Genomic DNA, 107884 nt, shown 5'->3' on the forward strand with positions numbered 1-107884 from the left:
AACATATGCCAACTTTCAAATTTAAACCAGAATTATAATGTATAAACTTAATCTTGCTCCTCGAGCAATATGCTAACACTAACGTAAGATGGTGCACAGCTTGCAACAAGAACAAACAGTAATAAACAGATCTGTTTATTACTCTTTCCATCGATGGAAAGAGGCCAAATCAGGACTACCAAAAAGGCGAGTTATTCAAAATCTAGCAACAATGTCACCTTTTTTATCAATATTTCAATAAATAACTTAAACAAAATTTCATTTAAAACTCACCAGAATTACTAAATAGCATTAATATCTAATGAAATACGGCAGATTTGAGATCAGAAATTATCCGATTTATTTCTTTTACTGCTGGTATGGAGCTCGAAATTGTTATTGTTTACATTTATATGGATGGTGTTTTCTACACTAGGGAACGCTGTAAGCTCGGTACCGCCTGAATTTCCGGGTTACTGTTTCCATTGTATTTTAAAGCCATTCAATTTGGCATCATTGTGTTTTGAGGTTCTTGTAAACAATGTATTTTATTACTTATTACTTGTGTTTACAATGATAACAATACTGGTGTTTACAATGCTAAAAGTGCTAACACTAACGTAAGATTGTGCACAGCTTGCAACAAGAACAAACAGTAATAAACTTATGGAAGGAGGCCATATCAAGACTGCCAAAAAAGCGAGTTATTCAAAATCTAGCAACCATGCCACCTTTTTGAACAATATATCTCTAAAAAACTAAAGCAAATTTTCACTTCAAACTCACCAGAATTACATATTAACATTAATATCTTATGAAATATGGCAGATTTGAGCTCAGAAATTATCTAATTTATTTCTTTTATTGAAAACAAAATTATCCGTTTGAAAACATTGCCTATCTGAATAACATGTAGTAAGCAGCTGCAAACTTTTTAACCGGAACTAGAGTAGGTGCAGAGCTCGAGATTGTTATTGTTTACATTTCTATTGAAAACACCATCCATAACAAATTTCGTTCGTAATAATATTCTGAGTCATTTTCTGTTGATTATTGTTGAAATGAAATTCGGGAGTTTGACATTTAAAATTACACAGTTTAAAGCAATTTTAAATGCAAAGAAAGAGGAATAATTGAAAACATTTAAAAAGTTTTAGGTAGGTAGGTACTTTATTTACGTCGCACTGGAGCTGCACAATGGGCTATTGGCGACGGTCTGGGAAACATCTCTGAGGATGATCCGAAGACAAGTTTTGATTCTCTGCAGAGGCAATGGCTTCACTGCTTCGATAGTCCGACGACCTGCGCGCGTCGTCGAGCACTTTACGGTAGAACAAGAGTTTAACGAGGACCGAAACCGATCAGCCTTGGTCCCTGCGTAGGTTGATCAAAGTGGTCGTCCACCAGCTTACCGACCACAGTCAGTGACGCTTGACTTCGGTGTTCTACTGGGAACCGTGTCCTTACGATCAGTCCACTGTGGGACTATAAAGTTTTAAAACTTCGGAAAATGCTCACACGAGGTCATGCGTTGGAAAACAAAAAAGATCTATCTTCCTAAGGGTGCGTTTCTTCCGTAAAATCTAAAACTTTCCGTAAAATCGCACTTTTTCAATTTTTAAGCAATTAAATGTTAGGATATAAGTTCTAAATTCTAGATATGAGATAAAAAAAAATTCATACATTTCTTTAATCTCACATTATCCTCCCCCCCCCCTAATCTTAAGTTTTAAATATCTTAAAAATAACATTTTTGCCATTTTTTTGTTATTTTTAAACAATTAAATCTTGGAATATAATTCATATGGGTCCTAGTAATGAAAAAAATAGTTCATATTCCCTGAGGATGACTTTTACCACCACCACCCTAAAGAAAAATAAACTTTAGGTGCGTCCCACAAATGTTCGAATTTAGTTTATATGTATCTCAGTAGCAAAAAAAAAAAAAAAAAAAGTTAAACCCATCCTGCAAATAGAATTTTCCTTCCCTAGAATCCAGATAAGCTATATTCTAACTTTAAATTCTGAAAAATTAAAATAAGAATATACATACAAATTTTATTTGGAAGAAACCTAAAATTATTAAAGAATCCTATTTTCTTCTTCTTTTTTTTACCATTAGGATCCATATAAGTTAAAATTCCAAGACTTATTTCCTTAAAAATTGAAAAAGAATAAGGGTAAAATTTTTTTTTTTTGGAAAATATTAAAATTTAAGGTTTTGAGAGGAAGGGAGATATTATTCTCAGGGAATGGTGACTATTTTTTTTTCATTACTAAAGTATATTTAAATTGTAGTTAAACTATTAAATGCTTAAAATTTTAAATAAAAATCTGCATAAAAATTTTATTTGGAAACAGCATAGAATTTATAGTTTTAGGGGTTTTACTAAATTACATCTTTTAATTGCGTAAAAACTGCAAAATTAAATAAATAAATAAGCGTAAATTTTTATTTGGGCAGTACGAAATATGTATGTTTTTCTTTAATATCATCATTAGATAGTATGAAATATTTTTTACTAATTACTAGGATACATATATTTTTTATTCGAACATTTAATTGCTCAAAAATATAAAAAAAATTTAGAAAATGCTAAAAATGGTTAGTTTAAAGGTATTTAAAACTTATGATTTAGTGTTGAGGGGTATTGTTATACTTAAAAAATATTAGATTTTTTTTCTCCATTGGATCTAGACAAGCTATATTCCTTTATTAATTACTTGAAAATACAAAAAGGAATGTTCGAAAAATTGCTTTTAGATGGTACCTAAAATTATGGTTTTAGGAATAGATAAGGGACAATGTCCTCCTTACAGAATATGGACAATTTTTTTCCAGTGCTAGGTTTTGTATGAGTCAGTTTACAGTGATTAAATGCTTGAAAGCAAAATAATAATATATATTAAAATTGTATTTATAAAGTACCAAAAAATTGTAATTTATTTGTAGAAAGAGGGGTAAGCGCCCCATCAGGAGGTCGGAACTCTTTGTTTACCATTGTTAGACCCCACATATGCATTTTCCCAAAGTTTCAAAGCTTGATAATTTGTTTCCTAATTTGAGTGTATTATAAGATGTAGTGCGTGAAAATTTAATCCTTGGATCAAAAGTCCAAAGTTATTATTGTGCTCAATATTTTATTTTGCACTCTGTACAATAATGGTTTACTGACATCTTATATTATGTTTAATTTAATATGTTAAGCCTATAACAAAATTTAAACAAATATTTCTCGAATTAAACAAATATTGCCGTGCTATAACACTTTTTTTTAAATAATAGTTTCAGGGCTCAACGAAAATATGTGCAACTTTAAAAATTAGGGATGTTTATTCTTAATTCTTCAAATCAAGAATTAAAATTAATTTAACGAAAGAAGGAACAAATTGACATGTGCCGACGTGGTGTGAGGTGGTTTATAGAAAGCTCTCGGACCGTTCCCGTGTTTCTGGTAAGATGCACTGTAAACAGATATGTCAACAGGACCTGTCAAAGATCCTGTATACAAACATGCCTCAGATACAGATATCCCAACATTAAGTACACGAGAATATTATTTAATTAAGTATAAAATATTCTGGTTTTGGAAAGGTTTTTTTATTCAACACCTTCTTGCGCAGTTGTCACAAAAAATTGTCGATAATATGAAAAACATCTATATGAAACAAGAGGTAATTCATATTTGTTTACACCGAGCAGATATTTATTTCTGCTATCAACTTTAAAAAAGTACTGTGAAGAAAAAAGTACTGTGTGTGTAAAAAACTTCATATTCAAATATAAATATTTACAATATTAATTGAAACAAGTATAAAGTTTCAATTAAAGCAATCATAATATATTCCTTTCAATACTTGAGTTCTTTTGCAAATACATTTTAAGAAAAATCAGCCTTTTATCAAACTGTGTGAGATTTCACTTCTTACAGTTAAAAAACCTTCTTTTAAATTAAATAATTCTGTCTGTTTTTATTTTTCTTAGTCTTTGCGTTCGTAAACTTTGAACAGAATAAAAACTTAATGCATGACATTTATCCATTAGAAAAATAAAAAATAAAATAAAAATGCTAATAAAGAAGAAAAAAAATGTCAACGGCAACGGTTGGTATGTTAGCAACCTTCCATATCTACGAAAACTTCAAGCAATTTTTAGTTATTTTATCTGTGTCAAGTCAAAATATATTTTATTTCATCGATAAATTTTTTCAAGTCTCCTGAAATATGTTAAATTGAATATTTGTATAATAAGAATTCTGCAATAAAATAAATCAATAATTGTTCTTGTACTTCTCTAACTGATAAGATAAATCTGGCTTCGCCCACTGCTTTCTTATGTTATCTTTTTACTCGTGTCTTAATATTGGATAGAAATTTCCAACCTTTCTTCTGAAGGGCCGGTAAAGGTAGGATTATTAATTTCATTATTTAATCATTTTCATTTTAATGAATAAGAATATGAGAATTAAAGCAAAGGAAGAAATAAGAAACATACTTCATTAAATGTAAACAAGGTCTTGCAATTAAAGTGACACAAAAAAACTTTAAAAAATAAGTTATTTAACAAACATTTACTTATATAAGTTTTTGTACATTAAATATTACTTTATAACAAAAACTGGAGGCTTAATTAAGTTTCTAAATATGAAACATTTATGTTTGAAGAGTGTTTTCTCGTTTTTATACTCATTAGGGGCTTCCAAAAGAAGCTTTTCTACAAGAATTCTTTTTATTTATTTATTTATTAAGATTTAATAAGTAAACTATAATCTTAAACAGAATAGATAGCCTGATGTTTATGCATTGCTATCTAGCAATGAGATGGTATCCTTAATCTATGCCATGACATAATTTATGATGATGATAAATTGATGACATTAACTCTAACTGTAAGTGTCAATCCAGCTTCACACGATAAAGATGATTCTGATGATATTCGAATATGTGATTTTAAGTTGCGCTTATTTTTCAGTTTACCTTGTTGATGTTTAGGATAAAAAGTGAAACTTAAAAAGATGAAAAAACCTTTAGGATAAAAAGTAAAGTAGCATGAATAAGCTTATTACTTGGGACTTAAATACATTATTTTGACAGGTTTATGGAACAAATAAGACAGCCTTAATGATTTCATATGAAAATTTCAAATTAATCAATTCCTCCAACATTTGATTAATTAAAAAAAGAAAAACGAAAAACTCCCTTCCCTTTTTTTAATAAAATTGTATGTAACTTTTTTGCGTTAACAATGTTACATAGGTTGTAATATCGTTACAATGTTACAAACTATGTACAGGAATAGATGTTAAAACCTATGGTCAGTGAACATTGGGACATTTGAAACCAAGACTTTCCCCATCGGTCAGCAATAGGGACGTATATTTCCTCCGCTGGAAGATGAGAAAGGAATGATTTGGTAACAGTTTTCATCAAGGAAATGCAAAAGCTCTAGTCCAATTTTTTCTCTATTCTAGTTCCAAAAGTCTCTACTCCAATTTTTTTTACACAAATAATTACACAAATATTGATTGAAACATTTTATTCTTAAAAGAGGCTATATCCCTTCATTTATAAAACGTGAGTGGGCTAAAGCCCCCTCTGCCCCCCGTGGTCCCTGTGTTACAGCCTATTATAGGAATAGGTGTTAACCTAAGCAAGGTGAAAAATTAAAGAAATATTAAAAATCAACATAAAAAAAACATACATTTTAAAAACAATTCGCTCAAAGAAGATCTTTATGATAAAATTTGTCCACTTTTTGAAAAACTGAATAATGCAATGCAACAATTTGGAATGTTTTTCAGAAAATCTAACAATTGACGAAAAAATGGTGCGCTATTTTAGCAAAAATGGTTTGCATTTCGAAGGTCAGTAATAATAAGTTACCTTGGTGAACCAATTCCAAGAAACTATTTTAGGCAAAGAGGTGTATTGCAGAATAATAAAGAACTTTGTCTTCTAAATTCTGAGCAGTAAAACACCGAGATGGCATGTGCTAATAAAACACTGAGATCTCAATAAAAATCTTGTAAAAAAAAGAGAAAAAAAAGGCATATTACAAATTGCAAATTGTGCAATTTCAGACTATGTAAAGACTATTTTTCGTTTTATTATTAGTATAAGTTTTCAATTCTTAAAGATATTTGTTTGTAAGGTAAGCCAACTTTTATAACTTGTGGTAGTTCATTGGACTAGTATCCTATTTATAAAACAGTCTATATTTAAAAAAAAAATTTAAATTTTTTTTTTGGAAATTTCTGTTTAATACAAAGTACTTACGCGTATAGCGTAAGTACCCTCTATTGGTCAAGTTTTAAAAATTTTACGTTTTTCCTATGGTAAAGTATGAGATCTAAAATCAAGTATTGCATCCCGTCTTGCTCCAAAATATTTCTGCCCTTTCCAGAAAGGCGCCGAGCGCACATATTAAAGATTTTATAACAGGCAAATTCTAAGCAGCTAAATTCCATTTATTCCACTTTTTTTTCTTCTTCTCGTTAGTTACATTTAGCGTGATTCCACGTAGATGAAACATTTATGTTTTCATACTCATAAAACCTCATTAAAATTTGATGCAGATTTTGTTATGGATTTGAATAAAATAATTTTCATACATCCACATTTGCTAAATAGAGATTTGAAGTACAGATATATATATATTTATAAATTATTTTTTTTTCGGTTATATTAATTAATTTCAAGTTAATTTCAACAGTGAGAATCGGCCTTTAACTCCGAGTGAAAGCAACATTATAACCCCAGTTGTACTGGATGAAAAATTTAGTTGAAAAATAAACGGAACATTTTTACCAAATTGTGAAAATATATGATGGCAAGTGACTTTTATCTATTTCTTTTTTTGTTTCAGTCATATATATGTTCCGATTTTTATTTTATTTTTTGACAAAAGTGTTACTTTTCGTTATTTTTTTGGTGCCCCCACATACGTAATGAGTCACAGTATTAAATTTCGATCTGAATTAGAGAATCCTATTTTAATTCGCTTTGCAGAAGTACGTTCGCAGTAAAACATTAAAAAATCAGCGATCTCTAAATTGATCATTTAAAAATTCTACGATATTGCTATATCGTTGATTGGAATCGATTATTTTTAAAATCACACGAAAGAGAATCACCAGTAATTGTTAAATTACAAATCTTCATCTAACAAGATTTATAGCTGCATTTACCGAAAATAATAAAAAAAGCGTATCAACCTTGAAATCATCATCATAGAAATTTGATAATGTAAAATTCTTAATCGAGTTTGCTTATCATAAAATAATTTAATTCTCAAAGAGGTTGAAATAATGAATTCTGTGGGTAAGGCTACATAACTGCACTATGTCGTATGTAATTAGTAGACGATCCCTAAATTGGTATTATCGAATTTTGCGATTTCTGCTAGCGTTATATATTAAAACGAAACGGTATTGGATCAAAAATTTAAATCTTAGAAAATTGGATTTTCCGAACACACGCAAAAATCAGGAATATCAGTACGAAAAGTTAAAAAGCAAGAAGGGTAAAATAATTATAAATGATAATAAGAGGATAAAATAATTTTTATCAGGAATATTAGGATAATTACGAACCCTTCATTGTAAATAAGGTGTTATTTTAACTACTACAAGGTGATTCCAACAGTCTTGATATTTTCAGTATGATCCTGAAGAAAAAAAAACTGCGGATTTAGAAAGTTAAAAAATTACTTTAAAATTAAAAAAATAGTCATAAGAAACTTAAGCAACATTAATTACTTTCTTTTATAGTATAGCCACGCATAAAAAATGTATTTCAACCAGACAAACATTTACCAAAAGCAATTGACGGTTGTTTAAATTAAGGGTCTACAACCTTTCATACGGGTTGAACACGAAAATGCATTCGTTGAGTTCTGCTGGTTATAAGTAACTTTCAGTCACGAAAATCTGTACGAATCTGCTTCTTATTCCTACTAGAACAGCATTTTCCATCGCTAATTTTCGATAGGAATATTTTTATGAATTCAAACTTGTTAAAATATGTTAAACTGCCGTGTTTAAATCTTCTGGTAACCGTTTAATTTGTTTTAGTGCAAAGTTTGTACTGCCATAGCTTATGAAATCAGTAATATTCTTTCTACCTTTTTTATGAAAGGAAATTTTTGAAATTCTTTTTTATTTTTGTCACATGATAAGTATATACTTGATTCTCGTTTTCTGTTTTATGTAAAAACAAATATTTTTAAAACTGCTTTCATGAAAAAAGTTGCGAAACAATTAGCTTCCAATTTTAATTAATATAAAAGAATACTATTACTGAAACCATTAATTAAGGATCATAACAGTTACGAAGTACGTATAAAGTTTTCATGCGAAATTATAGGAAATGTATAAATTTTAATTGAAGTATACAATGCAATTTTTTAAACGTTTAATCACGGTGGCTTTTCTAAAAAAGCCGTAACTATTACGAAATCTAAAAATACATATAAAATGTTCTTATGTAATTGTAGGGAATACTGTTTTCATAGAAACATAAGCTTTTGTGACAGGCATAACGGTTACAGACAGTACGGTTACGGCTCGTATACGACAACTTTGCTTTAAAGTTCCATTTAAAAATAAAATTATCTAGGTTGTGTTTGGATATATATATATATATTAGAAGATTGTTATTGACTTCAGAGGAGTGACAATCGATTTACATTTTAAATTACAGAGATCGACTAAAAAAAAAATTTACAATTTTCCGCATAAAAAATGAATAAAAATTCCAATAGATTTTTTCTCTACTGCACTTCGTTTGATTTTACAGCATTATCAAATTTGATATTACAAACATTTCCATTTTGTTATTTCGATTTAGGTCATTGCTTTGGTATTCAAATTATTATTTACAAGTGTTCGTCAGTTAATCGTTTATATAACTTTTATACTGTTTAGGATATAAAAAAAAATTATAAAAAAATCTACCTTTTTCACATTTAGTTGTTTACAAGGGAATTGTTATTGCTCTCGCGTAGTTTGGTTGGATTGAGTTGCAGAGGTAAAAAATTCAAGGATGTTTTGAGAATGCACCATGTTTTTCTTTTTTTTTTCTTAAATTTTAAGTATAAAGCTTGAATTAAAACATAATAATTGACTAGTTTTTTAAGGCGTATTTCGATTTTCAATACGTGAAATAACCCACGAAAATAAAAAGTATGAAATAAATAAAATACAATGAAATAAAATACAAGAAAAGCGGCATACAAGCATTAGTTAAAATTCCTCGCCAAACAGCGCAAACATTTAAAACGCTATAATTTTACTAAAGGCTCTTTTAGAGAAATTGTTTATATGTTCATCGGCATAGATATAAAATCTAGTGCATAACATACAAAAAAGTCTTCGAATTCCATTAGTGGGTGAGATTCCCTTAAAAAAGCTTCTTTGTTCTCATTTAAAATTTCCATTTTATTTAAAAAAAGTAGTTTGGTTGGCCAAGGGTTAAATACAGAAAGAGTATGATATTTATGATAGTTTTTCCATACAAAATGATTCAAACTATGGTTTGGAGGTGATTACGTAAAGTGAATTGGAACATTGTGTGTGAATACGTAATAAAATAATTGGTAGAGATTTGGGTAATAAAGTGATAGTCATACTTATTTTATAGTGAGGAAATTTTACATCATTTACAATGTCAAATAAAAAATCGGTTCTTCCTTTTATCTTAGTATTGTTTCCGGATAGATATTTTACCTACATTTACACAACAACAGCACAATACTCCTAAAATGCTTTGCTGTATATGTAGCCTATATTGAAATTAAGATATTTTTCACCAAAAACGCTCTCTAGAACAATTTAAAAATGTGGTTTATCATTATAATGCCCCGAGCACTTCAATTATTATTTCAGCAGCGGGAAATTTACTTCGTGAGAAAACTGAAGTTCACTTTCCTTTATAATTTTTATGTAGATTCGAAATGTTTTTTAGATGTGCATTAAATAGTTCTGTTTTGTTTTCTTCTTATTTTTTTCTAACATTATAAACAGTTTAAAGGTTTAAATAACGACCGTTTTTTTTTCCCTTTTACATCTCAGAATAAAAGATAATAAATGTAATTATAAAAGAGTAGGAGTTTATCTATGCAAGTAAAGATGTTCAAGCAGCAAGCTTACAAAAGGGAAATTAATACTTCATTTTATCTGTTTATAATAACCCTATAATCATATCTAAAATTGCTTCTGTTAACCACAATACAGTCCAGATAATAATTTTCTGTACGTTCAAGGAAAATTAAAGAATTATACTCACAAACATGATTTTTTATGTAAGGATAAGTTTTGAAATAAAGTTGGAAAAAATTTAAATGAATTCAATCTCTTAAACCTTTGACGCAGAATTTTTACTAAACACTTTTTCTTACCTTTTTCATTATTTTATATTACTTTAGGTAAAAATGAGTGAAAAACACTCTATTTAGCATTTTAATAAATTATGGTTGTGAAATACAGCATGAAATGCTAACGTCTTTTTTTGAGTTAAGGGTAAAATTTTCCAAACACGGCTCACTTCCAAACAATTGTTTTTTAAATTCGCAGTTATTTAGCTCTAAGGAAAACCGTTATTCATTATCGATACATTTTTGAATATAAATGAGAAGAAAAAAATTACTACTTTTCCTAGATTTTATATTTTAGTAAAAATATAATTCTGATAAATTAACAGATTTCCTTTTAGCGTAACTATTAGACTGTTTTTTATGATTAAAAATATATATATATATATATATATATTTTTGCTTGTACTTAAAGCGTCAGAAAAAAGTATATAAATTGGCACCAGAGTCCAATTTGTGCGAAGAGAATTCAAAAGCTTTAGTAAATGAATATTACATAATAAAATTGGATTAGATTGTATTCACATAATAAAAATGCTTCGTTTTTATTCGAGTTCTTTTAAAACTTTTTTTTGTTTTAAATAATGATTATTTATCTATTGTCAAATGATAATTTCTTAACTTCTATGGAAAGTAATAAAATTAAAAGAGAGATAGAGAGAAAGATTAGATGCTGATAAATTAATATTACCGAATAAAAATGAATAACCAGTGGATTGAATAACCCTAATTTTCTTTAATAATAAAGTGCAAAATTTACATTGCATTACATTTTCATCTTACATTTACAAAGAAAATTATTATTTATATAGTTATAACTAGTTGAAATAAATTTTAACAGAAGTTTTTATATTTCATTGTTAAACAAATAAAAAATTAAAAAAATAAAAATTCTAATAATAGAGTTTATTATAGTTTCCATACTGAATCCAATATGATCTTTGTATTCTGGAAAATAACAAGAGAAGTGAACAGAAATTCAGTAAACATCTAAAATTAAATAATATTAGTATTTTCTTAAGCGAAAACATTTTCATACTGCTCTCGATACATGGATATAAAATTTAATTTTTCAAGTCTATAAAATCAGTAAATAAAATAAAACCTATAAAAACAAGCTAATTTTGTAATTTTTAAACTCACTATGCTACTTCGAAAGTTGTATCGTTTTTTTATATTTTTTTATTTCTACGCAGAAGCTAGTGAATTTGAAAAAAATACCCTTGCTTTTATGAACACATGGACAAAGTTCGTGTTTTTGTTTATAACATTATCAAAATTACGTCAATACACGTGGAACATAAACTTCATACGTTTCTATCGCATTCTCACTTCATCTTCATTATAACGGTTTAAAATTGAATCGTAAATTTCTATTTTAAGACTAGTTTTTACACTGAAATATTTCCTCGTGTGACTTATTTTCGGACAGTGCGGATTCAGCTTTTTTTTGGTAAATGCGCAAATTGTTGGTTCCCTCTGTTCTCAATTTCTTACACCGGTATTTATTTCTTTTAATTTTAGTGTACTTTATTTATGATTTTCTTTTCTTTTCCTATTTATTGTGCTTCAATGTAAAGAGAAAATTATGTGATAATGAAAATTTAATAAAAATTTTGTTTTATTACCTTCGTTTGAAGAAAATTACAAATGTCAATAGCTTGTTTTTATTAAAAAATTATTTATTTAATATTTTTATTGCAGATCCTTGTTTTAGTGAAAAGTTTATTTTACACGGAGGAAACTGAAATTATAAATTATAAAGATGATAATTACAAATTATCAAGTAAATTATTAAAAATATAAGAAAAATATATTGATTATATTTTTAATTTTTTCAAAATTATTGTTTGTTTGTTTATTTGTTTACTTAATACTGGTTACTTAAGGGAACAATGGACGCTTAGAGTGAGAAAAATCCTTTAAAAACCCATTATTTAGTTTTTGAGATATTAAAAAATTTCACATTTTACTAAGTAATATGCAACCAATAGAGTTCAAATCATAATTTTCTTTATCGAGTTAAAAAAAGTTTGAATTTGTAAAAATCTGAACATTAATAAGCAGCTCTCGTTGACTAAGTTGCTTTTTCTTGTTATGGATTTTTTAAATACTGGCGCAACTTTAAAAAGTTATTGTTGCATCAGTTATTGCTTTATTTCTTTGAAAATTTTTCAGATACTCTTTGATGTATGTCTCTGTTTAATTTCAAGTGCATTTGATTAACTCAACACTTGATTTTAAATTTTTAATAAATGAATAAATATGATTGAGATATAATTTTCAATGAAATTTTTGGTGAAAAAAAATTTCCCTTAGGCATATTACAACTTTATACTGTTACCATAACCGCTTAAATTTATTTAAATACAGCCTATATAAAACGTATTTAGATAAAAATTAAATTTAAAAAATTGAAATTCGTTTGAAAGGAACCTTTCAATTATCAACAATTAAAAACCGTACTTTCAGTGATAACTATGATTTTCTTTCGAAAGCTTTATACACAGACTTTTATATGTAAATGCTACCAATATTCTGTTAAAATATGAAAAGTATCAAATAAATTTTTTTTTCAGGTCTTGTTTATTTTTTTAATAGTTAAAACTTTGAACTTAAAAAGGCCCTTTTTTTAAGGCAACAAGTAATCAAAAAATTGCAATTTCTGCAAAAATTAATTTATGAATAAAAATAATGATAATAATTATACTAAAAACTATTTTTGACGTTTTCATCGCAGAATAATATTTTCTTTTGTTTATTAAAAATTTAGGCCGCTTAAAGTCCACAGCAGTTGTGCTCTGTGCTTTTACTAATAAATTATAGAACTATATAGCTCATTTCAATTTTACCCTTACTAAGATTTATTTTTATTGTTAGTTGGCGAACCGGTTTGGGTTTGGTAAACGTTCTAAAAAAGAAGAAAAAAAAATAATTTGTCATGTTCCCAGGATTAATTTAAGAAGTAAGGAAGCAAATTTAAAGAATAAGATACATTCGATAAAAAAAAATTAATTAATAAACAAAAAAAAAAAAAAAAAAGAAGGAATTTATTTTAAAATAATATTTACCTTACGCTTCTGTTCTGGTATTTAAGTTTAAAATATACACTAGATGGCAGCACATAACCCTTCAATGCCATTTGCACCTGGCATCTGCTGTGGAGAGAAAGAAATAAAAAAGATTGATTTAAACAGCGTTAGGCATTTGAGAAAAGAACAGGAAGATATGCGTTCAATATTCCATCCGTATTTGATAAATCAAAAGATCCTTTAATGATGCTCAAGATCTTAAAATGAAGATCATTCGATTTATCAGACCCTGGGCTGGTATATCAATGAAAGTAAGTGCTTCTCATGTTAACGTTTATTTTGAATGCTCGTTTTGCTTTAGTGCTAAATTTCGTTAGAGAAATATTTTCTTCAAAAATTTAAGGATTCTTGAAGTTAACACATGCATCGATTTTATTATAAAGGTTAAAAGCTGCGCTAAGACTTATTTTTATGTATGCAAATCACCATTAATAGTTTTTATAAATTAGAATATTTAGAATTCGCATTAAACCTGAAAAATTTAAAAAACGTCTGGTTAATAATCTAAACAAAAATGGTGTATTCTAAAATATCCACCCCTTTTCTTCTACAAATTGAATAGAAAATTTTATTCTAAAGTATATATATATTTAATTTTTACTACTATTTGGCATTTTGAAAAATAAATTAATACATAATTGATTTTCTTAACTCTGTGTGCACGTTGCAAATATTTCATATTATGTAAGTGTTTAATATTATTTAAATATTTGTTGATAAGGTTTGTTGGGTTGTTTTCATAGCTTGATCTTTATATTGTGGTTCTTAAAACTTTAATTTTAAGGGATCCTACATATAAACACAAATTTAAAGTTATCCCAAATATAAACTAAAATTTCAATTATCTAATATTTCAATTACCTGAAATATAAATAAATGATCATCCCAAAAGAATAATATAGCTCAACAACCGGATGATATTCGCCAAAGCATAATTTTTATATTTTATTTTCTAAATAAAAGAGAAAATGAAAACATTAGATGGTTTAGTAATAATTTTTTATGCATAATTGTTGTAAAATAATAGTTTGTTTTATTTATATATTTTTTTTTTTTGTATTGAAATTTGTAGTCCTAAGAATATACAAATGAAATAGCATAAATAACATTAATTGTTAAAAGAATATGTACAATAAACTCTAAAATTCATGTCAAAAAATTTAAATTTTGTTTTCCAGTTGTTTATTTTTATTCCTTTTTATTTTATTTATTGCTTCTTTATTAAAAACCCTGAACGTCATCTCATAAGTTCTAGAAAAAAGTTTTTTCTTCAGGAATTTTTATTTAACAATTCTATGTATTCATATTTTGTAAAATATTATTGTTAAAAATTTCAGAATTGATATCAGTATTGGTTAAAAAGTATCTTACTAGTGGAGTTTTAAAATAAGACTAATACACAGTTAAAATATATTTAGTTGTAGTTTTTTTCTTTACTTTGAAAATGTTAGGAACTTCAGATACCAGAACTAAAATTATTATATTAGGTTTGTTGCATAAATCATGTTATAATCTTCTGTATTTGTTAATATAATCTTGAGAACAATCTACAAAATTAATTTTCATTCTTTATGAAAATTTTATAAATTAATCTTTTCTAACAATCAACAAAAATAATAAATTTATTAACCATAATTTTATTTGCTTTAAAGCTTACTTGAGGGAGGGGGCGGGGAATTTGCAAGTCAATAAAAGGGAGAAAATATTATAAGTAAGCTGCAAAGTCATTTATATCATTGTGCAGGGTGTTCTCTAGTGACAGCTCTTAATATTGAATTATATAATCTGTTAAAGTAAAAAATTGTTCCCGATTAGTGATTATGTCAGGGACGAAAAAGAAAGTTATTGACATATCACAAATTACTACAATTGGGTTCAAGTAAAAACAATAATGGGAGATTTCCTTATTTTGATCAGTGGCAGAATAATTGCCAAATCTTGGCAACTTCAGGGCAGCGCCCCCCCCCCCACGAGAAACTTAAAAAAAAAGAAACATCAAAGAAAGGAACCAACTTGTAGCCACCCCGGGCAAACATCTACACGTTTTTTTTACGTTTTCACGTTTAAAATCTATTTGGCATCTTGGCGATTGTAGTTAACAATGAAACTGGCTAGATTTGTGGGAAATAAAATATTTAAAACAAATCTTCTTTTCTGTGTTTCCGGAAGAAGAAGTAAGAAATAAAATATTGGGTGTAACTTAAATCTCAATTTGATGTAGTAGTCTTTTTCAGATGTGTTTATTTTCTATAAGGTATATCTTAAAATATGTGTTGCAAGAATTTTCTATAAAATTTTTTAACATAGGCTGATAAAAAGTCGGTTTATTAGATGCTGTTATTTTTATACAAAAACCGCCTTCATCTGATTTTTTTTTTTTTTAAATTTTATGAAAGATTTTTACAATGCATTTTAAGACAAACTTCTTATAAAACTTAATTTGATGTAGTCTTTTTCAGATATGTTTATTTTCTATAACATATCTGAACCACAATGTCTGACAAAATTAACTGAGACTGTAACAACTCGAGTTGCTTACAATATTTTATTTCGTGCTTTTATATATTTTTAAAAAATTATTTTATTTTAGACTTTTTAGAATTCGTTAAGTTCTTTACAAAAAATTTACGCTTTAATATTTTCCTAATTTTTTTCTTCTTCTCATCTTTGTAAATTTGGTACTGACAGTAAACCTCGAAGCTCTTAATAATTTGCTTCTCTATATAATTATTGATACTAATTATTTAGGTCATCAGTGAAAAAATGCGAACTCAGAGCCGCTGTGACTAAGGAGGCTAAGTGGATAGATTTGCCTCTCAATGAGATGATTCAGGTTCGAATCCCAGTGGTGGCTGGTTGGTACGAATTCTGCTTCCTTCTCCTACCGACCACAGTGTGACGTAAAATATCGTCTTTGCTCGACGGATCATGAGACAAAATCCCCTTGCCGTCGGGCTGACCTTGGTTTTTGTGGTATACCTCTCCATGTAAAGCAAATGCTGGTTAGTTTTATTAAAATATTCTGAACCAGGGGTCTGTTTAGAAGAAATTTGGGTCCGTTAACGGACCCTTCACAAAATATCTTTTCATAAAAACGGACCCTTCACAAAATATTTTAACTTAAAAACGGACCCTTCACAAAATTTTTTTACTAAAAACGGACCCTTCACAAAATGATTTTTCTTTTAATCGGACCCTTCACAAATTTGTTTATCTTCATTATTATTTTGTTAATCGAATAAACCCTTTCCAGGGCAGAAAACAAGAAAGATGGATGTAAACGAGTTAAGTTTTGTCTTCGGCAGACGATTCTTCCATTATTCGTCCGAAATGAATATTCTGCGTTCAGCAGTATAGGCTAAATACCAAATATTTGTATGTTGGATCTCTAATTTAGAAGGAGCAGTTGTTGTTTATTTTTTAAAATTTAATTTTTTTAATTATAATTTTACAGTGTTGAGCATAATCTTGTATGTCTTTACAATTTAAAAACTCCTTGAAAAAGTTTTTTTTTTGCAATAGCGGACCCTATTTGCACAAATTCATAAAAGCGGACCCTGGTTGAAAGAATGTGAGTAATTTTTTTCACAATTTCACGAAAAACGGACCTTTCACAAAATGTCTGGACAGACCCCTGTGAACGAAGGCTACTTTGTCATATGTTTGATCAAGGCGTATTCTTGTGTTCTGGGTTGGTCCAATATTACAAGTCTACGGAGTTGAATATTGATAGTCGTAAATACAGAACTGGGTCAGCTGTTCAACACCAGTTATAAAATAATAATAGTGACGAGCACTGTCAAAAGTTATAGATTATATTTACAATTGTAAAGCGATTGTTAGAAACGATTTCAAATTTTATCCTGTAACCAAACTGGTTCTAGTGTTTTGAGTCTCGTCTTCCTCAAAGAAATGATTCTTTAGATTATGAAAACGTTTGATTTGCGACCATTGTATATTTGACTTCATTTTTGACAAGGCTTTTAAAATAATGGACGGTTATTTTGGAACACCCTATGATTTGATCACCCTCTGCAGGAGATAGGAAAATGCATCCTAATATTTGCGCTCTCTTTTACAAATTATCACGATTTAGCCTCGGTAGCTCAGAGGATAGAGCGCTGATGACCCAGTTTCGAATCCCAATAACAGCTGGTCGATACGAATTCCGCACCCGTCTTGCGCTGACCTCTGTGCCGGTGTAAAATATTACCAGTGGTAGACGGATCATGGCTCAGTGTCCCCTTGCCATCAGACTAACTGTGGGAGGTTTTCGTGATTTTACTTTTCATGTAAAACAAATAACGCAGTCGTTCCTTTGTCTTTTGGATGTGGTTCAAAATTACTAGGCTACGGAGTTAAACATTGGTTGTCGTAAACTCAAAAATTGGGTCAGCTGTTCAGCAACGGTGATAAAACAAAATTATCACGGTTACTACAAATAGTTAGCAACTGTCAGCATTTAAAAAACAACGTATGTTGTAATAATATTAGATATATATACAATACAATACATACACAATACAATAGAATTGTTATAATTGTGAGAATATTATTCTGTTCCTGCAAAATTTTTGTTTTCTCCTACAAGTATCGTAGTTTTCATAATTTGCTTTGAATTTGTCCCTATCATTTTCAGGCAAAATCCTATCACAAAAGATCACAAGCAAATATAATTTGGATTTTCATTTACATGTTATAGTGATGCCTGTTCTCAGAAATTTTTGTGTGATTCTGATGAGCTTTATTTGTTGTCTATTTTATTTTTTTAAAGAATAACAATAAATCTAGTTTAGACTCAAAGATTATCATATAAGACTATCTTCCTCTTTATCAATCCTTCTATCAGTGTATGCTAATGTAATAGAGAATGAGAAACGATATTTAACAGTTACATTCTATACAGCATTCACCATCTGAGCAAGCTGAATTTCGATATTTGCTGCTGGTGATAAGGAAGAAATATTGAATTTTAATAAATATTTTAGAACATTAATTCTATTTTACAAGCAGTTCCCAATCGTTTTCAGATATGGAGCCCTAAGCTATCGACTTTAATAATCAAGTTATTCAGCAATATATAAACCTAAGAATTTAAATTATGTTGACAATTCTTAATGTAACAGGATGGCTACCCACCTGGAATTATCAGGGATTTTTTTTTATACTGGAAAAGTCGGAAATGTGGATAAAAACCTAAAGAAATCAGGTAATTTTAAAGAAATCCTGGAATTTTTTTCTTAATTTGAATTATTTTACCATCCCTTATATCCACTTTATTTAGACTGAAATTTATCATCAAATAGTTGAAATATCATCAACTTAGTAATGCTTTGCTTGCATTAAAACTCTTTCCGTTATTACCCTGCTAGACTAGAACTTAGCAGAATTACTAAAAAATTACTAAATTTAAGGAAATATTGCTTAAATATGAGTTTTATATACATTGTTGTTAATATATCTTGCATAGTTAAAATTAAAATTAGTAGTGATTTTTCAACTAACTTTTACAAGATGGAAAATTGTATAAAACATATTGATCCATCCATTCCAACAGGAAAAAGAAGGCAATTTAAAAAAATTTGGGTCACTGTATTTGCTATTTGGTACATTTTGTGCAACGCTACAAAACTAGCACTTTAAAAAAATTTTTATTCATTAAAAGTAATATATTTCACAAAGCTAAGCATATTATTTTCTTCACATCTATTCGAGATGATACATTAAAAAAAATGACATTTTAAATAAAATACTTTAGAATATTGACAATTTTCTTGTACCCACCTGCACTTTATGAGAAAAGTAAAACATGCTGACCTGGAAATTTTAAGATTGTTACTGGAAAACCTGGAAAAATCAGGGAAATCTGAAACCTGATTTGAGTGGCCACCCTGTAGTAAAGAATACAATTTTTCATTGTTTTACCTTTTAAATTTAATTTTTATATCAGACCGTTGAATTTGCCGATGTGGAACGGCTTCTAGTGTAGTTCTGAATTTATTTTTGGTTTAAGCATAAGCTTTAAATGAATAACGAATAAAATACGCTAAATTATGGTTTTCGTTAAAATGAAAACGAAAAAGATCTGTTATAAACGTTGAAAATGGTTTCAGGAAAACGGAAGCATAAATCTTTTTTTATTCAATGTAGTCGTTTTATATTTTGATTTAGATATAAAAAGCTGAATTGGAAATTCTGATGCAATTCTTATAAATGCAAAGTTTATTCAATTTATTGTTATTAAAAAAAAATAATTTTTAAATTTTTTTTCAACCGGCATTTTACCTGAATAAGGTAAATTAATAATGAATTATTGCTTGAATATAAAAATAATTGCTAAAATAAGTCCAAATACTCGGAACACCCTATTACTTCCACTAAACCCTAGGGTTCCGCGGAACGTCTTTTGGGTCAACTACTGTCTGAATATCGACGTTCACTAATTTCGGCCATTCAGAGTAACATAGATACGATTTGTCTCATTGACCGATGGAATTGCATATTCATGTTGTGAACTGCAGTAAATTGAATAATTGCTAATTAGATTTGCATTTTAATTAATTTCTAAAGTTAGTTAAATTGCATTGCATTTTCCTGCCGTGGCATTTTATTTTAGCTGTAAAAAATAAACAATGCATTCATAAAAAAGATAGCCATACCTTTTCTGAATGCTTTGAAAGTAATATTATTAAAATTCTTTTCCCCAAGGTTATTTCTACCGTTGACCTTGGCGATTCACCTGTAAGGAAAGAGACGTTTTTCCTCCCCTATTTCCATTTTCAATTTTACTCACCATACTTCTCTCATAAAAAAGCTAAAAAATATTTACGATCGCTGATGGGATAGAATAGCGGTACGCGCGTACGGGTACTAAAAAGCATACAGATTGCTCGTAAACTAAAACGTGGAATTGGCTAGAATAAAAATTAAGAGCAGCTTTTATTGTGCGATAAAGAAAATCTTTGATCAGTTGTTTTTTTAAATCCTCTCGTCTTATTTAAATCGAGTTTTTAATCTATGTTGTTCTTGTTGATGGTTTTTGTCATCTTAGATTTCAATTAAAAAGCTAATCATAAGTATTTAACCAAACAGAAAAAAAAAAAAAATTCTGTATTCCTCTATATTACTTACAAAACCTATGATTTATCTCTTAATTAGTTTTTTGTAATTTACGAATTATTTTTTAATGAAATATCTGAAGTTAGAAGTGAATGAAAAATTTTAAGTGGTATTTGTTATTTTTCTAAATCTAAACAGTCCATCATTCACTGACTATTCAATTTATTTTCAAATTTTATATTTGTATAATTTTACAAATGCAGTCCTCTTTGCACAATTTTTTTAAAAAAAATCAAAATAATATATTTGAAAACCACGTTTTTGTAGTGGAGAATAATAGTTAAAAAACAAAAATTTGAAAAACGTGGGGTGCATGAAATACATAACAGTATGTGTGCTCATCAGAATATGTGTATGTATATCTGTAATTGTATCTGAATGTGACACTAATTTGAAATAATCGAATCGACAACAAAAGACAATCGCGAAAATATACATTTTTTTTTAAATTTTAAATTTGTTTTACTTTATGTCTTTTTTTGAATTATCATTTCCATGCATTGTCATCCAATTCTGAACTATGTGCCAAATTTGAAGTCTGCAGCTAGTCGGGAAGTTAGTTTAAAATCGATTACAAAATTCAACCCGAACAGACATACACTAAGGCAAGTTAATATAAACGTGGTAAAAAAGTGATATTATTTAATCCTTAAGAGCAAAGGGGGAAAAAATACCTCTTAAAGTAAAGCACATCACATGCAGACCATTTTATATTAAATTGGAAATTTTACTTCACGAAATTCAGAAATAATATTTTTCTTCTCCACTCATTAATAGCGAATTCTATCTTGTTGCGTGATGCGAACAAAATTCACGCTAAGTAGCGTGTTTCGAGGAAAAATAATAAAAACAGTCACTTTAATTCTGAGAGTTCTGTTTATTATTTTTAGTATGATGGTGAACTTATAAGGGTAATATATTATTCTTATTTCTGATTTTTTTTGTATCCCTCTGAACTAATAAATTATTTCTGTTTTCTAACATGACATGAAATAAAAAAAAAACCCAGCATGCTTTTTTTTTTTTTTTTAAATCGATCTGTGTTGTATTTTGTTAGTTTCCTATACCTTGAAGCTAACATGATACAATATTTATTTTGCAAACCAAACTTACTCGTTAGACTTAAAAATGTGCTTTATTGGAAGAATAAACACCTGCAGCAGTGTTTCCCAAACTTATGACTTCTGTGTATACCCTTTCTAAATTATTCGTAACGCTGTGTACCACTAAAAAAGAAATGAATGTATTTTTTACTATAAAAAATTGCACTAAAGTTAAAAACACAACTGGCTGTTAACACCACTAATTATTAACTGTTAACTCTGTAAAAAATAGCCAATAGAAAAATAGGTAATCGTAAATTTTCCTGGCTAGCTTTGTTTTTAAATAAAAATTTTTGAAATTTTCGTTTGTTGTAAGATATTCCGCATATAAACGCGTACCCTCTCTAAACTGTTCCCCTAACCCTGGGGGTACGCGTACCACACTTTGGGAAACGCTGATTTGCAGGAAAAATTGTGGAAAAATAGATTCGCACAGGAATAAGGTTTTAATAAATTAATGGTTCACTTAATAAGTTTCGCTTGTTGTTTTAGAATGATTATCGTCGGTTTTATAAATTATTTTTAATGATTATAATTAATGAGATACATTTAAAATAATAAGCTGAAAAAGTTCTCGTAAAAGGTACATTAAATTGATAGTAATAAAGAAAAGGAACTTAACTTACGCATACTAGAGTTTTCCAAAACTTTTATTATGTCTTCTAGTCCTCTTCCTTATTGGTGAATAAATTTATTTTTTCTTACGTTAATACATTTATTATCAACTTAAATTTATTATTAGAGGAAAAGGTGTAAATATGGGCACCCTCTTTTGTTTTTTAGATAAAGTTACTTTCAATTTGAAAATTTCTAGATTTTTATCTTTCATTAACAACTATAACAAGTTTCCTAAATGCGAGAAGGCAAAACAATGATTAACATCAATTATTTCATTTCAAAAACGACGATTTTCAAAAATCTTTCAAAAAAGCACCAGAAAAAATGGGGTGTAAATATGGGCCCTCTTCAAAAAAGCCACCAAAAATAGTTTAAAAACAGGATAAAACAATACAAAATGGTAGAGAATTTATTTATTGCAGGAAAAAAAATTATTTACAGAAATCGCAAACATAACTGGCTCTTTCATCCCCGGCACAGTGTCCACATTTGGCACATAACGCATCTTACCCACACCTCTCCTCGAGTGTCTTCAGAGAACTTTCCATCACAAAACTGCAAGTTGCATCGCTTGAGTCTGGTTTATCCCCACCGTTGGCATTTATTAGATTCGTATCATCATCGTTGTAGATAAGAGGAGGGTCATGGAGTCTGATGAGTCCGATGATGAATCGTATCGTTGCGTAGGCCGAATTTTCTTTTTTTGAAGGCCTTTCGTCTTCCCACCCTGCCCTCTGGCCGGTCTCTTACCCCGGGAAAACTCAAGGACGTCTTCTTGAGAGCACTTGTCAAGCGTCTTGGTCAACTGATCCTTGTATGGTAATCCGGTGATGAGGCTGGACCTTGCTGCTTTGCGTCCACGAGTAGTGGTTATCTTCTTAATGTTGGGAACAGGAGATATGTCGAACAGAGAAATTGCACTTGAAGTTCCCGCGGAACATTGAAGTATTTCAGCTGCCTTATCAATTGGCATAACTAGAGCCTGATGTGCTAAACTCCACTAAAAAAAGTTGGTGTAATTATGGGAACCCTTTAAATGGGAGCCCATATTTGCACCAACCCCACCTAAGAAGGATGATCACTATCACAAGTAACCTAAAAGCGTGCGCGACTAAAGGTGTGGTTCAAAAAATAGCTCAAGATCTCCGCTTTCCGGATATCACTGTCAAATTATTTTTATCTGAACATAAGTACATGAAAAGAAAACGATTTCACATACCTCTCAAAAGTTTGCAGTCCAGAATAAACACCAATTTGCACAATAACTCACGCTGCATCCACACTACTTGAAAAAATGGTTTCAACTGCTCTGTACAATCTTATATTAGCAACTGGCGCCATATACAGTCCTTGCCGCGAGTCTTCAGTACCTCCCATAGCTACTAGGGAGGGGTGCCCATATTTACACCTGTGCCCATTTTTACACCTTCTCCTCTAGTATTTCTTTAAATGTTCTCAAGTTGAGTTATTTTAAATCGCCATTTAATGTTTCGTTTGCTATTACATTGTTAATCCTGACAACTAGTTAGGGACATTATACGAGTATATCGTTCTGTTGAAGGATTCATCTTTTTATATCGTTTGACTTTATACTTATTACTATTAACTTATATAATTATATGAAATCGGAGTGAGTTTTTGAGAAAAAAAAAAAGAAAACATTTTGTTTAACACTCATTGATAAGGATATCATTAGGAGGAGGGTAGGTAAGGATCTAAAATTTCTGACAAACGTCAATGCCATATGCTCAACGTTCTTATCAGTCTGACGATTTTTTTTCTTCCTTTTTTTTTAACATTTGTTTCTTTTGGAACTTTTTCACTCGGCTTCTTCATTGTCGTTTAAAAACTCGCTGTCGATGGAATTCCAGTCATTTACAACGTAGAAAGTGGATATTACGGCATGACTTAGTTTTGCCAGAGATTCTTGTCATTTTATTTTTCATCATGCGTTTCAGTGCATACGAAAAATCCTAATATGCTACTATACTAAAGTGACCACATTTTCATTGAGACAAAGCGGGACAAATGGGATGAAATGAGAATTACAATTTAGTTATATATACATATATATTTTATTGTATACATTCATATACTTGTGCAAAAATGTACTTATTATTAATTATTGGTAACTATAAAAATATTTGTAAAAAAATAATAATTTGAACATCATGATTTTTAATCAAATTAAATTTTTTATTTAAAAAAAAGTATGATTTTCTTTCACGGTCATATTTTTGATCTGAGTGAATACTTAGCAATAGATTCGGATCATTTATTAAAATGTCGTGAAATATTTCACATGAATTGGTCAAATTATATTTTACACTTAAAATAGATTTTTAAAGTTTTAATGTTCAACTGCGTTGTTTCAGTTGTCCATATTTTATTGATACCAGAAAAAACATGTTCTGTTGCTACATTTGTTCCTGGAAGGAAGAGCGCGAATTCTACAATTTTCAAAATATTTTGATAAGGAATATTATTCTGTTTAAAATGAAGGAATATCTCGGTCCATTTTTTTTGTCTGTTTCCACATTTGCAGATAACCAACATTTAATTTTTTCATCTGTAACATTTCATATTGTTGAGGTTTGAGTTCGAGATTAGTTAGATAGTTTGAGTTTCCTGTGCTGGCTACATCTTATTGTTTTTATATTCTTTTTGGATGTAAATAAAAGTTAAGTTTTCAGTTTGTTCTACGTGACTTTCAGTCTGATTTGCTCTCAACAAAATCCAACATTTGGTGCCGAAACCCGGGACAGTGGCGCCATTGTGCTGAAGTAGTGTTTTGAAGGATTTCTGTTGTTCTGTTGCAGACAAATGTTTTCCACTGGTTAGGATTTCCCTTTATCCAACTTAAAGCTACAGTAGAATCGCTCCATAGTATGGCAGTGTGGGAATTCATGTTCGTTTCCCTGCAAAAGTATCGGAGTAGGCGAGCTCCCAGTAGTGCAGCTGTGACATTAGGTCACAGCCTAATTTATAAATATTTTGTTTTTTTTAATCAATAATACTAATTCTTTTGACTTAATTTATAATTTTGTAATACATTTTTTTTATTTTTCATCATCTTTCTTTAGCCCCTTAAGCGGTAGCGCAATTTGGACATTCTCCCCCTAAAATTCCTTACCAGCTCCTTAAAGAGCCCCTTTCTTTCGAGAAGTTTCCACCTTTTTTTTCTGAGAATTCCACTGGTCGTCGGCATCTTTCATCTCCGCGTGTTTGTTGTGTTTCTCAACCGTAACTTTTAACGTATAATCAATTTTTCGTCTCAACTCGTGATTTTTAGATAATTTAACTTTAACTTGCACAACATGCACTACAACTTCAATTTTAAGTTTTTGTATCTTATAAAAAGGAGGAGCGCGAAAGACGAACAGCTTTTTCGATAATTTGATGATCAAATAACTTGCTGCCCTCCGCTTAACGGAGTTTTTAATATTTTTTGCTCCCACCTCCCTAAGGTGGAGAAGCTTTTTTTTCGAAGGATGGCTTCCTTGCGCCATCTTTATTTGATGTTTGACTTTGTTCTCTGAAAATAACTCATCTACCGCCATGTTAAAAATCTGCTGTCCTTGTCATTGTCGCTGATGAATGCCTACTAAAGAATGTTCCTGATAAATCGGATTAATGCCTACTAAAGATACCTCCTGCTTATAAATCTCCAGTTTTTTAAGATGACCCTCTGACCAGCCACCGACAGTGATGGAAATCGTTCACAGTCATTTTCTAACTTCATGATAGGAATATCTCCTGCTTATTCCAGTTATCACTAGTTACCACAATATTAGGATGTGCCATTGATGATTCCTTACCTGATGTGCCTCAACATAATGATTTGTTTAACTTGTTTTCCTCCAATAAAACAATAATGATTTTTTTAAAAAAAGAACTGGACTAATTCCTTTTCACTAGCCAAGGATTTCTCTGCTTGTTTCATCCTAAACTGGATATCTTTTTTATGGAGAAGAAGGTATGTTTTTTTGAATATACTTGTTATCTTCTGGAACGTATTTTTGAAGAAGAAGATTTACTATCTTTCTGGGTTAGCCAAACGTCGTAAATGTACCACTAACTATGTTTCACCCGGCCATTAATTTTTAGTTTTTATTTTTCTAAATTGTTATCATTTTTGCAACTTTTTCATTTTATTCTATACCCAACCGTAACAGGGCATCTGGTGCCGTTCCGCTTTTCGGTTGGTGTATATAGTTTTGAACTATAATTTATTTTGACCAGGGAATGTGTATTATTTCAAATTAAATTTTTTTACTATGAGTAAAGTAAGATATTATTATTCAAAGTTTAATACAATTAATTTCAATAAATTTCTTTAAGTTTGGAGTAGGAAATGAACTGTTTATTTCAATAGTTTTTGATATAATAGCCAAATAAACAATAATAAATTATGCAATGTAATCAATTTTTTTAATACACTTTATGTTTTGATTAGTTCATTAATATCTTGTTTTGGTTATTTACTAATTTGTTTCATACAATAACCAAATAGATAATTTTTTTAAGTTGAAATAATAATAATTATTTGTCATAATTTCTGTAATTGAATATTACAATTGTTTTATAATAGTGATTAAAAATAGCGATTTTGATTAGGATGATTAATATAAATATTTTTGATTAAATATTAAGTAGTAATTTGATAAGATTTGGTAAATAATTTTTCACATAACAATTTAAAAATAAGATTCCTTTTAATTTATAAAATTGATGTTTACATAAATTATTTGAAAAAAAAATTCTTTTTTCACAGCAATTGGTTAAAATAATAATTATTATTTAATATTTGGTAAATTTTATGTGAACTAAATATTTTGATTCTTATGCTTTTGAATCAGGTCATGTTTAATAATTTAATTGATTACTTTGTTGAAAGGTTATTGAATTGATTTTTAATATGTATTGCCAATGTCTTACTCTCCTATATTGCTAAATTATTCGTGTTCTAATATATTATACTACAATTGATTGGTTTTTGAAAATGTTTGGGTATTTATTTGCACTTTGAAATAATTAATGACAATATTTTTTTTCTAATGGTTGATATTTCTTGTTTATGCAAGTATATCGTTATATGATTAATTTGAAGGGTTACCTAATTTTTTAATTGTGTTTTTCTTGATACTAAAATTTATTATATTTCAATGTTTATATTATTTTCATGAGGTTATCAAATGGTTACAATTAGTAATAATACTTGTTTAATTGATACTATCATTATTTAATTTTTTTCATTAGATGACCCCAATTCAAACCCGTAATAGAACGTATTCTAATCCAATAATTATGCCTGACAACGTAAATAACATAGAGGCCAATAGGCAAACCCCTAAATTCAATTTCAATAGTCCAGAATTTTCTGGAAACTCTCAGAATGTAGAGTGGTTCCTGAACCAAATTAAAGATCTAGTAAAATTAAATCAATTTGATAATCCGGCTGCATTATACTTATTAAAATCAAAATTGTCTGGGGCTGCTCTCACTTTTTTTCAGAATTCACCTGAATGTAGGGTGGTCACAAAGTTCGAGGATGCATGTCAGCTGCTTCAAAATTTTTTCAAACAAGAAGATTCTTCCTCGGCTGACTTGGCAAAATTTCAGGCAATCAGCCTTTTGCCCTCTGAAACTATCAAAAATTTAGAATATAGGATAGATTCTCTTGCCCATAAGGCATATAACTTTATAAATGACCAAACTGCTTTGTCTCGGATAAAAGCCATGCAGTTCTTATCTGCAATCCCTTTGCACCTTAAGGAGACTATTCTCATTGAGGGAATACAAGATTACCGCGAGATGGTCAAAAGGGCAAATCATATCGTGACAATACAACAATCATTAGCTGGATCGGCTACTCCTTTAGTCGCAGCTCATGCGGTGACTCAGTGTGCTTCTGCTGCACCTGATCAGCTCACCTTAATTTCAAAACAACTCGAAATGCTGACAACAAAAATTGAGACTATGCAGTCTAATTGTAATATATGTTCGAAACCCCACAGCACTAAATTATGTCCCCTTTTAGTTCACCCTGTACAGAACCAGGATCGGGTTGGACATGAACAACCTCGCCCAACTCAAAACCTTCACTGTGTTTTCTGTAATAGGTCTGGGCATATCATGAGTGTGTGTCGAACGTATCTCAGACATTTAAGACAAAATTCATTTGGGCCATTGGCGATGCATTCTTTTCCGCCACAGTTCCCCATGGTTTCTCCCAGGTTCACTGCACCGCAGTATCCACCGCCACCGATTCCTAGTCAAAATGAACAATTTAGACCGAGGTATAATAATACTAATTATAGAGGTAACAATCCTTTAAACTCTCGCAGGAGGCAGTAGGGGATGGCCCTGTCTTCTCATCCACCAAACCATCCAAAATTTTTGATATAAATGAGTTTATGTCAAAATCGATGCATAACTCAAATGTTACTATTAGGGAGTTTTTGACTAACTGTAACTATAAAGAGAATACTGAACACATAAATATTGTTTCACATGAAAGTAATCTTCCTACAATTGCTTCTAGCTTTAAAAATGTTAATGTAAATTTTCTACTCGATAGTGGGTCGTCAGTCTCATTATTGACATTAGATACTTTTAATGCAATTAGGGCTCATAATAAAGTAAAATTCTTATCAAGAAAAGTCCAAATAAGAACAGTTAATTCTCAGCTTCAATTCTCGGCGTGTGCTGAAATTTCCTTTAAAATCCATAATAATTTTTTTCGTCATCAATTTTTTATTGCAGATATTAAGAGTGATACTTTTCAGGGAATTCTAGGTTTTGATTTTCTAAGAACACATAATGTTCTTATTAACTTCCAAGACGAGTTGGCGCAATTTAGTAATTTTTGTATTCCTTTAAATAATTTTGATAAGTTAGCTTCTAATCATACCAATAATGAACAGATTGATGTAGTTTTAAAAAATAAACTCACAATTGAGCCAGGCGAGACTGCCATTGCCCATTTAAGAATTAATTCTTTTGCTAATCAAACAAATAAAGAAGTGTATTTCACACCTACTTATAATTCAAAAATTAATATTCATCCTTCTATTAATGTTGTTGACAATAATGTGTTTAATACAATAATCCAAAATAATTCTGATAACACTGTTCATTTAAATAAAGGCTTAAATATAGGTTATATTATTTGTAATTTTGTTGTCCAAAATAGTAATGATGGTAATAATGTAGATTTAAATGATTGTACTAATCTAGAACAGTGTAATTTAATTACTGCTTCTCAGGATATTTTAAATTTAAGAAAAGATGAACTAAAATCTACTGATTTTGATTTAGCACATTTAGACACTGATCAAAAATTAATTCTTCAAAACATTTTATTGGAGAATTTTGCTGCATTTTCTAAAACCATAAAAACTTTAGGATGCGTGTGGTTCCCTCGTTAACATTGAAAAATGACAATGCAATAAAAACCTTACCATTTGAAATTCCATATGCTTTAAGGGATGACATTAAACAAGAATTAGATGAATTAGTGGAAGCCGGGATTATTCATAGGCATGTTAGCCATTGGGCTGCTCCACTAGTCTTAGTCAAAAAGAAAAACTCAGAGAATAGTCAAGGAAAACCTAAGTATCGTTTAGCTTTGGACTTAAGATTACTTAATGCAGTGGTAGAAAGCTCCACTTACCCTTTGCCTAAAATAAGCACTATAATTAATGAGATTTCTTCATATAAATTTTTCACAAAGTGTGATATTCGAGAAGCCTATAGGCAGGTTATGCTTCCTGAACACCTACAGGACATACTAACTTTCACTACTCCTTTTGGATCCTTCGCTAATAGACGACTCGTTTTTGGCCTCAAAACGGCAGCGAGTACTTTCCAGGCTTTAGTAGACCTAATTATTGAGGAATTAAATACTGAGGGTATTAAAGGTATCCACGCTTATCAAGACGATTTCCTAATCGGAGCAAATTCCTTTGAAGAAATGACTAATAGAATATCAGCGTTACTTGAAATTTTAACTAAATATAACTTAACTTTAGCTCCTAATAAATGTTCTTTCTTTAAAGATTCTGTTGAATATCTCGGTTTTGTAATTTCCCATAAGTGTATAACCCCTACTTCATCCAATATAGCCAAAATTACTTCATTTGCTACCCCTCGTAATGCCAAACAGGTTAAGAAGTTTATAGGTGTGTGAGGCTTTCATCGCCATTTAATTCCAAATTTCGCCCAATTAATTGCTGTGTTGACTAAAGTTGCTACAAAGCAATCTAAATTTAAATGGAATGACGAACAACAGCGGGCATTTGATGCATTACAGAATGCATTTTTTTCGAAACCTTTTGTTCAGTTACCCGACTTCAGTAAACCGTTTTTCCTAAATACTGATGCGAGCAAATTAGGCATTTCAGCAGTTTTGATGCAGGAGCATGAAGGATCTCTTCGCCCTGTCTCTTTTTTTAGTAAGGCTTTGTCCAAGTCTGAGAAAAACTATCCCGCCATCAAATTGGAGCTATATGCAATTTTTAACGGTGTTACAGCATTTAAATCTTACCTCTATAATAGAAATTTTACAATTCTGAGTGATAGTAAACCTCTAAAACATTATCGCAAGGTTACATCACCTGCTGATATTATCACACGTTGGTTGCTTGCTTTAAGTGAATATACTTTTGAGTTTATACATATACCTGGTCATGAGAATGTGTTAGCCGACTGGTTTAGTCGTTCTCCTGATCCAAATTTTTGTCAACCTGCTTTAAATAGTAATGATTCTGAACTAATTTTACCTTTCACTGATATAAATGAAGACCATGTAATTCATGCTTTAACTAATAATGACTCCCCTCTTGAAATTTCTTTAGACACATTTAAATCGGAACAATGTAAAGATCAAAATATTCAGGAAATTATTTCTCTTTTAAACAATCCCACTTTAATTAATCAATCTAAGACTGAATATTTCTTTTTAAATGATGGTATATTAATGTATGCCACTGAGGTTTTTCCTCATAAACACAGAATTGTAGTTCCAAATTCATTAAAATCTAAAGTGTTAAATATTTGTCATGTTTCCCATTCTGGTATTCAAAAGACGTATGAGCTTGTGTCTAAAAGATATTTTTGGAAAAGTTGTTACAGTGATACCTGTAATTATGTTAAGTCTTGTGAATTATGTATTAAACATAAACAGTCTGCGAGCAAGCCTGCTCCTTTAAAATCAATGTGGCTACCTCAGAGGCCTGGACAATTTGTCTCAATGGACATTGTAGGACCCATAAAGAATTGTGGATATATTTTAACTTTCATAGATCATTTCTCTAGACATTTAATTTTAAACCAACTAGTCAATTTAACCACTGAGACTGTTTCTAAACATTTAATGAATTATATTACTCATTATGGTAGAATGTTATACCTATTAACAGATCTAGGCACTCAGTTTAAAGCTGAGGTTTTTGAATTAATCAATAAAAAGTTAGGCATAAAATTAGCCCATAGCAGTGCTGCTCATCCTCAAAGTAATGGAATGAGTGAACGCATTAATCAAGCTATTAAGTCTTCTGTTTTAACTTTACATGAGAAAGGTGTGTCATTTGCAACCAGCTTATTAATTCACCAAAATATATACAATGGTTCAATTCACTCTTCAACCAAATTCACCCCTAACTTACTTCATTTTGGTCGTAATTTGGCCTTAATTTTTGATTGTTTTGAAACTAGTGTTGAACCAATACATTTGGATAAATCTCACTATTTATTGGAGACCTTGAATGAACTCAATATTGCATATGAAAATGCTTACCATAATTCTGAACGAGCTCAAGTCAAACAAAATTCGAGACAAGGTGCGAAAGCAAAATTAAGATCACTAAATATTGGTGATATTGTCTATTTAAAACATACTAATGTGTTTAAACCTAAATTTGATGGTCCGTTTACTATTTTGTCAAAATTTAATGATGTGGATTATGTCATACAACTTTTGGACAATACGAAGGCACCTAAACTAACTGTTCATATAGACCGTTTACGTCTATGTCCTCATAGGAGGCAAAATTTGCTTTTTCATCCCTCTTTGGATACCTCCCCTAGTGTAATTGATAGTGATATGACTCTCCCTAAGGCTTGTCCTTACAATTTAAGAAGTAAATAATTTTTTTCTAATAAATTTTGTTTGAATGTAACATTGATATGTGTGATGGGTGTTATTTGGGTATCGGTGTATATGATGCTGGCCGTCATATCCGCGGAACATCGGGATCCTGTAGTACTTGTCAGGCAATACCAGTGATTTTTTTGGTTAAATTTTTTTTGATATACAGTTCTTGTAACTAATTTTGTCAATAATTCTAATTTTTAATTATTGAATGAGGTATTCAAATTGTGATATGGTTTGTATGGTGGATGATGAGCAGTGCCCTCCTTTTTGCGACTCTACAAACTTATAACTATGGGTTCGTGTTTGTGGTTGTTCATGTCTAACTGATTGCAATTTTTTTTAACAAATATTTCATGTTAATATTTGTATTTTTTTTAAATTACTTAAACACATAATTGTAATTAATTAATGACGTCTGATTTTCGAATGCCAATTTTTTTGTTTTTCGACCCTGTAGTTCTGTACAGTATTTTTTTTTCTTCCTTTTCTAGTATGTCATAAGTGACTATTATTACATACAAAATTTTTTTGGATTTTTTTGCAGAGTGTGAATTCTCTTTGCATAATGTATACAAGTACACCTCATTGTACATCTCAAGGTGTCACAACGGTTGTTATGATTTTTATTGTTTTGTGTTATGTTGTTTTATACAAAATTGTTGATGCTGAGTTTGTTAATTGTATATTGTTCAGCAATTTTTGTTAGGTAATGCTTTTTGTAAGCAATGTGTCAAGGCCTTGTTTGTTTTTGTTTTGTTTTAGCAGTTTTTTTTGGTCAAAGTTCTGTGAGGCAATTTGTTGTTTTTTAAGTGTTAAAATTCCTTGCAGTTTTCGTTAAGTTTAATGTTTCGCCTAGGCTTTTCCTGTTACAACTAGTAAATTTAATTGCAATTTTTTTAAACTTTCTTCAAATCTTAAATTAATAATTTTTATGCACTTATTGCTCTCACTAATGACTTTGATTTGTTTCAGGTATACATTTTGATGTGTACTAATTTTTTTGTCGTTTTAACTCGGATTACTACTTATCAATCTTGTTTGATTGGTTTCAATTTTTTTCTCAAAATTCACTTAATGGATTGATGTACAAAATGTTGTACAAAGTTTTTTTTCGTTTAAGCTCGGAGTATTGTCAGTCTACAATGGTAGCCTGATTTTTTTCGTTTGTTTGCAATTTTTCAATTTTTTTCATAATAATTTCCAGCAAACAAATCAATTTTTTTCAATTCCTTCTTACAAGGAATAATTTGAGTTAATGTCCTTTACCTCAAAAATTGCTTTTCCACTATTACTAAGTGAGATTTTTTTTATTTTTTTTTTTGAATAATCAGTTATCCATTTTACCTCCTTAATGTTATTTTCTTTGGAGAAGATTTTCTCAGTCTACTTCATGTAGCCTGAATTTTTTTAGACGGGTGTTATTGCACTTATAGGCATTCACATGCATCAAGTCATATGTTGTTTAAGTTTAATTTATAGTACATGTGTTGACGATACTGTGTCAAAATGTTTGTTTTCATTTAGCAAACAATTTAGATTGTTTTGTGTTTTTTTTCGTCCATTTATCAAACAATTAACTTTGTTTTGCCTTTTCACTAATCAAGATGCAGCCATGTAAAGCTGCTTATATGTATGTGTTGTTATGTGTTACTAGTTTTTGTATGTCTTATGTTTGAGGCACAGCTTTTCTCATTTCAGACTCTTACTATCAAAAGTTTTGATATAGATTGTTATGTAAACATCTGACTATTTGTAAGTGGAGTAGTGGTGAACTGGAGTTGCAGGCTGTTAGAACTTAATTTCGTTTATAATTTTTTTGGATTAATATCTTTTTTGGCAAAAAAAAAAAAAAAAAAACATTTTTCTTCAAAATTTTTTTCTGCAGTGGGGGGTATAATGTGACATTAGGTCACAGCCTAATTTATAAATATCCTGTTTTTTTTAATCAATAATACTAATTCTTTTGACTTAATTTATAATTTTGTAATACATTTTTTTTATTTTTCATCATCTTTCTTTAGCCCCTTAAGCGGTAGCGCAATTTGGACATTCTCCCCCTAAAATTCCTTACCAGCTCCTTAAAGAGCCCCTTTCTTTCGAGAAGTTTCCACCTTTTTTTTCTGAGAATTCCACTGGTCGTCGGCATCTTTCATCTCCGCGTGTTTGTTGTGTTTCTCAACCGTAACTTTTAACGTATAATCAATTTTTCGTCTCAACTCGTGATTTTTAGATAATTTAACTTTAACTTGCACAACATGCACTACAACTTCAATTTTAAGTTTTTGTATCTTATAAAAAGGAGGAGCGCGAAAGACGAACAGCTTTTTCGATAATTTGATGATCAAATAACTTGCTGCCCTCCGCTTAACGGAGTTTTTAATATTTTTTGCTCCCACCTCCCTAAGGTGGAGAAGCTTTTTTTTCGAAGGATGGCTTCCTTGCGCCATCTTTATTTGATGTTTGACTTTGTTCTCTGAAAATAACTCATCTACCGCCATGTTAAAAATCTGCTGTCCTTGTCATTGTCGCTGATGAATGCCTACTAAAGAATGTTCCTGATAAATCGGATTAATGCCTACTAAAGATACCTCCTGCTTATAAATCTCCAGTTTTTTAAGATGACCCTCTGACCAGCCACCGACAGTGATGGAAATCGTTCACAGTCATTTTCTAACTTCATGATAGGAATATCTCCTGCTTATTCCAGTTATCACTAGTTACCACAATATTAGGATGTGCCATTGATGATTCCTTACCTGATGTGCCTCAACATAATGATTTGTTTAACTTGTTTTCCTCCAATAAAACAATAATGATTTTTTTAAAAAAAGAACTGGACTAATTCCTTTTCACTAGCCAAGGATTTCTCTGCTTGTTTCATCCTAAACTGGATATCTTTTTTATGGAGAAGAAGGTATGTTTTTTTGAATATACTTGTTATCTTCTGGAACGTATTTTTGAAGAAGAAGATTTACTATCTTTCTGGGTTAGCCAAACGTCGTAAATGTACCACTAACTATGTTTCACCCGGCCATTAATTTTTAGTTTTTATTTTTCTAAATTGTTATCATTTTTGCAACTTTTTCATTTTATTCTATACCCAACCGTAACAGGGCAGCAGCTAACAATTCAAGTCTCGGAAGGGTGACCCTTTTGATTGGGGCTAGTTTATTTCGACTGCAAATGAGATGGATCTCTGTAGAAATATCATCTGCGTGACGCGCGTACAAGCAAGCACCATATGCACGTTCCGAAGCGTCGCAAAACACATGTATGGTAACGTCGGAATTTTCGGAAAAGCCAATCCATCTTGGGATGCATATTTCATTCAGATAGTGTAATTGATTTATCCACTTATGCCACTGCTGTGCTACAGATGGAGGTAATAGTTCATCCCACTGAATGCCACTAAGCCATGTATCTTGAAATAATATCTTCACAACTACTGTAACTGGAGCAAACAAGCCTAGAGGATCGTAAAACTTTGACATCAACTTCAGTAGTAAGCGTTTTGTTACTGGCTCTTTACATGCTTGAACAATTTTTGTCTGCACATCAATTTGAAAAACATCACTGTTAGTATCCCATTTAACACCCAAGACCTGCGTAATATCCTTAAACGAGACGTTTTCTTGTTTCCACATATCTTTCAAAATCTTAGAATTTGTAGTCCATTTATCTAATGGTAGGCTAATAAGTGATGTAAGTTTCTGCAGTTCTTGGTAAAGACTCAGAGCTTCAGTATCCGTAGATGTTCCCGTTACAAAATCATCCATATAGGTGTTATTCTCAACGTGTTTAGTAGCTGTAGGATATGCTTGTTTATGTTTTGTAGCTAATTCACGAAGAGAAGCTGCTAATAAAAATGGACTAGAGACGAGTCCAAATGGAAGACGTGTGAATCGATAGGTTACAATTTTATCTTCAGTGCAGAGTTTCCCATCAGGAGTATATGTAGTATTGTACCAAATAAATCGTGTTGCATCTCTGTCTTCTTCTGCTAGAATCAGCTGCAGAAATGCTTGTCGCCCATCACTAGTGATTGCTATTTTACAAAGTCGAAATCTCAACAATGTGGCTAAGATATCGGGAAGAAGATTTGGTCCTACTTCAAGAGCGTCGTTCAAAGATGGGTGACCTGGAGAATGTGAAGATGCATCAAAAACTATACGCCACTTAGTTTCTCCATTTGTGATTTTCTTTACAGCGTGATGGGGCAAGTAATATAAATGTTCTTCATTATGTGTTTCTGAGACAACTTCAACGTGTTTCTTATCAATGTAATCTTGCATGTGCTCAATATATTTTTCTTTGAATTCTGAATTTGCATGCATTTTCCTTGTTAAAGATTTAAATCGTTGAATTGCGACTTCATAATTGTTCGACGAAAGTTGAACTTCTGGTTTCCAAGGCAATTTTACAACTCTTCTACCATCGATGATTTCAAAAGATTGATGAAAGTTCGTTAAGAGTTCAGAGTTGTGAGGACTTATTTTTTCTTGTGTTGGTTGTATACCAATGCTCTCTAAGTTCCAGAAATTTCGTACCACATTATCTTAGGCGTCCCCCCGCTGGTGGGAACGCCTAATAGGAGTTGTCAAGCAATGTCTACGAAAGGTACTCGGACGAGCACTTCTTGACGAGGAAGGTCTGTCCACGGCCCTCATTGGAATAGAAGCCGCTCTGAACAGCCGACCATTGATATACGAAGATGACAGTTCCACAGCCTTAACACCAAGCCATTTCTTGACAGGGCGAAAACTAACGGCCATTCCATCCAGCCCAAATAACAACACAAAGTTAAGAAAAATCTACAAGCAGCAGCAGGACTTACTCGACTGCTTTTGGAAAAAATGGTCTAAGGAATATTTGCTTCAATTGCGGTCATTTCATCAAGTTCGTAATCAGGACAATATCATTAACATCCGAATTGGCGATATTGTACTTCTACAAGAAGATGTCCGACCACGTCACATGTGGAAGAAAGCTAGAGTGGTGAACTTGCATGAAGGACGAGATGGAAAAATAAGATCCTGTGAGCTGAGAGTTAATGGTCACAATATAACCCGTCCGGTAGCTCTGGTCATCCCCCTCGAGGTCGACCAGGGTGGGGAGGATGTTGAGGTTTGAGTTCGAGATTAGTTAGATAGTTTGAGTTTCCTGTGCTGGCAACATCTTATTGTTTTTATATTCTTTTTGGATGTAAATAAAAGTTAAGTTTTCAGTTTGTTCTACGTGACTTTCAGTCTGATTTGCTCTCAACAAAATCCAACACATATGTTCAAAATTTTCTTTTTTAAAATAGTACTTACTGAATCAAAAATTATTTGTGAAGTTTCACTCGGCAATGAAACAAAATCTAATATTCTATATTTAATTCCTGTTTCTGGATCAAAAAATCTAACAATTGTGGGAAAAAAATTTTAAATCTTTGTGGTTGGAAGCATCAGAATTCAAAATGCGCATTTTTCAAATTCTTTCTGCAATTGTGAAAACGAATATAGTGAAAAAATATTACAAATAATTGCTTCGGTTTTTGTCCTTGCACATGCATATTTTTTGTCGTTTGCACATGCATATTTTTTGTCGTATAATGTTTCGATCATTTGCGACGTCGAATTCATTGATCTGAAACTTTGATTTCGAGATCAAGGTTTATGGTGTGGAAAGCAAATAGCCCTTTCGCTAGTGCTAGCTGTTTTTCCGTGTTGCCAAAGCTAGCAGTGCGAAAAAACTGTTCCATTTCAGACGAGGAAGCGGCATTATTCAAAAATCTTTTGTGCTTCCTTGTCGCTAGATGTTTAGTAATATTGTTTTTTCCACCATTTGAGACCAAAAATTCAGTATTGCATTTATCACACCGTACCATATAGTCTATTTTGGTTTTTTTAATAAATTGAAATTCTCTGCTTAGCTCTTCATTATATTTGCATGCTCTTTTTTTACTCATCTTTTATTCTGTGGGTAAATACTAGAAATGAATAAAAAAAATTGCTACATAGGTTAAAAAAGAGTATTAAATTTTGCCTTATTGACCGTTACGTTGTGGCGACTATTGCTCTACCACTATCTTCGTCAATCAAATAATGAGTCAAACCGAACGTCAAATTGAAAACAACAAACTGCACTGTCTGCACTTATCTGAATTAAGCCGAGACGTAACAATGATCGAACACCACCGAGTAAATCTAACTCGGTACATTGCCTAATTTAGTTTACTCTGCATGCATTTTACGTGCTTTTTTTAATGTATTTTTTATTTCTTTATATTCACCATAATACTTAATAAATAATAGGTGATATATTTTTACAGTACATTTAAAATAAGAAATGCAGATATTTTCTAAAAAGCGGGACATTTTTAAAAATCGGCGGGACGCGGGACAGTCCACTAAAAAGCGGGACTGTCCCGCCAAAATCGGGACGTGTGGTCACTTTATACTATACATTCTAGAAATGCAGTAGAGGTGATCACTAATATTTCTACAACCTTCAATCTGCTGCTTTGTATTTCTTTTATTTATTATCCATCCTTTTCTCAACTCTACGATCTTTCACTACTACATCTACATAGTTTTTTTTTACTCTCTTTGTTTTCCCCTCTCGTATTTTTGCATTTGATATCATTTCTCATTTTTCTACCCTTTTTTTTTTTTTATCTCTGGTACTATCGTGACAGATCTTTATAAAGAATGTGTGCTCTACGTTTTTTTAAGAATCCATTTCTGTATTTATATTTTGCTTTTATTTTTGCTTATTAAATTTTTCGTTTAATCGTTAAAAGATATGTCTTACGCTTTTTATTTGAAATCACAGGAAGTGGTATTCACTGAATGATTGCGTTTAGCGATTGCTCGAGTCTGAGTAATTCCCATGAGGTTTCTGTAATAAACATATGCGCTCTATCTATCAAATGCAAATGTTCTAATCTATCAAATGCAAATGTTCTATTAAAACAGCACCGAGATATTCTAAGCTACAGGTGAAAAACTGTGGTTTGCTCTGGGGTTAGAGCGCTCGCTTCCCAATGAAGTGAACCGGGTTCGAATCCCAGCGATGACTGGTCGATAAGAATTCCACACCCGGCTCGCACCGACCGCAGTGCTGACGAAATATATATTGTCAGTGGTAAGCAGATCATGGGATATAGTCCCCGTGCCGTTAGGCTGAACGTGACAGGTTATCGAGGTTTTCCTTCCCATGTAAGGGGAATGCTGTCTAATTCAACTAAATGCGGTTAGTTCAGCGGATTAATTCAAGCTTAGAGCCGCGACGGCTTAGGCTATAGAGCGTTCGCCTTTCAATGAGGTGAACCGGGTCCAAATCTCAGTTAATACGAATTCCGCATCCGGCTTGCACCGACCACAGTGTTGATGTAAAATATCCTCTGTGGTAGACGAATCATGGGCTAAAGTCCCCTTGTTGTCAGGCTAACCACGGGAGGTTCTCGTGGTCTTCCTCTCCGTGTAACGCAAATGCGGATTAGTTCCATCAAAAAGTCCTCCACGAAGGCAAACTTCTCCCAATACTTTAAGGCAGGGATGGGCAAACTTTTTTTGTCGAGGGCCAAAAATCAAGGAAAAAAATGCTTGGTGGGCCAAGTAAAAACTTCAAAATTTAAAAAAAAAAAGCGATATACAAGTTTTAATTTAAATATTTAGTGAGATGACGGAAATTGCGATTTCATTTTTTAAAGTTCCTTATATTAAGGTTCGAAGTGAGATGCGCTTATTTTAAGGAACAAGGCTTTTCTGTTAGTCTACTTCTGAAATGATTTTTTCTAAGGTTCATAGTTGAAAACTCTTGTTCACATATATAAGATTAAGCAAACATAGTACTGATTTTCTGGGCATGAAATATTAAATTTTGGAAACTAGCTTTTGGTAATGATTTGTAAAACTTTGGCATATTTAGAAACAACTGCTTCAGATGATTGTTAGATTGTCCGCTCTTTGGAGCGTAAAATGCTCAGTCTGCCAAATGAGAAGTACTATTTACCTTTATTAGATTCTATAAGTCAGCTTCTCGAGAAAGACAAATGCTAGTTGGAGCCAATCTACGGCTATTCTATAAAGAACTTCTGCCTTCAACATTTTACCAATTGAAGCTGTCTGTGCTAACTATTTCCTTTAATTTATGTTTTGGAGAACAAAAATAGAGAAAGTAAAAATGTCATCAGTACTTTGTTAAAAAAGGAAAAACAAAAATAATTGTAAACATAGTCGACAAGAAAGTGGATGTATATTGTTTATATTTGCCACTGATTGGCAAATAAAAATTCAATCCGCGGGCCGGATAAAATCTTCCGGCGGGCCACAGTTGGCTCGCGGGCCGTAGTTTGCCCATCCCTGCTTTAACCAGGAGGTTCCTTGTCTTCTAGATTGAGTTCAAAATCACAAGGATACGGAATTGAACATAGGTAGTCGTAAACTCAAAATTGAATCGATTGTTCAACGACCATTATTAAAAAAAAAAAAAAAAAAAAAGCTGCAGGTGAGGGGAATTTACTGTGTCCCTAACAGGTTCACAAGTGTTATGGAAAACAAAATAGACTCAACCCAAATTTCAAGGTAAATAATATTTTTGAGAAATTTCGAAATAAATTACGTTTATGCGTCAATTTTTTTTAATAAATTAATTACTTTTTTTTAAATACTTTCTATTTGCAAATTATAACTTAGCTGCTAACGTAGAAATGTTTCTATGCAGATAATCAATTACTGAAATATTTTATGCGTGCACTATTTTTTATATTATAGCATTTTTTATTACAGTTTTGAAATACTAGCCTTTTTCTAATTCAACTTTTTACGTTAAGATTATTTTCTAAATACATCCGTGCAAAAAAATATGCAATTTTTTCAGTGTAAGCTGATTATATTTTGTATGTATAAGCCTCGACGTTGTGTGTTCGGATTTCATGTTTGTGTTTACAAACAACAGAAGAAAAAAAAAGAAAAGAAGAAAGCTTTCTTCACTCATGATTTAAAAAAGAAGTATTAGAGTGTCCTTGACTTTTAAAGCATTGCAGGAAAATAAATAAATAAAGTAAGGTCTTGAAGCTCGCCTTTCAATAACGGAAGGGTTAAAAAGTTTGTGTGCCGAGTGGTGTGTGAAGAAGGAAAAAAATTCTTTCCTTTCACTTTTCCTTTCATCAGCGTTTATTTATGAAATCGCTTTTTCGAATATTATTTTCTCTTCAGCTTAGTGCTCAGGAAATTTCGTTCTTATATGTCACATTTATTTTCTAAGTTTCCCTAAAATTAATGATTTTTGCAGAAGCAGAATATTTAATGAATTAAGCTGACTGTTTGCTCGCAAAATGCTGCTTAGACAAATTCCTTAAGCGAAGATAGGATAAAACTTAGAGTCAGTAAAATATTACTGATACTAAAAACTCTTATTACAGGACTCGCGGGCCATTCATTGGTTTCAAGTATGAATTTTAGGCTATGTCTTCTGGGGTCTGTAAAGAAGAAATCTGGATCCGTTAACGGACTCTTCACAAAATATCTTTTCATAAAAACGGATCCTTCACAAAATATTTTTACTTAAAAACGGACCCTTCACAAAATGATTTTTCTTGTAATCGGACCCTTCACAAATTTGTTTATCTTCATTATTTTTTTGTTAATTGAATAAACCCTTCCCAGTGCAAAAAACAAGAAAGATGGATGTAAACGAATTAAGTTTTGTCTTCGGCTTACGATTCTTCCATTATTCGTCCGAAATGAATATTCTGCGTTCAGCAGTATAGGCTAAATACCAAATATTTGTATGTTGCATCTCTAATTTAGAAGCAGCAATTTCTGTTTATTGTTGAAAATTAAACTTTTTTTAATTATAATTTTACAGTGCTGAGCCTAATCTTGTATCTATTTACAATTTAAAAACTCATTGAAAAAGTTTTTTACAATAACCGGACCCTATTTGCACAAATTCATAAAAGCCGGACCGTGGTTGAAAAATGTGAGTAATTTTTTCACAATTTCACTAAAACCGGACCTTTCACAAAATGTCTGGACAGACCCCTGGCCTTTAAAGGAGTGTAAATGACAGAATTATAAATAAAGTTATTAAATGATTACTTTTGTTAAATGAAAGTTTATATTAAACAGATTGGAGTATACAAAAATCTGATTCTATAATTTGAAAGGACATATTATTGTTAAAATGATATCTTAATATACACTAATAATTAAATAAATAATTCTAAGAAACTGAAGCAGAAAAATATTACTTGATAAAAAAATTTCATTCGTTTCAGAAACACATAAATTGGAAATAACAGTAGACATGTTTCAAGTGCTCAAAAACGCGCGCCCGTTTTCAAGATTTGCCAGGCGTGAATGAGAAGAAACAAGAGTTACGTTTCATATTTCAAATGTCTTTTGATTCTTCTCATTTTCGTCTGGCAAGTCTTGAAAATGAGCGCCTGCTTTTGAGCGCTTGAAACATGTCTACTATTATTTCCAATTTGTATATTTTTGAAGTCAATGAAGTTTTTAATCGAGTAATATACACTAATAATGTTGGATTGCGTTAACAATGTAATGTTTGACGTGGGATCTAGGAATACTAAAGAGATTCTTCCTGTTGATATTAGAAATTTAGTGTAATTAGTGTTGTATGAATTCATACTGCATCAAAATTATTGAGCTGAAATAAAAAAGATAATGTTTTGCATTAAAATTGTGTGAACCTAATTAGCATTTTTGTGTTTAATCGTCGTAAATTACTTTGAAATTATGTAAGGAAAATTTCAGTAATTTATGAAAATTTCCCCTTTTAACAAACTTAAGGGTTTTACCTGGTTAAAAACATTATTTACTTCAAAAATATATATTTTTAAAGCGAATGAAGTTTTTAATCGGGTCATATTTTTCCGTTTAATTTCCTTAGGATTATTTATTTTAAAACTTAATGGTTCTTTCCTGGAATTCTACCTCTAATCTTAGATCGAAAAGAATTATATATATGATCGCAATTCTCTTGTTTATTAAGCAAATAAATAATATTTTGAAAGTTTTTATTTATTGAAATGTGTTGTATTGAACTTAGAACATAATCATCAAATTTCACAGCTAGTATTCTTAAAAAAAATTTTGTAGCTATTACTGTTATACAATAAAAAAATATTAAAACTACATACAATTCAAAAATTTAAAATTTGGTATGTAAGTTAAACCGAACACACTTCAATTATTAAAATGAAACTAGAAATATTAATTAGTATAGTTACTTAACAAACTATTGCGTTCATAAGATTCTTTTGTAGATTTACATAGAAGAAGCAAAATACCTTTAGTTCCTAAGAGGACTTTTAAATAAAATATTAGGGAATCTAAACAAAATGAATTGACAACTGGTCCCATTTGTTTACCTCATCTTTCATATTTGGCACTTTTTTAATACAATCATAACAATAGAAAAGATACTTTATACATTTAGAACAACGGCTTCTTATGACATTTGCAAACGATAATTCCATTCCAGTATTTCTGGAAAACATGTTTTTATTTATAAAAATAAATGGGTTTGTTGCACAGGAGGGTGTGTCCGGCAACATGTGGAAAATGTTGAGATGTTAACAATGTTCTAAAACATTTTTGTTAATAGGTTATTTTTATTTTCTCTTCTGCGGACAAAGAAGAATCAGAAGTTTTAAGTAACTGCCACTAACATTTTGGAACGCTTTTGCAAGTTGGGGTCCTCGGAGTACCTTGCCCCATTTACCAGTGCAATAAGTTTACAGTATTGTTAATGGCAAGTAATGAAGGGGCATACGTTGAATAGTTTTTAGGATTCAAGTCTTAATGCACGTAGTTTTTATCGCGGTTATACTAAAACTTGTGGAAAACATAATTTCATAACTTACTCCTAATTAGTCACTAATGTCATTTTGTGACTCCTTACAATATTGGACGGGCTAACCGGACAGTATCGTGGTCTGGTTGTGTATATAATGCGATGAATGATTAAAAGCAAATCATTAAAGTCTTCGCGACATTCTATAGACAGCAAAATTAACGATTGTCAAAGGGTAATGAATTGTCTGCAAGTCGCCGCTTTATTCGTCGAAAAGGCATTCCATGTGCATTATATCATTATTTTTAAATAAATATGGAATTATTGTGAATATTTTATGATATTGGGAAAATTACTTTATTCCACGCTTGTTTTTTTCATTGTAGAAATGAACATTGTAGCGTTTATTATATTTTAGAAAAATGCTTCTAAAGAGACCTTACCTTATTAATATCAGCAATTTTTTTTAATCGTTTAAAATTTTCAATTTTTTGAGAAGTGGTCACATGTTTTAAAAAGTGGCTACTGTATAAAATGATACAACTGACCTCTGGTCAGTAGAAAAATTTCCTAATTTTGAGTGTCCCTTTCTTTCGGAAAAGATTGTGCACCTCTAACTAATAAATCCATTGCTCATGTTTAAAGTGATTTTTTGTAAGATGGAGTGTTAGGTAAATAACTCACCCCATTTGACAATGCAACAATCAGGCCCTTGCATTTTTTTAATATTTGCTGTCTGTTTGTCGTATAAATGTATAAACTCGTGAAAGGAAGAATGTAATTTTTGTTTAAGTTCTTCAAATCAAATCAAAGAAATCAGCTGACAAAATAGCGTGCCCACATACCATTTATTTCAATATAAATAATGCAGTTAGGTTGTTTGAAGATTTTTCTACCAGCACTGAATGCAAATGGACGGACATAATTTTGCTGTGTTTTTCACAATAATTAAGGCACGCAATTTCATCTTTAGACGGTTATTTATTTAGATTCTCTATGACAATGAAATGCAATTTGTCGAGCACTGATTGGGCAATTGAACTTGTAAGTATTTTATTTATTGATGAAGCTTTTAGTAAACGAAATTCTTTGAAAGAAAAGATAGCTTTTCGCTTAAACATTGTTGACATCGAACTTTTCAAAACCATCAAAGCGCAAAAACAATTGTCTAATTAGCTCAAGTGTTTTGTAATTGTGTCATGTCTTTTATAGATAACCTTTTTTTATATACGCATAATTAAGTTTTAAATTTTTTTTTATATATATACGTAAAGCTCCTGAACAAATTTTGTACGGAAAGTATTCGTATTAAATGACCAAAAATTCCAGGTTAGGGGATTATATAAGGCAATTGCCGAAGAATTAAGTACCTTGCAAGTTAGTTAAAACTTTATTAACTCTATCTCTTTCTAATGGTTTCCCATGTTGCGATTTTTCTTCTTTTTTTATGAAATCATGATGTGAAGGATCAGTAAAACTAAAAAGGTTCAACTGCTTTCGAGTGACTTTTGAAAATGAAAGGTCATCATATTTTCTGAAAATTTTTAGAATCAACGAGCAACGAGCGGATTAGATAGAGTTCTAATGTTTGAAGCAGCGATTCCCAAATTTTTTGGGCTACGGAACCCTAAATGATCCAACTTTTTTCGACGAAATCCCGACATTGTTAATAATGTAATATCTAAAAGCAATATAAAATAAAGTATCTAAATACAATTGTGAGCTTATTTACCAATAAAAGACTACTTTATTTTGAAAATTTGAGTGGGATTTTTTTCATAGTTTTGTTCATTAGTTGTCTTAAATTAGATTTAATATCCCAGCAGTTTATTTTGCACTACTGGAGCTGTATATATAGTTTTAAATTGGTTTTTGGTTTAAATACCTAAGCTTAAAATGAAATAAATAAGCCCAATTATGATTTTCGTTCAAATGAAAGCTAAAAAAGAAACTTATTTCTTTATTAATGAATTTAGTAAATTATGATTTTCGTTCAAATGAAAGCTAAAAAAGAAACTTATTTCTTTATTAACGAATTTAGTAATTTTATTTTGATTTTAAAAGCGCGATGGCAAATATTTTTGCTACATTATTTTAATTAAAAAAAAAAAAAAAAAACCTGGAAAGAAAGGAATTTTAGCGTATTTTATAAGCATTGCCCTTATTTGCAATTATAAGCAAATTACAAACCTCCTCATTCCTCTTGATGTTTACGTATATTTGGACGGCCTCCATAATGATGTCATAGTTTAAACTTTTGTTGATGCCATTCCCAAAATGATTTAATAAAAAATGCCTTATTAACGGTAGTTTATGAAGCATATGCGATTTTCTAACGATCATTTATCGTTTGCGTTTTCAAATTGCTCGTGGGTTTCACATTAATTTAAGTTTAGATTTGTTAAATATTGAATATTAATAAATTTAAAATAGTAGGGGAGAGTGGGGTCAATTGTAACAGGGTACGATTGTAACAGAGCAATTATTTCGAGTGTCGGGTTCTGGATTCGGTTCCTACGTGGCGCACAAGGTGTATTTAATAAATCTACATGTACACCCCTGCTGGCAACCATTTTTATGTACTTTTGAAAGAGTTATATCACAAAAGGTATTTTCACGATACGTAAGTATTTTTTTTGGTGTTGGAATATTATATTGTAACATAGTAATTTTGTTTAAACAAATAAAAATTATTAACCGAATATGTAAGTGGACACCTTAATTAACATTTAAAAAAAAAGATTAGTTTTGTTAATTAACATGCATTGTTTTTAACAAATGAAGCTGAAATGGCGACTAGGGGACGATTGTAACAATAAGTAAAGGGACGACTGTAACAGCTGAAAATAAATAATCTTATGTTTACAAACCATTACTTAACTCTTTAAGAACCACCAATAGTTTCCTATATCATTTATATTATGTTGCATGTGCATTATTTCATTTGTCATCTTTCACAGCATAAATTAAAATTTTAACCCCTTAAAGTTAAAAGTTTAACCCTTTAGGTCTCTGCTCATTATTATTTTTACTCCTAAAATATCATTACTATTTTGATCAATAAAAAAATATATCACAACTATGATAATATGTATAATTAACTATGTTTTAGTTGAATTTATGAACTGTTACAATTGACCCCGTAAGTGGGGACAATTGTAACAAGTGCGCGACTGTCAAAAATTGTTAATCACTAATATAATAACATTTAAAATAAGGTATTTATTTTTTTTTTCTAGTAGAGGATAGTCTACTTTACTCGTCTGTCAATTTATACTAATAATATATTGGATTTTGTGTTAGTTAAAAATAGTTAAGCAAAAAATGTTACAATTGACCCCACTCTCCCCTACTTTTTTTTCCTGGTGTCTCTGTGTAATTTGCAAATAAATTATTCTGTATATATGATATATAAGCCTTAAAATAAGTGAATAAAATGCATTAATTTCGAATTTAAAGCACTTTTGCACAATTTTTTCTTCGTTTGCTTCGCATGTGCATTCTCATATTTAAAAATTACTTTTAAGTTAAGAAAAAAAAGTATTTGACTACAATTAAGAATTGCGTGTTTTCCCAGTGCATTGACATATTAATCTGCATTCATTAATTTTGCATACTCACGAACTCCATTTTCTGAATTCTTCGAAGATGAAATTATGAATATTTATATTTTCTAGTTTTCATTAATTTTTCTGAAGGAAACTTATTGATTTAGAATGTGCAGAAACATAGTTTTTATGCCTGAAACAGTGATATATAAATTTATCTTCTTTATATGCCTCTGCATTGGTAATATAAACATTTACTTACCAGATTAAGTATTTACCACAATTACATGGTTAGGGTGGAACTTAGTTTATCTTTAAGCTAATCGGACAACGCTGTGTGTTTTTTTTCTTGTGGAGGCACACCCTAAGTAGAGTCTTTTCATTTAAGGAAAAATATCAATAGTTTTTAGCCGAACGTGTTATTTATTTTTATTATTATGAAGATTTCGATCATTTTGTTAGCACAATTATAAAAAGATAATATTTCTCTTTCTCTTATTAATATTTTCACGCGTTCTATCAGTCTCTCTATTTAAATGGATCAGTGAAATTGCTTAATAAAATGTTACAGAACGAATTCAATTTTTTTAAAATAAAATTTCTACTTAAGTTCCCCCTCCCACTCTGAGCTGTGTTTTATAAATTTAAATTATTTCTAAAATTTCCGGCATTCCGCTTTACTCTAGGCGGGGAGAGAGAAACTTTGAAAATTGACTGTCCATGCCAGCAGCATATATACAATATTTCTTATAATAAAATAAGTTTGTTAATAGAACATAAATACACGCAGCCCAGAGAGAAAATTAATATGAATTCGAATAAGGCTTAACAAAACCGTAGCTGGCAGAAATTAAATATTACGAAATTATTTAATACAATTGGTAAATTTATGTAAATCATCTTATTATGACATAATTATCTTTATTATACAACTAAAAACATACATGCATTTTTATAACAGCAGTTTAATTAACTTGTTTCTGTGAAATGTTCAGTATCGTGCAGGGCAAACTCAAATTTTCACCTTCTCTGCTCGATTGTTAACAAAAATATAGATCGTCTCTTTCCAAACGTATGCCGACATTGGCAGAAATAATTCATGAATAGAGTAAATGCATCTGAGCTTGGTGTAAGATTTATCGATTGTTGGTGTATTTTAACAATTCCCTTTAGTGTGTATGTACGCCGCTCAATTCGGTGTTAACTGAAGATACCACACGATTTTTAAACACCAAATTCAGATAGGTCATACGCCAGAGTTTTTATGTAGGTATTAGATCGCAGATTATGCGGAAAAATCAGAGTCGGATAACGAAAAATCCGGATAATTGGACAACTTAAACAACTATGAGAATGTTTTAAGTAATTTCCCTTCGCATTTCTCAAGGCTTTAAATCGGCAATTATAGTGCTCATTATAGCATATTACAAATGACGTGTTTAAAAGTTTTAATTTTTTAAAATTTTATTGGAAACTACTTGCCACCCATATTGATACTGGGCTGAATAAACGTGAGGTTTTTTTTTCAAGGCTACCGAGGAACTGAAAAAACCATTTTTCCACACCTTTTAGATATTCTAAAAAAAAAAAAAAAGGTGCTTTCGTTTTTTTTTTTTAAATTTTTTTTTATTCTTTTTTTTTTAGAAGAATCAACTAGAAACGTGGCTCTTTGACGATTCGGATAATTGAACAATCCGATTAATCGGCGTTCGGATAATTGGACAACCCGGTGAATCAGTGTTCTACTGTATCTGTTAATGTAGTAACATCTGTATATTTTAAGAATACCACCAGGATTGACCTTATGATATACCAAGATTACCTTTTAATTGAGCCTACCCATTAATACTCTTTATCTTGACGTGGGGCAGTGTTCCCCAACCTTTTTATCACCGCGGACCTGTCAACATTTGATAATTTTACAGCGGCCCTCTGGGAGGGGGACGTTGATTGTTTACATTTTAGATTATTTTGATTTATTAATTTTAATTTAATTGTATTTAAACATGCCTTCAAAATAAAATACAGTTACACCAAAAAATAAGTATAAAGTGATTTGACATTTTAACTTACTAACATTTTAACTACACTTTAACTTACTTAAATCAAATAGTCACGATCGAGAGAGAAGACGAAGTTCCTCATTAGTTCCAATTGTAAATTTCGTGCCCGCTTTAGTTTTTTATTTATGATATTTACAGTTATGATGATTGATTTTTTTTTTATTAAAACTATTTGAAAGAGAAAATAGTTGCAGTGGTTTTCATTCTTTTTTTTTCCCTTTTTTTTTCTTTTCTTTTTAAAGCAGTAAAAATTTTATGTCACTACCTTCGGAGTCCCCCTTTTTTTAAATAAGTAAAATTTTAATGGAACCATTTTTAATTTGGGATTTATTTTCAATTTAGGGTATAAACCTAGGAATTTAAATTCAGTTTGAATGAAATGGGCGGCCTGGTACCATTTTATCCACGGACCGGTACTGTTCCGCGGACCGGGGGTTGGGGAACACTGGTCTAAGGTACCCATGACCAAATTTTGATAACTTTTAATGATGAAAAAAAAAAAAAAAATGACGATAACGAAAAATATTTGGTTTTACTTCCTCTCTTCAAACACTCCTCCCTCACTCCCGTAGTGTGTTCAACAAGTCTACTACTGCTTCCTACATTCTGTACAGAAAAATATTTTTTTCTCCCCACTCCCCTTTCTTTCCGATAGTCGCGGATTCCGGATGTCCACTATTGCTTTTCTTGTTAAAATAAATAAACAAATAAATAGTAATGCTTAATTGCTTATACATAATAGATATGAACACGTGATGCAATTGCAAAACTGTTACTCCTTTTTCTTAATTTCAATTTGTGATATTGTATTGTTAATGATGAAGTCTCACCGCGTGAGTCAGCATTTCCTTATTAGTATAATTACATCGATAAAATGAAAGATAATATGTTGACATAATTTTATGCATGCTGTATTTGTTATTTTAAAAAATCTGTGGTACATAATCCATATTAACATGACTGCCGTCATAGGCGATTTTGCACGATGCTATTTCAGCAGGATTTTGCAAGATATCGATATTTGACGATATGTTTCGATATTTTTCAATTCATCTAATTTATTTTACTCTTACATTATGCAGATTTGTTTTATTTTTATTAAAAAAGATAAAAGTGAAAAAGACTATTCTCATGTAGACCTCCTTTGCTATCTCGTGTACCGTAAAAAGGGGAGTTTAAGTAATTTAAATAGGCATTTCTTCATATAATTCTCATCCCTGTAGCTCAAAATTAAATTTGCTTTATATAGATCAGTTACCAACTGGCTGCTTGCGGGCCGCATCCGGCCCTCGAAGCCTTTTTTTGTGGCCCGCGAACTATATTATTTTTCATTTTGTGCTGACAATTTTCGTAAAAAATCTATATGGGTTTAAAATACTTTTCTTTCGTTAAAAAAAAAAAAAAAAAAAAAAAAAACTAATTTCTTCGTTTTTGTAAAATTTAGCATACCAACGGTGCAAAAAAATTTATTTCTCAGGTTTTGCACTCAAGAAAATATTTATTATTATTTATAATTCAATACTTTTGTTTCGAACAACTTGATAAAAATCTGACAGTAATATTTGATGATCCTTCAAACATAAAAAAAATCCTTTATAAAATTTTGACCAAGTTGCGGCCCGCCATTTGACTGGTGTTTTTAATTGGGGCTCCCGGCCTCACGTAAGTTGGAAACCCCTGATATAGATTGTATAATTTTCTAAATAGTAGGTCGCCGAACAATGCAAACTTAGGCATTTTACATCGCTTTTTCTAAGCACAATGCGTTAAGTGAGGTTAACAATGTTTAGAGAATTTATATGAATTTCGAACAAAAATACCAAGGACCCATGTTAAGTCGTCGTTCTAGCAACCGTAATTGTGAAATAGGATACATAAAAACTTCTCCAAATTCTCAAAAAAAGAATTTAAGGCGAAGTACTCGAAATTACCTAATAAAAACGGAATGCGTGATGTCGACTTACACCTATTCATATCGTAAAATATATTCCAGCATTGTTTTAGATGTCGACAAAATGTAAAAATAAAACAGGGTCAAAGTCGAGCAAAAGCGTGCATCTATCCATATATTTGACACGCATTTATTCCCTCGACAGTAACTGAAAGTACTGTGCTTTTAGATTTAAATCAATTGTACCTTTATATGAATGCACATTATTTTTAATTCACTATAGTTTTTGTTTTGTTCACTAAGTCACTTTCACTAAGTCACTTTCACTAGAGATACGCTGTTTTGAAAGGGTCATTGTGAATAGTATGCACTTTATGCAAACACTGAAGAAAAAGTGGAATAACTCTTTACTTTTTTGTCGTTATTGATTAAAACAGTAGATAAAAACTCTCCTGTCCAACTTTCATATTCATTTTTATGGTTGGACAAACAATATTAGTGTTTTTTTTTTTTTTTTTTTGTTGAATTGTAATGGCAAAAGTTAAGTTGTATAGTTACTATGGAAATCGTCTCGCGGAAATGTCACCGTCTGTTCAGTGTTTTATATTCATACTCATTCATTTTAAATTTCTTTTATGAGCATTCACTTCTTTTTTATGCTACGTCCACTGTTATGATTTAGTCAACATTAATCTGAATTTTCGAAATATGTTCTGCGCAACTTTAGGGTTCCGTGGCGGGATTACTGAGTTAGGATTTTTTTTTTAACTAATAATAATTATGTTTGTATTAAAGTAATTATCCATAATTTATTTAATATTTCGGTTGTTTATATGAAATTGTTTGCGTAAATGCCGTTGAAAATAATTATTTTACGACTACTTTATTTTTTAAATATTTAATTAGAGAAATAAGAGTCGCAGTAGCTGTTTGATACGAATTCTGCATCTCACAGCTCGCACCGAACACAGTTCTGAAGGAAGGCTAGTTTGTCTCAATGCTTGGTCCAGAAATTCCCTTGTCTTCTGGGCTGGGTTAAAAAATGACGACTGTTCAACGCCAGTTATAAAATAAAATGAGATTAGAGGAATGAAGATTTTTCATGATTTTATCATTAATTTTATATAAGGTTTTATGTTCGATAGTTAAATTTGCAGTCCTTGTGCTGTATCTTGTGTAGTTATGAATTTGTTTTTGGGTGCATATACATAAGCTGAAAATGTTATGGCTTCGAAATGAAAAGTAAAAAGAACTTCTATCAACGTTGAAAATGGTTTTTAGGGAACCATATTCCTTTATTAAAAAGTGAAATAATTTTATTTTAATTCGAAACGCTCGTTAAGAGATACTAATGCAGTATTTTATTAATGCATATTCTTTTCATAATTTGTTCAATATACTTTTTTTTACTAGAAACATAGTATTTTCTTTTAAAAAATGAAATTTCTATTCATATGCATATTACTTGAAATGATTTCAGGAAGACCTAACATTCTGAAAGATTAAATAAATTAGGAACCGTAGGTTGGATCTAAATATAATCATAATAATAAGTTTTAAAAATCATCACTGCATTACCCCTTTAACTCTTCCACGGAACCCTTAAGTTCCGCGAAACACCATTTAGAAACCTTTGGCCTAGGGGCAAGCTATCAAGAAAGAAAATAAAGGGTTATGTTAGATATGTAGTCAACAAAAAGTTTTTTTTTTGTTTTTGTTTTTTTTGGAAGTGTGAAGCTAATTTCCCAAAAATGGCAAGAGTTTTCTATTGGAAAGAGGAAGATAACTTGGCTTTGAAGTGTGGCAAAGCAAACATGAGGCTGTTTTTCTAAGGCTCCGTCGTAATATGATAGAATACTTTTTTTGCGTATAATAGTCTATTTTTATATTTACTGTGAGTTTTCAACTGTTATGACCTAACATGACTGTTAGGTCAAGTTCAGCTTATCCCAAGCCAGCGCTATCTACGCTTATTTTTAAAATGGCCCATAACGTCAATTTGGAGGAAAGCCACAGCCTTGTGAAAATGAAAAGCTTTTGTGGTCTAATTTTTTAAGACATAAAAACTTACTCCAATGCTGCATTACCTGGGCTCATAAATTTTGCAAATACTGAGAATAAGGCAGTGATTTTGATAATTTTCATCTAGGTGGGAAAATGTCGCCAAATTGGCGATTTAAAAAAAAAAAAAAAAAAAAAAAAACTTTTTTAATAGCTTTTAATATATGTTATTTGTCTGTTCTAAAGCCCAGATAATTTTTCACGGTAAAATTATACATAGTTTAAAATCATCGCATTGTGTAAGGCACTTAAAACTATGGCTTTTTTTTTGTTGACATTTTTCATTATCTTTTTATTTGGCGACAGAGCTTCGAAAAACAGTGTTAAAAGGTTAATATCATAGGCAAGAAATAAGTTGAAATGATGTCCATTTTTCGCGCTCCTGTATTGATACCAATAATAAAAATCCATTTTGCCATCTCTCGTAAGACATTCTTCAATTAAACAAACAACAAACAGTGGAAGAAAAAAAAATATTTCCCCTTCAAAAAAAAAAAAAGTTTCTAGAGAAGTTATATATAAAGCTGTGTAGTAATTTTTAACACGTTATAAACTTATAATGTTTGTATCTTTGATATTAGTATTTTGATGTTGATTTTTAAAATTGGTCGTGACCCATGACTTCTCGTAATATTCCGTTCTCGTTTATCGTGTTTTTACTGTATCTATTTTAAATAGAAACAGTGTACTTGTAATTTTTAAATCCTAAAAGAATTTCATCGTGTACATTTGAGGGAAATTTATGCCAGTAATAAATTCATATACGGCCCTGAAACAGCACATGATAATTCTCGAAATGGCGGACAAGATGTTAAGTTCTGAATAATAAATTATTGAATTTTAACTTCCTATTGTTCGGTTTGCTAACGTCAGCCCGATGAAAGAGAAGATTTTTCAAGGTTCATTTACGAAAAATCATTTTTTACTCCCTCCTATCAATTAGGCGTGTTCATCAAATCATTAATTTGTCATTATTTGAGGTACTTGGATTACGAAGACGTTGAAAAAAAAAAACAACTTCAAATCGAACTTTTGTCCTCTTGGTAAACTTTCACGTGACGTCCTTGTAGAATTGCAATTCTTTTGCCATGCCATTAACGTGACTTAGATCATTTCTAAGAAATCCTCTTGCTTAAAAATGATGAGATCTTAAAAAAAAACTGGTTCGACGAAAGTGAAAACTAGAGGGAGATAAGCTAAGCGACATGCAATTCAGAATGCATGTAGCAATAGCGAAGGACTGCATTGTAAAACGTGAAATGGAACAGAAGCTTTTGTGCAAGTGTTAAATCTTTTTCAATTAACCCTCCTGGAAGTTTTAAATTTTTTTATGTTCTGTTATTCGCTTATTTCTAAAACTAAATTATTTGATGACATGAAATAATTTTCAAGCTGATATTCTTGCTATTAAAATTTGATGTTCAGAATGATTCTTATTTGTTTAAGTACACAGAAGAATTTTTGATTTACTTCAATATATTTGAATTTTTGTTATGTACCAGAGGTAAAAGGCTTATTAAATTACGTACATTTTGGGATGTTAATATTGTGAAAATTTAATTACCCTTGGAATATCATTGTCGACTTTCCAGCTCGTATGGTATGTAAATACTTATGTGTTATTTAAGTTTTTATTTATATAGATATGAAAAGCTTAGTTAGGTTATGTTATATCAAATTTCTGATTTTGAGAAAAACAGCTTTAGAATGTAGAGATGTTTGTTTACAAAGCAATAAAACAAATATTTAAAAAAAAAAATTAACTTGACGAAATTATTTTTTAGTATAGACGTGCTCTTACTCTCAAAAATATATACATTTATGATTTATAGTACTTTGACTAAGATTTTTATGTACGAGACTATACTATCTTTTTAATTTGTGTTTATTAAGATTGTAGATTAATCTATATGGGTTAATGAGTGAGTTAAAAAAAATCTGTGTATCAAATGCGAATTAATTCTTATATTCATACTTTTATATAAGAATACTTTCATATAAATACTTTCATAGGGGAATGTTATTATTATTTTTTAATTAATTTTTTTAATACAATATTTTAAATAATATTAACACAGCAGTTCTCAAATGATGTTCCGTGTAAAAGTTAAAGGGGTTCCGAGAGTTAAGACCCTTTTTTAAGCCGTTAACATTTTTTAAAACTGTAATTTTATTTTGATACTATCAATAATCTAATATTTATTAATTATTCCGATTGTCTTTATGAAATTATTTAAAGTAAAATGCAAGAGAGAGAGAAATTAAATTTAAAAAAAATATCAAATGACAACAATTATGAAAAAGACGTGCATTCATAAAAAATTTGAATAATATTTCACCTTACGACTTTCAAATCAAAATAACTGAATTCTTTACTGAAATATGTTTCTCAAAATATCATTTTCAACGTTTATGCCATTTTTTGTTTTTAATTTTATATCAATAAACAATAAAACCAATTTTTTGTTAAACTAGATTCACCTCCAAGATAAAAAAAAATAAAATGAAAATGAAAAAGATAAAATAACGATGAATGAAAAAGCGTTGGAAAATTTAATGCCTCTTAGTAAATATAAAAGAGTCGGAAATCAAAATAAAATAGTCTTTTAATGCAGTGTTTCCCAAAGTGTGGTACGCGTACCCCCAGGGGTACGGGAACAGTTTAGAGGGGGTACGCGTTCTTATGCGAAATATCTTTCAACAAACGAAAATTTCAAAAAAAATTTATTTAAAAACAAAGCTAACCATGAAAATTTACGATTACGTATTTTTCTATTGGCTATTTTTTGCAGAATCAACAGTTAATAAGTTTTGGTGTCAACAGCCAGTTGTGATTTTTAACTTTTGTGCAATTTTTTATAATAAAAAATACATTCATTTTTCTATTAGTGGTACACAGCGTTACGAAAAATTTAGAAAGGGTACACAAAAGTCATAAGTTTAGGAAACACTGTTTTAATGCGTATACAATTGTTTTTATTTACTCTATTTTTAACTAAAGTCGGGGTTCCATCAGAAGATGGCTGATTGTTTAGGGTTCGGTACCCTAAAAAAAATTGGGAACAGCTAATTTAACCTATAAAAAATATGTATAACGAAAAATATTTCTGTTTTTCCCTCTTTGTATTTCATACAGCTTAATCCGCTCTTATATTGCTCTATAACAATTTAATTTCTGTATTAAACCTCCGGTCATTTTTACTTTTCTTGCCTATAAGCTTGGATGAAAAACATCTTAAAACGTTGAAAAACAATAACGGTAAAAGAAAAAGCTACGTCAGGAGAAAACAAATAATGATTAGTATGTTATTTCATACAACAATTAATGTCGTAACATTAATCTCGCACATGGCGGCGCTTGCTCTTTCCGCTTATTTTGTGTTGATTTCATTTTCGAGAGGCGTTCGTATTAGTTTTGTCTTCACTCTAGAGTTTGGCGGGTGATGTTCCGGAGATCGGGTACTGTGGCTGCGATCCAAATTTGAAGCTATTTTTATAAAAGGGAAAATGAAGCAAGAATAATGGTAAGCTTTATTCATTTCAAAATGAGAAGATTTCTCAAAAATATTCTACGGACACTTTCGAAATCGATTTATTTAACCACCGTTAGGGAACTGTTGCTATTAAACAGTCTGGTAAACAAAGGCGGATTTCAATGAATATTATACATAAAAAAATTTTTGTTCGCGGATTAAAAGTAAAGAAGGTTAACTGCTAATGTGAGTCTGTGTTGCTTAGAAGTGTATACGATGTGTAATTTTTAAATGTATAATATATTTATTGCTCTTCTGCAAAAATATATTTCTTAAATAATTAATGTCAGTAAATTTTAAGTTAAGTTATAATGTCCCTGAAATTTCTTAAAATGTCACAGATCATCAACTCCATGTTCTGATAGTTTTTGCAATTATTTAAAAAAATTTAATTATAGGACAAGTTAAGATAAAAAATTTCTCCTTTTTATTAAAATTTTTTTTTGAATCTTCTTTAACAGTATATATTTTGTTTGGTACAATCAAAAGAATCAATGGAAACGAGGTGCTTTTCTGAATTTTATATTTTGACAGTTATCTTTTAAATTTTTGTCTGGTATCAGTGTAAACAAATTTTTATTCTATGCATGCAGTATGTTTTTATTAATGATTCTAGTAATTTTAAAATACAATGCTTTGATAAAAGAGCATAATTAAAAAAATACTGAACAGTATTAAAAATTAATTTGAAATTTAATTAGTGCATATTATTTTATTTAATGCTGCATTGTTATGCTTGAAGCTTCATTGTGCTCAAATAAATTTCAAACAGGAAGTTTATTCTTTATTTAATGTTAAATCATTAGTACTAAAAAATATATTTAATTCACTATTTAATAGGTATATATTCATATTTCATTAATCAATTATTTTAAAATATTTAATTGTAAAAATATGTTACCATATATTTACCATTCTTTTTTAAGTGGAAAGTAAAAATTTGTATTTTTTAAATTGGAAAAAAAATGGACTTGATCATTTTTAGTAATAAATTGTCACAAATGTAGTAAATTGAATACTGCTAATTAATGACATTAGATAATACTGAAGTATGATATTTTCGAATATAGAGGCAAAGGAAAACTCATTCTTTTACATACATAACTATTATATAATTTTGATATTAAATATTTGCTTGCATCTTAAGTTGAAATTTAAAGTAATGTAATAAACATATTCAAAATTTCCAGTTTTTCTCTTTTGTCATGTAAGCCCGTTTTCGGAAAGAAATTCGATATTTTTTTATTGTTTATTTATTATACCATTGAGTAGTTAGTAAAATTTTCACGACGCTTGAATAATAATAATTTAATAATAAATAAAGTTAAATTTTTTAGCTAAAATTTTCATCTGAACATAGACGCAATTTATTTTCATAGACAGGCACACATTCTTTCGTTTCTTGGTGTAGAAGAGATTTCTTTCTTGTTAAAAATTTTTTCCACGCTTCTTCAATATAAGTTATTAAATTCTCAGGCTGTTTCTAAATTAGTTGAATTAAAACCAAAAATTTTAAGTTTAGAAGATGTTAAAGCGAAAGTTTTTTTTTTCTTTAGATAATCTTGAAAAATGGAATATTTACAATGCTAAAACTCTTTCATAATACTTGGTTTTATTACTGGAAAAACCATATTCTGTTCACTGTTAATTATTTTACTCAATGGCTATAAAATTTTTCCAAGTAAAAAAACTGAAATCAAAGTCAAGTGTTAGAAAAATATGGCTTTAGTACCGACGTCTGAGTTATAGATAATGCGTCAGAACAGAACCAAGCCAGAATATACAAAATGAATGCAATCAAATCGGATTAGCTGGACTGGAAAAAAAAAAGCTATAAATATGCCGTCATCTTGATAAATCTATGTGCAGTGCAGGGAAAAAAACAACCAAGACCACCCTGAATAACCAAATAAACATACTTTTTTTAAAAAGTATGTTTATTTGGTTACCTTTCTCTCAATAAGCATACCTTTTTTTCGACGAATCTGGATTTCTGACCACCAAAGTATAGGTTTTTTTTTTTCGCTATCTGGGTAATATGGTCCTAAAAGTTTGGTCAGATGACCGGTCCTAAGTTTGGACCTCTAATCTTAATTTTGCTTATTTTTCTATATCTCTTGGAACTTTTCTAGCGAATTAAAAAAAATTTGCACACAATTATGAAATTCGTTTATCTTAAGATAATTCAATGCAAAAACTAAATCATAGTGAATATTTTTTTAAAAATTTATTTAATAGTACCCCAAACAATTTTTTAATTGTAAGGTATACAATTTATTACATCATTTTACAGTACTTAATTTCACATGGCAAAATACAAAATTTGAGCGAAATCGGATGAATAGTTCATGAGAAATCGAATTTTAAATATACGACTCTTTCACAAATTTTTTTTCTCTGGAACTATTCATCCGATTTCGCTCAAATTTTGTATTTTGCCATGTTAAATTAAGTACTGTAAAATGATGTATACAATTTTTATACTTTACAGTTCAAAATTTTTTCGACTATTATTTAATAACATAATAAAAAATAACAAAACATTTACTAAAATGTATTTTTGCATCAAATTATCTTTAGATAAACGAATTTTATAAATGTGTGCAAAATTTTTTCAATTCGCGTAAAAAGTTTTCGAGATCTGGCGAAATATGCAAAAATTAAAATGAACATTATTTGGTGAAAACTTTGAATCGCTCTCTTGACCAAACTATTAGCACCATATTTCCCAGATTTCGGCTATATTTTGGGGGTCAGAAATATGGATCCGTCTGTGGAAAAAAAGTATGTTTATACAGAAAAAGTACGTTTTTATGTCTGGTTTTGTAACAAAATATCGTCTGACCTGAATAATTAGCAAATTTGAAGTCACTCCCTCAAACCATTGAGCTTGAAGATTCGTTTATTAGATCTAAAGTTATTCAGGATGGTGCGTTTTTTCTTCTTCTTTTTCTGCGCAGTGCACAACACTCAAAAATTGGCCGGATATATAAGATTGACAGGCAAATAAATGTAATTTAAATCGTGACCTTGACGGCGCATTAGTTAAGGAAAATAATGAACTTAGCTAAGTATAGTATTCAATTGAGAGTTTGCTAATTGAAAGGTATAGAAATATAACATTGGCTATTTCGTACATTTGGATGCAATCAGAATAATCATTGCTCAATGCCCAATAACACTAAAATTAAATTGCGTCTGTCGTAAAATGTTTGATGACTGCAAATAAACTCAACCACAAAGAGCTATTAATATTAATGTTTTAGAAGACAGATAATAAAATACAGATTAGTTGTAATATTGTATTACAGTGGAGTACAACTTTTCTGAGAAAGGGCCAACCACTGGGCGAATGAATTGAGTCTCTACGATGCAAGAATGATTATTAAGTCACCTAAAAAAGCAATTAAATTGCTACTATGGAAACTAACTGAACTTGTTCTATTTTCCGAAAATGTGTAGGGATATTTTAATTTAAAAAATTAATAATTTGTTCGGTAATTTATAAAACATATCAAAATCTCATTTCTCTGTGGGAAAACAATTTTAATATTTTTGACTACGTGCTGAAGATAAATCCCGAAAAATTTGAATTAAAAATGTCATGTGTAAGAAAAAAGTTTCTTGGAATGATTCAAATTTGTTAATAAGACTAGGACTTTTTTGGTACAATTTAGATGGTTTGTCAGAATTTAATTAAAAAACTTTAAAAAAAGTATAAAAGCATTTCAAGCAATTTATTTTTTGGCTAGAAGGCAAAGGATTGCGTATAAATTAATCAAAAACTACTTTTGTTTACTGAGCTGCAGGTTGTAAATCGCTAAAGTAATACCAAAGTATAAAAACCAAATATTTTTTTTAACATAAATTTTTTTTTAAATCAGAGAGTTCGTAAGGCAACTGAAGTATTTAAAATTACTTTAATCTAACATTGTCAAAGCATATTATGTGTATAAACATTATTTAAATTTGTATTTAGATTTAAAACTGTAAGTTCTTTTTCAAATACAGTTTAATGTTAATTATAGTTTTTTTTTAAAGTTATAAACTTAACTATTTTTAAGTAGGCGTTTGGGTTTCGCATTAATGATTAACGATCGTTAATAGGAAATAAAGTTTGCTTGCATAACGCATAATTAGCTTACACTTACGCAAGGTGAGGAAAAAAATATCAAGAATCTTGTTTTTAAGTTTTTTTTAATTTTCTTCAGGTGAATTAATTGCATTAAAATATTTTGATTTTCGTATTTTGTTACGCAAAATGCGTGTAATCTCTCTCTATTTTTTTTCTTCATTTATAATTACTGTATTTGTTAAACGTTATTTAAAATTCGATTTAAAAAGTTTTCTATCCCCCCCCCCCCCAAAAAAAAAAAAGTTATCGTTTAAAAAAATAACTTGTTTAAAATTTGAATTTTTTTTCAAAAATAAAAAGGAAACAGAGTAAAAGGGAAGATAGAAATAAAATAAACTTCCTCATCTATTCCTGCAAATGTAGAATGGTTTATATTCAGAATCAATTGCTGCATGCTTTTTTTCATTGTGTTAGATTTAAATGTAAACTTGAAAAAGTGTAATAACATAATAGGGTTGAAGTGAAATTGGATTATTCAAGCTGGAACATAGAGCTGCAGCAAGTATGATACACTAACGCCTAGTCGTGTTCTGTTTCTGTTATATAATTTCAAGTTTGTAGTATAGTAGCCTAATTATTCTTAGTAATATTTTTCAATCCTTCATAATCCAGTGCACTTTATAAATATTTTCCTTGTTTCAGAGCTTGTTTATTATAATAATCGTAGAAAAAAAATGTCAGCCGAAATTTTTTTTTAAACATATTCTACAATTGGTACTTGTGCCAAGAGACGAAATACAAAAATTTTTAATTCGGAAAAAGTACTAATTAGTTTAATTAGTAAAATAATAAACTTATTCAAATTTTTTCATAATAAAAGTGCACAAAAACTAACGCTTGGGAGAAAAAAAAGAATTAAAAAAGCTAAGAATTTATATATAAAGCCTGTTAAACGAGCGATATACCACAAATTTCGAAGAAGAATAGATTTTAGAGCAGGAATAGAATCAAATAGGACTGTGTTTCCCAAAGTGTAGTACACGTACCCCCAGGGGTACGGGAACAGTTTAGCGGGGGTACGGGTTCTTATGCGAAGTATCTTGCAACAAACAAAAACAAAAATTTTATTTAAAAACAAAGCTAGCAATGAAAATTTACGATTGCGTATTTTTCTATTGGCTATTTTTGCAGTTAATAATTAGTGGTGTCAACAGCCAGTTGTGATTTTTAACTTTTGTGCAATTTTTTATGGTAAAATAGTACATTCATTTTTTTTATTAATGGTACAGAGCGTTACGAAAAATTTAGAAAGGGTACACAAAAGTCATAAGTTTGAGAAACACTGAAATAGGAAAACATAAATTAAAAACCTACATTATTTTATGACATTCCACCATTTTCCGAAAGTACACTGGTAAAATTAATTTGATTTCCTAGAAAAACGAAATATCTTGCAATGAAAGAAACCTTGACTGACAGCCAGTAGCTGTTTTCAACAAACCCACAATTCGTTGGTTCTTTATTAAAAACATCATTATACTAATTGGTATAACTTAATGTTTTCAGTTAGAATTAAATAAAATATTGCATGATCATTAACTCAGAGAAGTATAGAGGTCTTTTAAGCGAATTTTCGCTAAGTTTTAATGTTCTGTTAAATTACATACAGGACTATGTCATTTCTTTCCAGAAGTTTATAATTGAAGGGCTTGGGTAAATATAATGATGAGCCATAGGAATAGTTTTAATGTAAAAGTGTCATTTTTGAAATTTTTTTTAAAATTATATAATGAATTTTTTATTAATTATGTATTGAATTTCGCCCCTACGCGATACCTTCAACATGGCGTCATCTAGAAGGCAAACAATAAAGTTCATGGATGCGCCATAAGGAAAATTAAATGTTTCGTTGATAGTATTCCTTGAAATTCAATTTATTTCACGTATGCATCATGAAGGAAATTAAATGCTTCATTGATAGTATTCCTTAAAATGATTTTGAATGCTTAAAATTTTAGCTTTTTAAATTTTGGGCACTGCTTGAACTACAGCAATAATAGCAGATTCAACTAAGTTCGATAATTTGGTTCTATTATTCAGAATAAGTTTAAAATTTCAAATTTAATAATTTTTTTAATTTAAACTTTTTTAAAAATTTTGATTTTTTTAAAAAAAATATATACCCTATTTTTTATTTTTAACTACATTTTTGAATTAAAAGTTAGTTAGGATTGTTTATCTTAAAAATCATTGAGAGAGAAGTAAGTTTATCCATTTATAAAACTAGATGATGCAAAAACTCTTGCCTTGCTAAACAGATACGGTGTTTGAATCTTTGGTATAACATGGTTTTAATTTTTTTTCTTTTGGATCAAAAATTTTAATTTTATAAAACAATTGAAAAACGAAAGTAAATGTTTCAGTTGTACTTAGCGATAAATTCTCTTGAAGATGTTGAATTCTAATATCAAAAGAGGGAAGGGAGTAACCACTGCATTTTTATTTTGTATGCAAAATTTGTTGATCTTAGTTTTCCAATTTTACACAACTCCGTATCTAGTTTTTTTGAATATTCAGTTACTAAAGAGTATCTTATTATGCCTTTTGCAGTGTTTTTCTGTCTCTCTATTTTTAAATAATAAAAAAGGAAAAACCTGGAGAAATTTGAGACCTCCTCGAATTGTAAAAATTGCATGATTAAAAAAAATATTTAATTAGTGAGCTGATTAAAATTAGCATTAAAATACCATTCTTTTTCGATAGAAAGGAGATGCCATAAAAGATGGTGATAGTTTCTATTAAGTTTTATCCCCCTCGTCCTTAATTCTTGTACTTGTATAAAAGAAAAAAAAGCTAAGTACCATATTGTTGAAGTTAAATTTTTGGCTCTGAATTCAGCGATTAAAAAAATATTTCTCTGTTGAAATGAAACGGTTTTACTAAGATTATAAGTAGTTGGCATTTTATAACAAAGATAATTTGTAAAAACTAAAAAAAAAATCAAAAACCATACAAGCTTACCTAGATAATCAGTAAAATGTTATGGTAATAGCCGCCTGAAAGAAACTTGTGCGGTTTTAACTATTTGTTAAAAACCTTAGCTTCACATTTACTATTTCTCGTAACACACAAATGTAAAAACACCGCCTTATTCCCATTAAAAATATTTCTCCCAAGAAAAAAAAATTCACGTATTGAACAATTCTATGAATGGTGACTTATAAGCATCTTCTTATGTTCGATTTGGAACTTTTGTTAAAACCTTAAATCTTTTGGCAAATGATGATAATTGAATTGTTTCAATCATTGCAAAAAATTTCAAACTCTTTTTTCTTTGATGCAATTCTCGGTTTCCGAGTTTAATGTTTGATTTTTATGTTATTGGGAAAAAAAAGTCAGCTATTTTATGATGCCTTCTCCCCCACATTTATTAAGAGAAATAATTCTTTCAGAAATATTGTACCAAACGACTTTCCAGATAATTTTATATTGTAGAAGATCAACTTTAACATTTATTCAAAAATAATTTTGGGCGTTTTGTTTTGTTTAGAAAAAGAAAATCTATTTTGGAAATATTTTTATTTTTCAAATCTGTGATTTTGATGAGAGTTGTAATATTTATGATTGATAATTTTTTGATAAATAAAAATTGCAGATTGTTTCAATTCTAAGTATCGTTTGGTGAGAATCAAAACATTTTATTTTAGACTTGAAGCGATTATTTCAGCAAATACAATTCTCATTTCCTACGACTAATATATAGCTATGCGAAGATAGCCCCCGAAAATGAGGAAAATCAAAAATTCAAACTGCATTCGTTTGACCATTTTTTGACCACAAATGACCACCCTTTAAATTTTTTTGACCACCCTTATTTTGGACATAATCCTGAAAATTAAATTCGGGGGCTAACTTCGCATTTTCACGCCAAATGAATAAAAATCAAATTTTTATATTCTTTTCGTTTGACCACTTTTTGACCACAAATGACCACCCTTTAATTTTTTTTGACCACCCTTATTTTGGACACAATCCCAAAAATTAAATTCGGAGGCTAACTTCGCATTTTTCCGAAAAATATATAAAAATCCAATTTTTATATTGTATTCGTTTGACCACTTTTTGACCACAAATGACCACCCTTTAATTTTTTTTGACCACCCTTATTTTGGACATAATCCTGAAAATTAAATTCGGGGGCTCACTTCGCATTTTCACGCCAAATGAATAAAAATCAAATTTTTATATTGTATTCGTTTGACCACAAATGACCACCCTTTAATTTTTTTTGACCACCCTTATTTTGGACACAATCCCAAAAACTAAATTCGGAGGCTAACTTCGCATTTTTTCGAAAAATATATAAAAATCCAATTTCTGTATTGTATTCGTTTGACCACTTTTTGACCACAAATGACCACCCTTTAATTTTTTTGACCACCCTTATTTTGGACATAATCCTGAAAATTAAATTCGGAGGCTAACTTCGCATTTTCACGCCAAATGAATAAAAATCAAATTTTTATATTGTATTCGTTTGACCACTTTTTGACCACAAATGACCACCCTTTAATTTTTTTTGACCACCCTTATTTTGGACACAATCCCAAAAATTAAATTCGGAGGCTCACTTCGCATTTTTTCGAAAAATATATAAAAATCCAATTTCTATATTGTATTCGTTTGACCACTTTTTGACCACAAATGACCACCCTTTAATTTCTTTTGACCACCCTTATTTTGGACACAATCCTAAAAGTTCAATTCGGAGGCTAACTTCGCATTTTTTCGAAAAATATATAAAAATCCAATTTCTATATTGTATTCGTTTGACCACTTTTTGACCACAAATGACCACCCTTTAATTTTTTTTGACCACCCTTAGTTTGGACACAATCCTAAAAGTTCAATTCGGAGGCTAACTTCGCATTTTTTCAAAAAATAAATAAGAATCCAATTTTTATATTGTATTCGTTTGACCACTTTTTGACCACAAATGACCACCCTTTAAATTTTTTTTGACCACCCTTATTTTGGACATAATCTTAAAAATTAAATTCGGGGGCTAACTTCGCATTTTTTCGAAAAATATATAAAAATCCAATTTTTATATTGTACTCGTTTGACCACAAATGACCACCCTTTACTTTTTTTTGACCACCCTTATTTTGGACATATTCCTAAAGATAAAACTGGCGTGAAGTTAGTCCTCAAAATTCAGGAAAATAACAAATTTCAACTGCACTCGTTCAACTCGTTCAACTGCACAACATTTTTGACTACAAATGACATAGCAATAAAGTTATTTTAGAAACCAACCATAACACCTTTTTCTCCAGTAGTGTATTAGCTCGCATCAATATTATATATATATATAGATAGTAAATAGTTATTCTTCTTTAGCCATGGTACATAAAATTAGTTATATATTAAATTAGCATACAATAACAACTATTTTTTAGCTTTACTATCTAAGAATTCTTCATTAGCATTTAGGCATTTTATTTTGAAAAACATTGATTTTTGAAAAATATAGAAATAATTATATACAAAATAGAAACACATATCTAATCACTATATTAAATTACATTCTCAAATCTAAGAGTAGCTAAGAATTCTTCATTAGCATTTAGGCATTTTATTTTTAAAAACATTGATTTTTGTAAAATATAGAAATAATTATATACAAAATAGAAACACATATCTTATCACCATATTAAATTAAATTCTCAAATCTAAGAGTAGCTAAGAATTCTTCATTAGCATTTAGGCATTTTATTTTTAAAAACATTGATTTTTGTAAAATATAGAAATAATTATATACAAAATAGAAACACCTATCTTATCACTATATTAAATTACATTCTCAAATCTTAGAGTAGCTAAGAATTCTTCATTAGCATTTAGGCATTTTATTTTTAAAAACATTGATTTTTGTAAAATATAGAAATAGTTATATACAAAATAGAAACACATATCTAATCACTATAATAAATTACATTCTCAAATCTAAGAGTAGCTAAGAATTCTTCATTAGCATTTAGGCATTTTATTTTTAAAAACATTGATTTTTGCAAAATATAGAAATAATTATATACAATATAGAAACACATATCTTATCACTATATTAAATTACATTCTCAAACTGACATAACTTTAATTTATGAAAAAACAATGGAGAAAACAATTTCAAACAAACTGCACAAAACTTAACAATACTATTTACAATCGGGTCTTAATCATTATTAGAATTTTAGCAATTACAAATAGAAAGGTATTTTTTTCACAATGTTGTAACCAAATAAATGTGTTAAATAATTACTCTAATACAAGTAAGAACATATGTAAAGTATGTACAAATGAAATGAGATAAAGACAGATTGTTAAAAGCACTAAAAAAAACATAAAATAGAAGTAAATCCAATCATGTATTAACACATTTTTCAAAAGGTATTCTTTCATGAATCATTTCGTTACTATTTTAACAATTGAACAATTCGAAGTCTCGTAGACCCATTGAAATTTAAGTTTCAGAAAAGACAAATATTTTAATATTTATAATTTAATATCAAAACTTTCTTTTTCGTATTTTACAATTTAAATAATTTTCAATTGTTAAGAGTCCCAAAGAAAGCGAACACCTTGAAATCTTTTGATCTTATGATCAAATTGAAAATCCGTTCAAATGATTATTAGCTATGAAGAAAATATGTTTTCTTTCTATACACTACAGTAAACAACTACTTATGAAAAATTCGAACAGTATTTAAAAAGATTAATTCGACTAATCTTCATAATTTGTATAGACCAACGTTCACCTAGCATATCATCTCGTATTTCCCAGGAATTCCGTATTCGTCTGCAAAAGGAAATATAATGTCCTATTGAATTGTGTTCGATTGGTCCCATATACTGTACGAATCCAGCTAATATATACTGCTGTTTCTGAATCAATATTTTTTCTGGTATATCTTGAAGTACCGTCTGTTCATTGTGATGTTGGCGAAACTGTTGAACAATTTCTATGTCGCAGAATATATGGATACCAGGCTCTTTTTTCTTTGTCATATCTGATTCGCAATTGGGACATTTCAGTTTTTTATCCAAGAAATATTGTTCCACAAAGGTTTCAATGTACTCTTTCAAACATAGCTCAATAATTTCTTCATAAGGAATTTCAATCAAAGTATAATCTTTCTTCAAAATTCCACATTGAGGACACATGCCAGTTTCGATTGCTGATGGAGTTACTTTAAACAACTGATTTATAATTGATCCAATATTAATTGCGCAGTTTAAAATACTGCAGTTATCGCTATTTATTATATTCATTAAAATTAGAGCTCTATCTTTGTAGAAATTTCTTGTAAAACCAGCTGTTGCATAATTTTTTATGAATGAAAATATTTGCTCATCATTATTGATATCATTTAATTTTAAAAAATAATGCCTGTTATCCATGTAAGCTGTAGACATTATTTCCACTATGGAATCAAATGCACATGTATTTCGAATTTCCATTAATCTTGTCCCAATATATAGAGCAGACTGAATGTCAACATTCCTTATAATAGAATTTTGTTTTTTTCTGATGGGTCGATTATGTATGAAAGATATTTCTGGACAAGGTGTTAGGTATTTCCCTCTTTTTTTATTATTTTGCTTTAGTGAAATTTTTAAGTTTTCTTCATCTGCATTCGTATTATTGGAATGGCCACATTTTTCTAAAACGGTTTTTTCGCAATAAGTATCCAATAATTTTTCTAGTTTATAGATTTCATTTGTCTTATTTTTGTTTCTCCAATTCTCTTCTGCGAACAGATAGCCAAAATTATCATCAAAAGCTTCACAGGTCGTACTTGTTTTTGCAGTTTTCTCTTTATTCAAATTATATAACTCATAATTTTCTGTATTATGACACGCTTTAGGTAAAAATTCTTGCTTATTCGTGTTATCATTATCCACGTTATCAAAAATAATATTTTTTTTATTCGAATCCAATTCATTTGATGCTGTTTGTCCTTCTTTTGAGTTAATTATAATTTCTTTATCAAAAATTTTTTCTCGTTTCGGACGTTTATTACTTGAAAAGTCTGTTTCGTCCTTTATTGTAGTAATACTTCTTTTTCTTTGGGTATTATTTATTGCTCTGTTGTATACACATGCTGATTGAATAGAACTCATATGCTTTACAAAAAATTTGTCAGCTCGAAGTATACTGCCATATCCATCTAAGACAGTTGTTTTTAAGTTTTTGAAATAAGCTTCAACTATTGCTGAAGACGCCACGTCGTAAGTGGAATTAAACGTTTGTTTTAAGATATTAGTCCATAAAACAAAATATTTGGCCAATTTTAGTAAGGGTTTAATTATTTCTGGTAAATAATAGGGGTTAGGATTGTTAGTTTCGTGGCTCTTATCGGCATTCTTTCGAGCACGCTTATGAATTTTAACTTATCAATAAGCTGCTCATCGCTTGAACCTATTTCATTTTCAAAAATATCGATGTCTGTATAACTTCTTGTGCCCACTCCATCATCTCCACTTTCTTCATCATTATCGAAGGAAACGTGATCCAAATTAATTTCATATGTTTTTATTCTGTCAATTAACAGGCAAATTTTTTTTTGACATTCTATATCTTTTCCGTTGTCATCTTTACCACAGCATTCGCTCAGTGCAACTGTAAAAAGGGCAATTAACAGTTTTTTGAAATCCTTGATTTCGTTACACATAGAAAGAATTCCTAATGATCTTACGTAAAAATCTTTAATTTTGCTCAACTTACGATAAAAAACTTTTTTCGTGCTAAGTATTTTTATTACATGTGCATACCCTCCAACTGCTACGGAATTTCCGTAGTTTCAGAAATCTTCTTTTCAGACGGTAGCAAAATTAATGTCTTAATATTTTAAAAAAATTAATTTTAGCGTAACTTGTTCACTATTACTTATAAAAGTGCAGGCCATATGGCTAGATGCTTAAGTTCTGATAAAAGTTTTATGAGGGATCCATTTGCTTTAAAAATTTCTACTTTGGTTCGATACCACTAGAAAGAATTATTTTCAAAATCCTCATAAGTTGGAGGGTATGCATGTGCAATATCAACACGCACAAAGCAAAATAATTTATTTGGCACATCTTCAGAAAATATCATTCTTAAACAGTGCTGCACATATGTTTCTAAACGGCAGCTGTTGAAACTCAAAGTTATTGCATTTAGCAAAGCGAAAGAGAAATCAGACACGCATTCTCTTGGAATTTGCTTCGTATTTTTAACAAAAACTTGAAGCCAGTACTGTATGCTTATGGTGTCATGTTTCGTAGATATCATTTGAAAAACGGGTAATATTTGTTCTTCCCCTTCGACAACAGTTTTACAATGGGCTTTGCGATTCCTCCTGTGGCATCAATTACTATACGTTTTCCCCGTTTTATTGCATTTTTATATAAAATTATTTGAGAAGGAGAAAAATAAATACAATAAAAGTCATCTAACCCTATGTCATGAATATAACCAGCAAATTCGCCTTCATATTTTTTATACAGTAAAGATGAAATACAATCTAAATTTTTATTAATATTTAAATCCCTGTTTACAGCCTCTTCACGAGCTTTACGAAGCACGCTCAACGAAGGAATATAACTTGGTACAGGTTCACCAAAATGCATACCTCTTGAAGCATCCATTCGCCAGGTGGATGCCTTTTTATGAAGGAGACTTTCGCCAACTTCTGAGCGCCTGTTACCTCTTAAGTGTCTTTTCTGGATGTGCAATATTCCTCTAGTGTCAGACGTTGAAACTTGAATTGAAATTCCACGATCTTGTTTGGGTTCATTCAAGCAATGGCCCTTAAGCTGACAACCACACTCGTTACAGACACCTTCAATTTTCAACCAAACCTTATTTTCAATGTTGGAAATTTTCGCATGTTTGAAACTAAACGCACATGGCAGCTTGGCTATTTCACTAATTTTATGGGCAATTATGTCTGTCCAACCTGTTTGTAATTCCCTATAATTACGAATTCTAGTTTTTTCTCTTCTCAATACATTCGTCGGGGCAATTTTTTTCCATTCTTCTTCTTCCAAATCTATTTGAAAATTCATAGGAGGTAATGCATTCTGCCTTATTGGCTCAGTAACTGAGAAGTCAGAATCTTCCGAAGTCGAAATCGAAACATCGCTAATTTCCTTTACTTCTTCGATTCCACACTTTCGTTTCAGATCTTTCAAAATATCATAACGATTGAGTCTAACGTATACGTTCAGTGTCTTTGCATTTATGTTTAGTAATTCACTTGCTTTATTCCACACTGCATCAGTTCTTGACTTTAAATTTCCAATGGAATCTTTAAAAATATTTACTTCTGATAAAACTTTAACAATATTTTCAGAATTGACAAAAGCTGGTCGAGGCATTTTGTGTAAAATGATATCTTTTAGGGAATTATACCCTGTTTGTTTACTTCCTAGTTACGCCAACTCCATTCGGCAAACTGTAGTCGCCAATATATCACATGACTCTCCAAGGTTATCAGAAAACAACGATAGTTATTTTCGCTATGTTGAATAAAATTAAAAACAGCTTTCGTTTTTGTTCATTAATTTAATTTATTTTTCCCATTTTTGTTAATTTTTTGTTTTTCTTTAAAGTTATGTTTTTTTTTTCTTTTGAAGCAGTATTATAAAAAGTAGCAGACTTTTCAGAAAACTTTGCAAGTAACAAGATGGTATTTTAAATTTTAAAAAAATTGTGAAATTTAGTAACTTTAGTATAACTTAACAGCATAACTTAAAAGCAACTTAAACGCCAACAGGATGTTTATATTAAAAGCTTGAAAATAATTAATGCTTACAAAAACAAACATTTTTTATCCGAGACCGAAACATTACCTTTGGAATTTTATTTTTCAGACAATGTCATAATTAGACGATCAAAATCATTAAACATTGTAGAAAAAGGCTTGGCCAAGATAGACTATAGGCAAATTATGTCCTTTGAATTAAACATTCGTACAGTGTTTTCACTACAGCGCGAGAACGCGAGAATCTCGCATATTTTTTTCTTTTCTCGCATTAAAAAATGATTACCGCGAGAAATTCGCGCATTCTATAAATCAATTTCAAAATTCGCGAATTTCTCGCATTTCGGAAAAAGCTTCGAATTACGCCATTTAGAATAAAATCCGTTTCACTTTTCTTACGGGATCTTTCATTATTTTCAACATCTGCCCCATTATCTAGCTTCCCTATTTACCAGTATTGTTCAGAACCTTTTCGAACAACAGAACACAACCACGGAACCCCTTTCAAAATACATTTCTCTGCAACCACGCGTTTACCGTAGGTAAGGGATCTTCATGTAAGACGTTCAAATTTTTTATGCACTAATGTAAGATGGAAAAATATCTTGTAAAGGCAAAATATTCTATGATGATGTATCAAAAATATTCAATACTTTAAAAAGTAGAAGACGTTAAAAATGTATTATAATTAAAGAAATGATTTTTTTTTCAAGAGTTTTTGCGTTTTTTTAGAAATCTCACTTAACTTTTTGAAATCTCACCCTGTGTTTGAGAAAGGGTGAGAAATTCTCACCCATTTTTTTTCTATGATGAAAACACTGATTCGAATTCAGTTACAATTTTCTCATTTTAGAAGGATAATTTTATGCTGCGCTTTAGTATAACTTCATTAACAACTATATATTTTTTTATGATTACGGCTGAAAAAAGAGTGGTAAAAAAAACTAAAAAGTGGTAACTTGGGGTCAAAAAATGCTCAAACAAATGCTGTTGAAACTTTTTATTTTAACCATTTACAGGGTCCAACTTAACTCCACCCTAAAACTTTATTTTTAGAATTACGGCTAAAATAAGAATAGTAAGAAAAAGAATAAAAGGTTGTTATTTGTAGTCAAAATTGGTCAAACGAATGCACTTGAAATTTTTTAATTTTTCTCATTTTCAAATGGTTCATTTGTGGCCAAACGAATGTTGTTAAGAAAGTAATTTTTCTTATTTTCGGGGGCTAAATTCATGCTTCTCCCAAGCCTTATTTTTAGGATTACGGCATAAATAAGGGTGGTCAACCAGAACTAAAAGGTGGTCATTTGTGGGGAAACGAATACAGTATAAAAATTAGATCTTTAATTATTTTTCGTAAAAATGCGAAGTTAGCCCCCGAATTTAATTTTTGGGATTATGTCCAAAATAAGGTGGTCAAAAAAAATTAAGGGGTGGTCATTTGTGGTCAAAAAGTGGTCAAACGAATACAATATAAAAATTTGATTTTTATTCATATGGCGTGAAAATGCGAAGTTAGCCCCCGAATTTAATTTTTAAGATTATGTCCGAAATAAGGGTGGTCAAAAAAAATTAAAGGGTGGTCATTTGTGGTCAAAAAGTGGTCAAACGAATACAATATAAAAATTGGAATTTTATTTATTTTTCGAAAAAATGCGAAGTTAGCCCCCTAATTTAATTTTTAGGATAATTTTCAAAATAAGGGTGGTCAAAAAAAATTAAAGGGTGGTCATTTGTGGTCAAACGAATACAATATAAAAATTTGATTTTTATTCATTTGGCGTGAAAATGCGAAGTTAGCCCCCGAATTTAATTTTCAGGATTATATCCAAAATAAGGGTGGTCAAAAAAACTTAAAAGGTGGTCATTTGTGGTCAAAAAGTGGTCAAACGAAAACAATATAAAAATTTGATTTTTATTCATATGGCGTGAAAATGCGAAGTTAGCCCCCGAATTTAATTTTCAGGATTATGTCCAAAATAAGGGTGGTCAAAAAAAATTAAAGGGTGGTCATTTGTGGTCAAACGAATACAATATAAAAATTTGATTTTTATTCATATGGCGTGAAAATGCGAAGTTAGCCCCCGAATTTAATTTTCAGGATTATGTCCAAAATAAGGGTGGTCAAAAAAAATTAAAGGGTGGTCATTTGTGGTCAAACGAATACAATATAAAAATTTGATTTTTATTCATATGGCGTGAAAATGCGAAGTTAGCCCCCGAATTTAATTTTTAAGATTATGTCCAAAATAAGGGTGGTCAAAAAAAATTAAAGGGTGGTCATTTGTTGTCAAAAAGTGGTCAAACGAATGCAATATAAAAATTGGAATTTTATTTATTTTTCGAAAAAATGCGAAGTTAGCCCCCTAATTTAATTTTTAGGATTATGTCCAAAATAAGGGTGGTCAAAAAAAATTAAAGGGTGGTCATTTGTGGTCAAACGAATACAATATAAAAATTTGATTTTTATTCATTTGGCGTGAAAATGCGAAGTTAGCCCCCGAATTTAATTTTCAGGATTATGTCCAAAATAAGGGTGGTCAAAAAAATTTAAAAGGTGGTCATTTGTGGTCAAAAAATGGTCAAACGAATGCAGTTTGAATTTTTGAATTTCCTCATTTTCGGGGGCTATCTTCGCATAGCTCTAATATATGCATAATTATCGTATTGTTGTAAATAAATCATTAAGTCTAAATCGGTTTAAACAAAGAAGTAGATTTTGTAAAAAAATTTTCCTGGATTCAAAATTTAATGTAAAACAATTTGAAAAAAGAAATCTTTATTTAACATGATATGGACTTTTATTTTGTGAACTTTTATCTATCAGTAGTTTTCAGCGAATAATTCTTTTCATGCTTTTTTTTTTTATCGAATAAATGTGTCACATAAGTCCTCTTCCAAATTTTAAAACCTAATTCAAATTATTTCACCGATACAATAATACAATAAATAGAAGAACCATTTTCAAACTTATAGTATTTCATAGTGATATCAACACATATCACTTTTCCTCTGACTAAAATTAAACAACTGGAAATTTTTTTTTATTGATTTCAAAAAGAAATGACAATCAATATGGTCGAAAACAGGTTTTCTCAGCATGTTTTCGCTTGATAATAACAGCCATGTTTGATAGACGGTTAATTATGCAAGGCTTTGGTGTATATTTTTCTTCTTTATGACGCCACACGGTATCTGAAATCCAATTGTAATATAGTTTATTTTTTAAGCAGCAATAGACAATGCTTGTTATGTATTTATTTAAAAATAACTTTTGAGTTCTGTATTTTAAGTTATAGTTATGTATTTATATAAAAAAAAACTTTTGAATTCTGTATTCGGCTTTCTAACTGAAGATGTTTTAATATAGAAGATATTCAATCGAATGTAAGAAATTTCACGTAAATTCCGATTTTTCTAAAAACATAGGAAAACTAATATTGCAATAACTTTTAGAATATTGCAAAACTTATTATTTTCTGCGCATATTGCAATAACTTATATGTCTATATCGTGACATTATATCGACGAAAGAAATTTTCGATTCATAATTTTGACTTCTATACTTCTGATATGATTTAAGAAAATTTTTGGGCGATCTCATAATTTTTTTGTGATTTGTTTTAAAAATAGTGCAAGTTCAAATATTTTTTTTCTACACTTTCTATAATTTTGAAGAAAAAAATTTAATTTATTTTAAAAGTTTTTTAATCGCGAGTTTTGAAATTGATTTGCATTAAGCTTGTAAATGTGTGCGAAAGATCAGAATGCTAAATTGAAATATCTCTTAATTAGAGATGTACTGATAGTAATTACTCGGATTCGCCAATTTCATCAGGTATTCAGTGCCGGGTAACACACATTTTTGTTTGACGATATTTGTAATTATAGTAACTTTTAAATCATTCATACTTGGAAGTTTTGGAAATTCAGGTATAAATTCAAGTATTAATAATCAAACTGAAATAACTGTTGAGGTACGACATAATTTACTTTTGTGCAGAACTTTTAATTCAGCAAAATCTTGGTTTAATGGTTAACTTTGGAACAGAGAAATATGCTCGTTAAAGAAAGGTATCTGCTGCAGAGGATAGACATGAAAATTTAAAATCTAAATGCTAAATACTATTTTTAATTAATACAAAATTTAAAAGAAAAGGATTTTTATTGACATTTTTAAAACTATTAAAGTCATGGATAAAATTCCAATATAACTGTAGAAAAATGTGTGATATATAAGTGCATTACTCTTATACTAAGTTTGCTTATGAAATAATATATTTTCATCAATTGGGTGTGAAGGCTTTGAAATTTATAGAAGTATAATCGGGAACAGAATATGAATATTTTCTTACGATTAACACATTATTTGAATGATATTACTATAGTTTAAACATCATTGAAGATTAATTTTGCTAGTAAATACAAGCACATATGAAAACGGAGATAACTGTTTTAACAAAATTTGATAAATAAATGTTTAGAGGTTGCTTTTATTTTAGAAACAATTTTTATTTTTTTATTTTTACATAAGTCAACAAAAAACTTATCAGTAAACATTTTATTAATTTTTCAGTATAAGTTGATTTACTATTAATATTAAAAAGAAGCATGTATTAACTAATATAAATTGGCCATAGGTAACTTTAAAATAATTTTTACCTAGAAAGCGCGTTTCCTACTCTATATAACTCAGTAAATTCAGTTTCCAACCATATGTGGTTTTTGACGTTTTTTATCCGTGTAATGCAATAGTTTCACAGATAAAGATTGTCATGAAAACAAATTTTCTCCTTTTTTGTTGCTTGATCTGAAAGTAAGTTTCTATTTTGAGGGGTTCAAAATTATGTGATAAAATTGTAACATTAACCCCCTGCAGGACCGGCTTGAATAGAAAGAAGCGCTTCCCTAGGCCCACACTCTCCGAATTAATATGTACTAAAAAGTACGTATAGGTACTAATACGAGTGTACGGTATTGAGATCATGTTGATACAAAGGGTCTTGAAAGGAGTATCGTATCGCTTCGATCACGGTTTTGAAAGGGTTAAGAACAGTAAAACTGCTATATCAATCTTCTATTCAACATCTATAATAATGTAATGAAGAGTTTATGTGTGTGCTCGAACTCCAGAACCGTTTGAGCTTTGGACAGTGGGTGAAAGGGGCAATTTCAGCTGTAATCGTTCAAAAATTTCAGTTACATCGTTCGGGAGTTTTTTCATAAACTTAGAACTCGCCATTGATAAAAATGAGACTGTTACAAGCGATTTGCTTTCGTTTGAATATTTTAAAAATTACATCAGTGATATTTACTAGCTTATAGCTTTCATTAAAATAAAAAGAATTTTTGAATGTTCTTTAATATTTAATTATATTTTACTCGTTAATGCCATATAAGCTCAATTATCAGCATGAACATAATAGCATTGACGGATTACGTTACCAAATTAGTATTTCTAAAGTTACTTGAATCCACACCTTCTTATTTTGTTTATAGTTATGCTTTTAAAACCTTAATCTTAAAACTAAATAATTAAAAATCTACAGTAATTGAAATGAAAAAATACTGTATTGAAAAGAAAATTATGCATTCTGTCTTTCTTGTTATCATAGAATTTGACACTGAGAGGGAAGAATCAACTAAAAAACAGTCATCTACAACAGGATATAGAGTTTACCGAGAAATTACAGAGCGCTCATAACAAATGGAACTAAAATGTACGAGCTTTGTACGAAATATATCATCACTAATAACAGCACAAAACCAACCAATCCAGAAGAGCGAACACAAATATCGAACAACTGTCGAGGTTCAATCTTAAACAAACACAAATGTTTTTATATCAGCGTCGTTTATGAAAAATTATAAAAAGCTAAGTATTTTTTTATTTTAGAAACATTTTCTAGTTCTTTTTCGTACATTTTAGCTTTTATTTCTGATAATTTCGGTTAAGACTAATAAGGTTTAATAAGCATCCCGATTTAACAATCGAATTGTCACGCTCTCTAAGTTGTCACCATAAACGAGCTGTAATATAAATAAAAAATTTTTTTCTTAAAAAGACCAATTTTATAACTAAAACCCATAAATTCTATTCTTTAGATACCCATATAATTCTAGCATACAACATTTATTCTATTTAACTGTAAAATCATTCTATTATTTTTTTTATAAACATTAATCTATAAATTTTTCTGAAGTTAGCTTGAAATATCAACTGTTACATAATATATGTAGTAACAATTTGTAATGACTAAATTAATTATTATTTTCAGGTAATCGGAAACTACACCATGCGTATCGTGCGTTTACGACTGGGGATTTTAGTAGGGATTGTCTTTTTGATTTTCCTCATCTTCCAAGTGCGGCTATCAATATGGAATCATTCTTACGAGCAAATTCCTGTGAGCGACGAAGAGATGGAACTTGCTTGCCGACATCCTGAGTTAGAATTAGCAAACCCTCTGATACTGGCGTAAATATAATTTATATTTCTTAAAGATACAAATTTTGCTGGAAGGTGAACTAAAAATACCTTATTATAATGTGAAAACCTGTCATTAATTGAATAAAATATTAATATTTTTCTCATTTTAAAAATAGAATATTGAATTTGAAGGTACTTAATTTCTGTAACACAAAGGTTATTATCATGCTTTATCACAGTATAAAGTCTATAAACAAGAATGACACTACAAAGTTAGATTTTGTCTGGGAAAGATCTCATTTTAGTCTATACAACTCTACAACATTCATTTTAGTCAGTCAACTCTTTTAAAATATTAGTTGATAAAGATACTAAATTACATTACTTGAGTGTTTTAGAGTTGGTGGAAGAAGTTTCCAAATGCATTTGTTAATGAACAATTAACAAAGTAACATTACAAAGCCTTCCTTTTAAACAGCAAATGATAGGTCTATATAAATTTTTAATGTTACTTTGTTAATGAACAATTAACAAAGTAACATTACAAAGCCTTCCTTTTAAACAGCAAAAGATAGGTCTATATAAATTTTGCTAATTGGTAGCTTTTAAATCAGGAATAAAGCAAGCCATAGTCTTTATTTTCATTTGAAAACTTTAAAGCTAGTTTACTCAATATTACTGAAATCTCACTATTTTGAACCACTTAGCTCCCCAAATTTAACTTAATATTGTTTGAACAAACTAATTAGTGGCAGCCAGTGTTGTTAAAAGATAATAAATCTGAAAACAATGTAAATTGCTTATAGTATTGCTAAGTTATGCAAGTCTTATATTTTGCTAAGCAACACATAGTAAAACAGCATGTGAATTTACTCAATTGCATGCTCCATTCATTTACAAGCAACTAAGTTTTTCTATATCATTTGTTTTAGGGGCAGTGGCGTGCAGGGGACGGCACACGCTTCAGTGAAAATAACACCATGAGAATACAAGAGAAATATTTTTTTATTTAAAAGATATTTCTTAAAATTCACTTTATAAATAACAATCCTCAATTTAACTTGAAACATAATTATTGTAATAAAGAGTTATTTTCTCGTATTTTATATAAATTTCACTTCGTTGTGGTTAAGGAAGTATAATGTTTCAATTCAGTTTTTTTCTTAAATTCTTTCTATTGCCATTACGATTTTCATGATCTTAAAATAAAATTAATGACTATAAATTCCCAAATATCTTTTCACAGTAGCGTTTTTGTTTCATATTATTATAATCTTAAATTTTTGCAGTAAGTAATTGTAGGGATTTTTAATATATACAGAATAGCTATAAAGCTGGAGGGTAGTTTACCTGACTCTTTGTATGCCACTGTTTAAAAGTTAATGAACATAAATATTGATCAAACAATTCTCTAATTTGACTTTGCTTTATTTCCAGGCACATCCATGATGTTGGGGAATTGAAATGCAGCAAAGAAAGTGACTGGGTCTACATCGAAGGAAATCTTATTAAATTTAACCAAAGTATTGTAAAAAAAAGAGGCAAGATAAAGTGTGAATTGCATTATGTACTGAGAGTGGATGAATACAACACAGCCAAAAGTAAAGCAGTTCATCTCGCATCAGATACAGGTCGGGTTTTCCTAGAACATGACTTCTTTCACATAAAATGTAGCTCTCAGGATGGAAAACACTGGAAAAACTTGATGGCAGGCATTGCAAAAGACAAAGCAGCTGTAAAACGTGCTAAAGCAGCCAAACCACCTCCCAACTGGATGAATCTTAATGTTTTCATGTTTGGCTTGGATTCAATGTCCAGGCTTCATTTTATGCGCAAGTTGCCTAAAACTTACAAATACTTGACTGAAGTTTTAAAAGCTTCTGTTCTGAAAGGCTATAATATTGTTGGCGATGGGACACCACAGGCAATTATACCAATTCTGACAGGATTTGCAGAACCAGAACTTCCTGAAACAAGAAAAAGAATGAGCAATGCTCAGCATGTCAATGTTTATCCTTTTGCCTGGAAGAATTTCAGTGCAAATGGTTATGTTACTGCTTACGGAGAGGATGGACCATCCACTGGCACTTTTAACTACAGGTTGAAAGGATTCAAAGAACCTCCTACTGATCACTATTTGAGATCGTTTTATTTGGAAGTTGACAAGGTTTGGAAAGATCATGCTAAGTTTTGCCTGGGTGATAAGCCTCGGCATGTAGTAAGTTGAAATAAATTTTTTTAACATCTAAGAATTTACCCATGAGTTCTTAACTAGTTATATTGTTATGTTCAAAGGAAGTACTGCCGACCGGCCTGTGTAGGGGGCAGGGAACTGTCCTTGAATCAGAAAGGTCCTGGGTTCGAATCCCGGGCAAGGCATGGATGTTTCTTTCTCTCTCTCTCTGTGTTCTATGTCCTTTCTAATTTGTGTGTGTGAATGTGACCCGCCCTATAAACGAGATTGTGGTTGTGTGAATGGTGTGGCAGAAGTCGAATTTTTGGCCATAGATGGCGCCACTGAAAAGCAAGAACAATCGCACCCTCTCTGCCTAAACAGGCAAATTAATGCACTTTTTCTTCCAAACAATAACAAATGCTATGATAAAATTTTCAAAGTTTTACTTTCAATTATGTAGTTATTGATTTTAATTTAGAAGGAAATTAGATTTTTAAAATTAAAACTTTAGTTGTAAGAAATGTGAAGAAAAGAAAATATTAAATCATACTTTTCCACCCCCAAAATATAAGAAATCATTTCAATAAATATATACATTTAGTTAGTGTGTATTATGTGATTAACAAATTATTTGCATTGATAAAATGTTTTTCTTTGAAATTAAATTATATATGTAAAAGTGATTCTTTTAGCACTGCTTTACAAATGTCTATGCTAGAAGGGTTTGCAGTTGCATCGTTGGTTTTCTTAAATTAACTTAAGAAAGAACTGCCTATAAATTTTTATAAAAAGTACTTGGAATTACAGTTGAACTCATTTATTATAAGCCATGATTTCACGAAAAACTTTTTAATAAATTGTCAATTTAATATTTAAAAGTATATATAAAACTCAGTTGATAAAAGCCTAACTTGAAATAAATGAGGAATTTCATTCCCTTTTAAAGGATTTTAAGACATTCTTTTAGTTAAAAATATTTAAAGTAGGTTGGTAATAAATAGAGCCCGGATTTTAATGACCTAAAAAGTCTCAACTAATGCCCTTAAAAAGTGCAAAAAATGCTCTAAAAAGGCGATAATTGCGTTATGACATGACTTAAATAAAGTAAAAATATTGAACTAAAACAATGTTTTACTCTTTAAAATTATTTTGAGTCATTTAAAAAAATATAAAGTAATGCAGTACTTGTTCTACGTTCATTAAAGTTAGAAAAATATGTTTTATATTCTAAAATAACAGAAAAAAAGGATATTGACTCCAAAACATTTTCTAATTGTATAGAAACTTTAATGAATATAACAACTTCCATCTCATAATATTACTAAATATCAGAATTACATTGGATTATTAAATGTTTTTTGATATTTTGAAATGTAAATGAGCAACTGTTGTCTGAAGGTAAATTTTTATTCCTGGAGAAGAAAATTTCCTAGAAAATTGTAATGTTCTAAATACAAATCTGAGAAAATGGGAAAGCTGTAACAAAGAATTACTTCTAAAGATTTTATGTCAATCAATAACATAATGGCATGCAGGTAGTATTGAGAGTTACAATATGAAATGTAAAATTATAAGACAAATATTGCATTTCATGTAATAAAAATGCCCCTAAAAAGTAATGAAAATTGGAAAAAACAAAACAAAAACTTAAAAAATGCTTTAAAATCCAAAATTTATGAAAAAATGCCAATGTCATCACAATCCGGGCCTTAGTAATTAAGAAAAATAATGCTAAGTCTCTCGTATTCTCTGCCATGAATCACACAACCAGTTGAAGGAAAAGGGTTAGAGTTCAATAATGGTTGTTAAAACTGTTTGGTAGTAACAGAAATTTTTGTAATTTAAACCATCGAAAATTTCTTATAGCTCTTGCTGTTTCTATTGAAGTTACTGCATACAGAGGCTCCTGCCAGATGTTTGCAAAACTTAGAATCTAACAATAAATGAGGAAAAGCAATCGAACCTCCATCATCCACTTTTTAAGACATTTGAGTTAGCTGGGAAATCACTAACTATTGTAAAAGACAGTTATATATGTATGTATTTTGTGTACAGCAAAAAATTGGCAACAAAAATCTCATATTCTTTTCCTTTAAGCTGTTAAATGCTTCCTCATTGATTTTTGTAGCTTTTATTTTTAATAGTTTAGGTTTGCAATTAAAAAGCAATTTAATTTAAGGAGCAAAAAGCCCTTGTCTCTGTATTCTCCTTATGAATTTATTCCACTGTATAAATTTATTAATCTTAACTTTAGACTAATTTTTTCTCAAAAAGTATCTTGATCCCATTATAATATAAAAAAAGTATTATAATATAGTAATGCAGTATAGTAATATAACATATATATTCTTAAAAAAAATGAGAAAGAGAAGTAGAAATTTTAATACAAATAATGCATTTTTCATTTGTAAAACTGTTTTATAACTGAGTGAACATGTAATATCTAAGCATTCTTTACAAAACAAATTATTTTACAACAAGAGTGCATATATTGAAACCTAATATTTAAAATAAATTTCACAGAACAGGTAATAAGTTTTTGAAATTATTGTAAGTAGTATATGTTCATTCATTCATTTAAGAAAAAGAAATATTCAAACTTATTAAAAAATTTTGTCAAAAATTGACTTTTTTTTTTAGTTCATTTATAAATTAATTTTTGGGAAATTCCATTCTAGATTATGACGCAGTGGCTAAAAACTTTTTACGATACTTACACTGAGGTTCCAAAATTTGGATTTGTGTTTCATTCTGAACTAAGCCACGATGACTATAATTTGGTCCAGCATGCTGATGGAGATTTGGAATATTTCCTGAAAGGGTTACAATCAAGTGGAATCCTTAACAGTTCTTTGTTAATAGTGTTCACTGATCATGGGAACAGGTACTAAAATATTTTATTCATTATTATTATTTTCTGATGAATGAAAATTCTAATAATGTTTGTAAATTATTCAAACTTTATTCTATAGGAACAGGAGCTAAATATTTTGAAATCATTTTGGCATGATCTCTAATGTATATTCCATAAATTTTAAAGTTAATAAAAAAATTCAAAGGGCATATGCCAATCCCTTTTCATTGCATCCCTAGCTAAATTGAAATTATTTCCATAATTATCTCAAAATTAGAGTGAGCCTGCTTGGGGTTAATATGTATTTCTTTATATTGTAATCCAAATAGTATTGGCTAAAACACAGGGCTCGAAAAACCTCCCGTCCGCCCGTCCTCGGCGGTCAAAAATTCCCCGCGGACAACGAATTTCTCGAGTTCTACGTCTGCGCGGACGGCCATTTTCCCGTTAATGTTGGTGATACATTTTCAATTTTTGTTATCTTACAAAAGTCTAGCGCCTCACTTCTAAAATGACCCTCTAATCTAGAAATATAGCAACATACCGCACATGGTGGAATTGATGTTTTCTCTGTCTCCCATACTGCAGCGGTTGAAAGGGACTTTTCAGCAATAAACTTACAAAAAAAAAAAACATTACGTACAAGAAGCGTTAAACGCAATTATGAACATCTACCTAAATGGAAAACCCCTTTCAGAATTTTGTGCAGAAACCTCTGTAAATCACTAGCTTGATTGTGGAACTGGCAAACGTCATATTTGATTCATTTAAAAAACGCAGTACCCTCGGATAAATTGACATTTGTCATTTAAATTATTTCATAAAAGAAATAAATTACTTCATAAAAGAAATACTAGGTTCCTATTAGTAACCTAGTATTCCTTTTATTACTGTATAATGCAATCCTAGTAACAATTCATTGTGCAATTTATATAAATGTTTGTAATAAATAAGAGAAAATTATATTTTTATTTATTTAGAAGCGACGGGTTAGTTTCAAAGGAGGACGAGTACATTGTTGGACAAGCCGTCCTCGGGGACGGGTAAAAGTTATGAGTTTTTTCGAGCCCTGCTAAAACATAAAACTTTTAGTCTCCTTTTTTTTTCCACACATTCTAACAAAACTTATTTTTCTTTGTTTACAAGTGTATAAAACATATGAATAGTCTGCTTTTCTTCATGGTTTGACATTAAATATTTAATTATAATAAATGTTTGTTTCGTATGCTAAATTTATTTTTATGCTTTTGTGTAAAAGATAATTTTTTTTTCTCACTATCCTTACATAGTTGTCAACTCTACTGAATTTAGTTCCTCATTGTTTTAATGTAAAATTCTTCTGATTTTTGAAAATGATTAAATTTATATTTTTTTCTTCATAAAATCAACTGGATGTTTTTTCTCTTTTTGTTTGCAGCTATGTCCTTTTTCGACATTTTTTTTTTAACTGAATAAACACTATCAGGGTGCGTAGCATTTTTTAAAAGTGCTTATTTTTGATTTACATTTTTCAAAAGCAATTAAAGGTGCCTTTTTTATTCAGGGTTTGTCAAAAGTGCTTAATTTTCTATCTTTCAAAAAGATATTTTTTCTCTGTGGTGTCGATTGTCGTTCTAAATTACAAAAAATGAGTGATTTTCAAGATTTTCTCGGCAATATTAATCAGAAATTATTTACTTAATCATGAGTAGGTAAAATTTTTGAAAATTGTTTTTGAATTTTTTGTTTATAAATTAAGAACTTTAAACGATAAGAAATTTTTTTTATTACTGCAGAGATCCTAATTATGATTTTTTTTGGGGGAAGTGATTAAAAATATTTTGTGAGTGCTTAAAAAGTACTTATTTTTTATTGAAAAATCTGGCTATGCACCCTGACAATGGTTGTTTAGTATAATTGTTTAGAAAAACTGTAAACATGAATGCCATTCTTTATTTGGGTTTAAGTTTGTTTTAAGCTCTTCCGAGATACTGCATAAAATTATGTACTAAGTGATCTAATCTTGACTGCAGGTTTTCTGCCATTCGTGAAACCCAGCAAGGAAAACAAGAAGAGAGACTTCCATTCTTCTCCATAACTGTACCATCATGGGTTGAGAAGCAATACCCAAAAATGGTTAAGAATCTAAAGATTAACGAAAACAGATTAGTAACTCCTTTTGATATTTATTCTACGTTGATGACTATTCTTGATCCAGATATACCAGAAGAAGGCGATATTTCCAGCAGGAGCATAAGTGTCTTTTCTGAAATTCCACAAGAAGTGAGTTCTTTTTATGTTTTATTAAAACGCAGAATATCACTCTTATAACCAGCTGTGTGCACACTAGTAAAAATAAATTAAATTTGCTATAATTTTTAAATTCAAAGATAAGAATTACAAGTGACAACAATGATTGATTGTTTAGAGTAATTAAAATTAATTTATCATTAACAGGCATGAAATTAAGAAAGAAACAAATAAAACAAAAATGCCTGTAAATACCTATAAACTCAAATAATAATTAATAAATAAAAAAAAAGCCTGTAAAACTGTTTTACACTAAAAGAGCACATTTAAATTAATTACATACTTATTTCAAGTTTAGAAAGTATAAAAAATTGCCTGCATTAACAATCAATTATACATCAGAAAACAAAGTTACACAATTTGTAATCATGTCTTGACTGAAAAAAAAGGTTGTATTTTATGAAAATGTATGTTCTTTTTAACTTAAGGAATCCATTTTAAACAAATTTCTAAGTTAAGTTTTAGCTAGGGCAATTTTTTAAAACATAATTTTACTTCACTCTTTTTTTTAAGTGATCAAACCCCTGAGCAAGATGTTTCAGAAATTTTTCTGCCACACTCTTACTATGAGGAAAAACAACTTTTATAAGGAGGGAAACAGTTTTGTGAAGGCTTTAGTTTAAAGTTTGGAAAAAGACTGGACTTGTTTATACAAGGCCTGATAATCTACTATGGAAAATTCATAAAAGTATGTTTCAATAGAGGATAGGCAAAATCCATCCAATGAGGTGACACAGGCTTAAATCCCAGCAGTGGTTGGTTAATATTGTGGTCTATCGTCGTTGGTAATCTGTGGTTCCAGCTCGCACTGTCACCACAGAGCTGGCGTTAAACATCCTCAGTGGTAGACGGATTATGGGTTAGTTCCATCAAAAAATTCTCCACGAAAGGTAGTTAGTTCAAATGCTTAAACCAGGAGTTCCCTTGTCTTCTGGGTTGGATTCAAAATTATAAGACAACTGAGTTGAACATTATTAACTTAGAATTGGGTCAGCTGTTAACGCCGGTTATAAATAAAAATTTAATGCTTTAAAAAGTCAATGTTTTACAATGTGACCCTCACATTGTTAGAAAAACCCTCATTTCCTACTGCATTTTTTTTTTTCTGTAGCTTGATCTGAAACATCCATTGCCATTCAAATGAAATATTTTTATTTCAAGATGATATACTTCTAGAATTGGTTTTTAAACTTAATTCTATTTTTTTTAAAATTATATCAGGACATATTATATATTTTTTTTATTTCAATTATATTATTCAATTATATAAATTGATGTAATTTTTTCATATCTATTAAAAAAATTTATATCAATTTTTTTTATATAAATTTTATTTGAACCTTTGATTTTTACATGGTGAAACACTCACCCATCTAGAATTAAAAAGGAGAAAAATTATCCCTCAAACCTCAGTTTTCTGATACGAGAGCGAGGGAATTGGTCTGAACAATATAAATAAAGTGTGAACATTTGGATGCAGTAAAAATGTAAATATCAAAACCTCAGTGGGTTAATTAATATGTGTTAATTGTGATTTTGTTACTTTTATCAATGCTTCTTTAAAAACCATAAAAATTTTTTCTCTCTCCAGAGAACTTGTTCTATGGCAAACATAGAACCCCATTGGTGTGCCTGTTTATCATGGGTGAGAGTATCCTTAGAAGATCCTGTCGTGAATGAAGTGGGAAAGGCAGTTATAGATTACATGAACAAACTCACCGAAGTGCAGCGTGACAAGTGTGAGATTCTTCACCTAAAAGAAGTAACACGCATCGAAAAATTACAACCCAACAAAGCACTTTTGAAATTTAAAAAGAATGCTGACAAAGATGGCTTTGTTGGCGAGTTTTCTGATGACACAAAACTGACTGAAGTAGTCTATCAAGTGCAGCTACGTGCATCACCAAGCAATGGCATATTTGAAGCCTCTCTGATGCACAGCAAAACGAAAAACTTATTCTCAATTAAAGAACACGAACTAAGCCGGATAAATATGTATGGTAACCAAGAACATTGTATACATGACACATATCCAGAACTAAGAAAGTATTGTTACTGTAAAGTTCAACTATGATGAAACTTAAATCAGTAGCTGACATTTCAAAGGAACAATTTCTAAGTGTTTTATTTATTTTTTTTTGGCCCTCCAACTCCCCTGCCCCCCAATGTGTGATAAAATTATTGGGGTTATTTGTTCAATGTCTTTCACTTGATTGTACTTAAATTTTTATACCCACTTAATTTAAAATTCAAATTGCTTATTCTCAAAAATAAGGTTTCATCTCTACTTTATTGAAATAGGAAGGGAGTTAATATTTTGAAATTTTTTATTGTTGTAACATAAAGTGCTGTTATTCAAACTTCTTATTATTCTACATCCCTGTTTTTTTTTACCCTGTTATGTGTTAGAGTAGTAAGAGTTTAATTTATGGAACTCTTTATAATTGATGATGTATATTTTATGGTAATATTCTTATTAATATGAAGCAATGTTTCCCAGTTTTTTTTTTAAAAATTTGACGTTAAATTCTTTTATCTTGAAAGCTATGATAAGTTTCGCATTATAATCATAATAATACAAAGTTAATCTTAGAGCAAAAAACGAAAGACAAATAACAATTTTAAATTTGCATATTTTCTAACAAAAGAATGACGGCTTTCTGTTTGGAAACGTGGCTCACTAGTGAGGGAACACAGGATTTAAATATAAACTCATTCATTCATGATACAATTGGTAGATTTATTTATTTTAATATATTTTTTATTAATCTTTTAGTTAATTTTTTAGCTTTCTTGATACTTAAACACAAAATTCATGCCCACCTAGTCATTTTATTTAAAAATTTAAATTTTTTTTTCTTGTCATATTTTACTTTTTTCTCTATATTTCAAGAGAGAAAAATGAAGTCATAATTGCCATATTTGCTTCAACTGCTTATGTTTTTGTTGAAACATTTAAGTTTTTTGTTCTTAAATATTATCACATAAAAGTTCTTTAAAAAACTGTAATTTGCTTCTTACAATCTTGTAATTTGCTTATAATTAGCATCCGGAATATGAAATATATTCAACTTTTGGTTCATTTCAGTATTAAACTTGTACTTATGCATTGTACTGAGTATATGAAATGTATGAGCTTGTTAAGCAGTATTACTATGGTACTTATCAATGTTAAAATATTACTTAAGATGCTAATAAGAAATTTAATTTTTCTTGATTTAGATCATTAGATCATAGTTAATACACAAAAGTTAAGAAAAGGAATGGTAAAATCATATACCAATAAACTAAAATATTTATTTATCAACAAATGCAAAATATCTTTTATCACATCAACCAGACTCAGAAAATCATAAAGAAAAGAAAGAGCTAAGCTATATTTTTGTAAATATAAAAAAAAATATATCAATTTATTATTAAAATCATTGGTTTAAAATTCTAAGTAGCAAATCTGAATATATTTTAGTTTAAATATATATAAAATATTTTATGAATATATTTTAGTATCCCATTTGAAGAGCTGTATGGATGGAGGTTCTAAATGAAAATATTGGTAAATTACCTTTAAAGATTATATATTGGTAATAGACTGTCTTGCTTTTATTTATAATCTGTAATTTCTGGTCAAGCTTTTATCAGATCTGGCAAAATTTATAAATGCTTAGAGTTATAACAGTTTTTATTTGTTGCTTTAAGATAGGTTTCTATATATTTACATGTTACCAAATACATTTGGAACCTTTTTTCAGTTCGAAAATACCCAAATTATACCTTCATCCACTGAAATCTGTGACTTGTTAATGTTATAAGGTTAAATGAGACCAAAATAAGCTCTTTTTGCGAGAAACCTTAATTTTTCGAAAATATGACTTAAAACCTTCATCCTCTAAGCTCTCAATTTATTCAAGAATTTATTTATTCATCCTCTAAGCTCTTATTTAACAACTGATCAATTAGTTTATACTTAAAGAAACTTTTATGCTCATTATTAAAGCTTGTAAATAATTGAGCAGTATATTTAAATAAGGCAGCTGCTGTAAAAATTATTGAATTTTATACATTTTCACTCTGCATTGTAAACTTTAATCCATTATAACGCTATTTGTCTAGTACTTTATTAAGTTATTCACAACCAGTTTTTTTTTTCATTTTTTTAAAAACTTGAACATTAGCATTGTTTTTTTTTAATTGTTTTTTTTTACCATTTAAGTACTTTAGTTTTTAACAGCATTATCTTAGCCATATTTAATGTAGTTATGTTTTTGTTGTACATTAAAGTTTCATGTTGTTTAGTCTTTCTTTCTTTACATTTCTTTCATGTATCACCAACTTCTATAACACAAGTTTATAGATATCATTTCAAAACCTATTCCGCTTTTATAATTTCAATTAAGAGAAAAAAATACTTCATTACCTTCAACTTAATGTAAATCTCAATGGCTTTTAAAGCCATGAACATATTTTTGATCACCAAAAATTGAACTTATTAACTAACTTTTCTTGAAATATTTTATAAAAAATTTTTTGGAGTGGTAATAAGAAAGAGATTTGCTATTTTAAAAAAAGTTGCTAGAATCATCTATTCCTAAAGAAGCAGTTGTGTGCAAAAATAAGATCTGCCTATTTAATTAAAAAAGAAAGCTTGCCGTGTACAACAATGTTGCAATGTTACAAAATTGAAAAGGAAATAATTCATATAGTAACTCAGAGCCTTTCAAGAATGGTGGAATAAAAACTTTTGAGCTTATTTTTAACAGTAATACAGTTGAAGATCTTAATAATGCCATCCTTAAAACGAGAGTGTTTGTATTTCGTAAAATTTTGAGTTCACACACCATTAAACTACCTATTGAACATGGCAACAGTAGTCTGGAACAGATGAATATATTGATACTTTAAAATAATTTTAATAACAAAAAGTTTAAAACATAAAAATATGTACTTGAGTATTTATTATTGCAGATAAAAAATGAAAATTATCACAAGCTTTAGTACCAGCAGCTTTATCAATTATGGTTTGCTTATGAGGTTGCAAGGTTAGTGCAGTTTTAGGAGAATTTCATTATATAAACTTAATTATTATAGTTATCTTTTTCACTACCTGGTTTTCAATTACTCACTTTAAGTTTTGAAAAAACAAAGATTCAGCTGACAAGGATAAGTGAAATAAATCCATGGAAGATGAAATTCAGATGATGAAAAATCATCGGAAGCAGATGGGTGTATAGATTATTCTGGGATTCAAAGATTTATTCTGGGTGTGGACTAAAATTTTGGTTCAAATTTTTGAATGCTTTAAACAGTTAATTAAACACACCAAAAAAATGAACATTGATTTACATTCTACATAACAGTGAACAATTTTCAGATGAATATTGCATAATGGTAACCATATTTTAATGTAAAAGGGTTGAAAATAAAATTAAAAATTTTGATTAGCTAGCAGGTATAAAAAATGAACTAACAGATTGAAAATGGGAAATCACATTTAACAAGCTAATTTAATTAACTGCATGACACAATGACTTTTAATATGCACAACATCTGTTTTATGCTTATTCTTTGAACTTGACAATAGTTCACAAAAATGTAAAGAATGATTTGAGTTATTTTATAATTTAAAATTTTAGGAGCAAAACAAGTAGAATTCAATCAATTTTAATGCAGCTAAATTTGTATAAATTTATTTCAATACAGAAAAAGAATTATTGTGATAATAAAATTTTTTCAATTTTTTTTATCTCTTTTTATATAAATAGATTCCTTAATATCCCTATTGGCCCTATAATAACCCTATTGGCTTTTGTTCAGTATTATTTGTTTTCGCTTTTCTTTTGATCTTTGCCAGTTATAGTTAGATTTTATAAGCTATTTTGCGAGTTCTGTACAGTTCGGATGCATTTGGCTCTTGGGCCATAAAAGTATTAATTTAATTCATGACAGTGAAAAGTTTGTATCTTATCTAAAAAAATATTAAATAGCTTTGTAAAAGTTAATTATATAAAATAACATAAATAGCTTTTATATAATATTTGATATACTTAAACTGTTTTTGAAAAAAGTAACTTCAACAAAATGGTTTGTCTGAATTATTTTCAGTTTAATTCTTTTAATCAGGATCATATTATGTAATTTGCATGGTTGGATATACTTAAAAACATATGGAAAACAAATTTTTTTCTTTAATTAGTTATTTGAGTTTAAATAAATAAAATTTTGAATTTAAATAATTTTAAAATTAGATTTAGGGCATAGTAAAACTTCAAAAATGTGATCTATTATTTCATATGTGGATTATAATATTTTATATAATATAGATATCCAAAGAAAAAGTTGTAGATTATTGTTATGTCAGGAAAAAAAAAAAAAAGGTAGAAGTACAGCCTCTCTGTTATTCCCAACAACTTTTGTGAATACTGTTTATGCTATTTAATAAATGTTAAGATGCACGAATTAATGTAAAAGATGTTATAGAGTGTGGCAGTTTAGTTCCAGAAAAATAAATAAAATAAAATGATGAACAAAATAAAATTACATGCATTAGTACAATGCTCTAAATTTCAATTCTCAGATAGGAATAATGAAATAATTGTATAAATTTAAAAGACAAAATAGACCATTTCACAACTGACTTTTGAAAAATTAGAAGCTAAAAACGAAGTGAAAGTTGAAGATGCTTCTTTCTCAATTGTAATACTACCTCAGAAGAAACATTTGAATAGTAAAAAGTAATTATTTTAAGTACGTTTTTGACCTTTACAACAAAATATTACATTTACTTCTAAGATCTACCTTAATTTTTGAAGAACATACCTTCTAATTTAAGAAAGAATTGAATAATCATGTTTTATACATTAAAAAAAATATATATATTAACTACATCCACTGGCACTGACTGTTTTTTTTATGTAAGTTGAAGGAGTACCTAGCTATTATATTTAGTGTTAAAGTATATAAAATTTTATTTATTTTAAGTAGCATAAATGTGAAATTTCCTGAGAAAAGAAAGTTATTCACTACCAAAATTAAAGTTTTAGAACAATTATAATTTTACTGGGGAAACTAGGTTCCAGTCAATTATGAATTTTTTACACTCACTTTCAATTTAAGAAACAATCAAATCATTAAGTTACACATCTTTGACATTAAATGTATTGACTCAAGCCAAATGAATGTTCTTCGACAGAAGATAAAAAATTTATTTTTACATTCTGAAAGTTAGTAATTTTTTTTTTTGAAAAAAAGGTGAGAATTTAATTTTATAAGCATAGTGTTAAAAAATTTTATGTAAAATGAAATCAAATAATGAATGTTTTATGTATTACTGGCAATAAAATACTGGTTACCGAAATTAAAGTTTGAAACTAACCGTCAATTTATTTTATTACAGTTATTGGGGAAAAAAGAAGGATTAAACAGACCTAGGACAGCAATTAATGATTTTCTGAAAAAACCTACAAAATATCTAAATAAAAGTGAAGGAAACATTGAAAAAAAAAACATTCTGTTTATCTCAATGCTCCAAAATTCTTTATAAGATAATTGTGGTTAAATTTCATCAGGATTTCTAATAAACGATGTAATAATTCATTCCAATGAATTAGTTTAAAAAAAATTTGTAAATTATGAAATTGTATGTTAATTATCATCAATTAAAAAACATTGAGAGAAAAATAGAAAAAACTGTTTGTAAAGTTAATGACTAACTTGACTATAACAAAAATGGAAAAAGCAATGCATGGTTTAAGGTCTACGTATCAAAATATAGTAAATGACTGATCGTCTAACATTCAATTAACCATAAAATCAAGAACAGTTTTCCAAGTTTTCTCAGCATAGTTGTCTGTAAATGACTACAAAATTTTAAATGAAATTTGAGATAATTTATTATCAATTTTTACATCCAATTATCCGATTTACTAAATTCTATGTATTATGAAAAAATATACCTAAAATATCAGCGTATTGTAGTAAATCTTCCACTGGGATTAAAGATGAACTTACAGTAATCAGATCTAAAACAGATAAAGTCAGTCATTCGATGCATTTATTTTAAAATAAAATCAAACAAATTCTACCAAAATAAATAAAATTTTTCAATTTGATCAAACTAATAATAAAATTACTACATTATGTTCTTAATGTATTACAACTATGTTTCCTTTAAATATCTTCCCTGTGTTTTATAAATTGCTAAAATTTTGAAAGATCCATTGTCAAGATTGAAGTTACTTTATTTTCAAACTTAAAAAGATATAATATTTTACTTTTTTAGATGCATAACATTTTAAAGAAATAAAATAAAGGAATTCTTTATATAATAAATAATATAAAGAAATTTTCTTTACTTAAAATACTGCTATAGTATTATTTAATAATAATAATCAGTGGATGGGCTGACAAATATATAACAGCAAATGATGAACCACTCTTACTGGAAAAGAAATAAATTCATTCTAACTATAAAATATCATGTCTTTGGCTACCTTAAATAACTATTATTTTTTTAATGCTGCTATTTTGAAATATTTTTTTCATAATTATACTTCTATTTATATATATATAAAGATTTAAATTTTACTATTTATGCTATATGACTAATTAAATCAATCATTACATACTCAAAATTCAAAATAAATTTACTTTAATATTTAAAATACTACAATTAGTTAGTAAAAAAAAATTTTTCATGAATTGTATATTAAATGAAATTATTTTAAAATTGATTCCTATTTATATTAATAAAACAACCAAATTTTATTGAAAATAAGGCTATATTTAATAGTGAAAATATAATTTTATTATAAATTAGATAAATATTAAAAATTTTTAATGTGTAATACATAAATGAAACTGTAGAGTCGTATAAAATGTATCAGTTAATTTCATTTGCAAAAAAATTGGTTTTGTTTTTATTATTCGCTCAAATAGTTTATTATTTAGCCAAACTAATCATTTATTTGGCTAATTACAGATTAGTAGAAAATATTTGTTGTATACATAATGAGTATAAATTTGAAAAATTTTAAAATATGTACTTCAAAAAAAAATATTAATATTAATAAAATAAGGATTTTCAATGAAAAATTACTACAAATAATTAAAATATGCTTAAGAGAATGCTGCTTTAATAAAAAAAACAAATAGATAATTTTGGTACATAATTTTCCCTAAGAAAACTAAAAATACTCACACAATTCTTTTGGCAATAATAATAAAAAAAAACTATGGTTTTAGAAAAACTTAACTGAAAAAACTAATTACAAAGATTCTACCTTAACAAAATTTAAGTAGTAATTATATTAACTATATTTGTTATAGTTTACATAAGCTAGGATAGAAATATTTAATTATAAGAAGAATTTTTAGAGCAATTGCATTTACCTTAGCAACGATGAAATTCACAGTGTTGTGCTTTCAAGAAAAAACCGACTTCTTCCATTTTAAAGATAGAAAAAAAGGAGAAATGAAAGAAATTAAAAATGATCAAAATAGTTTTAAATTAAAACTATTAAAAGAAAAGTTTTTATAATTATTTAAGTATCTATTTTCATATTAGTATTTATTTTAGTACATATTATAAAGAATTTTAAAATCTGTGCAACTTATTACAGATATTTATTTTGAATTCATATTTATGTTGTTCTTATTTTCCTATATAAATATGTACACTTACAGCTAGAAAAATTACATGTATTTATATTATTTTTAGCTTATTGAATATCCAGTTTAAATATAAGAATTATTTAAAGAAAAAAAATTAATGAGTAAAATATTAATTAAAAAAATATTATGTTGTTAAAATTTTTCTCAAGTGATAAAATTTTTATTGCAATTTTTTTCAATACTGATGCATTTTTTATTCATTTTAGATATTAAGTTTGTATATAATTAATTTTCTTAGTTTAAAAAATTATACTATTTGACAATAATTTCGTTAAATTATAAATTTCTCCTTAAAATTAAAACAGTAATAATTCTTAATCAGAATAAAACTATCAAAATGTATACATAAAAAAAAACTTTATAACAACATGTTACACCATTGAAAATTTACAAGCTTTTTTTAATGATATATTATGTTATGATCAAAATTTTTTTTAAATTGTGCATATAATTAATCATTGTATAATTAATAAAAAAAAAGTAAATTAGTAAGTCTCAAAGAAGCAAAATATTTACATCTAGGGCCTGAGCACAAAATAAATCTAAGTCAAGTCTTATCAGGGTCTACGCTCAAATTAGGAGAATAAAAATAAAAACTTTTAAGCATGGCATTATGAAAAATTTCATAACAGTAAAAAGAGCTAAATAAAATATTACATATGAAGGATTTGGTGCAATAAAATGATAAGCCACATTGTCAATTGTTTTCAAAAAAGTACCTTTGGTGAAAAACACAGTGATTTCCATATGGGCAATAAAAATATTCTGTGTAATATAATTCAAAAACTTGTAATGTGCCAAACTGTAAACAATATTAACGATATTTTGATATAAAATATCAAAATTTAAAAAGCATGGCATTTCACAATATTGCTGAAAATCCTTCATAGAAAAAAAAAACTTTTTAACATCAAAAAGTTTGATATAAAAACAAAATAAGGAAATTTTTAATAAAGCAAAAAATGTAATTTTTATTTATAAATAGAGAAATATGTTACAAGCAAAGAAAAAAAGTGTATGTCTTATAAGATCTCCACAACAAATAAATACATGTACTCAATTAAAAGTAAATTATTACTCAGAATGTTAGAATCTTTTCTTATAGTGAACAAAATAAATGAATAAAACACCTTAATAAGCCTTTTTTGTGAATTCCTTGGAATATCTACAATATGTAGATAACTATAAGTTACATAATTATTTAACCTCCTTAATCACAAATTAAGCATTTTTATTTATTTACCTTTTAGTAAGCAAAATTAAATGAGAATTTAATGTATTAAAATAGAATATAATATTTAGTGACTAAGCTTGCAGTAATAAAAACCAAGTTTCTCAGCATATGCTATTTAATTCTTGACTTTTAAATGTAAAATATCCATTAAGCCTGCATTTTTATTTCAAATGACATTTTCTCCTTTTATTTAGATTTGAATAAACGATGATTGTTCAATTGAATAAACGATGATTGTTCAACATCTTTTATATAATGAACTTAATATAACATTAAACTTTTAGAATAATAGTTTTTAAAAACATAATAGAAGTGAATTTTCGTGACACATAAAATGGAAATGAGTTTTGTTGCACGCAGAAAAGTAAAAGTTGGCATATTCACATCCCTAATATGTTATTTATGCCTGCACGTATCTTGAGGGGTGAAAAAATATCAGTTTTGCTTTATTAAAGTTTTTGATAATTGATTTAAGAATATTTTATCCTATTTTTCTTTTACAGTATCATAGATACATTGTTAGCCGTCATTTAAAAAGGGGTAAGTAAATGGAATTTGGTTAAAAGTTAAAATACATCTGAGAAAATTGAATTCTCTAGTGTGAATCTGAATAAATAGCAAGTCAACTGAAAAGATTTTATTTTGGTTTACTCACTTTTAGTAACAAACTAATAATAAAATTACAAATCATTTTCTAAAACAGCATCAGAACAGTGAAAGGTAAAAGCATTAGATTATGCATGTCAGCAACAATTCAAAAACTAGCTACATAAAAATAAATAACTTAACACAAAAATAAATAATTAAATATATAATAAAAACATTACATTAATAAATGTGGCATCTAATAGGATATAATAACATTATGACTTTATTTTTCAAAGCTGACAACTTTTAATGAAGATTTTTCCCACAGAAGCTGTCCTAAAGCAAGAATTTTAATGTAAAAAGATTTAAATTAAATCTATTAAGCCACAAATTAAATTATAGGACAAATTAATTTTACAAAAAGTGTAAAAGTTGGTAGGTACGTAATTATATATTGAAATCAAAGTAAACATTCCACGCTTTTCAAAATATTATACTGTTTTCCACTGTTGCACAAGGTTAAAATATTTGGAAAATATTAACTTTTTGTCCACCTCTAGAAGAACGTTTCAATTTTAACACCTGGATAACCAGTTTGGTATATTTTATTAAGTTTTGCCGTCTCTGCAAACAGATATTTCTAGCTAAAGAGGGTATTGTTTTGTAACATGATATTAGTATTGAATGTAAATCTCCATTCAATAATGCGAGAAGTGATTGTTGACAATATAAAGCAATTCGATTACAAAGTCATTGAACTTTAAAATCTGGTTAAGAAAAAGTGTTATAACACATTCATGATTCGTGTGATATTATGGGAAAAATGCTTCAAAGTAAATTATTAGTAAAGTTTTTCAGATAAATATAAATTAATACTGTACATAAAAATAAATATGAATTATTCGTTCAAAAAAAATCAGTCAACAAATTATGTATGTCTTATAAATTACGAAATTTAAACAATATTACACAATAAATTGAAATAGCTTTTGAATCAGTTACATAGAAAAAAGAAGTCATAACTTACAAGAAATACAAATACATGTTGAATCACATGATCTGTGCCAAAAAACCATCTTATTTGGAAACTCACATTATTCTAAGCACTGATTAAAGTTTACTAGCATTGCCATCTTTCTACAAAACAAAGTTCAAAGCCTATTTTAGAAAACTCATTATTTACAATGTAATAAATACTTATGAAAAATTAATACTTTAAGTCGACAAAATTAAATTACAAAGATAGGTTGAAAACTAATGCACATATGCTTGAAGAGAGCAGAAAAATTATCTTAATTAACAGACATGTGGAAGTAATATTTTCTCTTTATATGCATACACCCTGAGGCAGAATTTTTGTGGGACTTTCTGCAACAAACCTTTCTAGCACTATTATCTTTCTGCAAGATATTTTTAATAAAAACAAATATACATGTTATTAATTAAATTTATAGTAACATAAACGTTGTATTTACAAAAAAAAACCTATTAGGATATATAATAAAATTTTAGGTATTTTTTTTAAAAGTATAAGTAATATTTTTATTCAAATATCATGGGAGATATCCTCACATTTTGTAAAAGGAAAACACACTAATTATTTCTTTTTCTAAATTTTGTAAATCATCATATAAAAAAATAAATAATTACTAATCGTAAAATCCGTGAAAGAAAAGATAACCAAAATTCTTTCATTTTTATTTTTCTCAAATAAGAATAAAAACAATCACGAGCACTTCTTCCCCTCTGATGAGTGAAAAAGGCATCTTTTGAATATAATTGAGAAGGAAAAAAAAACTTTCAAACATTTCTGCAGAAAAGAAATTTTTTGCTTCAATATTCTTCATTTTTCTCAAATAAGAATCGAAAAATTACGAACATTTCGTTCCACTCCGATGGGCGTAAAAGACATCTTTTAAATATAATTTTAGAGAAAAAGAAATCGAAAATTTTTGCAGAAAAAAAAACCAAAAAATTTTACTTTCGAAAGGAAAATCCTTTCTGCAAGAACTTTGTGTAACGTTCTGCGACAATGTCGCCGTGATTCTGCCACGGGGTGCATACAGAGGTTTGAAATTGCTGTGTTCTGCAAGTGTATATTGAGATTCGGAAGTATGGATAAGTGATCAGGTGCTATGTCACATCAATGCGAGTAAGAATTGGAATAATCACAGAAAAAGTTACTTATGAGATTCATTGTTGTTTAAAGGTTGTCTATGTCGATGATGCTACGGATAAATACACTGTAAACTGAAGAGTAACAAAATTTTGTGATTTCTATCCTTAGAAAAGCCACAATTGTGGATGAAACATGCAGTAAGTATGTCCCATCAGTGCCATTCACTGCAAACTCGTTGATGACATTATTTAAAATATCCAGCAAATAACTCAACACAAAAAAAGTGTATTACAACTCAGATTGGAATCTTCATTATAGAACTATTGGGATACAACATAATCTGTGCGCAATGGGTATGGTGGAGGGATGAACTCGGACATTGAGGGGGATACAGTTGTCTGTCAAGTACTAGATTCGAAAAAAGTAACAAGAAATTTTCTGTGAGAGAATGAAAAAGAAATGTTACAAGTCAATAAATTGTGTACCTAAACATACTTATGCTATTTGTTTCTGTTCATTTTCTACAAACATGTGCGCATTATTTTTCAGTTTACTAGAATGATACATGAGATATTATCTCCTCAAACTAAAAATTGGAAAATATTTATGAATAGAGTGAGATAAGCCCCAGACATGTATGGCTGTTGTTAATAATAAAAACAGGATATTCCACTTTAATGTAGGTGTGATGGTCCATTCTATCTTTGAGAAATGAACAAACGACATGCTTACGCTACAGTAAAAAGTCCTATTCTCATAATGCATCATAAACCATGATTAATGCTCGTGGCTTATCTTCTGGACTTACTATAGTCTGTCTATATAAATAACTCCTCTCACCACAAAGTCTAAGGTCATCTGCTGTTATGAAAATAAGAAACAGCACATTTTAAAGAGACCAAATAGAGGCATTGAAATAGGCCAAAGAAAAATTATTCCCTTTCCCTTGCTAATCAAAAATAAAACCTGTTCTAAATATTGACCCAACACCTTTACTTGAAATAGTTAAAAAACCTCATAATCACTGCCCCCGCTCGAGAAGAATGGTGAGGTTAGGTCCTTACTAAACAGACTATATTTTAAGCTGATAAAATAAAAACATAGTATTACTACATTTTTACTTATTTCTTTTTTTAAATGTTTTATTACATAATATACTCTTTCACTTTACAAAAATTAAAACAATTATTTTTACTAAGTAATGAGATAAATATATTTAAAACATATATATTAAAACAATTAATTAATGTAAACCTGACAGCCTAGTATTTATAATAACTCATTTAAAATGTTCTTATTACTAAAGAAAAAATAGAAATGAAAAATTCAATGCTAACTTCAAAAATGATTACAAACTGAAAATTAAATAATTTAATCATTTTTAAATAGTTAAAACAAATAAAATCATTGTACATATAACATAACCCAATACAAATAATATAGCAAATAATAATCTGAACAAATCATGTAGTTTAAATTTTTTTTTATTTATTAAAAGCAACAACAAAAAAGAATGGATGAGATGTAAAATGTTAATTATTGTAAATCTATATCTACATAAAAAATCTAATATTAGGCAGATGAGAAAAATGTTAAACATTGATCACTGACTTTCAGTATCGTTAAGTAATTTGCCAATTTAATACTACTTTGTTTTTGCAACCCAGTCCTTTTGTGATACAAACAATCATTGATAAAAACATCTAAAGTCAAAGTATTTTAAGAAAACACTCACACTTATTCTAGAGTCCAAATCTTAAGTCTTATGTAAGTAAAAGAATTTCAAATGGAAACTTGAGTCACATGGAATCGACCTGGAAAAAAACATACATACATATATTACTAATATAAATATTTATAAAATAAGAAAAACTGGATATAAAATTAAGAAATGATTATAAAAAAAATTTTATTACTATTTTTCTGCCTTTGGTTTTTTTAGTAGAAAAAAAATGACTACTGATTCTTGTTTTTAAAGAAATAATTTTTTCCTTTCAAAACTCCTGTCTATTTTATTCACTTCCGCAGCCTTTGCCTTTTCTTCGAATTTCAAATTCTTGACACGCATTAGCATACAATGAGCTAGCTTAACTCATTTCAAATTATTATTTATTTATTATTTCTTTCTACTTTTCTAAATCAATCAGTAGATTCTTCTAGCAAATTTTTAGCTGCTTCTTCGATTGTATCTTTTTCTTCAATTCCTACAGAGACCCTACCTCTCAATAGGGTTTCTTTATTTTTTGCAATTATTCTTCCATGTTTCTTTCTTTTTCTCATTCATTTTCTTTTTATTTTTGCTCTCTTCCATGTACGCCAGGGCTCGAAAAACTGCCCATCCTCGGTGGTTCAAAATTCCCCGCTGACAACAAATTTCTCGAATCCAACGTCTGCGCGGACGGCCGTTTTCCCGTTAATGTTCGTGATATATTTTCAATTTTTGTTATCTTACAAGAGTCTAGCTCGTCACTTCTAAAATGACCCTCTAATCTCGAAATACAGCAACATACTGTGCACGGTGGAATTGATGTTTTCTCTGTCTGGGAGTAGGTACTGCAGCGGTTGAAAGGGGCTTTTCAGCAATGAACTTACAAAAAAAGACATTACGCTAAACAAGAAGCGTCAACCGCAATTATGAACATCTACCTAAATGAAAAACCTCTTTCAGGCTTCTGTGATGAAACCTCTGTAAATCATTGGTTTGATTGTGGAACTGGCAAACGTCGTATTTGATTCATTTAAAAAAAGCAGTATCATCGGATAAATTGACCTGATAATTGACAGATAACTTGACCTTTGTTATTTAAATAATTTCATTAAAGAAATAAATTATTTCATTAAAGAAATACTAGGTTTTACTATTAGAAACCTAGTATTTCTTTTGTTACCATATAATGTTATCCTAGTATTTGTAATCCTAGTAACTACTAATTCATTGTGCAATTTATATAATTGTTAGTAATAAATAAGAGAAAATTATATTTGTATTTATTTAGAAGAGACGGATTAGTTCCAAAGGATAATGGGTAAAATTTCTGAGTTTTTTCGAGCCCTGATGTAGGCTGCATTTTATTATTATTTTGACGAGCTTGTAATTCATATTTAATCAATTTATTAGTCATTGGCGCAAGACGAGGAGAGTGAAAGCACTATTTAAAAGCATCTTTCAATGATCGAAACAGTATTCAAATATCTTTCTATAACTGTAGTTTGATCTTCACTTTGAAACTGAAAATCTCCACTCTACACCTGCATCATCAAGCAAAAGAGTGAGAGAAGCTTTGACAATTGTTTAATCCTTAAAAGTGTCTTTCTCGGAAATATGGAAATGCCAATAGATATCAATATTGAAATTTTTATCCAATTGCAGCAATTTTTACTCATCAAATAAAATATTTTCAGGAACATTAAAAGGCATCGCTTTATGAATATTTTTGAAATTTTAAAGAAATGAAACGAAATGTTTTATAAAATGAGGTATTTTTATTTAGAGATAAAGTTAGAAACAAAAATCAGGTGGTGGCACATTCAAATATATTATTAATAATAATGGGTTAGCCAGAACAACAAAAATGAAGATAAGTAGGCAATGGAGTTGCTCATTCATTTCCGCCAATATCACATATTCAGCAACTTTTCATGTTAGCCTCTGTTGTTATAAAGTATTCAATTAAATGCAGCTACATATAAGGAACTCAAAGAGCACAGTGATTGAGCTTACTTGCTGTGGGGCATCAAATACGCTAATAAACGGAAAGGGGACATAAAATATTGTGTCCCCTGGGACTCTCATTTCTCCATCAAGGAAAAAAAAAGCAGATTGACGTAGAAAAATGCAACAAAACTTTTAAATCAAAAATATAAAATAAAATCTTATTTCTCTTCAATCTATGTTATAAATTAAATTCACTCAGAATTTAACATATGAAACAGTTACTACAATCAAATTTTTAATTTTCATTTCAAATCTGTAGCAACAAGAAGTATTTTTTATTAGATACAAATATTTTCAAAAATGTATTGAAAATATGCTATTATTCAATTATATATCTTGGAGGAACACAATTTCCTATTTGTTGTCAATTTTAAGTTATGCTTAAGTTCCTTAATGTATAATACATTAATATACATTCAATGTATAATACACAATGTATAATACCTATATACTATTCAATTTTCAGTATATATACTATAATGTTTCATCCTGTCTGTAGCGAAACATTTTTTAAAAATATAGAATGGGCATTGTGAATTATTACGCAAATTCAAAACACAATTGAGATTTTCAGAAAATATGACCTGATTTTGAGTTTTTTTAAAGACAACTGATATGGAAATTTTAGTTTTATTTCTTTGTTGAATTATAACTGCATCTATTACTAATTGCATTTTCAATAAAATCATATCGTAGAATTAAACTGATTTAAGCAAATTCAGAAAAAGGCAATATAAGAAAATAACATTTAAAATAATAAGCAGCTAAAACCAAATTCGTCTTATTTTAACATTTTAGAAAGTCAGAACCACAAAAAAAAAAAAAAAAAAAAAAAAAACAACAAAAAAAAAAAACACATAGAATTTCTAAAGATATCTAAGTTATAAAAACAGCACTTCATGAGGGGACACACTGTCTGCCAACGCACAGGAGCCTTTACGTCGTCAGTGGTATTACCAAAAACCGACAGTGCCCCAAGGCCACACAATGGATGAACTAAATATGAAAAAGCAATTAAAAATTCAAAAGTTGAAAAGCAAATGCAATGAAAAATTAATGATACACAAACACAAGTCAAAAGTACTCAGAATAAGAACATAGCATAGAACACAGCATTTCTTAACATCAAAATTACTACTTATGTATGACATTAAAATGGGAAATTGTAATTTAAAATAGGATTCGCTTTTAGTAAAAAAAGATTCAGAAACTCGGATTGTGGGTTACTAAAAAAGCACAATTTTCAAATTATGGTGAGATCAATGGCGCACATATTATTAGTTACACTTCAGATAATCTTCATATAGGAATCAGAAAAAGTAAGCCATTTACCAAGGAATGAGGCTCGATTTCCAGTGTCCTGAATTTAACATGTTTGCAAAATGACAGCTTATATAAACCTTTTTACTAAAAATCTATGAAAAGGTGATCACTTTATGAAAAAGATGAGAAAGGTGACTGAGTCCTCACCTACAATAGAAGAAGAAAAAATCTTAAATTATGGTTAAATTAAATAAATTTTAACAAATTGCTCTAATTAAATGTAATGCTAAAAATGGCTTAAGCTTTCTAGAAGGGGAAGAAAAAAAACATACATTGCATTGAAAAATATAGAAATTCACAAAAAACTCCAAACTAAATTTTTATATTAAGATTCTGTTTTTTTCTTGTTGAAAGTTGATTTAAACTTTTCTTTTTTAAACTTTTCTTTATTAAAAAAAAGTTTAAAACACTTAAAGCTAAAAGGATTATTTTTTATATTTTATTTTATAACTGGCATTGAACAGCCAACATAATTCTAAGTTTACGATCATCAATGTTCAAATCCTACCCTTGTAATTTTGAAGATAAAGAATTCTTGGGATGAGCATTGGAACTAACATACCTGCTTGTAGGTTATTTTGATGGAACTAACTCGCATTTGCGTTACATGGAGTAGAAAACCACAGAAACCTCCTACACTCAGTGCAAGTTGGGAGTAGAATTTGTATCAGCCACCTACCACGAGGAATTGAACCTTGATCAGTTTATTGGGTGGTGAACGATCTGTCTCCTGAGCTCTAAAGGGATTATTTAAAAAAAAAATATTGTTAAGCAAGTGTTATAACAGAGTACAAGGAATATGCTTTGAATATCATGAAACATTCACTTGAATGCAGCCTTTTTAAACAACCTAGTTCATACTTTCAATATGATGGCATATTTACTTGGTAATTTTTTAAAATACTTTGTAAGAAAAAAAATATAATAGTACAGATTAAAACTTAATAATAACATTCCACTCAGGATTTTTAAAAATACAAGGACCATTCTCACTGTCAACAATGAACCACATTATAAAAATTGCAACAATCAGATACTCAATTTTCCTTTTTCAAAAAATTTCCCTTTCACTGAATAGTTATACAATAAAAACTACTAGGGAAAAAAAAAACTACTAAAATTTTCATTTTAAAAATTTCTTTTTAAAATTTTACTGTTTAAATCTGATATTATTCTTTTACACGAAAAAGAGAAGAAAAGAAGTTTCTCTGATAATGATCTGCGGCAGAATAATTGCCACGTCTCGGAAACTCTTAGGCAGCAGCCTATGAGAAACTAAAAAAAATACATCTCAGAAGAGGACCATCTCAAAAGGCATAATTCTTATCCACCCTCAAGGTATACCTCTGTGCGTGTTTTTTTTAATTTTTTTTTTTAAGTTTATGTGTGCAAGTTAAAAATCCATTTTGTTACTTGGTGATTGCAGTTGGCACTACAAATCAGGATCCAGAAATATACGAACATTAAATAATCTAACAACATTATATAATCTAACTTCTTACGGTAGATCTCTGACTTTACAAATGACTATTCAAAAAATATAGAATCAGAGGAATAAAGATTCTTCATTGTTATATCATTAATAATCTTAAATTAGGTTTCATTTTCGACAGTAAAAGTTGCAATCCTTGTGCTGTATCTAATTTACTTATGAATTTGCTTTTGGTGTATATACATAAGTATCATTAGAGAAACATAATTTTTTATTAGTGAATTTAGTTATTTCATTTTGATTTGAAAAGCACAATAGGAAATACTAAAGCAATATTTTACAAATGCTTGTTCTTTATATAATTTGTTTAATTTATTGTTATTCGGAAAAAAAAATGCCATTCCTATTACACTAGCATTTGATGCGAAATAATTTCATAAAGTCAAACCGAAAGATTATATGAATCATGAATTATAGGTGGGATCTAAATAGAATCAGATGTTGTAAAATCATAATGGATCATAAAAAGCACTATGACACGGAACGTCTTTAACTTTTTCACAGAACCCTCCACCCCCCAGGGTTCCGCAGAAACCACTTGGGAGCCGCTGCTTTAACCTGTATGATATCTGAAAACATATTAAATATATAGAAGTTCTTTCCAGCTTCAAATTATCCATTTTCTGCTGTGGTAAACACAGGTCAAAATAAACTCTTCTTCTGTTTTCGTACTGGTTGTTTCAACGGAACCCCCCTCCCAGGGTTCCTCAGAAAGCCATTTGGGAACCGCTGCTCTAACCTGTATGATATCTGAAAACACATTAAATATATAAAAGTTCTTGCCAGCTTCAAATTATCCATTTTCTGCTGTGGTAAACACAGGTCAAAATAAACTCTTTTTCTGTTGTCGCAATGGTTATTTCCACGGAAACCCCCCCCCCCACGGTTCCGCAGAAAGCCATTTGGGAACCGCTGCTGTAACCTGTATATCTGAAAACACATTAAATATATAAAAGTTCTTGCCAGCTTCAAATTATCCATTTTCTGCTGTGGTAAACACAGGTCAAAATAAACTCTTTTTCTGTTGTCGCATTGGTTATTTCCACGGAACCCCCCCCCCCAGGGTTCCACAGAAAACCATTTGGGAACCGCTGCTCTAACCTGTATGATATCTGAAAACACATTAAATATATAGAAGTTCTTGCCAGCTTCAAATTATCCATTTTCAGCTGTGGTAAACACAGGTCAAAATAAACTCTTTTTCTGTTGTCGTATTGGTTGTTTCCTGTCCATTTTCTCATTAGTCATATTTCGTTTTCTAAAATAAGTTTTTTTACTATTTCAAATTGAAAGCGGTCTATGAGATCCGTATATAAAAAACAAACAAACACTGTAGGTAGTTGACTGTTGGTAGAGCTTTACCGGCAATGTAAAAACTAGCTTATAGCTTCTGTTGGAAAAAGTTGGGAAAATAGAAACTAGTGATTTAGCGTCATCTAGCTATCGATTTGTGAACCATTTTAGTGTGAAGGCTAATGTCATTTCTAAGGTGACTAAACATTCCTTAATCTTGAGAACAATCCTCAAATATTTACGTTTTCCCTCCAAAAATGTAAAATTTTTCGAGAATAGATGTTTTTAAATTTTAATATATGTGCTCAAATGTTCTCGAATCTTTCGAAAACATCGTTTTTTTTCCATGCTGCAAAATATTAAAAATTTTTTTGAAAAATTAGAACAGTGCATGTTTTATTAAATAAAATAATTTTGTCTCACGGAGAATGCAATCGAAAACAAAAAAAAGCATCATGCTAACAGTAATTTACTCGTCTGAG

General features: G+C 29.2%; 1 protein-coding gene across 5 annotated transcripts; it reads left to right on the forward strand.

The window, feature by feature from the left end:
- Nucleotides 1-4336: 4336 nt before the first annotated feature.
- Nucleotides 4337-90267, forward strand: LOC107437563 (uncharacterized). Of its 5 annotated transcripts, XM_087165879.1 has the most exons (7): nucleotides 13473-13691; nucleotides 16189-16442; nucleotides 78502-78701; nucleotides 80091-80871; nucleotides 83508-83713; nucleotides 85696-85945; nucleotides 87564-90267. In XM_087165879.1, the coding sequence occupies exons 2-7, from the start codon at nucleotides 16437-16439 to the stop codon at nucleotides 88044-88046; spliced, it is 1926 nt and encodes a 641-aa protein (XP_087022005.1). In that variant the 5' UTR covers nucleotides 13473-13691; nucleotides 16189-16436; the 3' UTR covers nucleotides 88047-90267. The 5 variants fall into 5 exon arrangements, with proteins under 5 accessions (XP_071034755.1, XP_071034752.1, XP_087022005.1 ...); XM_071178654.2 differs by lacking the exons at nucleotides 13473-13691; nucleotides 16189-16442 and adding an exon at nucleotides 4337-4385; XM_071178651.2 differs by lacking the exon at nucleotides 16189-16442 and having other exon boundaries at nucleotides 13470-13691.
- Nucleotides 90268-107884: the final 17617 nt, after the last annotated feature.

The sequence above is a fragment of the Parasteatoda tepidariorum genome, chromosome 6 (genome assembly GCF_982258835.1).
Source record: "Parasteatoda tepidariorum strain Cologne lab strain chromosome 6, Ptep-v5.0, whole genome shotgun sequence".
Taxonomy (NCBI): domain Eukaryota; kingdom Metazoa; phylum Arthropoda; class Arachnida; order Araneae; family Theridiidae; genus Parasteatoda; species Parasteatoda tepidariorum.

Bases quoted from the DNA above. Each gene is read 5' to 3' on its own strand.
- LOC107437563 (XM_071178651.2), top strand. From the start codon at position 13,644: ATGAAGATCATTCGATTTATCAGACCCTGGGCTGGTATATCAATGAAA. The intron at 80,872-83,507 runs GTAAGTTGAAAT...ATTCCATTCTAG, and splicing joins GTGATAAGCCTCGGCATGTA to ATTATGACGCAGTGGCTAAA. The intron at 83,714-85,695 runs GTACTAAAATAT...TCTTGACTGCAG, and splicing joins TTCACTGATCATGGGAACAG to GTTTTCTGCCATTCGTGAAA.